The sequence below is a fragment of the Pinus tabuliformis genome, chromosome 2_1, assembly GCF_031772625.1.
Source record: "Pinus tabuliformis cultivar Carrire ecotype Pingquan chromosome 2_1, CPIR1, whole genome shotgun sequence".
NCBI lineage: Eukaryota > Viridiplantae > Streptophyta > Pinopsida > Pinales > Pinaceae > Pinus > Pinus tabuliformis.
This window is the reverse complement of record NC_142299.1, coordinates 738,460,687-738,585,498: the sequence shown is the minus strand read 5'-3', so window position 1 is coordinate 738,585,498 and position 124,812 is coordinate 738,460,687. Positions and strand designations below refer to the sequence as shown.

Sequence of the window (124,812 nt, the reverse complement as noted above, 5' to 3'; positions counted from 1 at the left end):
AGACCGCTTTAGAAAAGATTGACGAGGATGAGTTTGCCATGAGTGCCCACACATCTCTAGGAGGGAGATGGGGCGATATTGCGCTGTAGTCATGAAGACTATATGTGGGCAGGCTTCTTGAGGAGTCCACCTCTTGGATCAATTCCTTGTTATGGGAGCCCAAGATTCAGCAATAGCGAGATGGACTTAGTGTCAGATGATGTAGTGGAGTGTTTGGAGGACAGATGCAGTAGCTGGGGACCAGAGACTGAGCAATGCGGAGCAAGGTTGGCAGCAGTGCAGTTGGCACAATGCAGGAGTCAACAATAGCGCAGAAGATTCAGAGGGTCAGAATCAACTGCAGTCAGATTCCAACAATCATTGTATTATGCTAAACAAAGTTAAGTTCAGCTAATTTTGGATGTTTTTCAGTTGCTTTTCTCAGCAACTGAGTTGCAGTACGGATGCAATGTTAGCAGTGGCAGTGCTAGCAGCATAGTAGATGCGGCGTTTGAGAGGGAGTTGTAGTATAGATGCAACAGTGGCAGTGGCGGCGTCATGGGCAGCAGTACAGTAGCAGCAACAGCACAGTGTTGGTGGCAGCAACAAAGCAGAAAGGAGGTGCTTCAGAAACAAAGCAACATGCAGGTGGACATTGTTGCTAGAGCACTTTCATCGCTAAGAGGGAGTGTTAGTTTTGCGTAGCATCGGAAGTGCTCTAGCCTTGAAAATTCATGGAGAGGCTATGGCACACAAGTTCTAAAAAACTCAAAAATTGTTTGGTGAAATTCCACCCGGGTTGTATTTTATTAAAATTAATATTTTTAATGGGGTTCCTGAGTCTAAACTTAGGAAAATTAAAATATTAATGAGTATTAATCAAAATATGGGTGAGAATGATCTAAAAGGCGGATCAAGTCATGTTTTAATCTTAGTCGTTGATTAGAGACTTAATCTCGGTCGTCGAAGACTCAACAGGAAAAGTATAAAATGGAGACTTGGGGTTCATTTGGAAATACACACACAGAGATTGAGGAAATCAATTTTCTGAGGTGAGAAGTTCTCAGGAGAAAAATCGATTGGGGAGATCTTACAATTGAGGGGCAAAGAGAATCCGAGAGGACTTTCTGGAAACTATCGAGAACTACCAGAACTGGCGAGAACTGTCGGAACAGTTGGGAGAGCTAACATAGAGCCAACACAATAGCTGGGAGAGCTGACGCAGAGCCGGCACAGTAGTCGGGAGAGCTGATGCAGAAAAGTTGCCTGTCACATAGAATCTAGAACTGTCGGGAACTAACGGAACTACTGGGAACAACCAGAACAACCGGGAGAGATGACACAGAGCCAACGCAGAAATAGCTGGGGTTATCCAGTTTTGTGCCGGATCAACGGAATTCTGTCAGGTGAAGTGAGTTAAAACTCACTCGGATTTTCCGTCAGAATCTTCTCTGTAAAGGATTGCTAGATGAGCATCCTAGATTTGTATTCAGATATTTCTATTGCATAATAATAAACCCTCAAAACTATTGCACTGGATTTCCCACAGTGGGTTTTTCCGAGGACCATTGTGTCCAAAAATAAGTGTGTCCTATGTATCTTGTTCTTTGCTCTAGTTTCTGTTTCATGAGATCAAATATTTAATTAGTGTAGGTTGCAGAAGTAATTTGCTTCAGTTTTCATAAGAATAACATGGTTAATGTATATTAAAAATCAAGTAGGTGAAATAGATTCATATTTGCTGCAGTAGGGGTTCCTTCAAGTCTAGGAATTTTCACACAGATCGAATAACAAGGCTTTGATAAGAGTGTGGCCAAAGGCCAAAATTAGAGTAACTGTCAAGCTATACGAAAAACTCCAAAATTTTTGAATGTGCGGCAAAAGCTTGGCCAATGGCCGGGATTGGAGAACGAGGTTCTAATACTAAATGTTACGAACAAACTTCGTACATGCACAAATTAGATACTCGATAACACTTGAAATATGAATACACCCATTGAAGATATATGTGTGTGTGTGTAATGATACAAATGAGAGTCTGCTTATATACCTAGGCAGGTGCCTCTTCATGAACGATCATGTCCTTAGAAACATGTCTCTTTATAACTAATTATGATTATTATTTATATTATTTTCATATATTATATTCATAACATTTGCCTATAGGAGTCAATCACAATTTCCATAGAAAGCAATTTCCATCTTGCTGGAAACTGTGTTTTTTCAGCTGTCACAAATTGAAGGGAGGTCTCATAAGCCTTGTCTTTAATCCTCCAACCTTCCCACCACTAGATCTAACATCTAAGAGTGTTTTGGCACTCACTGGGTGGCTAAATTGGACCATATAGGTTGTTGTCCTTGTCATTTCCTATATTTTTGCACGCTGATATAACAGGACAAGAAGTTAATCTATCCTATAACTTCCTACCAATGGTCCAAACTAAAAGGTAAACCAATATTTGGTAGGATATTTTCTATACATAAAGTTTGTTCAGTTTCACAATATATTTTGAATTTTCTATCATTTGGTGTCATTTTATTTGTTGTTTAGTTTTTTGATGCTAAATCATACACAGAAACAAAGTGACAGCCCCATACATTAACTCCTCCACTCCTTCTTGACCCCATTTAAAGCGAGTCTTACTTGAAGTTAGTTGGGGTTACCATTGAGAATTCTCCATTGAACTTTTAAGAGGTAGTTAGGTCTAAAGAGCACGGGCTTGGGCTGAAGTGATAGTGGGTCCATGCCCTGTGTGTGCCCATCTAGCAAGTTTCGAAGACCTTAAAAACCTTAATAATTGGATAGGTAACAAGACCCAAACAATCTACAAATGTACAAGTATTACTGTTATGAAACACTTTTATGATCTCCTCCTAGTGATAACAGCAAAATAAATATCATTGTCGAACACTCAAATTTAGTGTTTGGGTTGATTTCAAAATGCTTCCACAAGGACTAGTTATAATACCTCTTTAGTACATATCCAGGGAACAAATACAGTATGCAACTTCATAGGCACTGAAAGAAATCATCTCCAGATGCAGAATTAAAGTATAACCCTCGAATGCCAATTACTGATTTAGTTAAATTCAGAATTTAGAAGAAAAAAAAAACAACAACAACATTCTCCTAGTAAATTCTTCAAAAGAGACAAATAATTAATTAAAAAAAATGTCATGTAAGAGTTTTATCATGCATATAAAATTATTATTAAAAAAATGTGATGTAAGAGCTTCATCCTGCTTCATAAAGATGAACAAATACAATATTAGAGCATGTAAATGGGGCTTCAGTGCCCATTTTGAGAACTTAAATTTAAAAATCTAGATATTTTGACAAACAAAGAGAAAACTTCATCGAAGAAAAATTAATAAAGGAACAAACATGGAAATGATTACAAAACATCGACAGAGACTCAATGTGGATATATACTTCGAAACAAGATGTATGCTCTAATTTTGAAATCCTCAGAACAAATTGTGTATACTGCCAAGCCAGATTTTTAAATATTCATATTACTCATGATGTCAAAGCGAATCAAGACAATTATTAAACATGATAAAGCAAAAGCATACCACATAACAATCCCAAGAAACGTTGGTAGCTATCTTAAGTATAAATGAATATACTACAAGGAGAGTACAGCATCATGCCAATATTCCCACTTCAGAGAAACCATCCTCTGTAGCGCAAGCCCTAAACATACCACTGGTATTAAAAGGCATGACAACTTCTCCATTGCATGATACCGCAACAAGACCACAAGTTCCTTTCTCCATATGTCCTATAACATAATTAGCTGCTTCCTTGAGAGAAAATCCTTTGTACTCCATTAGTGCAGCTACATCTCGTGCCACAGTAGCTCGTATTATATATTCTCCTCTACCTGTAGCAGAGACAGCACATAAATGGTTCGCGTAGTTACCTGCACCTACAACTGGAGTGTCTCCAATTCGACCCACCATCTTGTTCACCAGGCCACCTGTAGAAGTAGCTGCTACACAATTTCCTAGATTGTCAACTACCACACATCCAACCGTCTCTTGATGGCAAATACTTTCTGTTGGTGTGGAAAAGTCAACCTGTTCAAATAAAATCATCATAGGAACTGATAAAAATATTCGGAGCACACACTGTCAAAGTTTTCCATGTGCACGATATAGGAGTTCATAGACTGAATGAAATACAACCTATCGGTGCGGAGAAAGCCTACTCAAGGATTGACATCAAAGGAGTATGTTTAGTGGTTCACGTTTTGACATGATTAGAAATTGATGTGATTGAAAGTCAAATGGCTCTAAGGGAGCAACATATACTTGGATCACACTCTGCTATTGTTATAATCTGTAAACAAAATGAGAAATATTGATGCTTGCAACAAAATAGCATAGACCTTGATAGCTGTGTGATAAGTACACTGGCACATATCATGAATTATATGGAATAATACCAAGAAACTATTATGTTTTTTCTTTCCATGAATTGGCAGATCATGGAGGGTTGATGTACCACAAAGGAATCCACTGGATTTGTACCAGTGACCTGATGAGGACTAAACAACATACTGACCAATTGACCTACAGCATGAGGCAAAAAACTATGATCTTATAGGAAAATTTCTCTGTTAACAAACAATTCCTGTCAATTTGTTTATTTTTATTGTATATAGTGTCTTTTCTAGATATTATTGCCCAAATTTGAGATTTTCTAGCACCTTTTATAGCTAGACGGTCTAATTCCAGGTTTTAGATAGTCAATTTGTACCTTTTTGCACCTACACAAATAGTATTCAATCTATATATATATATATATATTGTATTCTTACCCTTTTAAAGGATTGGTATAAATGATTTCAGAAGCACTTACATCATAATTTGTTTCTGCATTCTTTCCCTTTCAAGGGATTGGTATAGATGATTTCACAGTCAAATGTTTATTAAATTCTTGGATAAATGCTGTGTATAAGACCATCCCTGGTATATTGTCATTTTAAAAGCTAAGACAAGATATATAGATATGATGTGGTAATTGTCTTTATGCACTAGTGTTCAATGTAGCAATGTTTTTATATGTGTCCATGACACCACAAGCTGCCAATGAAAAGAGACATACAGTGATAAAGCCAAAAAAGTGAAACTTTAGTGAGAGACATACAGTGATAAAGCCAAAAAAGTGAAACTTTAGTGAGAAAAATAATCCAAGAGAAAGTGCACTAGATACGGAACCCAATAACAAGAGAGCTCTACACTTTATGGGGACCTTAGGAAAATCACTATACTAGAGATCAATAGATCACATGATGACAAATTGCAAATGAGAGAGTTGAGTATATACTATATATACAAAATTCAAGAGGTAAGGCACTTTCACCAATAGGGGTTATGAGTCTACATGTACAAGTCAGCCTTGGCAACCCTAAAAATACTGAATGATACAATATAGGGTTGTTTGCAGCCAAAAGTGAAGCTTCAACCATTTTCAACATCCCCCCTTAAGCTAAATAGGGGACACAAAGAAAATTGATGAACGCAAATGAGTGGGTTTATAATAAATACACAACTTAATATAGATATTCATGGATAATAATGAGAGTGTGAATATAAATACCAACTCAATATAAGGTTGATCATGGGCACGGCTGAAAAAGACAGTGGGTGTATAAACCTGGTGGGTAACCACATATGAGAAATCTGTTCTCCTATCTTGTATAGCCAGCCAGCCAGCAGCCATACGCATTGCTCAGTTATGATGATACGCCACATTCCTCTGCCATTTGCACCAGTGAAACACCTCTGACCATTTGGCATTCCTCTTGAAGGAAGGTGGGTCACCACTCAACAGGTACTTAACCATTTTGCAATCAAGTGCTTTTACTGAATGCTTTGGAAATTCTAACATGGATAAAGGGGTGATTGATCTAGATGATTGATCGAACATGACTGTAAGCTTGTTCTCTCACCTTGCCAGGGGAGTTAATCTTTGGCCCTAGCCCAATGGATCCTCCTCTAAGGCCTTAGGGTTATAGTACGAGCACTACTTGGGAAACTTGGATTGAAGTAGCATGTCCATGACCATTCCATACTTATCACTCTTCACCATTGCCTTGATTTCACATCCATCCTTTAGGTTTGTTGTCATTGGTTCATAGGGATTGGCACTCTCAAATCCACATCCTTGAGTTAGGGCCAAAAAACTATGCCCTAGAGGTTGATCCAGCTAAAAGAAAGGTAAAAGCATAAAATGGCCACAATAAAAGAAAAAGAAAAGTTAAAATGCAAAAGATGGTTGGGACACTAATTAGCGCATGGGGCAAAGGCTAGCATGAGCTCTACCCCTCTCATTAGCCATCACCCGATTCCTTAGCACTAGATGCTCCATCACATAATAAAGGAACCCTTGCATGTCCCAACCCTAATAAGTGAGAAGCCGACTCATCATTAGGTGATAAATAAAGGTTGTATTGTTAACAACAAACTTGGACACTTAAGTTATGCTCCTCATCAAAGCATTATCATAAACAAGTGAAAGATGTACTAGAGGGGTGGAAAAAGTAAGCCGAGCAAAGGCGTAACTCATACCTCCATGATTTTTGCCTCCATGCATATATACACTCAGGATGATGGACCTCCATCAACTGGTCCCGTGACCATGGCACCTAGCCATGAAGCATTTTCCCTCCATTGCCACCACTATCACAAACACCTATGAATTGAAGTGTTGACCTTGGATATGTCACATCCCCTTGGGGGCTAGAAGCAACTAATAAGTTGACCATCTAGCCACCCCTAATAAAGTAGCAAACACTTTTAAGGGACTTGTTCTAGTTAGATATTTGAAGGTGATCAAGGTTTGAAGTCTTACTATGCCCTTAACAATTAATTACGGTCCAATATGATGCATCTATGGTCATTGTCTCTAATGAATGGTAACTTTCACTTGAGTTTGAGATGGTTTTCCTAGGTGGTCCTCCACAAATCAGCAGAGGCCTTGAGGGCACACACTCCATGCTTGCACTCCACATGAAGTTCAGATCATAGTTATTGAAATTTGGTAGCATCGGGAGGTAATTTTCACATGGCTTTTGTGTTAGTTGTGTGAGAATAATTAAAAGGCACAAGAAATATTTAAATTTAATTATAAGTTGGCCTAAGTTGTCAAGTCAGCTCAGGTCAGCCAGCAAGGCCAAGAGACATACCCCTTGTGGTTTCATGCCCCTTGGAAAAGTATAAATACAAGGAGTGATGGATTCTCCTTGATTGATGTTTGAAATTGATCAAGGAAGTCGTGGACCTGCAACTAGGGAAACAGGGGTTTTGGAGGGATCCTTTCTATGGTGATAAGGGTCTTGATTGGTTATTGTATTTGTTGTTTGCAAGTGGGAGAGCTAGAAGAGATCTAGTTGTAGGCTGAAGGAGGCTGCAAGGAAAGGAAGGTCAACCGAGTGACAATTTGAGGTCTAAGGAGGTGGTCGCAGGCTTGTCCAAACTAGTTGCAGGCAAGAAGAGAAGGTTGCAACCAGGAGAGGATGGTCGTAGGCTTGTAACATAACCGCAGGAAAGGAAGGAAGGATGGAAGGCTAAAGGAGCAAGTTGTTGGCTAAGAAAAGGAGGACGAGGGTCTGAAGAGGAAGGTCGAGGTCTAGTAAAGGCTACAAGAAGTTGGTCGAGGGCTAGGAAAGGGAGCCAAAGGCTTAAGGGAGCAGGGCGAGGTCTAAACAGTGTTACAATAAGGCTGCCAAAGGGTTAGCAGTGGAAGAAAAAGGAGGTTGAGGGCTTAACGAGATAGCCTCAGCTATTAAGGATGACCAAAGGCTTAAAGGAGTAAGCTTGGGCACAATTAAGAGAAGTATGTGATGCTTGGAAGACCACAGCAAGGATTTTTTGTGGTCAAGATAGCTACAACAATGTGTTAGGGAAAATGAGAGCTGAAAGAACTCAGCCTTAGCCCTAGGTGTTTTGGTCAAAGGGTTTCACCTGGATTTGGGCATTTGCTAGGTGATTATAAAGGGCCATTATCGCTAGTATGAGAGCCCTAGAATTTCATATTAAAGGAATTATAAGAAATTGGATTTTATCAATTAAATCACTGGGTATTGTGCACGATCTAATTGCTGGTGTGTTTTTGGTTGTGTAAAAATTGTTTTAAGTTAAGCATTTCAATGTGTTTGTGTTTTCAATTAAAACATAGACTAGACCTGGGGTCCATGGAATTCTAACAAACTGCACTTCCAAAGAGTAGTGATGACCTTGCAGATGTAGCATTGCCCCTCCATAATAAAGCGTTGGGCACTTCGATGATTCCAATAGTTCGTTGACACCTTTAGGCACCCCAAAATGTTGAGTTTTGAGGTATGTCTAATTGTTCTTTGGATTTCCATTGTTGTGAACATTGTGCATATGGGAAGCAGAATCGGGTGAGTTTCCCCTCAGGTGCTAAGAGGGCGAAAGGGATATTAGAGCTTGTGCACAGTGATGTGTTTGGACTTGTTTCGATTCCATCTCTAGGTAAGTCTGTTTACTATGTCTCATTTATAGATGACTTCTCGAGGAATACATATTTCCTCAGGAAGAAATCTGAAGTCTTTGATAGGTTTAAAGAATTTAAGGCTATGGTGGAAAATCAGACAGAGAAGACGATTAAGGTGTTGAGGACAGATAATGGTGGAAAGTTTTGCAAGAAAGAATTTGAAGAGTTTTCTAAGAAGTGTGGTATAGCACGACAGAAGACTACTCCATACACACCTCCACAAAATGGAGTTACCAGAAAGAATGAACGGGACATGGATAGCAAAGGAAAAAAGCATGCTCAGTGGCGTTGGATTAGGGAAGGAATTTTGGGCAAAGGCAATGAATATTGCATGTTCCCTGGTTAACAGATCACCTTCATCAGCGTTGAAGAATAAGACTCCACATTGTTGAGAAATCTAGGGCATCGAGTATTAGGTGATTTCTCTTCCATTAGTAACTGCTTGTGAGTGCTTTTTACAACTTTAGATTAGGATCTTATTTTCTTAAGTTATTAGTGTTCTTCTTCATCAAACAACTACCAATGCATGAACATAAGTAGACAAGAGACATAGAATGTAGGCTATGAGCCAAAGCCAAAACCTCTCATTCTTTGAGAGGAAAACCAAAACAAATTCTTCTTATAGAGATTCCAATTGACGAATACCAAGACCAAGACCCTTGACCTATTAGCCACTCCAAGACCAAGACACTAGTTCTCTTGACTGTCTTCTGCTCTTTTCTTCTTCTTGACTCCTTTTCCGCTTCGACCTTCTTAGCATCGAGACATAGTTACCATCGAGACAAAGTTACCACCAAGACAAAGATGGAGACCCTCTTTCTCGGTTCCTTTTATTGCACTTAAGCTTCAGATTTTTTATTGTATAAGATCACTTGAGGTCATTGTACCGAATCTTGTGGTCACTTGTAATGACACGGAACTTCTCCTTCTACAATGAGACCAAAACTGAATACACAATCCTTTGTGGTAGCACCAAGACTTCTTCCTGAGCTAGTACCGAGACCTTTTTCCTGGGATAACACTGATATCTTTTCTTTAAGATAGCACCAAGACCTTTATTGAGATTCCACCAAGATTGTATCACTGTGGTGAGACTTAATCAATGTGTGTAGACTGCAAACTCTTGTTGTAGTAGCACCGAAGATAAGATCACCTATCCGAGTTCCTTTTCCGAAATGCTTGTCACTGTAATTGATATCCGAACTTGTTTCTTTACTTGTCACTGTAACTGTGAACCGAATTTCAGATAGATCTGAACTTATTGATTGTCGAAATGCGAGGACCCCATCCACATATATATAGTGGTTGTCCCATACAAATAAGCCAACATGAGTGTTCGAACAAGTGTGTCTCCATTAGGTGAAGTCGACATGAGTACTTCACTTTATCTTGAGGCTGACTTGAAGAGGAGTAACTAGTGCTTGTTTTGGAGGGCTTCTTGACAATTCTATAGACTCATATACATTTGTAACATGCCCAAGAAGGGTATGACATTGACTCCTTTTGACAAATCCTAAAGGCTCACAATGGGAGCCATCTAAAAATAAAATCTCTTGCTCATGAAACCCATGAAGCAAGCATTACAATAATAATTTTATTTTTCTTCTTTACATCATTTACAAAAATCATAATTACATGTCATTATGAAGACCGAACCTAGTTACACTTTTCAACACACATGAGGTATGCACTGGTAAGAAACCCTCTCTTTCACATCTAAGGGTATTTGGGTGTGATGCATATATACACGTTCCAAAGGAGAAAAGAACCAATTTGGATAGTAAATCTGAAAGGCACATCTTTATTGGGTATAAGGATGGTTTAAAAGGTTATAAGCTTTGGAACCCAGAAACAAAGTTGGTTGTGTACAATCAAGATGTTGTGTTTAGAGACGTGAAAGATGTTATTAAACACAAAGTCCTACCAAAGGAACCGTAGAAAATAGAGTTTGAGCTGAAGGAGAAAGAATCAAACTCTACAGCAGAACAAGAATCAGAAGAAGAAGAGTTGCACATTCCAATTTTGAGGAGATCAATTCAATAGAGAAAGAAGCCAGAGAGGTATAATCCATTTGCTTTCAGTTCAATTTTTTCTTTATCTACTACTCATGATAATCCTAGAACTATCCAAGAGGTAGTGGATTCAGAGGATGGAAAACTCTGGAAGGAGGCCATGGTTGAAGAAATGGCATCTTTGGAAAAAAATGAGGCTTGGGATCTAGTGGAGTTGCTGGTTGGAAGGAAACCCATTGGTAGCAAATGGGTGTTTAAGAAGAAGATGAATGCGGAAGGCAAGGTGGAGAAATGCAAAGCTCAGTCGGTAGAAAAAGGTTATTCCTAGGTGTTGGTAATTTATTTTGGTGATATTTTTTCTGTTGTTGCCAAGTTAGCTTATATTAGGTCACCTTTCTCTGTTGTTACTGCTTTTGGTTTTGAGATAGAACAGATGGATGTGAAGACAACATTTCTTCATAGGGATCTGGAAGAAAAGATCTACATGAAGAAGCTAGAAGTCTTTGCGGTGAAGGGTAAGAAAGAATTGGTATGCAAATTAAAAATAAAAAATAAAAAATTGTATGGGTTAAAACAATCACCAAAGATGTGGTATCAGAAATTTGATACATATATATAGGGATTTGGCTTCACAAGAAGCAAAGCGGATCACTATGTGTATTTTAAATTAACTGGTGACCGTGTTATTTATTTGGTCTTGTATGTGGATGATATATTGTTGATTGGAAATGACAAAGAAATTATCCAGGATTTGAAGACCCAATTGTCCTCCAAATTCAACATTAAGGATCTTGGTGCTGCAAACTATATTTTAGGCATGGAAATTAAACGAAATCAGGAAAAGAGGAAGCTTTGGTTAAACCAGGGAAAGTATGTCAAGACAATATTGCAAAAGTTTAATATGCAGGATAGTAAACTGGTCAAGGTTCCTATTTTTGTAGGTGTAAAATTATTTTGTTGAACAGTGTCCCAAGGCACAAGAAGAGGAAGAGGACATGTGTAGTGACCCAACTTGAGTTACTGATTATTAGCTTGCTTACGAGACGTGTGTATGATAGCTACATACACATGCATCGCAGGTATTGCCCTAGTATACATACTAATTTAATTATATATATGTCTATGTAAGAAAATGAATTAGTTTTTAAAAGTATTAATTAATACGTTATTTATTAAGTAGTACAATAAAATATATTAATTTATTTTATTAATAAAATTTGATGTAAATAATAAATAATTATTATTACAATGGACAAGATTTATTTTACTTCATAAATCTTTGGACAATTCATGATAAGGTACTTAAAAGAAAATACTCCTCTCGAAGTCGATTGAGATGATAAAGTTAAAATCTCACTTAATGTATAATGACCAACTCAAGTAAAATATCTTAATGGATAAGGTTAAATCTTAAGATTAATTGGAGGAAAGGAAGGTGGGGTTTCTTGGGAGGGAAGAACCTTCCCTCCATTAAAAAAAAAAAAAAAAAAAAATCGAAAGGAGAAGGGGAGGAAAAATCAATTTTTTGGGGAAAACAAAGGATGGCCTTCACCTATGAAATATAGTGCAGAGGGGGAAATATAGAGGATGGTGATAGAAGATCAATCTATTTGAGGGATGAGCCAAGGGCTCGATGTTGAATTGAAAATTGGGAAATTTTGAGCGGTTCTTGGAAGTTTGGGCACGGGAGCCAGTGGATTTCCATTTCAAAGTCCTCTAGATCTGGGAACCACAGAGGTTGATCCCAGATAGGCAAGGAGGAATCGGTTGGTTGGTAACGGAACCAGAAAACTTAGAGTAATGTGACTGACACCAGATGGGAGAACCAGGTACGCAAATGCATTTAATTTGATAGAATTTTACAAGAAATTTGTCCATCTTGTTAAATTTTTATAACAGTCCTTACATTTGGCATTTACAAGAAATCTATCAACCTTGTTGAATTTTAATATCAGTCCTTACAACATGTCACGTGTTCCATATGCGAGTGCAGTTGGTAACCTAATGTATGCAATGGTTTGCACCAAACCAAACATTGCACATGCAATGGGAGTACTAAGTAGGTTTATGTCAAAACCAGGGAAGGATCATAGGACAGCAGTGAAGTGGGTTTTCAGGTATTTGCACGGCACTAGTGATTATGGTCTGTGCTGCCAAGGAAGACCAAGATTGGATAGAGTTTTGGACATTCATGGCTTTGTTGATGCAGACTGGGTTGGAGGCCATGGTTGAAGAAATGGCATCTTTGGACAAAAATGAGGCTTGGGATCTAGTGGAGTTGTTGGTTGGAAGGAAACCCATTGGTAGCAAATGGGTGTTTAAGAAGAAGATGAATGCAAAAGGCAAGGTGGAGAAATGCAAAGCTCAGTTGGTAGCAAAAGGTTATTCCTAGGTGTCGGTAATTGATTTTGGTGATATTTTTTTTCTTGTTGCCAAGGTAGCTTCTATTAGGTCACTTTTATCTGTTGTTACTGCTTTTGGTTTTGAGATAGAACAGATGGATGTGAAGACAACATTTCTTCACAGGGATCTGGAAGAAGAGATCTACATGAAGCAACGAGAAGACTTTGCGGTGAAGGGTTAGAAAGAATTGGTATGAAGGTTAAAAAAAACAAATGTATGGGTTAAAACAATCACCAAGGATGTGGTATCAGAAATTTGATACATATATATGGGGACTTGGCTTCACAAGAAGCAAAGCGGATCACTGTGTGTATTTTAAATTAATTGGTGACTGTGTTATTTATTTGGTCTTGTATGTGGATGACATGTTGATTGGAAATAACAAAGAAATTATCCAGGACTTGAAGACTCAGTTGTCCTCCAAATTCGACATGAAAGATTTTGGTGCTGCAAACTATATTTTGGGCATGGAAATTAAACAAAATCGGGAAAAGAGGAAGCTTTGGTTAAATTAGGGAAAGTATGTCGAAACAATATTGCAGAGGTTTAATATGCAAGATAGTAAACCGGTCAAGGTTCCTATTTTTGTAGGTGTAAAATTATATGTTGAACAGTGTCCCTAGACACAAGAAGAGGAAGAGAACATGTCACGTGTTCCATATGCGAGTGCAATTGGTAGCCTGATGTATGCAATGGTTTGCACCAGACCAAACATTACACATGCAATGGGAGTACTGAGCAAGTTTATGTCAAAACCAGGGAAGGATCATTGGACAACAGTGAAGTGGGTTTTCAGGTATTTGCATGGCACTAGCGATTATAGTCTGTGCTACCAAGGAAGACCAAGATTGGAGAAAGTTTTGGACATTCATGGCTTTGTTGATGTAGACTGGGTTGGAGATCTAGATCGGAGAAGATCTACAAGTGGGTATGTGTTTAACCTATTTAGAGGAGCAGTCAGTTGGATGAGCAAGAGACAGATTGTAGTGGCACTTTCAACTAGTGAAGCACCACCCGCATAAGATCCGCGAGTACCCGCGGGTCTTGGCGTGTTCTATAGTGAGCAGGGTCCCTCGCATTGAACCCGCGCTTAAGACCCTTACTCGGCCAAACTCGCATTAAACTCGTGTACTTGTATAAGACCTGCGGGTTTGGCATAAGACTTGCATCAGACCCCTATAAGACTCGTTGAACCTCAAATTGCAATTATTTTTTATTTTTCTTTTCTTTTTTGGAAATGAGGTGGAGGAAAAGGGAAATTGGAGGCAAGAAAATGCTTTATAAGCACCTCTCTCCCTTCCATTTGTCATTCACTTGTCATTTGAGTGTTTGGCTCATTTCTATGAGTGTTGAGTGACTCCATTACACAGTGAAGGAGCTCTTGGAGGAGACTAAAGGAGGCTTCATCAGATCAGACCCAACTTCAAGTAGGCTTCAGGAACCTCATTTGAATGTTTTCCATGTAAATTTTTTTTAATTTTTTGCATTCAATTTTTTTTTGGTTTTCAATTTTTTTTTTAATTTGCAATCTTTTTTGCGCTGAGGAGACACTGCCTCCTCAGCCTGCAGTGCCCTGTAGCTGAGTTTGTCAGCCACAAAGGGCCACTGTGTGGTTGAGAAACTCGGCCACAGGGCCCTGCAGGCTAAGGAGGGCTCACAAAACAAGTGCAACCAAAGGATACAAATCCAATTTTATTGAATACTATTGATTTAGAATCCGATTGGGTTGTGGAGGAGGAGTTCCCTAATTTGAGTTGGTTGATGAAGAGAATAAGGATCTCTCTAGTTTGCCATCTCAAATGGAGACTCCAAATACACCTGTCGCACAATTGCTTCAGCCTTTCGATGTTAGCATTAGCTCCACGAGGGCTTATTGTAGGTGTGGTCGTTCATGAGTGATGAGACTCAAGATTGTTATGAGACAATCATTTATCATTTATGACATATGTATTTAAATTTTGAACTTGCTCACATTTTTTATTTTAATTATGGAATCATGATTCCTTTTCTTATTCAGTATCTAAATGTTTTGCTTACAACAATCGAATATGTTATGTTGTACTTTTATAGATATGAGATGATGTTATAAATTATTGCATATATTGTGGTTTGTATAACTTATAAGGATTGGAATTGTCATTAGTTTCTTTTTTGTGCTTAGAATTTACCATATTTTAAGGTTTTTTTGCATTTTGACGAGTCTTATATGAGTTGTATATGGGTCGTTCCCGCATCTTATATGAGTAGACGAGTCAATAGTCAGACGAGTCTTATACGAATATGAGTTGTGCAACATTGCTTTCAACTACAAAGGTTGAATACATGGAAATCACTCATGCAAGCAAGGAAGCAGTTTGGTTGCAGAGATTGTGTTCAAGTAAGGGGTTGGTACAGCAAGCTATAAGGATAGACTGTGACAACCAAAGTGAAATTTTCTTAGCAAAGAACCCTTTATATCATTTGAAGACAAAACACCTTGATGTTTAGTATCACTTTGTGAGGGATATGGTTGAAGACAAAAAGGTCTTGTTGGTAAAGGTGGACACTTTGAAGAATGTTACAGATGCATTGACAAAGTCTGTGAGCACTGAGAAGTTTTCTTGGTGTAGAGAAACAATGGGCATTGCAACACTGGACCAATGAATAAGATCTTTTGTGATCCCCTGGGTGGAAAGAAAACAAGTGGGAGAATGTTGGGTGTGTTGTACCCTTTCCACGTGTCATGGGGTCCAAGGCAACGCCCCTGATTTTTTATGCGGACCCAAAGATGGTGGGCAGACCTACCCATGGTTTTGTGCATGGTTTTTGCACATGGTTTTGGGCATGATGGTTTTCTTCACATGGTATTTTGTAGATCTAGTCAAGGGAACTACGGTTATGTTCCAATCCAGGATTAGTGTATGGGGTTTATGAATGCTTCAGCATGTATATATATGTATTGTAACATTGAAAGGAATATAATGAAAAATCAATCTGGTATTACTGGTTTTGGGACCCAAGGTAAAATCTTTGTGTATATTTGTTTTAAGTTCTTGCCATTGTATATTTTTTCTGTTTTAAGACTTCATGTGCAGGGAATTTCTGTACAGGGTTAAAACCTACAATTTTCCCTAAAAGGGCATGACGTCGTTAGAGAGGAGTTTGAACCCACACATGTGGGCCTTTAGTGGCTTATATATTGTATTGAGCTAGTGGGTTGGCTTGTAACCCATTTTCTTCATGTACACTCGAAATTAAACTTGTCATAGATCTTTTAAGCTAATTAATGAGTGATTTACCTCATATAAATAGAGTATGACACAATTGTATCATTTCATTAGCACTCATGGATTTAGACTTGTGTGAACTCGTTATTAGTGAGGAAGCGATCTTTTTGGAGCTATTGTTATTGGAGATTTATTTTCGTATGGGAGATGTCTTTCTAGATTTGAAAGAAGGTTATTTCATGGAAGAACTGTAAGTTTAATTGCTATTGTTTTTATGTAATTAATTATTGCGAGGGTTTTTCTTGTGCCATGTCTAAATGCATATTATTTATGGAAAATCTTGGTTGATTGTTGCATGTTAAATTTATCTTCCTTGAAATCCATAGGGGACCTCCTAGAGAGCTTCTCCTATTTAATTTCTCCCCTCACAAAAAAGATAGTTAGGGTTTGTACAAGTGAAAACTAGGCTTTCCTCCTTACACCAAGCAATAATTCATTATCTCTTAAATTTACCCCTTAGGACTCCATCACACAAGTAGGAATAGGCATTGGGAATCCTTGGTGTTGGTTAAAAATCTCTAAAACTTAAATATTTCCCCCTTCTCTTATTTTCTAAGTCCTTCAAGGCAAGCTGTTAGGGCTACTTTGCAGGATAAAATCAATATGGGCATCCTTGGATGAACGTTGCAGCTAAATAGGCTTGGATTAACCTTGTTGAGCCATATCACTCAAAATCTAGCATTTTACATGGTTAAATTTTCCTAGAAGGGTTAATGTCATCCTCTCTAAGTAATTTGTGCCCTAGAAAAACCCTAACCCTAGCTAGGGCTTCAACTTAGGGCTTAATTTGAGGGTTTGCTTCTACCTTTGTTGATTATATTATTTCCAAACCCTTTCTTTGGTGTGTGTATGCCTAGAAATTCCTTTATTGATATACATCTTAAAATCCTAGGTCACGCGTGCCTCTTTTTGGACTTGGTATATGATGTTGTGATATTCCCACTTAGCAAATATTGCTAAGTGAGAATACAATTTTGCTCAATTTTGACATTTTTGGTTTTCAACTTAAGGAAAGTGAGTTGGAGGACCCTACTTGCAATTTTTGGCTAAGGAAGGCTCAAACATAGGGGAAGAGAGGCAATTCGAACTCTGAGTAGATGGTGGGGGTCACCCCAAAGGGAAATACGCACCCCTTAGAAAATTCACATTTTGGAGGGAGAAAGCCAAGAGGGGGTCGATGCATGGGACCCACATGGAGAAAAGGAAGCTCAAGGATAAATAGGAGAAGCATGCATCATTTTGGGGCTTTTGAACCTTTTGACAAACAAACTTCCCTAGCATGCTTGAGTTGCTGAGCCAAGTCTGCAAGTGTTGTTCAGCACACGAGATTTCTGAGGGAAAATATCAACTCTTGCTTCGGTGGACTTAGAGTGCCGCCCTAGGGGAGCCATTGTTGCATTGTGGAGTTGTTCCAAAGGTACTTCTACAGGTTAATTCATGGCATTCTAGAGCAGATTGGGTGCAAAGAGGGACCACGAATTACTGAAGGGAGTGAGCTACAAAGTAGCATCATTTCCGAGAATTTAGGGGCAATTTCCCTTAGAGTTTAACAGCTATTTTGCAGGGGTTTATCTGGTGGTTGGAGGGGCTACACTACAAGTCGAAATTTCTTCATCTGGGCTAGCACAGAAGTGACTGGACTGGGTTTGTGCCATGACTTGTGAGGGCCACTTGTTCTGAGGGCTCATTCTGGGGTTTTGGAGTTCAGTTGGCTTGGAGGCATAAGGATAATTTTGGAAGAGGGTTACTCAACATTTTGTAGGAATTGGGAAGTAAAATTTCCTGGAGGGTCAAATTACCCAGCTAGTTGAGGAGCACGCTATAATTGATGTGAATTTTGGAGATTGGAATCAAGCCCAACCCTTTCTGGGTCTTTGTGGGTTTCTCGAGGAGAGGCCAAGGCTAGTTTCTCAGATTTTTTTGAGCACTCTAGAAGGGCCAAACAACAACTTCTTTCCAGCCAACAATTGCAAATTTCCATGACCAACATAGAAATTCAAGGGGAAGTGCTTCTTCGCATCCAGGAACACAATTTCTCACCTGGGGTTGTCAAGCTTGCTTTAGCAAGCCCAGGTGCACACATTCCATTCAGATTTGTACTTTCCTCTTACATATAATAAAATGGCTCATATCTGTACAGTTTTTGGCTAAATTTGTGGGTACTCATCTATGTTGGATTTTATGTGTTGCATGTGGAATTTTTGTTGTGTTTATCACTGTATTTCCTAGTAGGAATATTACAGTGGTATCAAAGCCATTATCATGGCTCAGCCTGTGGGAAACCCTTCAGTCTATGACACCAAAGGACAAACAAAATATCACATACAGGGGACAGAGGTACATAAGCAAGGAAACAGATTACCATTGATCCAAAAACCCTTGAGCAAGAGGTTGAGAAGCCAGACATGGGGGATAATCAGAATGACAAACAGAAAAAAAAGAGGAGGAATTTGCTCGAAGCCTCTTGAAGGCTATCAACGATTTGTCCAAGGGCATTAATGAGTTGAGACAGCAGAACAGTAGTAATAACAAGGGTAAGGGCATCCAAGGAGACATCCATTTGGGAGAGGGTTTAGGTACCTCACACCATCAGGCCACCAACCCACATAACACACCTCACATCTATAGCGCACCACCTGGGTTGACTATCCCCACGTTTCTAGCATCCGGTGTTAGAGGGCAACAAGACCAGGGGGATATGCCCATGGGAAACTACTTTTTGGAGTACTAGTCATATGGGCCCGATTTTAGAGATGCCATCACTTTCAAAGATTTCTACCAGCTCAAGGGTAACTACAAGAACAAGGGACTCAATGGGGAAGCTTACATGCATGGCATTGATTTGCAATGCATGGTGGGAAGGTTATTCTTTCCAACTTTTGATGGCTCTCCTAAGAGCTCAGCAAGGGCATGGGTTGAGAATTTGGATGTTTATTTTCAGCTCAACCAAATGACAGAGATGGAGGTAATCAAGATTGCCACTTTGCACTTGGAGGGAGAGGCTCATAATCGGTGGTTCCACGGATTGGCTACCTTGGGCATGCAGGTATCACTACCTATGAGGAGTTCACATGGAGGGTGTTGGAACGTTTTGAAAGGAGACTTTGAGGAGCACTTTGGAGAGCTGACACGGCTCAAGCAGATCGGGAGTGTTGATATACATCTCTGAGTTTCTGAGGTTATCCATGATGGTGCTAGATTTGTCAGAGGCCAGGAGAGTTTTCTTGTTTGTGGATGGATTAGCAAAGCCACTGAGGGGCTTGGTCAAATCCAACAGGCCCACCACTTTGCAAGATGTAGTAGGCAGAGCCTGAGATTTGTAGGATGTGCTTCCTAGGACCAGAGCGTAGCTACCCACCAGAACCATATTCCAGCAGAGGGGCAGAGACACTAGGCCTACACCACACCGAGATATTCAGGGGCGAGGACAGTTGGATGATGAGGCCCGGAGAAACCTCCATAGGAGGAAGTTGTGCTTCACTTGCTAGGAGCCATGGGCACCAAGGCACAGGTGTACCAAGGGTAAGGCACACTTCATAGAGGTGTTTTCTAATAGTGAGCCAGAGGATGACACAGAGGAGATAGGCGTTGGTGATGATGAGCCAGAGGTAACAGGAGAAGGAGGTGGAGGCCCACCACCCCCACCAAGAGGAGCTCCTTTCTTGCCTGCAGTAGGAGTTATCACTTCACTTCGGGGAGTGTCGAAGTACCTTACTATGAGGATCAGGGGCACGGTGCAGGGACAATGTGTTTTGGTGCTAGTAGACAATGGGGCAACCCATAATTTCGTAGATGCCCAGATGGTGGACAAGAGAGGCATATGCATAGAGTCCTTTGAGCACTTCTCCGTATTGGTGTCGAGAGACCATACCATGCAGTGAACTAGATACGTTCCCGAGATGACAGTGGTGATGGGGAACTACTCGATGAAGGACCATTTCTTTGTGTTTGACGTTTCAGACACCAATTTGGTGCTTGGTGTTCAGTGGCTCTACTCTCTTAGGCATGTTACTACTGATTGGAAGAAATTGGAGATGGAGTTCACAAGCCCAAACGGGAAGTTGGTCTTGTTGAGAGGCATGCATTCATATCCCCCACAGACAGTGTCAGCACACAGGATGGAGGCAAACTTGAGACATGGGCCTATAGCGTGGGTTGTGGAGCTCATGATATCTGATGCAGGGGGGAAGTCCAAACCTATGTCACAGGGTTCGGCGAACTTGAAGGTTCAAGTTCGAAATTCGGCGAACCTGAAAAAAATTTGAAATTCGCTCAGGTTCAATTCGAACCTAAAGTCGAACCTGAACGAACTCGAACCTGAATGAACTACAACGAACCTGAACGAACTTCAACGAACCTGAACACGAAGTTAAACGAATTTGTTAAGGTTCGATTTACAGTTCGCTGGTTTTTTTTATTAGGCACGTGATTATCTTTGCACACAGTAAATTATATGTTCACAACATTCTGATTTGTGTTCCATATGTTTTTAGATCAGTGCTAAAATGTATTATGTAACTTGTAAGTCCACCGTTAGGTTAGGGTTAATATTTGTTAAAATGTAGTTTTTCCTTTTACACGTGTCTTGGGATACCATTGGTTGATGGGATGAGTCTGAATCATGTGGTTGGAGTTGACTTGGGAACAAGGTTTGTTTTAGGGTTGTTACAGGCTACAACCTATTCTGAAAACGGATGGCTACAGCCTATTCTAAAAATGGATTTCATAAGTATGTCAGCGTTTATGATAGCACTAGGGTACAGTCGTGTAGCAGTTAGAAAGGCATAGCTTCTGGTAGTTTCTAATCCTATTTTGGGCAGTATCTTAATAGAATTATATGACAGTCTGACACCTGATTTGAAAATCTATTTGAGGTGTTGATTTTAACAGGTTGTGGCAGCCTGGAGGGTGTCGGTATGATAACAGTCTAGCAGTAATTTCTTTCAAGTGTTCGTGTAGTCTTCATGCCTTCATGATGACAGTTAAATGCTTTATGCTTGACTAGAGTGGAGGGTGCATTCCTCCAGAGTTATATTCACCCTTCACTTACCTATTTTAGGAATTGGCATCCTGTCGGATTTGGCAGAAATATGGCAACCAGCAGACAGAGCTGATCTGCAATTATTATGACAGCATTCTACCAGTTAGTGAGTCATTAGACAAGTTACTCTACCTTTTTTAGGCAGCAATAAAGGGTCACCTTTCATCCTTTTGTGGGCAGCACTTTCACCTACTATAGTGGCATATCCTATGTTTGCTCCTGGGTTTATGCAATAGCATCTTCCCTCACTTCTGTAATAATATTGCTGATAGTGTTTTTGTCATACCTTGTGTGCCAATTTGGCCTGTGGTTGATATCTATGTAATGTTGCAAGCCATCTGGTTTTGAATTTTCTATTATTTTGTCATATATATATATATATATATATATATATATATATATATATATATATTGAAAAATATGTATAGTCGAACCCAATGCCGAACCTCATTCGAACCTGATCGGAAAATTCGAATTCGAATCGAACTTAATCGTTGTCGAACTCGAATTCCAACTCGAACCATGTGACATAGGTCCAAACCACCACACCCAGACATTCAGGCCATTCTAGACAAGTACCCAGCAGTATTTGGAGACATCCCACCAGGATGACCACCTGACAAGGGGTTTGAGCACACCATCGAGCTAGAGTCAGCCTTCAGGGGTGCAAGCAATTATCATGACCCCATACAGACATCCCAAGACCCATCGAGATGAGATTGAGCGGTCTATTCATGAGTTGCTAGCATTGGGGCAAATTAGGCCCAACTCTAGTCCTTTCGCTTCATTAGTTGTTCTGGTGAAGAAGAAGGATGGCACATTGCGGATGTGCATTGACTACAAAGCTCTTAACAAGAAGACGTTGAAGGACTAGTACCCCATTCTCCGCATAGACGAGCTTATGGATGAGCTTAGAGGAGCCAAGTACTTCTCTAAGATAGACTTACGTGTTGAAGTTTCTAAGTCTACCAGTTAGAAACCCTCCATGCACTTTATCTTATTTATTCCTACCCATGTTGCTTGGGAGCGGGAGCGGGAGCGGGGAGCGGGAGTGAAAAAGGGAGCGGGAGCGACCATTTTCAGAAGCTCCCGGTTTGGGAGCGAATCCGGGAGCGATTTTTTAAAATATATATATTTTTTAATTTTTGATACAGATATGTCAACAAAAACATGTAGAATGATGAATTAGACATAAAAAACATAAAAAAACATAGATTGATCATTGAACCATATCACATCAATCATCTAGAAATTATAATCGTCATCAACCATGTCCACAAGTTAGTAAAATACATATTACAACCGCAACATATTGAGTCTCATGAATCATGATTCATCAAATTCAATCTTAAAGTTTCAACTTCAAGCTTTCAAAATTGAAAATTCAATAACATTTATCATCATTGATCACCAAAGTTGTACTTGTAAGCTAAGTTTAACCATTACAAGAAGTAATATCTAAGATATTTCTAAGTCCTAACTTCTAACTGTTAACATGATATGAAATGTTATAAATTTATAAAATGAAACATGAATAATGAAATGAAATGAAACAACTTTAGTCTTTCACGAAGCATCATATTCATAATTCACAATCATTACCAATGAGTTATAATTGCCAAGGCCCAACTTCAAACTTCAAATTTTCATTGTCACAGTGATATATTGTTTACAAAAAATATCATTATGCTATGAAAGAGTCAAGAGTCAAGAGTCAAGGACTCAAAACTAAATAGTTATGAAAACTAAAGTCTAATAGAAACTAAAAAAGACAAGTAAACTGTAAATCTACATGTGGCCCTTGCCACGAGAGTCTCCAGGAGTATAAGCAGGTCGTGGTGGTCTTCTAGGAGTCTCCCGCACAGACCGACGACCAGAACTAGAACCTCCACGTGAGGGTGTAGATGGAGGTGGCGACAGCAAAGGAACAAGACTCGGACCTCGAGCACTGCTACTGGATGGTGGAGGTGGAGGTGGAGGTGGCATGGCTGCTGCAGCTGCTTCATCTTCATCCCTTACAATTTCCTCTTCCAGTTCTTCAATATGTACAATGCCATCCTCCAAATTGTCATCCTCTGGGTGATTGTCCCAAATTTTATATGTGGGATCCTCATAAGCCCGATCACAGTAATGACTCAACAACCTCAAGTTGTAGTGCACATAAACCAAGCTTTCTGCTCGGTTTTCATTGAGTCTGTTTCTTTTCACATTATGTATGTAGCTGTAGGTGCTCCAACACCTCTCTGCAGAAGAAGTATTTACAACATGTGAAATAACTTTTTTTGCCAATTTTGGCAAAAGTCCATGCCCGCCATATGTTTCCCACCATGTGAGAGTATCAAATCTATCTCTGTCATCCATTGCATGGAAGTTACCATACAAACCAGTGCCACTGAAGTATCTGCCTATTTCAAAGCGCACAGCGGCACATTCCTCCCTGTCAGGTACCAACTTTTCTAATGCTTCCAAATATCCTTTAGTTACCTCTGGATCTAAATGGGGTTTGGTCCTAACCCCACCCCCTGCTGCAGGTTGGCCCAACCAAGATGTAGAGTAGTATTTTGGCATAAGGATATACGCCAAGCAATGTAGTGGAAGATTAAGCCTATTCCACCGTTCACACACAATCATGAATCAGTTTGTACAAGTTGGGATCTCTATTATGAACAATATCTTTTATTTCCCCCAACATGGTATCCATTTGCTCATACACCTCGCCAATCATTGGTTTGTCTGTATCTGCAAACCGAATCATGTGATAAATTGGCTTGGTGAAATCCAATACCTGCCTCAAACTTGTCCAAAACTGCCCATCAAGAGCGGCCTCCTCCACCATTTCAAAACCTCCCATGTCAGCTACATTTGTAGCCCTTTCCTTTAATACCTGCCAATGTGGACTTGATACCATGCTAGCTAATGCCTCTCTTACCTTCAAAAGGCGCCTGAAGGTGAGGTAATAGCTACCAAATCTGGTCTTCGCAATCTTCAACAACTCCAATCTCGAGTGACTGTAGAAAAGGCCATGGGTATTGCTATGATTTGTAATAAATGTTATCATTTGTTTGCCTTTCTTGTACAAATCACCAATCCATTGGTATTGTTCATTTTTGTTCTTGACAATATCATGCAACAGAAGGTTCAATGTGTGAACCAAACATCCAGACCAAAATATGTTGGGGTATTTATCCTCAATAATTGCTCCCGCTACCTTACAATTAGGAGCATTATCAGTGATGACTTGGATGACATTGTATGGGCCAATACGCTCAATTGTTTCAAGTAATGCTTCTGCAATGTTGATGGCGGTCTTGAACTTGTCTGAGTAATCATGTGCAGCTAGAAAGATGGGACCACTAACGGACACAGCAAGAACACTTATCAATGGCTTGCCTTTTACATTTGTCCATCCATCAAATACAATGGACACCCCATGGTCAGTCCAAGAACTTGTCATTCTATTCAAAGAATGTGATATTTTTGCTTTTTCATGATCAAGGCCAACGGTTCTTGCCTTGTCATACCCAGGGCTCTTGTATCCTTTAGGGGCATCATTTATGGCAGAAACCATTTCGTGCCAATAAGGTGAGCGAAGAACATTGAATGGTATCCCACATGCATAGAGAAACCTGTAAACCTTTGAATCCACATCATTCCTACACCCCTCATCAAGGAAATCTGATATGGTTCTACGCCTTAAAGATGATGACCCTGTGCCTCCATATCCACTGCCTTGGGAGGATGCTAAAGGAGTTCTTTGTGATTGTGAGCTTGGTTCAAAGAAACCCCTTGATTTTTTTGATCTATATTGGGCTTCCTCCTCTTCCCTTATGTATTTGGCTCTATCCGCTGCTGACACCGTTGTACAAGTTTTGATTCCTATTTGTTTGTCTCCATCCCATGGCCTTTTCCCGCAGAGGTGTCTTCTAGCACAGGTGTATGAACCTGTGTAATCAGTGTTGCAATGGGGGCAATGAAATTTAGTGGTTCCACCCCCTCTCCCTGTTTCAGCCCTGTTAACATATTTCCACAATGGAGTTTGGTCTTGTTTAGTTTTTTGAGGGTCATGTTCACCCTCCTCCAGCTCCTCCTCACTGGGGTTTTCACCAATTCGACTTTCTCCAGCTTCTTCATCCCCCTCTTCAGTTTGGCCCCTCCGTTTCCTACTCTCCAGCACCATAATAACCATAAAAGGGACCAGGAAGAGGAAAATGCCCAGAAATATAGCCAGGTCCATGGTGTTTGATGTTTGTAGGGTTTTGATTCAAGAATCTGCAAATTAATTTAATTTATTGGGATTAATTAATTAATTTAATTCAAATTCATAATTTTTAAACTCAATAAACTAAATTAAATTAACTAAATTACTACCTAACTAAATTAAACTAACTAGACTAACTAAATTACTAAGTTACTTACCTCTGCAGGCTTGCTCCTCGCTCCTCGCTCCTCAGCACTTGCTCCTTGCTCCTTTGCTCTTGCTCTTTGCCAAGCTCTTGCTCAATGGTTTGATAATGAAATTTTTTTATGCCCTTTGGGCTTTTAAAACAATTTTTTTTTTAAATTCAATTTTTTTTACGTCCGCGGAATTTTTTTCCGCCTAACCGCTCCCGGCGCCGCGCGAAACGCTCCCGGAGCGATTTTTTAATGCCCGGGAGCAATCGGGAGCGATCGCTCCCCGATCGCTCCCGGGCTTAAAAAATCGCTCCGGGAGCGACGGAGCGACCGCTCCCCGATGCGCTCCCGAAAATGGCAGGGAGCGCAAATTTTTTTAAGGGAGCGCGCTCCCGAAAATCGCTCCCGTCCGGGAGCGATTTCGGGAGCGCGCTCCAGAGCCGCTCCGGCCCGGAGCGGGATTCGGGAGCAGGTTCGGAGGGAGGGGGGCGCTCCCCCACAACTATGATTCCTACCTACTTGTTTCGTTACTTAACAAGTTATTTACAATGTAAACACTGAAAATAAACATTAGTGCATGCTCAACATATTACAGATCAACAACTGAAAGAAACAGAAACAATCACACCAAATGACACCATTATTTTTGGACCAATGTCCCCAGAAAAACCCAATGTGGGAAAACTGGAGCAGTGATCTGAGGGTTTTCTTATTAAGCAATATCAGAGTACAATCTGGGTGCCAAAACCGACCTACCCAATAGAGAATTTCCTTGGCAGTAACACCTCTCAGTTTGAGACAAATATCTTGGCTGAAACCCCGGATAATCCTTCTAGCAGCTCCTTAGCTCCAATCTGCCACAGAAACCCCATCGTCTGCCCTTTCTGGACTGCGTCAACCCCTCTCTGCCCAGCGCTGGCCCTACATCACCCTCAATGGGTTTGCGTCAACCTTAGGAGGCCCTGTGTCAGCTTTCTGGCCCTCTGCGTCAGCAACACTGGCCTCTCTGAGGCTCTGCGCAGCTCCCGGCTGCCTCTGCGTGAGCCCTGGCTACTACTGTGTCACTCTCTCTAGCTATTTGCTGCTCTTCTGGCACTATCTCTGCCTCTCTGTCTCTCTGTACTCAATGCCCCTCACCTGCAACTCCGATCACTGATTCTATCTCTCTTAGCAAACCCCACTCTAAAGAATAGAATGATTGATCACTCTAGTGTACTCTCCAAGTGACCCTCAAGCCGCGTCTTATACTTTTCTCGTTGACATATCAACGGTCGAGATTAAGTCCCTAATCAACAGCTAAGATTAGATCTGGCTTGATCCATGTCTTTTGGACCATTCTAACACAGTTTCATATTAATCCACATTAATATTTTAATTTCCCTAAGTTTAGACTTAGGGACTCCATTAAAAATATTAATTATTTTAATATCTCCTGAACTGTTTAAAATCTGCCCAAACCCTTTCTGGGTATTGGATATCTCATGTGCGCCAACCTCTCCACCAAATTTCGTGGCTAGAGCACATCCGATGCTACCCCAAATCAACATTGCGTTTGGGGTACCATCAGATTCGAGTGAGGGATCAAGATATCTCTAAGACAACTTTCAAGTGTCACTACGGCCACTTTGAGTTTTTGGTTATGGCCTTTGGGCTGACCAATGCACCTGCTACCTTCCAGTCTTGCATGAACCATGTGTTCCACAAGCAGTTGTGTCGGTTTGTGCTGGTGTTCTTTGACAACATATTGATTTATAGTAGGACATGAGAGGAGCACCTGCAGCATGTAGAGGAGGTGCTTCATATTTTGGAGGGGCAACAGTTTTATGTGAAGTTGTCCTAGTGTGAGTTTGGGTTGACTGAGATGCTCTACTTGGGGCACATTATCGGGGAGGATGGAGTGTGGGTGCATGAGGAGAAGACTAGAGCCATCCAGGACTGGCCAATTCCCCATAATGTGACTGAGTTGACGAGATATGTAGGCATTTGCACATATTACAGGAATTTTGTAAAGGACTTCTCACAACTAGCAGCACCCCTCACAGATTTGACTAAGAAGGGAGCATTTGCATGGATGGACAGGGTGCAGGCAGCATTTGAGCACCTCAAGAAGGTGATGAGAAATTGTCCGATGTTGGCTTTGCCCGATTTTACACAACCATTCACCTTGGAGTGTGATGCATTAGGTGGAGCATTGTCGCAGTATTGTCACAGGGGGGCCACCCGACAACTTTCGAGAATCGGAAACTCCTTAGTCATGAGAGGTCGCACTCTATCTATGACAAGGAGATGTTGGCCATTATGCATGCGCTAGCCAAATTCTGACAGTATTTGGTGGGTAATAGGTTCAAAGTGAAGACTGATCACAACAGTCTTCGCCACTTTTTGGAGCAAAAGGGCCTTAATGAGAGGCAACAGAAGTGGGTCAGCAGGATTCAGGCCTACAACTTTCATATAGAGTATGTCAAAGGGCAAGCAGAACATAGTGGCAGATGCCCTATCCATGAGGCCATCAGCACTTTCACTTATGAGCATTTGCCATGATTGGAAGGCACAAATTTTGGTGGAGTACTCCAAGGATCAACAGGCGTGTGAGATCTTGGATGGTACTCATGGGGATGAGCACTACCTGGTGATGGATGATTTCATTCACTACAAGGGGCACATATATCTGGTACCTGGCTAACAGTTCAGGGAAAAGATTCTCCATGCAACACATGATTCGCCATTGTCAGGATATCAAGGGTTCCTGGAGACTTATAGGACAGTTACGGAGCGTTTCACTTGGAGGGGCCTCAAGGGGGATGTGTTGAGGCATGTGCAAGAGTGTGAGACCTGCTAGAGGAACAAAGGGGAGTTGACTCATCTTGTTGGGTTACTTCAACCGCTTCCCATTCCTAAGGGGAAGTGGGAGAGCATCTCGATAGACTTCATTACAGGACTCCCTATGGTGCAAGGTCATGACTGTATATATGTGGTGGTGGACCGGTTGACGAAGTATGCCCACTTCTTTGCTATCCCCACCAGGTACATTGCTTTGCAGTTTGCAGAGCTATTCTTCAAGGAGATTTTCCAGATGCATGGTCTCCCCAAGACCATAGTCAGTGACAAGGACAGTCGCTTCATGAGGGCATTTTGGTAGGAGCTCTTCAGGCTAGTGGGCACAGAGCTCACTCCCAGTACCAGCTACCACCCTTAGATAGACGAGAATACCAAGATCGTTAATAAGTGGTTGAAGGGATATTTGCGGAACTACATGACAGGGCAGTAGCGAGCTTGGGTGAGGTGGTTGCACTTGGGGGCATATTGCTGCAATACTACCTATCATATGTCTATTGGTATGTGACCTTTTCGAGCCTTATATGGATATGATGCTTTATCTTTTGTTGAACTTGTTTTCGGAGACAGCCGGGGATTGGATGCATGAGAGCCAAAACATCCTTAAGGCTCTCAAAGATAATTTGCAGACAGCCCAAAATCAGCAGAAAATGCATGCAGACAGGCACCAGGTCGAGAGACACTTTGAGGTGGGAGACATGGTATTCTTGCGTCTCCAGCCATACAGGCAGTACACGCTGAAGCAGAAGGGGGCCGAGAAGCCACAACCACGTTTTTATGGGCCCTACAAGGTGATCAGGAGGATTGGTGAGGTGACATACGAGCTGGAGTTTCCACCCGGAAGCAAGGTGCACAATGTTTTCCATGTCTCGTGCCTCACGAAGGTATTGGGGCAACATGTGACAGTAGCTACAGAGCTACCTCCGTTGGATGATGATGGGCATCTGGTTCTTAACCCTGAGGCTATTCTAGAGACCAGGGAGAGGAGGTTTGGAAGTAGAGTTATCAGGGAATTTCTGATCAAGTGGAAGAACATGCCCGATCAGGGTGCCACTTGGGAGGGTGAACAAATACTTCAACACCCATCTCTATAGTTGCTTGAGGGCAAGCAACATTTTGGCAGGGAGGACTATGATAATACAATTTTGCTCAATTTTGACATTTTTGGTTTTCAACTTTAGGGAAAGTGGTTTGGAGGACCCCCCTTGCAATTTTTGGCCAAGGAAGGCTCAAACATAGGGGAAGAGAGGCAAATCGAACTCTTAGTGGATGGTGGGGCCCAAAGGGAAATACGCACTCCTTAGACAATTCACACTTTGGAGGGAGAAAGTCAAGAGGGGGGCGATGCATGGGACCCAGATGGAGAAAAGGAAGCTCGAGGATAAATAGGAGAAGCATGCATCATTTTGGGGATTTTGAACCTTTGACAAACAAACTTACCTAGCATGCTTGAGCTGTTGAGCCAAGTCTGCAAGTGTTGTTCAACACATGAGATTTCTGAGGGGAAATCTCAACTCTTTCTTCGATGGACTTCGAGTGCTGCCCTAGCGAGGCCATTGTTGCATTGTGGAGTTATTCTGGAGGTATTTCTACAGGTTAATTCGTGGCATTCTAGAGCAGATTGGGCGCAAAGAGGGACCACATATTGTTGAAGGGAGTGAGCTACAGAGCAACACCATTTCTGAGAATTTAGGGGCAATTTCCCTTAGAGTTTAGCTGCTATTTTGCAGGGGTTTGTCTGATGGTTGGAGGGGCTACACTACCAGTCGAAATTTCTTCATATGGGCTAGCGCAGAAGTGACTGGACTGGGTCTGCGCAGTCACTTGTAAAGGCCAATTGTTGTGAGGGCTCATTCCAGGGTTTTGGAGTTGAGTAAGCTTGGAGGCATAAGGATAATTTTGGGAGAGGGCTACTCACCATTTTGGACGAATTGGGCAGCAGAATTTCTTGGAGGGTCGAATTATCCAGCTGGTTGAGGAGCATGCTATAATTGGGGTGAATTTCGCATGTTGGAATCAGGGCCAACCCTTTCGGAGTCTTTGTGGGTTTCTTTAGGAGAGGCCAAGGCGAATTTCTCAAAATTTTCTGAGCACTCTAGAGGGGCCAAACAGCAGCTTATTTCTAGCCAACAGTTGCAGATTTCCACGGTGAGTGCAAAAATTGAAGGGTAAGTACTTTTTAGCATCAAGGCAACACAATTTCTCACCTGAGGTTGTCAAGCTTGCTTTAGCAAGCGCAGGTGGACACAATCTATTCGGATTTGTAATTTCCTCTTACATATAATAAAATGGCTTAGATCTGCGCAGTTTTTGGCTAAATTTGTGGGTACTCATTGTATGTTGGATTTTACGTGTTGCATGTGGAATTTTTTATTTGTTTATCACAGTATTTTCTAGTAGGAATATTACAGATGCTATGCTCCAATACAAAAATGCGTTGTCTTTGTATATTGAAGGGTATATTTGTTGAAGAATCTAGGGCAAATTAGGTTAGTAAGATTCTTCTTGTCATGATAACTATTTGTGAGGAATTTTAACTTTTGCTTATTAGCACAATCTTCTCTTGATATTATTAGAGTGTATCTTCTTAGTTCATCAAATAGCTACCAAAACAAAAGAGACAAAAACACAAGATGTTGGCTTTCTGCCAGGGCTAAAACCTCTCACTCTTTGAGAGGAAAACCCGCACGAAATTCTTCTTATAGAGATTCCAATTGATGAATACCAAGACCATGATCCTTGACCTATTAAGCCACTCCAAGACCAAGACACCAATCCTCTTCTTTATCACTGTTGAGATCATCATCATTGCTGCAACACTCAAGTTATCACTACTGCATCACCGAGAGCTTAATTACTGTTGCCATCACTAAGATCATTATTGTTGCAACACTGTTGCACCTTCATGGAGATCTTTTATCTTAACAACGAGATCTTATATTGAGATATGTATAGACATATAGGAGTGTTGCATTTAGATACACCGAGATCATGACCTTCAATGACTATGTCTATATGATTACTTCTATGCCGAGATATAGAGTGTCTCCCCAAGATCCTCCTCTTCACAAATATGCCGAGACTGTAAGGCTGCTTCAGTGATCATGTAATGGTATCACCGAGACTGTGAGGAGGCCGATATTGTAATCATTAAGACTGTGGTACCCATCCGAAGATCACAGAGATATATGTCCGAATTTTAAGATTGAAAAGTCTGTAATTACTTACTGCCCACCGAGGTTACAAAGGCATCAGAGTTCTATACTCTAGTGTACCCATCCGAAAATTACAAAGATGATGGTCTGTACCCATCCGAAGTACTGTACCCCTGTACTCATCTGAAACTTTGTACTTCCTGTACCCATCCGAAAATCATAGATAATCTGAGTTTTGTTCTATAGTTTTGCGCAGACCCTAGCTGGGTATTTATAGTGGTTTCATCTCCATAATAAGCCAACTTGTATTCATCAAGAAATGTGTCATTTCAAGTGAGCCAACATGAGTGTATTTAATTCATTTGTAGGTCGACTTCTTCAAGAGGGATTATGCTTGTCTTTGGAGGGTTGTTAGACATTTCTATAGACGGCTCAACAAGAGCTTCTTCATATTGACTCTTTGATGTAATAATAAATCCTAAGGCTCTTAATGGGAGCCACTAACAAATAAACCTCTTGCTCATGAAACCCATGCAGCAAGGCATACAAAATAATTTTATTCTTTTTATTTCATCATCTACAAAGATCATGTCATTATGAAGACCGAACCTAGTTACCCTTTCTTGAACACTCCCTCTTAACTAGGGAGGTATTCATAATGGTACTTGGTCATTCTCAATCTGAAGAATTTCTCATAAGAAGAATCAGATTGGTAACCCATCTGTATAGCATCATAGTAACCAACATTGTTTCCACATCAAGGCCTTTACTGACAACTCTATCTCTCATCAGATCAGAGCACAATGTTGGCAAGACCAATGACTATAGACACCTTCATCATTGTCTCTCAAGGTACATACCCACCCGGGTGTTCACTGAGTATGACCTTCTAGGACTATTCTTATCTTGGGTTCCCAACCCTCAAAGAATATCGGTCCTCTTGCCTACGTTTATCTTGGATGCCCTACACATCCTCAAAGAACATCAGATGCCATATGATTACCCAATCCCCCATTCTTTCTTCCCAAGTGAAGATAAGAATGTTGTGTCTATCTCTCCCTCCCAACTAGGGAAGATATGCCCATTCTTGTAAAAGAATGTACCCAAGTTCCCTCTGACCAGGAACTTTCCCAAGCTCCCTCTCAATTAGGGACTTGTCAGAGCTCCCTCTTAACTAGGGACTCTCCTTTTCATCAGCAGCTTCTTCTTCGTGGGTCCTTTAGCTATTTGATCACTTTCTTTCCTTGATGTCATGGAATTCAGTTGAGCTTCTTTCTTGTAGGGCAATAGTCATCGATCACTTTCCTTATTAGACTGTCATGTCATTTCTTTCTTCATGGAAAGTGGCCTTCTTGATACATATCTGGAACGTTCTTCATATGGATACTTCTTCCTCATCATGTTTCTTTCAAGAATTTCCATCCACCACATGAATGCTAGTTGTACTTGTACTTACAACTCTTGTTCGAGTAGCCTTGCATGAACTCAACCAGATATTATTCAAGAAATCAAAACATAACACTAAATCAAATAGTACCTTACGAGATGGATCTTCATCATGACATCTTCCAGTAGATATCAACATCCTGCATACATGTTGACACATCTCCCAAAGATATCCATTGTCAAGAGTCTCCATCTTTTTCAGACTTCCATTAGAGTCTTCATATCTTTCCGAGAGATTTCCTAGTCAAATCTTCTTAGTCTTTTGGATGTTGATCGCCTTCATCATGGTTGCATATCTCACGATCTCTTCCTTCTTCACACATTCCATTCCCAGGAGCTTTCCATCAGAGTTTCTTAATTGTAGTCAACCACTTCATACTTCATATGAGGACATATTATGTTGATTTCATCTAGTGTGACTAATGCCTTCCTGCATCCTTTCAGAGGAGGATATCCTTTTTCTCTTGATCATGTTTCTCAAGATAGAAGTAGTGATCCATGTTACGTGCAACCATTCAACATGACTTTATCATAGTAAATACAAGCATACATACCTCATTTTACCTTTAGGTCATCTAGGCTTCTTCCAGTAGCTTCCTTGATTAAAAAGATCTTCAACCCCTTGATCTGCTTCATCTCTCATGTCTTCATACCATCATCCCGTGAACTCCACAAATTGAAGTTTTTGATGAAACATTTGCTTCCTCTCTAGATTAGTGAACCCTCCAATGAGGATTCCATCAAAGAATCTTGAGGATCTTGTATATTCCCGTTTGGCAGATGTTTCCTTTTTGACTTTATGTATGATGAGCCTTGTCCTAGATGACTTCATCCTTTCCTTCAATGTTCAATGAGGTTCCCAAGAGCTATATCCTCCATGTTTCACTGCCTGGATTTTATCCTTCTGGATTCCCATGGTGATGTCATGAGCTCTTGTTTCTAATGCTTCCATGATGCCACGATGCATCTTATTGTTATGGCCATATCAAAAGATTGAGGAGCTTATGATAAGACCCTTTTGTGAGGGATACCATCTCAATCATAGTAAAGATTTGTTACTCCCTCTTTCCTTGGCCCTTTTCCTCAACTTCCTCCATCTTTCCGACAATATGAGCTTTCTTTTCAAAATCTTTCTATAACATTGAATCTTAGCTATATTGTTCTGTCTTGTTTGAGGACCAAACTTCCCTTTCCTTTCTGCAAATGTTTGAGTCTTTTAACCTTCAACACTTTTTCCCTCAACTTGCCTTTTTCTATCTAGCATAGAGACCACAAGTTGAATGAGGTAACTTTCTTGTCATTTGTTACCTTGCTTATCAATTAGAACAATGATGATTATCTTCTTATCATCTCTCCCAGATCTCCCAATTGAGATCTCATGAAGATATTCCTTCATTCTTTGATACCTTCAATTTTGTGTAGATCAGGTCTAAGTGATATGACCTTCTTTACTGCATTTTCAGAGAATATATCTTCTAGCATTTCATATATCTCTTTTTATGTCTCCTCTCCTGTTACATAGGGATGAGAGGACCTTTGACTGATTTCATAAGAATCCTATGAGTCCCTTGATCCTTTTACATGCATTCAAACAATGCTTGACCTTTAGAGACTTTTCCATAGAGATCAATGACTTCTCTTCCGAGGACTATATCTATCCTCCTTTCTTATACAAGGAATTGCGATGATCCAACCGATTAATTGATCTCCTTGCAAACACGAAGTCATTTAATCAAACTTGATTATAGAATGAAATATACTTACTTGACAAGTGAAGATGAATTCTTCTACTTGATCACGTTGATGATGGTTGAAGAAGATGTATTAGAGCTTCTTCTTGGATGATCTTCTTTCAAACGAAAGAGCCTTTCTTCTATAGAAAAGGGTTGCTCCTTTTAATGAGGATTTGTTGCTTCCTCGGAAGATCTTCTTCAAGGAGATAATCCTTGCTTGTTTTTATAATCTTAAAGATGACAATGCCTTCTCGCCTTTAGTATGCTTTGCCTTCTTTTGTAGTGTAGGTCAGAACTGCTCTAGGGTTTCAAATTTCTCGAGATGATGTGATCTTTGTTTTGGTCCTTTGAGCTACCTTACTTTGTAGACAACTTGATGAGGGTCTTCGTGGCCTTTTGATGATGACTATGGAAACAAAAGCTCTTGTTGTCGTAGACTGCTTGAGACTTGATCCTTGAATATCTCTTCTTGAAACTTGATCTTTGGATGTCTCTTTGCTGCCCTTCCTTTGACTTCAGTACCTTAGCTCTGATACCATGTTGAAGAATCTAGGGCAAATTAGGTTAGTAAGATTCTTCTTGCCATGATAACTATTTGTGAGGTATTTTAAATTTTTCTTATTAGCACAATCTTCTCTTGATATTATCAGAGTGTATCTACTTAGTTCATCAAATAGCTACCAAAACAAAAGAGACAAGAACACAAGATGTTGGATTTTTGCCAGGACCAAAACCTCCCACTCTCTGAGAGGAAAACCCACACGAAATTCTTCTTATAGAGATTCCAATTGACGAATACCAAGACCATGACCCTTGACCTATTAAACCACTTCAAGACCAAGACACCAATCCTCTTCATTGTCACCGCTAAGATCATCATCATTGCTGCAACACTGAGGTTATCACTACTGCATCACCGAGATCTTCATTACTGCTGCCATCACTGAGATCATTATTGTTGCAAAACAATTGCACCTTCATGGAGATCTTTTATCTTAACAACGAGTTCTTATACTGAGATATGTATATACATATAGGAGTGTCACATCTAGAGACACTGAGATCATGACCTTCCATGACTGTGTCTATATGTTTACTTCCATGCCAAGATATAGAGTGTCTGCCCAAGATCCTCCTCTTCACAAATATGTCGAGACTGTAAGATTGCTGCAGTGATCATCTAATGGTATCACAGAGACTGTGAGGAGGCTGAGACTGTAATCATTAAGACTGTGGTACCCATCCGAAGATCACAGAGATGTATGTCTGAATTCTGAGATTGCTAGTCTATAATTACATATTGTAATTACCCACCGAGGTTACAGAGGCATCCGAGTTCTGTACTCTACTGTACCCATCTGAAAATTACAGAGATGTTGGTCTATCCCCATCCAAATTACCGTACCCCTGTACTCATCCGAAATTCTGTACTTCCTGTACCCATCCAAAAATCATAGATAATTTGAGTTATGTTCTATACTTTTTCGCAGACACTAACTGGGTATTTATAGTGGTTTCGTCTCCATAATAAGCCGACTTGTATTCATCAAGAGATGTGTCATTTCAAGTGAGCCGACATGAATGTATTTAATTCATTTGTAGGCCGACTCCTTCAAGAGGGATTATGCTCATCTTTGGAGGGTTGTTAGACATTTCTATAGACTTGTATACATTGAACATAGGCTCAAGAAGAGCTTCTTCATATTGACTCTTTGACTTAATAATAAATCCTAAGGCTCTAAATGGGAGCCACTAACAAATAAACCTCTTGCTCATGAAGCCCATGCAGCAAGGCATACAAAATAATTTTATTCTTTTTATTTCATCATTTACAAAGATCATGTCATTATGAAGACCGAACCTAGTTACCCTTTCTTCAACAATATTTACCTAGCTTACACTTACATCACCTTGAGCCATATAACCTAGAATACCTTTTCGGTGATCATGTTGAATGGTGTTGTCATTGATGCCAATGTCATCTTTGAACGCTCTTAATATTCGTCTATGGATTGCAGTGATTGGAAGCTCCACTGGTCAAGAAACTCCGAAAGGATGCAAAGCTGTTGCGGTGCAGTCATGATGCCCCCCTTGTGATGAAGCTTTTGGATAAGAAGATCGTGAAATTGCAAGTGAGACCATCATCAATTGATAGTCCTCGTTGTGCCGATTCCAACGGTAGGTGGCACGCCTCATGGCTGAGGAGATATGCCTGATCAAAAACTGTGCCCCGAAAGCATGGTCAAGGTCCCCAAAGTAAGATGATGAAGGAAGCTTGATGTTTGGTTAATTAATGGCATCTATTCTCAAGAAAATTCAAATAGATTATGATGGGCTTATAATCCTTCACATGAGGTCTATCCTAGCCTAATTTGACTTTGAGAAAAGGGTTAATTAATTATGATATAATTAAAGGTTATGTCAGCCTAAGTAGTTGTTTGGTTTTGGCTCCAAATATTTCAAATTTCAAAATTTTAAATAAATGTAAGGTTGCCTCCATTAGAAGCTCACCCTTCATCTGTATCTCTAAAATAAAGGCTCAGATCCCCCACAAATTGTAAAAAAAAAATCAATCTATATACATCATTGATCTGAGGCCTTGAGTAGTCACAGATATCTTGAGCAGTAGGCCGGAGTTTTGAAGACATTCTGGGTTTTTAAATTTCATCTTTTTCAATGGGTCTTCGCTGGGAAATTTTCTGAGGGCATTCGGGCCTTCTGAAACAAATCTCTAAGGCAGCATGCCAGCAAGAGATTGCGTTTCGAGCCTATGTAAAGAATGAATGCATTGTATGAAAGTGTGGCGTGAGACTTCATCGTTGTGAGTTGTATGCAATTGCGTGGACACTACAAAACAATGAAGTCTGGATTGTGAAAGCATATGGGATGCTACTGTGTGAAAGCAGCGTGATGCATCAGTGACGATTTGTGAAGTTTGCGTTGTATTGTTGTTTCTGTCAGAGAGTCGTCACCACCGTTTGTCTTCAAAAAACTCGGAACAAATTCAAACCTAACTACAGTAAATGCTATAATATAGGGTCGATTATGGTTGAAAATGAAGCTTACACTATTTTCAACAATGCTGAGTTCCACCATGTCTTAGGAGCAACAAAAGTACAAAGCTGCTAACCCATATATTGCATACTTCGGATACAGGGGGGAGGTTTTGGATCAGGCATTTAACTTCGTGAAACAATGACGGACTTGTCCTTTGTGCATACAGTGCAAGGCACACCCTTACTGCTTGAATATGATTGTACTACATGCTACATGACATTATACACATTTATATATCCACTTGTTGAATGTCCATGTGTTATAGGTTTGAGGAAAACCAGTTGTCAGACAACATTAGATGCAATTATAGCATATAAAGAAGCCAAAAATACAAACCCGTGTGTATGTAATACCACTTGATAACACAGAGTAACACCAAACATCGCCAAGTATGTTGTATTGTGATTTGTGAACCATATAGACAAGTCAACATTTTGTAATAGGAATGACTTGTATCGATCAAAAATTTGTAACGTGTACTCCAGCATAATGTAAAGTTAAAATCCCTATTTTGACAACAAAATAAATTATTTTACTAATCAAGAAATTTTAAAAGCTAAGCATTGCTTAGGTAAAAAATCAAACAGAGAGCTAAATCATTGGTTCACAAGCACAAGGTTGGACCTCCAGATATATTTGATAGTACCTTTATAAATAAAACGAAAACTGAGAGCTGAAAGTAGTATACTTTGAGATTAAAATTGTGGCAAGGAGGACTATGTAGTGGATAATTGAGAAAATATCACTTATTTGCATGTATTAACGATTCCAAAAACAGTAAAAACGTCCATAAATGCATACACGTATAGCAGCTATAAGGAAAGAAATTGACCTGCACTGTATGAGTTGCTCTTGCTCGTCGCAGTCGTTCCACATTCTCTTCAGTAATAAAGTGCTTTGCATCAGTGGTATCAACACCCTAAAGTGCGATTTCGAATAATTATTAAAGAAAGAAAATAATCAATCTTCACTATTTGTACGAGTAAGAAAAGATGAACAATTTGTATCCCATATCAAAGTTACATGCAGAAGACTTCTTTGTTTTAGTATCCGTCTCAACCATGGGATTTTGACTTGATTTTTAGTGCATCACAATAATTACATGCAACCAGTCAATTGCACCTAATAGTAGATGATGACAACAAAAGATTGGTACCGAGGGAGCTTATTCATCACTCTATTGCAAAATAAATTTCCGTCCGCTTTCAGAAGACATGAAAAATGATTTTTTAATATTTTTGGAGAATTTTTTCTTGTATTTTTATATATCAGCGTAGATCTATATATAGATTTATCAAACATTGAAAGGGATCAAATCTCTTGAGGTGCAATTTTTTTTGAGTGCAAAATTTAATAAAAAGTTTGCACCTCAATAGATTTGATCCCTCTCTGAACTTGCTAGATCTGGAATTCAATGGAATGAAGCTGGTTTAATTATTAATAATTAATACTTATAATTACTAATTTTATTTTTTTATTTAATTTTTATTTTTATGTAATTTCATTGAGTCAAAATATTTAGATAACATAACATAACATAATATTATAATATCTCTCCCATATTAGGCTTGAAAGAGTTCAACCCAAAAATATAATAATATTAAATTATATATATATATATACTTATAAAATATTTTGATTTATAAATGAGATGATTTTCAAGCATGTGGTATTGATAAGCCATGGTATTGTAACAAAGCCTATTCACAACTTAATAATATCCATGGTAAAGTGGGGGTGAATATCCATGGTTAAAAATCTTGTTATATTGTAAGTATTAAGTTTTTATGTGCTTATTAATGAAATTTAAATATGGTTACAAAATTATTATTTTAATTTATATGGTAAAATGGATCTTAATTTATAGCTACTATTTATATCTTATATATTTTAATGTGATAAGGGGTTTAGATATATCTTGAAAGTAATTAAACGTTTTTTGCTTTTAGATTTAATTAAAAAAATGTTATAAAATTAAGTTCAAATAAAATATTTTGATTGCAAAATGAAAGATGTTTTTAGGCATGTAGTATTGATGAGCCATTGTATTGGCCCATGGTATTGTAACAAAGCCTATTTACAAGTTAATAATATCTATGATAAATTGGGAGTGAATATCCATGGTTAAAAATATTATTATATTGTAAGTTTATTGTAAGTATTAAAGTTTTTATGTACTTATTAATTAAATTTAAATATAGTTACAAAATCCTATTTTAATTTATGAGGTAACATGGATCTTAACTTATAACAAATTGAATTTTATTATGTTTATTACTTTTAATTCTTTATGGACACCCATTCTAGACTCTAAATTACTTTTAACTTTTTATTATTATTTAAATGTTTACAAATCTTTTGTCTTATAAAATGAAGGATATTTAAAAATGTTTACTTTCTTATATTACACTTACACATCTCTCCTCTATTAAAAACTCTCTCATCACAATAATCTATGCTAAACTTAGAAATGCCCATAAAAATCCCTAAAATTGTAACCAAAAAAAATATTTGACCGAAAAAATAACACTTTCGTGTCATTTCTTAGGCACTTAAATTACATTTTCCTTTATGATTTAGTCCTCGCAGCAACAAGGGTACCACATAACTAGTACCTAATAGTAATTAGAACACGTGTTAGGCAAATTCTTGGTTTACTTTAATTCAAAATATCAAGTGAACTTCTAATGCACCTTAGCATCTCTAAAGGCATCTTAATTATCACAATAAAGTTATTCCTGGGCACTTAACAATCCAAACAACTTTCTTATCATTCGAGCAAGGGTCACAGTTTTCTCCAAAATTGGTGCCTAATATATGATGCGCCATACAAATGCATAGGATAATCGAGAATGCTAAAAATAGTTCTACGAGAAACCCTACACTATAAATTTACTTTTTTTCTTAGCCATAAAAGATATGGTACATATCTGAGTCCTGAAAGCTAAGAATCTATTAATTTTTCCTAGCGATAAAAGATACGGTACATATCTGAGTCCTATAAGCTAAGAATCTATTAATTTTAAGTACTTTATCATGAACATATTGGTTCACAAAAGTTATTCTCAGGTTGCTTTGCAAGATACAATATAAAAGAGATAGATAAAACTGAGTATATTTTGCTATGAGAAATTAGCTTTAGCTTAGTCTAGTGAATCATTTTATTTATCACCAGTCAAGAGAGTTCTGAGAAAAATCAAATATCCTTTCATTGTAAAAGAGGTTTGTATCTCAAGAGATTTGATCATTTTCGTGCTTGTTAAATCTCAGTGAAAATAGATCTAAGTTGGTATTAATATTAATCTTTTGATATTAATATTAGATGTTCTTTTACATGGTATGATAACAAAATTAATATTTTCAAATATTACAACTTTGATGTGAAAGTATTTTAATATATCCATACAATATGGTTTTTCCTTTTAAAGAATCATTTTATAAATATCTAATTAAAATAAATGTTAAAAGATTTTGGAATAGGATTTTTGATTCTTTGTGTTGAATTCTATCGTATTTTTTTTTTTATCTATATAGTTATTTTCATTTATTTTTTTTGGGCCAACATTTTTTTTTTAATTGGAGACTGACATACTTACACATCGCCTACATATTAGGTTGTAGAATGCGCCTTTCGGCGCAACAACCTTTTTCAATGTTGTCTTGTTACTAATAAATTCTACTCAAATAAAATATTCATGATGAGTTAACCAATACTCATCATGCTATTTAAACTAGTACAGGCAATATACTAAGCCCAAGAAAGTTTGTATTCATCAAAACAGTACACAAAGGCATCTTGAAACCTATCTACACTTCTTTTACATGGTTTTGAAATTAGAAATTGTAATGTTCCTAACTAGGAAAAACAGTGATATGCAAAGCAAAAACAAATTCAACACCAGAAAATTGAAACAATCAACAAACACCCATATGAACACCATAAGTAAGAACCAGCTGAGCCATTTTATTAATTCTCTTGGAGCAAGTACAATAGTGTGGAAGAAGTGCACCTGGGCTTGCCTAGATGGCAAGCATGACAAAACCCAGGTGATCAAACAACAGCCCAAATGCTACACAACTATTGCTCCAAAGATGCTCTGTGCTACCCAGAAATCTGCACTGTCTGCTGGAAAGGAACTGTTGGAAACCCCACCTCCGGTGCTCAGAAAATTCTGCAAAATTAGCCTCAAGCTCCTCAACCAAAACCCAGAAAGGGTTTGGCCTAGTTCTGACCCCTGAAATTCGGCCTCCAAAGACCACGTCCTCCTCCAAGTGCTGGGAAATACAGCCTGCCTGTAGCTCGCTGGAAAAGCCCTCCAAATCACTCCCAAAGGTTGAGATGCTCCCCTCCAAGGTTTCCCTTACTTCTCCCGGCAATCTCCAACTCTCTAACTCATTCCCCAAGCTCCCACATGTGCCCAGTGAAAGCTCTCTGCGCAGGCCCAGGAAGCTGCAAATCGAACTGCCCACTAGCAGCAATTTCCTGCTCTGAAACTCCCCAAAATGTTGATCCTCCACTGAAGCTCCAATACCAAAATTCCCCCGGCAAATGCTGCTCGAAAGATCCCCAAAACAATCCATGTGTGTTCCATCCTGCGTCCTCTAGAAACATGCACTAGCTGAGCCAAAGACTGAAAGATGTGCTCTGAAATTCCTCCAGCTCTCCTCCAAGGTAGTACGATTTGCCTTCCTAGGGTGGCACTTGAAGTCCCCCGAAGAAAGGTTGATGTTCCATGCTTGGAAAACTCGATGCCAAATAGCTAGTAACCCGGCTAAGCAGCTCGAACAACAAAATGAGTTTGATAGACAAATGACCCTTTGAGTAGTTGAGCTCCTCCTATTTATAATTTCGTGGGCCTTCCTCCCTGCGTGGACCCCTCTTCCTAGCCTTTCGATTTCCCCTCCAAGGCCATTCAAATTCCACACTTGGCCAAGTGCGTTTTTCCCATGTGGGTGGCCCCCACATTCCACTAACAAAATAATTCGGCCTCTTTCTCTCCTAAATCCTTAAGTCAAAATTGGATGGCTTCCAAAGTCACCAAAAATTATTCAAAATTGTGGGAGCTTAAACCTATGACAAAATAATTTAGGAAGGGACATTACAGAAATTTCAAAAACTAACATCTCCTTGAAGCTGTTGGCAACCTTCCTAACATTTAAAAAGGCAGTCCTTATATACTTGCGATGGTGGATAGTCAGAGACACTTATCTTGTGGTGTATTGGAATTGTTTCTACAACTATAAAAGTTCCTCAGTCTCCTCTCTCGAGAAAACATAAAGTTTCTTCCTTGTAAGATGATTCACAGGGAGCAGGTTTATGTTGTAGTATTCCTTGTGTTGATGCTTAAATTGAAATTCAAATCAGCAACGAGAAAAATGCTCCTACAGGGCTAGTCAGAAGGACAATGGAGATGTCATGTCCCTTCCTAAATTAATTTGGAACAAGACTAATTATTGCATTTTGGGGCCAATTTTGGAGATAGTGGAGACCATTCGATTTTATTAGGAGATTATACTAGGGAAAAGTTATTTTTGTTGTGGTTAAATTACACATGCAGGCTACCCACACGAGGGAAATACACACTCCATAGTTCAATTTGCATGGAGGTGGTTAAGTGAGGGCCCACGATGGAGGTAAAATTGGAGGGAAAAGTGTTCCACGAAATCTATATAAGGAAGGCAGCTCTCCTCATTTCATTCATCTTTTTGGTATATCAATTTCTCTTTGGTTGCTCAAGCTGCTTAACCGAGACACTGGCTATTTAGCACAAGTTCTTTAGGCGGGGAGCTCACTCTTTCTTCGGGGGACTTCGATGGCCACCCTAGGAAGGTTTTCTACATTTCTTCAGGAGGAGGACCTCATTGTGATTTCCAGCAGTGGCATTCACTTCCAGGTGGTGCATATCACTAGAGGACACAGTGAAGAGGAGGCTGAGTTTGTTGGTGGTGCCTTGCATTGGAGTTTGGGTGTGAGATTTTCTAGAGAGGAGGCTAGGGAGGATTGTCGGCAGTTGGGAGAGTTTTGGAGCTGGTTATGCTTATTGCTTTGCAGTGTGACTTTCGCACTACCTAGGCCAGTGAGAGACAACACTAGGAGATCATTGGTGGGTAGAGTATCAGTCCAGAGGCTGAGCTTTGCCGTAGAGGTTAGAGGAAATACTTGGAGTGGTGTTTGCTTCCCTTTCTAAGCTTGGAGGAGGATTTCGTGGCCATTCCTTAAAGGTCATATTCTTGGAGCAGTTTGGAGGGCGTAGGCCATAGAGGAGGCCAAATTTGGGATGTTGGATTCAAGCCAAACCGTTTCTGGGTTTTCCCGGGTTTTGGCCAAGGAGCATAGGGCTGAATTCTCATCATTTTTTGAGCACCAAAGATGGGGGTTCTTGCAGTTCCTTTCTAGCCAACAGTGTAGTCACTGGGAGACAGCGCAGAGCATTAGAGGAGCAGTGATCTTTCCAGCATTGAGATTATTGTTTGACACTTGGGTTCTGTCAACTTTCCCTTGAGGCAAGCCCAGGTGCATTTTCCATCCTATTGTACTTGCTCCATTCCATTAATAAAATGGCTCAGTTGGTTCTCATTTCTGATGTTTATTGAGTGTTCGCTGATCATTTTATTTTTTTGTGTATAAATCGTATTTTCCTTTGCATATCCCTGTTTGTTTAAGTTTGGAACATTACAGTGGTATTAGAGCATGATCTTGGCCCAGTTGTGGGTAACCAGTAAGATCATGAGAGATTTGGGCATGTATGCACAGTTACGGGTTACACCATACACCACCCATGGCTCAAGGGAGATTTAGTATGCAGGAATTCTGGGGTGGAATCAGTTGGAACAACGAGAGGTTGGCTCAGTTGAGGAAGGTGTCAAACTAGATCCATCCTTGTCCTTACAGCAGAGACACTAGAGGTGCACAAGCCGTGGGAGTACAACCACCTACACCATGTGGGGAAAGCCGACAGAATCTGGGCACTAGATCTCCTGAAAAGGAGCAAACAAGACAGGGACAGTGAGAGGGTGAAACCCGGGGGCGCTTTTGCTGGTGGAGACCTGGCTATAGATATCAAGAGCCTGAGGAGGAGGTTGAACATGATGCTGAGAGCACATCGATCTACCCGGTGTGGCGCAGGAGTCACCATTATTCAAGACCTCTTTGATAGCCCCAGTTGACACCTTGGTGGAGAGGATAGAGCCTACACACATAGAGCCATCTGTTGAGGAGGAGCCACCCATGGATGAGATGTTGATAGTTGTTGAGGTATCCAAAGTTGTGACTGAGTCTGCAGGTGATAGATACCCATGGCAATTTCATCAGTTCCAGGTCGGCCTTCTAGCATTGAGAGAGAAGGTCACCACAGTACGAGAGGCCATTCTACAGCAAAACGAGGAGCTAGAGGGCATGAGAGTGGTTTTTGCCGAGTCAACAGCCAAATTGACTTGCGTTGGGGAACAGTTAGATTCCCTAATGGTACCACTAGAGTGCACTTTAGAGCATCAGAGCAGCCCTCTTCAGACATACATGGAGGGGGCTTGTAGCGTCAGTGGTTTGCCTCTGCAAATTGGAGAAAGAGAGGCAGAGCCACTTAGACATATTTTATGTGTTGACCAGGCCGATGAGATGAGGCGACATGAGCGGTGCAGGTTGCAGCATTCGCCAAATGGAGGGCTTGTCCTACGTATGAGAGTTCATACATTCAATCCCTCTCTTGGGGTTGGATGGCGAGAGATTTTGAGTTGGTACTTGGTGCAGTGGGCTATGGAGATGCTAGTGGACCGACATGAAGCTCAGCGGGAGATTTCATGCATTGGGGATACCGGAAGCCCAGACTGGCATTGGGATCCCTGTGGGACTACCTATCATTCCCCGAATATACGGTTGACTACGACCATGATGGTGTAGTTGGCCTAGCAATTGAGCACACACATTCGCTAGGGGAGTTTTTGCCTACCAACAGCCAACTAGTTTGTGGGCAGACTCCTTGGGTTGTCTTGGTATGACAGTTGTGCATGGGATCACACGACGATCATCATACTCTCGCAAGAGTTTGTCGGAGGAGGTGGCACCAATAGGCCACTAGACAATGCCTTGTATGGAGTTGGGGATTCCTCACATTTGTGTGGGGCACGGAGGACATGGAGGAGCAGAGCAGTGGTGGAATCGTCATTGGTACTGAGGGAGATTCACTTCTTGGGTCTCTCGGGGAGGATTTGGAGGGGAGATCCACTCATCAGAGAATATGGTGGTGGAGGTGATGATATAGGTCAGGTGTAGGCCGACGCATATGGACACAGCTTTAGGCCATCACATCCAGGGATGGGTAGGAGCATCTAGTGTGGAGCAGTGGTCTGCAAATGGGCATGGAGACGCATGGGGGTGTGTCATAGTATGTTCGACTGTGTTGTGGAGTGAGAGTGCCTCACATCAAATTGAGTACATGCGGGGAGTGACAGGTGCAGTGCCACAGGTGGGACACAGGACGGTACAGGATGGTATAGTCGTAGCCGGGAGTATCCAATGGTATACCAGGATAGGTTTCGGCATATAGTGGCATGTAGAGGAGTGCAGCCATACTAGGTGGTATGCATTGGCAGATGATGCGATGCGACAGGCGCTTGGAGCGTTGCCTCCCAAGAGACTTATGGGCAGGGGCACTATGTGTACCATTAGATGCAGCCCACCTAGGATCGATGAGGACATTGTCGAGCATCTGGGGACACCATGTTTAGTGGAGACAGGGCTTCGAGGGGGTTATCAGTAGATCCGAGATAGAGAGGAGATCATCTGTAGGATTACTCTTAAGCATTTCAGCGGACTCTTGATCATACCCATCCTTCTCCGGTGTTGTTTACAGTTGCAGAGTGTTTGTTTGTTGCCCCTAGACACTCTCCATTCAGGCAACAGGGCTTGGGAGGCTCATCCTAGGCAGTTGGATGAGACACCTCATGAGCCGAGAGGAGACTCTCCGATTGAGACACTTGGTAGGTGCACGAGTTGACGAATACAAGCGTAGGTATGACATGGTTGATTGTCAAGGTAGCAAATGTTCCACCCCTAGGCTCACACTTGGGAAGGTGACCGAGAGGGAGTTACATGGTGCTTTTTCAGTTGGACAGCTCAAGGCGTTAGGTGAACAAGAGGTGCGAAGGACGACAGTCCTTGTTGGCAGGATGATGCCTAGGCTTCCGGCCATACCTGGGCAAACCATTAGGAGCTGGGATATCAGATCTCACTGTGTGATTTGGCAGGTACAGAACAGCTGGATATTTGCGGCAGAGGTTCCTGATGCTCAAAGGGGTCCCAACAGCTAGCAACATAACACGGCAGCAGGTAGAGAGGATTTGGGGTTGTGGACCTCTAGTATGGTTATGGGATCCAGGGATCTAGTGGATTGGTGGGATACTCCACTCCTTAGTGAGCTTGGTCAAAATAACAAGCAAACTGATTCATTCACAGGCAGACATATGGGGAGTCACCAAAGCCCTCATCACTGGGTGAGGCAAATTGTTGCTCAGGATTAAGGCTAGCCATGGGGCAATAGGCATTGGCACTATTGAGGCGCTTTGGCAGGTTGGGCCTAACCTCAATCATCACATAGATTGTGGCCAAGAATTATGCGAGAGGAGGTTATGGTACGAGCGTGCTAGACAATTAGTGATGACCAGGGTGTCACGGGGTCAACAAGATAGTTTCTTGCTACGTTGGGCAGGGAGGCCTAGCATCACATTACTTAGCGGTTCAGCGACCCATAGGGGTGAGCTGGTCTCTACAAGAGAGGGTCATCCAGATTTTCCACCGGGTTTCCGTGATTCGCTGATGGCATAAGAGGCTTCATCAACATGGCAGGATGGCCAACAACAGGATTTCAGGAGGAGCTCATGCATGAGAGGTTTCATTTGCATGGGGATTGAGTTGCATCTTCAAGGGCCCACAATCAAAGTGCATGGGGTGGACTATTTGGTAGGGCAACTTCATAAGGATTTGGGCAGAGTTTTACATCGTTAGGATGCTCTACTTATTGGCAGTAGACAAAGGGGTTCTAATGCCCCTATCTGGCAAGATAGTGAGTGGAGCAAGCGGGGCTCCACGTTGATCAGGTTGGATTGGGATCCTCGTATCAAGGGACTCCTCCTCTATAAGATAGTATAGTGATCAGGGACAATCCAATGGCATATTTGGGACCCTCGTGAAGTTTCCAATGACAGTGGGGATCCACTGTCAGAGAGGGCGCTTGTTCAGGCACTGCTTGAGGACAAGCAATTTTTGGTGCACTGGAGGAGCTTGCCAGATGAGGATGCTACTTGGGAGGGTGAGCACATACTTGTGCATCCAGCATTGAAGTTGCTTGGGGACAACCAACATTTGGGAGGGGAGGACTATCATGTCCCTTACTAAATTAATTTGGAACAAGACTAATTATTGCATTTTGGGGCCAATTTTGGAGATAGTGGGGCCCATTTGATTTTATTAGGAGATTATACTAGGTTAAAGTTATTTTTGTCGTGGTTAAATTACACATGGGGGCTACCCACACAAGGGAAATACACACTCCATAGTTCGATTTGCATGGAGGTGGTTAAGTGAGGGCCCACAATGGAGGTAAAATGGGAGGGAAAAGTGCTCCACAAAATCTATATAAGGAAGGCAGCTCTCCTCATTGCATTCATCTTTTTGGTATATCAATTTCTCTTTGATTGCTCGAGCTGCTTAGCCGAGTCACTGGCTGTTTAGCACGAGTTCTTCAGGCAGAGAGCTCACCCTTTCTTCGGGGGACTTCGAGTGCCACCCTAGGAAGGTTTTCTACATTTCTTCAGGAGGAGGACCTCATTGTGATTTCCAGCAGTGGCATTCACTTCCAGGTGGTGCATATTACTGGAGGACACAGTGAAGAGGAGACCGAGTTTGTTGTTAGTGTCTTGCAATGGAATTTAGGTGTGAGATTTTCTAGAGAGGAGGCTAGGGAGGATTGTCGGCAGTTGGGAGAGTTTTGGAGCTGGTTGTGCTTATTTCCTTGTAGTGTGACTTTCGCACTACCTAAGCCAACAAGAGGCAGCATTGGGAGATCATTGGTGAGTAGAGTATCAGTCTTTGAGGCTGAGCTTTGCCGTCGAGATTGGAGGAAATACTTGGAGTGGTGTTTGCTTCCCTTTCTGAGCTTGGAGGAGGATTTCGTGGCCATTCCTTGTAGGCCATATTCTTGGAGCAGTTTGGAGGGCGTAGGCCATAGAGGAGGCCAAATTTGGGAGGTTGGATTGAGGCAAAACCCTTTCTAGGTTCTCTTGTGTTTTGGCCAAGGAGTGTGGGGCTGAAGTTTCATCATTTTCTGAGCACCAAAGACAGGGTTTCTTGCAATTCCTTTCCAGCCAACAATGTAGTTACTGGGAGATAGCACAAAGCATTAGAGGAGCAGTGATCTTTCCAGCATTGAGATTATTGTTTGACACCTGGGTTCTATCAAGCTTGCCCTTGAGGCAAGCCCAAGTGCATTTTCCACACTGTTGCACTTGCTCCGTTCCATTAATAATGGCTCATTTGGTTCTCATTTCTTATGTGTATTGAGTGTTTGCTAATTGTTTTATTTTTTCTGTGTATAAATGCTCCCACGCTCCCTCATCCGGGACAATGATGAGGGAGCGTGGGGACAATGATTGATCTAGTGTGTTCATTGTAATCCATACCTACCACTTTCCATCCTTCCATGTTATTTATATCCATTCTTTGGGTTAATCGTCATTAGTCATTAGGATTGATGCCCTATATCCACATCCTTGAGTCAAGGCCTAGAAACATGGCCTTGGAGGTTATTGTAGCTGAAAGAATGATAAAAACAAATAAAGCCACAATGGAAAGAAAATGTGAAATGCAAAAAAAGGTTGGAACTTGTTTAGCATGTGGGCAAAAGCCTAGCATGAGCTCTACTCCCCTCATTAGCAATCACACAGTTCCTCAAGCATTTAATGCTTCATATAAAATAAAGGAACTTATGAATGTCCCTATTACCCACCTAAAAGTTGGTAACCCCAAAGGAGAAAAATTTTCTCTTGCTTTGGACAACTAGCCAGCCAATATCCCCACATTGCTCAAAGTATGATGATATGCCATATTCATCTGCCATTTGCACTAGTCAAACACATCTCACCATCCAACATTCCTCTTGAAGAAAGGTGGGTCACCATTCGACAAGTACTTTAACCATTTTACAATCATGTGCTTTTACTTAATGTTTTGAACATTTTGACAAGGATTAAGAGGTGATCCATATGATTGACCAATCTTGACTGTAAACTTGTTCTCTCACCTTACCAAGGAGGTTAGTTCTTGACCCTAGTCTAGTGGGACCTCCTCTAAGGCCTTAGGGTTACACGAGAGACACTACTTGGGAAATTTGGATTATAGTGTGTCCATAGCCTTTCCATACTTACCACTCTTCACCATTCCCCTACTTTCATGTCCATCTTTGGGTTTGTTGTCATTGGTTCATTGGCATTGGCACCCTCATATACTCATCCTTGAGTCTGGGCAAAAACTTTGCCCTCGAGGTTGATGCAACTAAAAGAAAGGTAAAAGAAAGAGATGGCCACAATGAAAGAAAAAGAAAAGTTAAAATGAAAAATATGGTTGGTATATTAATTAGTGTGCAGGCAAACACCTAGCTTGAGCTCTACCCCCCTCATATCCTCTAGCGAGAAGAAGAAGAAGGATCTAAGTAAGATCAAGTGCTTCCATTGCCATGAGTTCAGGCACTATACTACAAAGTGTCCCAACAGGAAGAAGGGAGTTGTTTTTCCATGATCCTAGTATCTAGGATAGAATCTTAAATCACTAACGCTACCAAACCAAGAATCACAATGAAGCTACTTTGTACAGCGCCATATAAACAATAGTAAATCTACTAGTGCACAAAATATACACAAATTTTTACACGAGTATGTACAATAACCCAATCTTCGTTATATTAATCCAACTAAATAATACAACAGTCTAGGGCTCCCGTACTAGGGATAATGGCCCTCAAATATCCACAAGTACAAGAATACAAAATACAAGATAATCTGACGGTCTAGCTGATGTAGTCGACAATCACAGCTTCTTTGTCATATCTTGTACACTTGTAGGTCCTTCGCTCCCAATCTACAGCACTTGCCTCTATCAATGCTCCAAGTCCATCTGGCCAGTGAATCTCGGCTATCCACAATCTGCCCTCTAGCTGATAATAAGCCCATCTATCATCAACACATAGGGACAACTGCCCATTGTTGCACCTCAGCTCTTTTGGGACTTGTCTTCCCACTATAGTCTTCCAATGCTACTCTAATGAAGACTAACATAGGGCAGGAGGGTTGCCACCTATCACCATCAAATGTTGCTTCTCCAATGATGAACACAAGCTGTCAAATATGCTCCTCTGGCTGGCCAAACCTTGAGCTCCAATCTGCCTCCTCTAGTAGCCTCCTTAATCCATCAAGGAGCTACTTAGGCTACCAACACTTCACCCAACTCACAGTTGTCCAAAGTCCTTCTTGTCAACTACTCTAGGGCTACTTTGGACACCTACTTGTTTCCCTCCACCAACCACAAGATGCCCAATACAAATTGTCCACACTAGGACTCCAACCCTAGGATCAAAAATAACCTCACAACATCAAATACATACCTCTTTGGATTGTTGTATACTGCTGTCACTTTGGCTGTCTGGCTAGGGCTTCTTAACAACCCTTGTTAAGCCCTTCCAATCAGCTCCTAAAGCCTCCTACAGTTGCGACCTTCCTTCTTAGGCTTGCTGCTCCAACTTGTTGTCCCTAGGGCTTATTTCTAGCCCCAAAACTCACCAACTAGCATTTTTTTTGCACCAGAATAGGCCTCGGTCACCTTGTTGCAGCAGCCACTGCCCTTAATCACAAGAAAGCAACCCTAAAACATGTCACAAGCAACCCAAAAATGCTCTCCACCACTGCGACCTCCTCTTGCAATCAACTCAGACCTACAATGAAGGGAAAACATGCCCAAAACAGTCCTCCTTTTCCTGTGACCAATTTTAAAGATGTATTAATGTATTTTGATGCACTTGAATGGTGAGGAATGACCTCCAATGTCACCCCTGTTTATCCTAACTCATGTGGTATCAACAACATAACTTGTGGCACTCTAATAAATCAAGTCGACCTCCTTTATGTGCCACATTAACCCACAACTACAATAAAAAATTCATATCTCAAATTCTAGACCTCGGATTTGAGTGATTTTCGATTCTCTCAGTTGCTCTCGTGATCCTCTATCATCTAAAATCATCACATGTCCAAAACTCCTCGTGGTTTCACACCCACCAGCTTGGGTGCAAAGCCCACACCTTGGGTTCCAAGCCCACAAAGCCCTTTTGTGGTGCTCCAACCTCCAAACCCCGAACCCTAGGGCTTGGAGTACCTCCCAAGCTACCAAAAATCAACACTCCCTCTTAGCGAGGGAGGTACTTCCAAGACTAGGAAGTAGCTCAGCATCTTCATCACTGCTCGCAATATTCCCCAACTCTTGGTGCCCACAACTACAGCAATCCCTGTAGCATGGACTACGCTCCTCTTGGAAGTGTTGTTGTCACTGGAGCCTCCTGCTTCATCTTCTTTTCCTGGAATGTCCTCCACTCTCTCCATGATTCCTTCTCGCCAAATGTAGAAGCACCCTTGCTTCCCATTGACCACGCGTTATTCTTGGGTTGCAAAGTCTCCCTCTGAACCTACAAACTCCCTCTAGAACTTGACTCCCTTTGAGTCTCTAAAACCTGGATATTCATCTTTGGAAATTGTACATGCCCCTATGAAGCTTGCATCTACTACTGCTTCTCTAGAACCTACACCTGGTCCTCCTCCTTCTTCTCGTGATCCATAGGCTTGCCCATTAGCCTGTATAAACCATGCTCCCTAGCTTCAATCATGACACCTGCGGAGCTAGATCCTTTGGGCCTGAGTCTTTCCTTCCCACTCTAGAACAAGACCTCAAACCCCTTTCTGCTCAATCACTGAGACAAATATCACGCTATATCTGAGTCCCAGCACAAACAGTACATCCTGGGCTCGCATCACTTGTCCTGACTCCATCCTGAATGGCACAACTCTCGATCCTCGGATCTCCTTCTCACTCTTGTCGCCCAACACCATATGCAACTTTGAGTCCCACTCATCTAGAGTCTCAAATACCTGCTGTGACCCTGCCATATGCTTTGACGCTCCACTATCCACATACCATGCAGCCTCATCGATGGTACCTTGCGAGAAATGAGAGATCAAGGCAAAGTCCTTCTCTAATCTCCTGGTGAGATCATCTATCTCGGCGGAAGTGGCAATCTCAACAACTTGCTTCCCCTTCTTCTTCTCATCAACTCCCTGCTTCTTCTTCATCGGACATCTTGCAAATCCTTCTGAATGAAGTCATCCCACAACCTATTCCAATCTGGCAACAATCCCCTTGATGAAGGGCTTCCATTCTGTTATCACATTTTGTTTAAGATTTAAATTTTTTAAATACTGACAATTGCAGTATCAACGAAATATTTGTAATTAACAGGAAACAATGTTGATAATGGGAGTATCAGCACTATTGTGATTTCGAAAAAAAATTAAAGGAATACGCTGACAACGTGAGTGTCAGTGTTATCAGGTGTTTTCAACTACAGACAAATGAATTTTTGCAGGTAACCAAGGTATCAGCGCCAAAACGACAAAATTTGAATCTCTGTTTTGAAATGCATTGACATGTTCCGCGTCAGCAAAAAAGGTGATTATTGCACGATCACGCTCTGTTAAATCCAAAAAGAGAAAAGCACGTGTTGAAAGGATCCTTTCTGCCATCGAAGAGGTATGTGGGTTAATTGTAATGATCAAAGGGTTAAATCTCTGATTTTTTCTGTCAGTCAATTATCATAGTACACATGCCAGAACACGGTCTTTAATAAGTTTTCCCCATATGGTTATTTATTCGTTTCAGTTGTAATTATTGCCATCTTTTATCGTTGAAAACACTCGTTTTGTTGAGTTACTCAACGAAGATCCAGGATCGAATCTCGATCCTCAGTTCTGCGTATTCAGTAGGCTACAAAAAGCAATGGGGAAAAGTAGGAAGTTGAACAAAAATGAGCCGAAAGAGCCTGATCTTCTTGAGATCTACCCGGAGATTCGATAACAGTTTCGACAGGCCAGATGGGAGGAATTATTCAAGCGGTGCATTGATTTTCACGATGAGGTAGCACGAGCATTTGCCCAGGGTTTCGACGAACAGCAAGTAGAGGTTGAAGGAATTTCTTTCCAGGTGACAGGCATGCCCCAAACGGCTTAGCAGTTCATGAGGGTTGGCAGCTGAATCCAGGGCCCAAAGGAGGATTGTCTCACACCTTGAGACATGGGAGGGCTAGTACCATCCAGTGTTGCACTAATAGCGATTATATCGTAAAATCATGAGTTTTTGAAATTAGCGATATTATCGACTGATTAATACATGTATTTTTTTTGGGCGATTCTTATGAAAAAATCGTGATTTTTTCATAAAAATCGTGATTCGACCTCAAAAAATCGCTGCCCTTGCCAACAACGCATTATATAACCAAAAATCACAATTTTTTTATTCATTTGCACAGCAGACAGCGGCACGCGCGACGGGGTTTTGGAGTGACCTGTTGGTCGTTTGGGAGTTAAATCCGCTGATTGGAGGAGAAAAACGGAGTGAGAGCTAAGGAGGAGACGAATTTTCTCCATCAAACCGGTATGGGCACCAACATTTTGTGTTTTGTAACTTTGTTTTGGTTTTTTTCTATGTTTTTGGTTGGGTTTGGAATCTGGATAACCCATTGTTTATCAAAAGAATTCAATGGGTTATCAAATATTTTTGAATTGATTTGAATCTTGATGGGGTTTTTGTCATTTGATTTTTCATTTTGTTTGTTAAAATTTCTTAAATTGTCAAAAATTCCATGTGTTTTACTTTTGTTATAACTTATGTTACTCATGTATGTAATTTTTTTTTAGTTTTTGTACAATGTAAATTGTAAGTTTGTAACTTGTAAATTGTAATCCTTATTTTGCCATAGGTTCACCAAATCACCATTCAACTTCAAGTTCAAAGTTCAAAGTCAAACATGCCAAGGAAATTCGACCCTCTGTGGGAATTTGGTGACCCTGATGGAGGGATTGAGAGAATGAACTTGTCTTGCAAGTTGTGTGGGCAACATATGTCCGGGGGGTGTACAGATTGAAGTATCACCTTGCACAAATCCCTGGATTTGATGTATGGCCTTGCACAAATACAAATCCTAAAATCATCCAAAAAGCCATGAGATCATTGGAAAATTTAGAGCACAATAGAGAGGCCAAAGCAGAAATGAAGAAGCAACTAACAAAGTCAGGTGAACAAGGAAGTGGCACTGGTTCTACTTCAGCATCAACCAACCCGATAGCTGCCTCATCATTTTTTGTTCCTAGAACCACGCTTGGTTCACAGCCATCTATCACTTCAATGATTAAAAAAACTAAGAAAGAACAAGCTGACAAGTTGTTGGCCAAATTTCTCCTTTGGAGTGATATTCCTTTCAGCATTGTAAGGAATAATCCATTTTTCCAGCCTGTTGTTGATGTTATTGCAACTGTTGGCCCAGGGTACAAAATCCCTTCTTATCATGACTTTAGAGGCCGGATTCTTCAAAATGAAAAGGTTGACTGCACCAAAAGATTGGAGGAGCTTAGAGAATCATAGACACAAACAGGATGCATTGTGATGTCAGATGGTTGGACTGACCAAAAGGGGAGAACCCTTATAAACTTCTTGGTTAGTTGTCCCAAGGGGACTATGTTTATGAAATCTGTTGATGCATCTGCACATATCAAAGATGCAAAAGCTTTATGTAATTTGTTGGATGTGTTTATTTCGGAGGTGGGTGCAGAACATGTTGTCCAAGTCATAATGGACAACGCTGCAAATTATGTTGCTATTGGCAGGATGCTTATGGAAAGGCATCCTACTTTATTTTGGACACCTTGTGCTGCACATTGTATTGATTTGATGTTGGAGGACATAGAGAAAATTTCCTTTGTCAAAGATATTGTTGAGTCATCAAAAAGCAATACAAAATTTATATATAATCATACATCTGTGCTTAGCTTGATGAGAAAATTCACCAACAACAAAGAGTTGGTGGGCCCCACCATTACACGGTTTGCCACCAGTTTCATATCTCTTCAATCCCTCTTAAATTCTATGTGGGATGTGAAAAGAATGTTTCTTTTAAAGGAGTGGCGTGCTTTGACAATGAGCCGCAAACCAGAGGGAGAGGCCATATGCAAACTAGTTTCATACCAGGAAGACTTCTGGGCGGGAGTGCAGGAGGTGTGTACCGTTACTGAACCTTTGGTAAAGGTTCTTCGATTAGTTGATGATGAGAAGCCCGCAATGGGCTATTTGTATGAGGCCATGGACAGGCAAAAGAATCCATTCGGGCCTACTACGATGATAAGGGAGATGAGGGGTTTCAGAGACAACTCCTCCTATGGGGAGTGATTGATGAACGATGGAACAACACACTCCATCGTCCCATTCATGCTATAGGGATCTACCTGAACCCCACATTTTCTTACGCATATGGGTTCGTATTTGATGCTGAGATCATGGATAGATTCTTAACCTGTATTCAGAGGATGGTGTGATCTCCATCAGAACGTGCAGAAATCTCCAAAGAAATTGAGACATACAGGATGGCAGGTGGCACATTTGGCTTTGACATGGTTGTGACTGATAGGACGACTAAAATGCCAGGTATTATTTAGTTTGTTTCAAATTTCATTGTCTCTTCAAGTTCATAACTTCATACTTTGATTCAACTTTCAAATTTCATTTTTTTCTTATGTTTATTTAAAATTTTATTTGTAATTTTGTTGTAGATGCATGGTGGAGAATGTATGGTGCCAGGGTACCCCTTCTGCAAAATCTTGCCATTTGAATCCTCAGCCAAACATGTAGCTCCTCAAGATGTGAGCGCAACTGGAGTGTATTTGAAAAAATACACAACAAGAAGCACAACAGGTTAACACTTAAAATATTGCAAATTTCCAAATAATTTTTTGAATTCATTAAACAATATTTTTTTTTATAATTATTATTTCATGATCTTTGTACAGGTTGGACTCCCAGCGACTTAATGACATGGTCTACGTCTACTACAATCTTCGATTGTGGGTGAGGCAACTTGAGAGGACACCTGATATGGAGGCCATCTCATTGGATGGGATTGACACCACTGCTGCATGGAGGGTTGAGGCCGAGAGGCCTCTCATGGAGTCTGTTGATGATTGGTTAGTGCAGGAGGTAGTGGAGGGGGAGGAGGAGGAGGAGGAGGCGGAGCAATAGGAGGAGGAGGTGACACCACCTACCCGGGCTACCCCTGCCACCAGTAGAGGACGTGGTCTACCTCCTATAGCTCCTACTCCTAGTTTTTCAGCTTCTAGAGCACAGCAAAGTCCACTGCCAACTCCACCGGCATCTACATCTAAAGGGAAAGGGAAAGCTATTGCATTTTCTCGCAAGAGGGGCAGAGGAAATCAATAGTATTAGACTTTAATTATTTGGTTCATTGCTTTGTATATGACATTATGACTCATGAGATACATTATTATTTTTTTGTTGATATCATGAGTCAGGACTTACTATTCATGGCATGATTCACTGGTATGTGTGATGTAGCACTAGAAATGATATTAAACATCTTATATATTAGTTCTTTTATCATATTTATGTGTCAATGTATTTATTTTATGTTGTAGATGCTTTAGATATTAAAAAAATTGAAAAAAAATGAATATTTTTGTATGTTACAATTTTTTCCCGATTTTTCCCCCGCGTCGATTTAATCCCGATAACGATTAATGCAACATTGGTACCACCTTGAGAGGCCTCAACGTTGGGGCAGAGACAGGCATTTTGACCATCTGGGGAACCATGAGACCACTTTTGTGCCCCAAAGTGAAAACTGGGGTCCACAGAGGGAGATTGACAGCGATCCTGGGGCCAACCCCTAGGAGACATGTTTAGAGGGCCTCTATTCACATCATGGTACCCTTAGCCATGAACGCTAGCCCTGGAAGGGCTCACGCATGCACGACATCAGCATATCTCCTATTTCGGCTCACACGTGTGGGTTAGAATTGATTTATTGCATTGGCTACTAGGTCACCTTGTGACCTAGATTGTTACTTGCACATTATTTTATTATTTTAGGGGCTAGTAGGCTAAAATTAGGATTCTAATTCCTCCTATAAGTAGAGGAATTATTCATCCTCATAAATCATCATCACACTTGGATTTTTGCCATTCTTGTGCATTTTCAACCTCTTGTACTTGTGGAGAATTTGGATCTATTGATGCATTTTGATATTTGGAGCTAAATCGTTGTGCTTTGGAGCTATTCTTTGGATGAATAGATGGATCTTTTGCATATTATCTTGTAGGTGTACCTAATTGTTGAATATCTATCTTCTACATTTCTAATGTATGGAATATTATTGATTCTAAGTTTTACAATTGTGTCCTATTTTGTTGAAGATATATTGAATGCTATTCTAGATGATCTATTGCATGCATCACTCATGCATAACATATGAATAAATTTCCTAGTGGTGATCTTTCATTAGCTCTCCCATGAAAATTCCATTTTTCCATTGCATAAATAATTACTTAAGTGTTCGTGCTAGGGCATCAAAATTTTGGCCTCTTTAGCGACTATTTGACAAATCTAACATATCATAGACTCCATACTCCCAAGGAATAAGGGACTGGTCCATTTGGTTGGTAATCGAACTCTCTTTTAATCCATAATTTATCTCTCTAAATTTAGCCCCTTCAAGGCTAAGTGAGTTAACTAAGGCTTGGTGTGAATCCCTAGGCAAGGAGAGTTTGCGGGATTGCAGAGCCTAAACATCAAGGGGATTGCATTTGCCACAAAATCTATCCTTTTGGTGAGCATCCCCTTCAATCTTGTCCATAAGTTTTCTTGCCCTAGTTTTTTGCCCTAAAGGGTAACCCTAGTCTAGGTTTGCTTCAATTTAGGGGCTTCTTTGAAGGTTTCATGAGCCTTGGACTTGCCAATATACATTTTTGGAAACCTTTTCTCCTAGCCTTGACCTTTGGTAACACCAACACTCAATTCATCAATCAAACCCCAAGTCTTGATGCCTCATCAAATAGGCCTCTATCAAGAAAGTGAATTTCCTCCAATTGGAGCCTTGAACCTAAAGCCTTATTGTGTCACCTTGTACCCTAACCTTAGAATATCCATTAGGTGACCTTCTCACATACCAAGACTCCTCCCATCCATGAAAATCCGTAAAGAGCAGGGGGTTTTGCCCATGGTGATAGTGAACCACTACCCCATTGTTGTCTCTTGGCCTAGTGTTAGCCTTATAGGGTGCCCCCTCCAAGCCCTGCTAGATTTTGCGGCAACATGACCTACATTGAATTTTTTTATTACTATTAATAATTTAAATGCAACATAGTAATTTTATATTAAAATTTTGAATGAATTACACATCTCCTTTTTATTATTCTTATCAAAAGGTAATTGAACATTTTTACTTTCAATTACTTCTTCTCTTTGCAGATTGAAATATTTTACTATGGTTAAGATTTTATGCTCACACAGTTTATCTCTCTCTAAATTTGTCGTAAGATTAAATTACTTCATATGTATATCAAAATATTTTATTCATGGTTGAGAATGAGAGTTAAGAATTTTTACATCTCCTTCATACTGAGTTGTAATATTAACTAACCGAGCGGGCACAATGAGATAATTAAAACTAAACAAACATGTATATACATTATTCTTTTTTATTGTAGCCTACTTCGTATTGTTATTTAGAGAATTATTTTATTTTTATTTTAAAAGGAACATGTGTCAGATCAAGGTTGAGCACAGAATCACACATCACCCTCATACTGAGTTGTAGAATGCACCTCTCGACGCAGTAATCCTAGTGATTATTCTATTTCAGCCACATCATATTCAAGTGTTGAATTTGTTGTTTTTTCCTCTTCTAGAGATGTGATTGTGTATATTTATTATTTCTACTTCAAATGTTGAAACTTCTAAATTGTGTTCTAATGAAACAAGTAATAGCAAGAATTTTCCAAAGAGGGTAGCAAAAACCATTTATAGGCTACAAATACTAATCGGGGTAATCCTCTTGAACCAAAAAGGAAAAGAGAGAAAATGAATGACACTCTCATGGCTAAGGGAATGGATGCAAAAGATCTAAAGACTTATCAATAAGCTAAAGGTAAAGAAGAATGTGAAAATAAGAGTATAATGCATTGATGATAAATAAAACTTGGGAGTTGGTGCCACTTCTAATAGGTAAAAAATTTGATCACTTGCAAATGGGTGTATAAAGCTATATGTACCTCAAATGGGCAATTTGATGGATATAAAGCAAGATTAATTGCTAAGGCTTTCTCAACCAGAAAATTTGGTTCATTTGTTAATATGAACACAAATAATAATCTATTTCTTAGCAGCAAACTAATTGTTAGGTAAGTGAAAACAGCATTTTCTCCCTCTTTCTATTAGAGAAGCACCAAAAAGTGATAGGCAAATGTCTCCAACAAGCATCGCTGACACTTGGGCATCCTCATTTATTGGGAAATTCCTAGGGTATGTTTAGGATGACAGCTTTTCGAAGCGGGGTGCCCAAAAGGACATGTAGAAGTTGTCTCCTACATTAGGAATGTTGAAGTGCATCCTTGCATCACACCCAACCTTGTTATGTAAGGGAAGAAAGGAATGCATCCCAAATTCCCATGGAAAAATCCACATGGTTCAATACTGTACATGTTATAACTTTCAATCCCATCAAATATTTTTGGCTAATTGATAAGATTTAGCACACTTTCTTTTTATTTTATCTTGCATTAAAGCATAATCAATCTTCTCTTTTAATAATAAGAGTTAATGAACCTAAAATGCTAGAAGAAATATCAACGTGGATGTGATTTATTCCATATAAAATGGATATGGAAATATTGAAAAAGAGAAAGCCTTAAACCAAAAGAATAGGAATTGAAATTCGTTCAGTACTCTATAAAAGAAATGAAATATATTTCCAAATAATAACAAGACAACAAAGATAATGACTTGAAAATCTCACTTGTTCTCTTGCGAATTTCTCCGCTCCATCAAAGGCCAAATAAATGTGAGGAGTCTTCTCCATAACAAGTCGAGCAAGAGAAATTGGGTTCACCACTGTAGAAAGACCAGAAACTGCTCCACAATGTTTTGTGGGACCATCCATGATGGTTGCCTCCATTTCAACTGTGCCTGCCTCTGTTAGGACTGAACCTCTACCAGCATTGAAAGTTGGATCATTCTCAAGTTCGCGGACCTGCAAAACCAAAAGTTTTACCAATAATTCAATCAAATCCTATGATGAAATAAATAATTCCACAGGTAATTTGTCAAAACAATATCATGCAAGTTTAACTTGTACTTCAAAAGGAATTTTATGACCCATCATTTACTAATATATACCAGTTCAGCTTGCAAATACTTTGTATGTGCACACAGTACACTATATTACTTTCAAATAGAATAACTTGCATATCTCATTATACAAACAACCTAATACTTTAAATGATGCTAAGAACATATAGGAATGTAACTAAAACATTTAATTACGATAATTGTTAGATTTACACATCCACCCTAAAGAGAAACCTAAAATGAAAATTTAGGCCACAAGTCACAAAAGAGGGGACTTACCTAAAAAACAAGGGTCTACCTAGAAAATACTCAACATTTGTCTTCTTTTCCCCTTGCTTTGTCGTGCCATCATGTTGGTTCACTGTTGACCTTGCCCTATACCTAAGGTTGATGCAGTTGTAAGAAAAGAAAGAGCATGAACGAAATGTTAAAATGCAAAAGAATGGAAAGAGATGTAAAGCAAGAAAAAGCCAAATTATAGCCTGAGCTCTACCCCCTCTTATAGATACTTATCCCCATGAGTATCCATGCATACCGTGCCTACCAAAGTAAATGGAACTCTCTGTGAACATCTTGGCCCCAATGAAACGATAAATTTCCCATCACAGAAGCAGTTATCTTATTATTAAATGATAATAAACGAAGCTTGTTCAACAAGCCATTTAAAGAAAAGAAAAAGGCAAGTGCGAGGTCTTGAAGAAACAAAGGCGAGGAAGGTGACATAATCATTGCTAAGAACTCCCTTTACAAAGGTGCTCATGGACAATGGTTTGATATAACTTAGCATAAGACTAACTCTATTCATGAAGTTCACCCTAGCTCGTTTTCACCCATCACTTACACCTATCTTCTGAAAGGGTCAGTTGTAATGTCCCCATTTTTATTTTCCTCCATAGTACAGCTAGGGTGGATTTCCAGGGCAGGGGATGGCTAGGTCAGTGCAGCAAGTTTATGTCATCAGGGGTTCAAATGGAGTTTTGTGGAGTTTTTATGTGATTTGATGGCATTCACTTGGCATATTCCATCATCTGCACAGTTTGCCTTTCGTTCCGTCGCATTCTGACAACTTTCAAAAATTAGTGTTATTATTGGGCATAACTTAATTAATTATGCTCGAGGTAGCATTTTGGGGAGATTAATTTATGGAACACCTCAGCATAATAGCTCGTTGGAACCGGAACGAGAAGATCTACAGGATGGGATGCTGAGAAGAGACTTCCAGTGGCCGAAGAGAGTATGGTGGGCAATTTTCCATTTTCCTTAGTTAAAAATGACTTTAATTAGTCATTTAATTAAGGAAAAATAAATTATTTGAGAAAATGGGCCAAAAGTGACTTGAGAGAAATAAAATAAAATTAAAAGGTCACTTAAGATAAAGTCAATGGAGGAGTTTCTAGAATAATAATAAAATAATAAAATAAGATGCTTCTAGAGGCTTGAAGATTTAGCCATCAGATCTATAAAAGGGGAGGAGGAGATCATTTGGAGATATCTTGGATTTGAGATTTCTTCTTATGGAGAGGTTTGATAATGTGGTTCTCTACATTAGCAGTAGCCCCAAGACGAAAACCTTAGAGTGATTCAGTGAGAGTGGGCGAGCACCTATCTCTTCCCTTGGTGGATCCATTCAAGGTTCACAGCTTGCAGTGTATTGTTTTTCAGTTTGTTTTGGAGGCCGATTTGTGGCATTATTGTAGATCTTTTTGAAGCCACCTTTTCATCTCAGCTATATGAGTTGTATGTGCATGTAAAACCCCAACTTATCTAATATAATAAAGCTGAGAATTTTCTTGTTCAATGTGTTATGGATTGCAATGCTCTGATTGTCTTTAATTTTACATGGCAATCTTCTATTAAATACATGATAAATTTTATGTGAAGAGCTTGTTCCAAATTTATTTCATTTGGGACATTACACCGGCCTAGGAACTATTACTCCCCATTAGGTTGGAAGCACCTAATAGGGCCTTGTAATAATCCCCCCATATCTAAGCATGGTAACTTGTGTACAAATCACAACTAGGAAGACATGTGAAGATGATGCTTGTATGAAGTAATTTGATGCCTTTAACATTACATATGGCCCACTCTGATACTCTTATGGTTATTGCACCCATGATATTGGTCTCACTTGATTCCTCGAGTATGTGTAGTAATTTTGCTCCCAAGTATAGCTACTATCCCTTGAAGGATTGTATGATGCTTCTCCATCACATCAAAGAGGGCATCCAACCCCATTTGATGATGACTCAGTAAACTTTGACAAAAGGTGTTGGACACTTATTGAGGAGCATTGAGTTTGAGATGCCTTCACACAGTTGATGACACTCCCACCTACCTCTCAGAATTTGGACACTTTTCTCTAGATCCAAGGCATTGTCTTGAGAGCATATGTACCCCAAAGATGACCGCAAACCCCCAGGTTGGCATTGCACCTACATGATTGACATTGCCTTGTTTTTTAGGATATTTGATGATGATGACGACATGGTATCCCTTTTGGAGGGGATGACACACTAATCACCATGATGATGTCATGCCCTAGCATTATGGTGTCCTCTTCTTGATGCTTGGGAGAATGACTTGGGCGCCTTTATGAAGGATGTCGGATTTGTTAGAAAATCAGAAAGGCAGAAAGATTGTCTTATGTTGATAATTGCTTTTGATATTCTTGTAGTCTTATTATCTTCTTTTATGTTCTTTTATCTTTATTTCATCAAGCAATCATTAAATCAAAACATGAAGATCAACGACACCAAATGTAGGCACTTAGCCAAGGCTAAAACCCCTCTATAGGGGAAAACCCAGTCAAACTCTTCCACTAGCAAATTCAAATTGAGATAGACCAAGACCTTAGACTAGACCAAATGACCTTTCTCCTCCACCAAGTCAACCCTCAAACTGTCCTTCCAAACTTCAAAGATCAACTGCAACAATAATGCATCAACATTGCATCAATACAACATCAAAATAGAATTTCAGCCCTACTGCTTCAGAATTTCGGCCCAACTTTAGTTCAATAATTTCGGCCCTCCTACAGCTTCAGCTCCTTCGCACATGTGAGACAAAGAGAGAGAAAATTCGACTTCTTTTGCTTGACAAAGACTTCCTTCTCCTTCGCTAGGTTTTCCTCCTTCCTTGAATTTTGCACACTTTTATTGCTTCCAGCTACTGTAGATCGAACTACTTGGTTGGTGCTTCAAATGAGGTCGAATAGCTCCAATATATAGTGAATATGTGAGGTTGAATTCCCTTGATGAGGCCGACTTGTCCAGTTTTAGGCCAACTTGGTGGAGGAGGCCTAAATAACCCAATTTACATCAAAATAAATTTCTTTCTTGACTAATAAAGCCCAAGAAGGGTCTTTTACATAATGACAAGGACACGGACTCCTGACACAAACCCTTGAAGCCTACAATTGAGGTTTTGACCTATTAACCATTGACCCAAGCATGAAACCCATGCTTTAATAAGTCAATTTCTTTTACAATAAAATTTCTTTTTCTTTCTTTTGATAAATACATTACATCAAGACTTAAATACAGTTATGAAGACCGACACTAGTTACATTTTTCAACAAGATTGAGGAGGCATTGCTTGATGATTGGACATTCCATTTAATGAGGAAAAAAGACTTGTGGGATGAGATGCACCCCTTGGAGCCATCCATTACACTTTTTATGGAGGGACATACCTTTTGGAGGATGACGTCACCCTTGGAGGACGTTCTGCTCCCACCTAGGTAGAATTTCATGTTAAAATATAATTTTTGCTATCTTTGCAATCAACTTAGTAACTTAATCTCTTGTATCATGAATTACTTATATTTTAGGGCTTATTAAAGCCAAATTAGAGAAATCAACCTACCTAAAGTTGTATAAATAGGAATTCGATTCCTCTCATTTTTCATTGTCACTCACGAGTTGGAGATAACTTGCTATGGTATATAGTCTTTTCTCTCTTCTGCGTTATGGAGCACTAATGTAGCAAATCTCTCTTGGAGAATTTTAAAAGGATGGTTCTCCCTCTTAAATGATTATTGGTGATAATTTGATGATATGTACTATGTTAAGTGTAAGTTATCTTCTTCCATCTTGTTCTTGTTGATAAATTAGGGTTTAATGAAATTTTCATCAAGATTTTGATGAGGTTTTATGGCTCGAAAATCTCCTTGCGCAAGATTTTCATCAAGTTTCTCTTGAGGTGACCTAGGTTTAGCTCCCTCTTGTTGCCCCTCTATGAGTGGGGGTACATAGACTTTTTCAATGCATCATTCACCACCATTGTAAGCCCAAGGTCACAAGTCAAAGCCATGTAAAAACCATGTGAGGCCCTGTATTAGGTATGCTAAACCTATATCTTGTCAGATTGAGTCTGTATCTATTGTAACTGGTCGGACCATGCCCTATCCCTTGAAAGTTTCATCTAGGTGATCTTGTCTTCGAACGAATTGGAGGACCTTGAGAGGCTTCTCATAGGGACTCATGGTTTTATGGGAGCTTTCTTTTTGTAGGGGTGATCACCAGTGTATGGGCCAATCTAGCCCACGTCAAGGTGCACCTATGTCATTCCACATGGTTAATTTTACATCTCTCACAACATAGCAATCTCTTGTGACAACTTTCACATTTCCCAAGGCAATTCATGCTTCCCAATGCAAAATGGTCCAAGTGGTCAAAAACTCAACCCTGGCTCTAACTATAGAGGAGGACTAGAGGATGCCATGTCATGTGAAATTTTCCAATCAGAGCATCTAGTGAAAAGTTGTGGCTTGGTCAAACTTGGTTAGCAGTATAAGGAATATTCTAGGGGGATTTTCAAGCAAAGCGTTGGGTAGTTGTTTTCATGCATTACGTCAAAATTGATAAGCATGACGAGATGAAAAACCCAAGGGTCAATATTCTTAGATTTACAAGACAATGGAGATTAGGCATAGGAGCAAGATGACATGGCGGTCAAGTGATGATGTGGCAATTCCCTAGAGGCTACAGAAAAATAGAGACAGACCCATTACAAATCAAGACCAAAGTAGTAAAATCTAGGTTTCAGATTTGTCAGGAGGGCAAGGACAATGGAGATCTGCCACTATAGGCCCAAGTTAAATTATTAAAGGGAGAATTAATGCCAAGGTTTAATTAGTCGTTGGGGTCAAAAAGTAGCCATTGGAAAGGAAGTCAACTAGCCCGTAGGCCAACCTTGGATTGAAAAGTTAAATGATGGACCTATGAACTAGTCATTACAACAAATTTCCCTCCAAAGGACCAAGTTGACTTCACCAAGTCAATTTGCACCCGTCTATGTGGAAAAATTGAGTTGCATATGGACAACGGAAGCTAGATGTTGGGGGATCTCAATACTATGTTACTTTTGGATCATTATAGACCATTTTTGGAAGAAGGTCATGGCCTCTCTCGAGATTCTTGGACCAATTCAGCCCCCTTAGGGATTGATTACATTTATTTTTCATGAAATTAAAATTGCTGAGTCCCATATTGTGGAAGACTAGCAATATTTTTAATGAGGGGACTCAACTAGCCATTAGAAATATTTCTATAAAAAACTAGGTTCTCCTCCATTGTAATTGTTGTTGTTCACTTGAGACAAGTGCTATCTAAGAAAAAGAGCTCATCTATTTTGCAAACATTTGTACTTTTGTATAATTATGCAGTTGTTATTGTTAATATCCTTCTTCTTGCTATTGCCATTGAATACTATTTTTATCTAGTCTAATTTTGCTAACAATTAAATTTATCCTAAAACTAATGTTCTCTGCCATTAAGGAGCTAATACGCTATGTGGAAGCAAGCATCTAGGGTCTCCCCACTTGTTTGTTTTGATTTTGTTGGTAAATCAGTCGAAGGAGTTTACACTTCTTTGAAAGGGGGGCTTTACTATCTCAAGGGTTTTGTATTTTGCGGCACATAGAGAAAAAAAAGGTTGTAGACATCACAAAAAGAGGGCCGCAACTAAGGAAAATTGAAAGTTGCAGGGTGGATTAAGCTAAAGTGGGGGCAATTTCCAAAACGACAAATCCCACTCCCTAGACAAGAACCGCGCATAGCGACTTATACGGGCATCTACTTCACACTCAGCGAAGGGTGAGACTCCAAGACATAGGTAAAAAATCCAACAACCAAAAATATAAAATTCGTCAAATTTCATTTATTTTTCTGCAGTTAGAATAAGATCTTACATGTTGGTTTCTACTGTCATATCAATTTACAACAAGCTACTTGTTGGGGAAAACTAACTAAATTGCTAGATATAACCCCCTCTTAAATACAAGTTACTATTTCTTGCATTTTACACTTGTATCTAGCCTTTTGGTTGCAGATTACCAAACTAAGAAGGCCTTCTGCTTGTTGGACCTGTGTTTCCAATCACCAAAAAATTAGTTCTATAGGCCTACAGGCTACAGATAAGTTTCTTACACGAAAACTTACGATTTTCAAGCTCTACATTAGTTTATAAGCAAAATTTTCATGTTAGAGTTGAATTACTTTTATTTTCCAGCTATTTAAATTATAAAATATTTTTTCCAAAAAATTTAAGGGTTAATAAACATAACTTAGAAATCTGAAAATTCTACAATTACCCTCTAGCCATTTCACACTCAAGGGTAATTTCCTAGAGGTGTTTCTTGCACAGTGGGTTGGCTAATTAAACAAATAGATTGTTGTTCTTGCATTTTTACGCATGTTTTATAGGCTATCCTACAAGTCAGCAAGCTATTTTGACTTGTAACTCTTTAACTAGACTTCAGAATTGAGAAATAATCATACATTAGGTTAGAGTGACTTCAGTAGATCAATATCCATAGGATACATGCTATATTTTTGAAGTCTTTTGGCTAATAATATCTGTTGTTAGAAATATGTTTTGTTTTTAGCACTGTTTTTACGCAGGACAGTAAACCAGTCAAGAACACTTCCACCCCATTGACTCCATACAAAGCACTGGAAATAACTTGGAGTTGCTATCGAAAATATAGGGACTCCTCCCTTGGTCGTTTACGAGGTGTTGGACCTAAATAGCAAGGGCTTGGGCCAAGGTGACAGTGGGTCCCTACCCAATGTGTGCCCATCTAGAAAAGTTGTCAGGACCTCAGCGACCCTACTAAAAAAAACGCTAACACCTCTCTTTCAATCTCCAAAGAAGATAGAAGGATGCTAGGGTTGAAGAATTGGAAAACATAAGTTTGTCTTCCTCAATTTCTTTCAATCCACATTCATCTCTTTTCTTCCAAAGATTTTTACTCCTAGACTCCATTGGCCCTTGATTGAGAAAGGCACTAGTCTTATCTCTTGTGTCAATCCTTCAAAAAACATAAATATTTTTATTTTGTGTTTTCTAGGGTAAATTCGGGATGGGTTACAGCAAAATCATTTATTTCAACATTTTTTGCCTTGGATATTATTGTCCTGGGGTTAGGACTTGTATGCATTTATTTGGAAAAGTAAAAATATCATTTTACATGTATTTTTCCGCCATAAATTAAGGTTGACATCTAGGATTTATTGTGTTGTTATATGTGTTTTCCACCATTGAAAGTTGCTGCAATTATTTTGCTTAATTTACTCTCTATTTAGCCCTAATTTTGCACTTATTTATCATATAGATTATGGGACTAAATTTTGTTGTTATAAACTATATGCATGCTGTAAATTGTTGACTAAAACCCTAGTTTTAATAGCCAAGTGTATTTGCTTTGTTTGCATGTGCTTGGGAGTCTATTTGAGCCAATGTTATCATAATCAAACCAAAATCGGTTAAACTGGTTGATATGTCCGTTTTCAAGCCCTAATTAATCTGATTGGTGGCACAGAACCAGAAAATACCAAACCAACTGATTCTATACATTGCGACTAAGGATCTTCAAAATGCAATTTAAAAAAAATAATAATAATTATGAGCAGGGAAGCCTAATATTCAACCCTAGGACCCTACTAATGCTCCCGTTAAAAGTGGCATTCTCCTCTATCTTTCATCTTCATCCCTTTACTTAAATCTTTCACATTAACATTAATTGTTTTGGGATGTTTGAGAGTGGTTTCAACCTCATTGGATTTCATATGGAGGAAAGTAGAATTTTAAATCCCACTTAAAATCCAATAGACTTAACAATTTTCAGGATTTCAGGATTGAGGAGATTGCAATGTTTCCATTGGATTCTATCATGTATGAGGGCTTGGAACTCACATTTAATTAAGAGGACCAAGCTCTCTATGTACCTCGATGTTGGTGGCATTGATTGTTGAGCTCCTCTATCATGACCCTAGTAAAATGTACCCATCACTCAAACAATATCTCAATTTGTCATGCTAAGCTTTTTATATTGTTTTAATGCTTAGAGGATGATATTGATGATGAGGATCTCAATATATGCAATGATTTTGATTATATGTAGGTATTTGTTGTAGCATGATTTTTTTTGGACTCTAGAGGACCATCTAGAACCTCTTTGTTGATGTATTTTTGGTTCAAAGATGAATTATGCTTGGTGCTATTTTGGTTATATGCACCCTTACTTACTATATATATGAGAAACTTTGCATATGTGTATAATGGTTTGGATTCATATTGATGAGCTTGAATATATATGTTTTTTTCAAATTTTGTATATTTATGTATTTTTTGGTTGACCATTTTGTTTCCTTTTTTTGGGGGGGTTTGTTTCTTGGTTTTGAAGTGAACCAAATTGATGACCACGCCAATTTTGACAACATTTATTTGAGCCTCTATTGGTTTAACTAAGCCCTCTAGATTGAAACATAGGAACCCTTGAGCTCGCTCTCTTGGAATTATAGCATAAATCACCCAAAACCCTAATCATTGTATATTTATCCTTGGGTGAAATCTTGTTGTAGAGCCCTTAGGGGGCATTTAGCCTAAGTTTAATTGGGTTACTTGATCCTTAAGATCTACTAGGGTGACCTCTCTTATGGTGGATTGCATCCAACCACAAAAATGAGGGGAGTAGTTGCTGAAGTGATAGAGGTAACTCTACCATTGTTGCTCTCATTCTAGGTTGCTTAGTGAAGCTTTGCACTAAGGTGCTAGATTTTGAAGTAACAAGGACATAACTAATCTCCTAGGTACTGAAAGCTGGCCAACTGATGGGCCATCTCATTTGAAATAAGCTTCCCCTAATCAAAGATTGCATCCTTGTGCCACGTGTAATACATGACATACAAAACATAAGTGGGTACCTAAGTCGTGGTTTCTTACCAACTATCTGAGCAAACAACCAAGCTAGCTCTTGATAAGGCCTGACCAATTCAATGACCTCTCTCTAGTATGTCTTGGAGCTGTCCTCTATTGGTCATAAAAAGCCATTCTTTTAAAATGGTGCTATCACCCACATCTGCACCTAAGAAAGAATCAACTTCAAAGGCTCTTGAAAGCTTTGTGTATTCTCGCAAGCGGAGCATTCTTTTGAATGTTAGAGGGACGAGGGAAACATGCATCTTCCCTTCCTCTTTTATATTTACTGATCTATGCTTGGAATCAAAATGCTCAATGCACACCCTCTCTATAGTCAAAAAGTTCAACCATGCAACCAACCCTTTTCAACCCTAAGTCCATAGTTTAACTTTATTTTTCCGTTATTCTTCTTCTTGTATTCTTGAGTACCATTTATAACCAGCAATCCAATGGAAGTCCTTGTTCTTCTAAGGCAATCAGTTGAATGTATCTCCACAAAATGGTACGAACTTCTTTTTGTATGCCATTCTTCTTCATCATAATACCTTGCGTTTTCCAAATATTGGTAAAAGACCAACCATGACTTAACATTTATTATCCTTTCCCAAATGCCACATTATTAGATATCACAGTATATAACTATATTCTCCATAAAGAGCATACTCATCTTTTAATTGTCATCATATTCCACTTTAAATAAATAATGCCATGTATCAATGTATTGGGCTACCACTTGCAACGGAGTAAATGCATAGGGAATAGTGAAGAAGGGAGGCTTCCACATCAACATGCTAAATGTCATGTGGAATGTGGGATAGGCACAAGTGGAGGGTTGCAAAGGAGCTTTGTGTCCATATGGAAAAGCAATGTGAGAATATGGAGGTTTAAACACAATGTAAGGGTTCTGCATCCACACCATAAAGCACTATCGAATGAGAGATGTGGGGGTAGAGTTGTGATACCATGTCTTCTACATCAACATAGAGTCTAGTGCGTAATGAAAAATGCAAAAATGGGACAATGAAATGAGAAGAAAGGGTTCAAAGACCTATGCATTTGCATGGTCAATCCAAAGTGGAATGCTAAGACCCTGATCATTTGTGCTTCTGAAAATATTGTTCCACATGGGACTTTGGCACCCACCCGCCTTTGATGTTTACTTAGGATATTTCCAAAGAGTTTCTCCCAAAGTACATCAAAACACTAAGGCATCTCAAGTGGCTTCAAAAAGGAGAAAGACTAGATATGAGGAAAGGAAAAAGGGGATACAAGGAAAAACTCATCAACAAGTTTGTGTAGATGGCTAGGACTGGGAGAAGTAAACACAAGGCCATGTTATTACTCATGTGTCCATTTCAAGTCAAAAGTTGGAGGATGCACACCAATCATTTAATAAATTATTCACAAGATTTGGAAGGATGCCCCCATACCATTTGTCAAATTATTTGCTAGGTAATCCATTTTTTAATATGAGAAAGGATATACAAATCTTTGTAAAATCCTCTCCGAGATCACCATAACTCTGAAGGAAAAGAGAATGGATTATGTCTGTAAAGTAGTGTTAAAATTGGCAACTAGGGCCAAACTCCACCTTGGATAGCTCATATGATGGAGATGATATTTTTGTTGGATTCCTCTTTCCGAGAGGTGTAGGATTGATCTAAAGATCATCTCATTCTGACAAGTATAAATGGAATTATGAATTTATTTCTTCTATGGACAAATTGTCAAGGTCGGCCAACAATCTAATGTAGGCTCAGAAGCCCAAAGTCATGTCTCTTCACCCTCAACGTTGCATATAAATAGGAGCATCTACCTCGTTTGGACATTCATTGATCTCACACATGTCTCTCTCTCCTCATCTGATTGGGTCGTACAAATTTTGGGACAGCCTTCTTCTCCTCCACACGTGTGAAGGGTTGACTGCAATTTCTGTTTTCCAGCGTTGACCAAGTTGCAATAGGCTTGACCAGCGTTGACGGGGCAACATTTGACCTTGTTTGACTGTGATTTTCTTGGGAGAAATTTTGTTTGGGTAGGCCGCATTCTTTGGCACAGATTTCGAGGATTTATGGGCAGGTTGACTGTCATTGACCACAGGCCCTTTGACCACAGGTTTGACTATGCATTGACCAAGTTTGACTGATTTCTTCAAGACTATTTTGGGCTGATTTGGACTGTCTTTGGAGGTCAAATTGATTGGGTTTGACCGAGCTAATTTGGAGTACTTATGTTGATTTGACCAGCGTTGACTTTCTAGTTAACGCATCCTGTTGACTGCAGTTTGACTGGACAGATTCAACTGTGTTTGGGCAAGTGAATTTTGTATATTGTACTCTCTCTCTCTCTCTACTGAACTTTTGAAGAATAATAAGAAGATTTGATCAAATGGTTTTCCCCGCATTGGGGTTTTTCCCTGGCATCCACCAAATATTGTGTCCTCTTGTCTTGGCTTGTCTTCTGCTTATTGTTTATGCTCTATTTGCATTTACTATCAATGTTAATGTGATTGCTAATCTGGAAATTGATATTGGGCTAATAAGAAAAATTGAAGTAAATTTCTCTTACGCAAAGAACATACCATTGTTATCTAAAATTCACATGGTATCAGAGATGAGGTGAAGACAAAGCCCAAGCAAGAGAGAAAAGAGCAATCACTGAGGAGAGCAATCACTGAGATTTGTTGGACAAGAACAAGAGTCAATGGCCTCTGCATCTTACTTCAAGCCTGATGACAAGCTCAATGATAAGTATGATTATCATGCATGGAAGATGTCTCCTGATTTGACTTTGGAAGAGCAGGAAGTCATGGACTATGTGCAGGGAAAGATAACTGAACCTCCTTCAAATGCATCGGTTGCCGCTAAGACAAAGTACAAGAAATGTGAAGTCAAAGCAAAGAAGATCATCAGGGATTCTATTAATAAGCATTTGGTTGCATACATATCTGATTTGAACACATCTAAGGAGATGTATCACAAGTTGATTGGCATGTTCAAAGTTAGCAATGCAAACCAAGTCCTCTTTCTCAAAAACAAGTTGAAGGACTTAAAGAAGGGAAGAGGTGAAGATATCAAATCCTACTCCATGAGGATTAGCGAGATAAAAAATGATCTTCTTTCAATTGGAGAAGTTATTGTTGACAAGGAGCTCACTCTCATTGCCCTTGGAGGTCTCCCTCGTGAATGGCATGTGTTCAACACTACTATCATCAACAACGATAGGATTCCAGGTTTTGAAGAATCGCTGACTAGATGTTCTCAAGAAAAGACAAGGATGATAGAAATGGACATGCCTTCAAATAGTAATGATCCTACTGCATTCTCCGCTCATGCTAAAAAGAAGAACAATGCAGATTTAAAGAAGCAATGTCAAGGAAGATCGAGATTCAAAGATGGAAGAAAGGAAGATGCTTCATTTGTAATAGGTTTGGCCACTATGCTAGGGAGTGTCCTAATAGAAGGGATACACCTCGGGATGATGATAACAACTACCACAACAATTTCAAGGGCAACAACAATCAAAGGAATGGCAGATTCAACAACAATGGAAAAAGGAAGGCTTCCGCTACTCAACATGGAAATAGTCGAACTCCTAAAAGATCAAGAAACTCCAGGTATGATGAACCTAATGTTGTCTATAACAAGCAAAAAGAATTTTATCTTATATCTTCCCTCTCTACTACCTCTTCTCCGAATACCTTGGGAAATTGGTTAATTGATAGTGGTGCCTCAAGGCACTTCACTGGGTATAAGGAAGCTATTTCAAATCTGATAGAAAAGGATACAAATTTGGAAATCATTCTTGGAGATAATGCCACCTATCCCGTGAAGGGAGTTGGGAATGTTACTCTTCAATTGAATCAAGGTAGCACTATTCATCTACAAGAAGTACTATATGTACTTGATCTAAAGAAGAACCTGGTATCCATATCGGCAATGGAGGACAAAGGATTCAAGGTGGCATTCATCAATGGAAAGGTACGTGTTTGGAAAAGAAATTTCAAAGAAGCATTTACTCTTGGATTCAAGGTTGATAGCCTATATCAAGTTGGAGGAAGCCCATTAGGAGCTATGTCTTGCGACACATCTCTTCAATCTGAATTATGGCACTGGAGGTTTGCTCATCTACATTATAAGGCTCTACCCGATGTGAGGAAGATGGTGACAGGTATGCCTGAATTTAAAGTAGAACATGAAGGTGTTTGTTAGGGATGTGCCGAAGGAAAACATACAAGGGGACCATTCCCCTCAAGTGATAGCAAGACTACCGACATTTTGCAATTAGTTCATTTTGATCTATCTGGTATGATGCCCGTGACATCTTTGGGAGGATATTTATATTATTTTATCTTTGTGGATGATTTCTCTTGCAAAACTTGGATATATTTCTTAAAGAATAAGGACAAGGTATTCTCATGGTTCCGCTCTTTAAAAGCTTTGGTCAAAAATCAAACAGGAAAGAAGATCAAAATATTGAGGACCAATAATGGAACCAAATATGAATCAAATGAGTTCAATGACTATTGTAGAGAAGTTGGCATTTAGAGGGAGACTACTACCGCATATGCTCCTCAGCGAAATGGTGTTGTTGAAAGGAAGAACCGTTCTATTATATAAGCCACTCGTGCCATGCTTCATGATCAAAGCCTTCGAAAGTTCTTATGGGCAGAAGCTGCCAACACTATTGTGTACGTTCAAAATAGATGCCCTCATCAAGTGTTGGACTCCAAAACTCCCAAAGAAGTTTTCACTGGTAAGAAACCTGATGTTTCTCACTTTAGAAGTTTTGGTAGCCCCGTATATTTTCATGTGTCGAAAGAAAAGAGAAGCAAATTGGATGCATCTGAGGAGAAAGGAACATTTGTGGGCTACAGTGAAACTTCTAAGGCATATAGAATCTATGTGCCTGGTCGAAGAGAAGTGGAGATAAGTCATGATGTCACCTTTGATGAAGATGTCGCCCTTAGGAAGATTAGTAACCTTCCTATTCCAAGGAAAGACAAAGAAGCAGATACAAGAAAGCAGGGAGAACCACAGGATGAGTCGATGCCCGATGTTGAAAGACCAATGGATCCCATTGATCCACCTCCTCATGAGCCCTCCTCCTCAAAAAGGAGATGCTCATGGCTTAGGGAAACTCTCAAAGATGCTGAGAGACATATTGCACCAAGGGGGACATTTTGTGAAAGTAAGAAGCCGACTAGGTACAAAGGGTACTTAACTGCCATGAGCACCATTGTTCAATCTGAGCTTTGCACATTCGAAGAAGTTGTGAAGCACCAAGTTTGGAAGGATGCTATGAACGAAGAGTATGAGTCGATTATGAAGAATGATGTCTGGGATGTGGTCCCTAGACCCAAGGACAAGTCTGTTGTCACCTCAAAATGGCTCTAAAAGATCAAGCATGGAGATGATGGAAGTGCTGAAAAGTTAAAGGCCAGGTTTGTTGCTCGAGGCTTCTCTCAAAAGGAAGGTGTGGACTACAATGAGATATTTGCACCAATTGCCCAATATACCACCATCCGTTCGATTATAGCCCTTGCTACCTCGCAAGGATCGAACCACCACCAGATGGATGTCAAAACCGCCTTCTTGCATGGTTCAATTAAAGAGGAAGTCTATGTAGAACAACTCGAGGGGTTCGAAGTTCAAGATCGTCAGACACGTGTATCCATGTTGAAGAAAGCCCTCTATGGGTTGAAGCAAGCTCCCCGAGCTTGGTATGAGAGGATCGACAACTATCTGATGAAGCTAGGCTTTACAAGAAGTGAAGTTGATCTGAACCTTTACTTTAAGGTTGAGAATGATAGACCTCTCATCTTGGTTCTTTATGTGGACAATCTCTTTCTAACAGGTGCAGACCCTCTTATTCATCCAATGTAAGAGGGAGTTGGCTTCCAATTTTGAAATGGACCTAGGACCGATGCATTATTTCCTATGGTTGGAGGTCTGGCAAAATCCAGGTGAGATTTTCCTCTCTCAAGGAAAATACACTGTGAAGATACTCGAAAGATTTGGCATGGTGCACTGCAAGTCCGTGACTACTCTGATGGAACTTAACTTCAAGAAGTTACGCGGAAATGCTGCTGGGGCCGATTTGGGAAATCCTTCGGAGTATCATCAACTCGTGGGGGCCCTGATGTTCTTGGTGAACACCCGTCCAAATGTATGTTTTGCAGTGAATACATTGAGTCAGTTTATGGTCAAGCCTCATCACATACATTGGATTGCTGCCAAGAATCTCTTGAGATATCTTCGAGGCACAATCACCTATGGACTGAGATACACTGTCGGGAATGTGAGGCTCCATGGTTATTCTGATGCTGACTGGGTTGGCAGTGTGATGGATCGTAAAAGCACATTAGGATGTTGCTTCTCACTATGTTCTTCTTCGATATCCTGAATGAGAAGGAAGCATAAGTCAGTTGCTTTGAGCACCGCTAAGGCCGAATATATTGTTGCTAGGATGGCCTCCCGTGAAGCTATTTGGTTGAGGAAGCTCTTTAGTGAGTTGTTTGGACATGTGTTGGATGCCACCGTGATCTTCTACGACAACCAAAGTGGGATTCATATTTCTGAGAATCCCGTGTTTCATGACCGCTCCAAGATTATTGATATCAGGTACCACTTTATCTAGGATATGATACAACGAGGAGCAATAAGGCTCCATCACATTAGGACTAATGATCAGGTTGCAGATATTCTTACGAAGTCCCTGGGGAAGGTCAAATTCTTAACCTTCCGTGAACGACTTGGAGTCGTGGAGAGACCCTCTTATGAGGGTCTCATTTGAGTTGGATATTGAGCTCTAGGAGCTTTGGGGGGCTTGGGGTACTTCTTGGAGCGATAAGCGACCATAGGGTGAGTGGTTCACCTTCCCCTAGTGGTGCATTGTGTACAGGGTAAGTGGTTCACCTTCCCCTATGATACCCCATGATGGTTGATATATGCATAGGATGAGTGGTTCACCTTCTCCTATGGCATATGAGCAGGATGAGTGGTTCACTATCTCTTGCCAATACATCCTACCCATGTAGTCCGAGACTCAAAGGAAGTACCTCTCATCTGGCCAATGAGTAGGGAAATGAGGATAGGGACCATAGTACTACCGATGGATGCATCGTGTACTATCGTACTCCCTATGCTAGGATGTTTGATATTGATATGGGATCAATGGAGACTGACTTTGGGTCAGTGGAGAGTGGTATGATACAATCTTGATCATTTCTTCTTCATTATTTCTTCATAGTTCAGCAGAGCAGCACAGGGATGACAGGGATGGTACAGATTGTCAGATGGTTTGGCAAGTCGAGTCCTCCCTAATTGAGAGGGAGTGTTAAAATTGGCAACTAGGGCCAAACTCCACCTTGGACAGCTCATATGATGGAAATGATATTTTTGTTGGATTCCTCTTTCCGAGAGGTGTAGGATTGATCTAAAGATCATCTCATTCAAAGAAGTATAAATGGAATTATGAATTTATTTCTTCTATGGACAAATTGTCAAGGTCGGGCAGCGATCTAATGTAGGCTGAAGCCCAAAAGTCATGTCTCTTCACCCTCAACGTTGCATATAAATAGGAGCATCTACCTCATTTGGACATTCATTCATCTCACACATATCTCTCTCTCCTCATCTGATTGGGTTGTACAAATTTCAAGACAACATTCTTCTCCTCCACATGTGCGAAGTGTTGACTACAATCTCTGTTTCCAGCATTGACCGAGCAATGTTTGACTTTGTTTGACTATGACTTTCTTGGGAAAAATTCTATTTGGGCAGGCAGCATTCTTTGGCACAGATTTCGAGGATTTTTAGGCAGGTTGACTAGCATTGACCGTAGGTTTGACTATGCATTGACCAAGTTTGATGATTTCTTCAAGATTGTTTTGGGCTGATTTGGACTATCTTTGGAGGTCGAATTGACTAGGTTTGACCGAGATGATTTGGAGTAATTTTGTTGATTTGACCTGCGTTGACTTTCTAGTTAGGGCATCCTGTTGACTGCAGTTTGACTGGACAGATTCCACTGTGTTTGGGCAAGTGAATTTTGTATATTGTACTCTCTCTCTCTCTGCTAAACTTTTGAAGAATAATAAGAAGATTTGATCAAAGGGTTTTCCCCGCATTGCGTTTTTTCCCTGGCATCCACCAAATATTATGTCCTCTTGTCTTGGCTTGTCTTCTGCTTATTGTTTATGTTCTATCTGCATTTACTATCAATGTTAATGTGATTGCTAATTTGGAAATTGATATTGGGCTAATAAGAAAAATTAAAGTAAATTGCTCTTAAGCATAGAACATACCATTGTTATCTAAAATTAACAATAGAGACTGAAATCTAAGAGGAGGAGGGATAAGGAGGGGACCTTCACAATTAATTGAAGTTTGATTTTCTCTGGTCAACAACTAGATGATAGGTGCACCATGGTGGATTACAACAAATAGAAGGAATCCATCCTACACTTGTTGCTACGTCTCTATTCAAGGGTTCAGAGTAGAGTTTTGGCCTCTTCCTCAACTCCCCGTTGTTGTAAATAGTAATCCAAAATAAATCATATTCCCCTTTGATCCCAGTACTCCTCCACTGGGAGCCTTCATTGTGAAGATTGGAAGTCAACCCAGTGTTACATGTTCAATTGACAAAGGTTAATGGGTTCTCATTAGTAGTTATATACAGACAAGACCTTAATTTGTAGATTCAATGAGTTGTGGCCCTTGTCATCAACTTTTATTGAATGGATTAACTCCAATTGGACCATAGAACATGAGGTAAATGTTTGTGCCAGATGTTTCTTTCTTTATCTTGAAGATTACAGTAAGGGCCTAGAAGAAGGTCATGTTTCTAGGATAAAAATGGCCTCTGCATCAAACCACAATTCAAAAACTTAACCAACTGTTAAAATTGGCAACCAGGCAAAACTTCATGTGGGTCATCTTATTCATGGCTGATAATATTTTTATTAGATTCCTCTCATCGAGAGGTGTAGGATTGATATAAAGATCATCCAATTCCGATAAGTATTCATGGAGATATGAATTTATTTTGATTATGGAATTATTATCAAGCCGACCTACAGCTCATGTAGGCTCAGAAGCCCAACAGTCGCATCTATTCACCCACCAACGTTGTGTATAAATATAAGAGGACTTTTCCTCATTTAGACTCACTCATCTCATCACATCTCTCTCTCTCTACTGCGCAGATATGAGTCTCTTCTCTACTGCGCTGAAATGGGTCTCTCTCTCTCACACATGTGAAGCCGGACGCTGTTGAATTTGAAGCTGCAACTGCAGAAGTAAAGATTGACTTGCGTGGCCTAGAAGATCTCCTCATCTGAACTGCGCTGTAGGTTCATCTAAACCTCCTCTGGAAGCCAAAACTTTTGGTGGTGGAATGAAGTCAATCCGACGAACGGTTTGCAAGATATCGACTGCCCTAGTTTGAAGCCGGAAACTGCTGAAACTGAAGCTGCAACTGCAGAAGTAAAGATTGACTTGCGTGGCCTAGAAGATCTCCTCATCTGAACTGCGCTGTAGGTTCATCTGAACCTCCTCTGGAAGCCGAAACTTTTGGTGGTGGAATGAAGTCAATCCGACTGTCGGTTTGTGAGATATGGTCTGCCCTAGTTTGATAATGAAGCCGCTAATGCTGATGCTACTGATCTAGGGTTTGCTACTGCTGATATGAATCAGATTTATTGTACTATTTCTCTCTGCTGAATTATTGAAGATAAAAGAAGATTTGATCAAAGGGTTTCCCCACACATTGTGGGGTTTGTCCCTGGCTAGCTGCCACATCTTATGTCTCTTGTCTTGGCTTGTTTTCTGTCGATCGTTTAATGTTCTATCTGCACTTTACTTTATGTACATGTGATTGCTAATCGGTGGAATATAATAAGAAAAAGAAGTAAACTGTTATAAGCATAAAACATACCATAACTTAACATGGTATCAGAGCTGAGGTGAAGACGAAGCCCGAGCAAGAGCAAGAGCAATCATTGAAGAGTAGATTGGCAAGGCTATCCTAAAAGAACTATGGGGTCCTCAACACTCTTTCCTGCCGAAGACAAGCTCCGTGAGAAAGCTGACTATCACGGATGGAAGATGTCTATCGATCTAACCCTTAAAGATCAAGGAGTGTTGGACCATGTAAGAGGCAATATTGTTGAGCCTCCATCAAATGCATCCGCTGCTGCCTGGAACAAATGAAAAAATGGAGAAGTCAAAACAATAGAAGATCATACGGGACTCTATCGACAAGCACTTGGTGGCCTACATCTCTGAACTGGACACCTCCAAGGAAATCTACGATAGACTGGTGAGTTTATTTAAAGTTAATGATGCAAATCAAGTTTTGTTTCTTAGAAATAAGCGTAGGGAAATCAAGAAGGGTAAAGATGAAAGTATGCAAGCATACTTCTTAAGAATCACCGAGATCAAAAACGATCTCCTATCTATTGGGGAAACTATTACTGACAGAGAAATGGCACTCACAACTCTTGGAGGATTGCCATTTGAATGGTATGTGTTCAGGACTACTCTTTTGAACTATAATGTAATTCCTGGTTTCGAGGAATTAATGGCTAGATGCATTCAAGAAGAAACAAGGGAAGAAGTGTAAGAAATGCCCATGCCTAAAGGTCCTCCTGCTGCCTTTTCTTTTCATGCAAAGAAAAGAAATAATTCCGTGACTAAATCAAAAGGAAATGCTGGACCTAAGGCTAGAAGAAAATGACGATGTTACATTTGCGATAAAGCAAGTCACTATGCAAGGGAGTGCCCTGATAGAAAGGACTACTCTAGGACGATGATCAAAATCCCTCTGATGGCAATCAAAGGAATGACAAATTCAACAACAAAGGTAAGAGGAGAGCTGGGAATCAAGGAAGAGGACAAGCATTCAAGAAGGCCAGAAATTCCAGGATGTATTAAATGCACCTGACCTCAAAAAGAACCTAGTGTCCATCTCGGGAACGGAAGACAAAGGCTACAAGGTAACCTTCAGCGATGGCAAGGTATGTATATGGAAAAATAGTGTTAAAGATGCCTTTACTCTTGGGTTTAGTGTTGATTCATTATATCAGGTCGATGGAAGTCTGCTAGGTGTCATGTCCTATGACACATCTCTTCAGTCCGAACTTTGGCATTAGAGGTTTTCCCCCCTTCATTATAAAGCTATACTCGGTGTAAGACAAATGGTGATAGGGATGCCCGATTCTGAATAGAGAATGAAGGTGTATGTCCAGGATGTGCTGAAGGAAAGCTCAAAAGGGGACCATTCCCCTCAAGCCAAAGCAAGACCTCTGATATATTACAATTGGTTCACTCAGGCATACCTGAGGTTGGCATTAAGAGGGAGACTACTACACCACATACTCCTGAGCAGAATGGTGTGGTGGGAAGGAAGAACCGCACGATGATGGAAGCTGTCTGGGCCATGCTACATGATCAAAGACTTCTGATGTTTCTATGGGCTGAAACTACAATCACCGTCGTATATGTACAAAATTGATGCCCTCATCAAGCATTGGGTTCCAAGACTCCTAAAGAAAAGTTCACCGCAAGGTGAACAATCTTTCGACTTTGAGGAGCTCTCAAGAAGCCAACACTAGGGAACCAAAAGAAAAGGATGATGAATCAATGCCTGATGTAGAAGAACCCATGGATCTGATAGATTCTCATCCACATGAGCCTTCCTCTTCTAGGAAGAGGCCTTCATGGCTTAGGGGGATACTTGATGATGCTAAAGGACATGCTGCACCCTGAGGAACCTTCCGTCAAAGTAAGAAACTTAATAGGTATCAAGGATACCTGACCATCATGAGCACGATCATACAAAATGAGCCTTCGTCATTCTCAGATGCCGTCAAGCATCAAGTATGGAAGGATGCTATGACCGTAGAATATGAGTCTATTATGGAGAATGATGTCTGGGAAGTAGTTCCCAAACCCTGGACAAGACAATTGTTACTTCAAAATGGCTTTACAAGATAAAGCATGCAGCAGATGGAAGCACGGAAAAGTATAAGGCTCGTTTTGTTGCTCGAGGTTTCTCCCAAAAGGAAGGTATAGACTATGATGAGATATTTGCACTTGTTGCCAGATATACGACCATCCGCTCAATCATAGCCCTTGCCGCTTCACAAGGATGGAACCTACATCAGATGGATGTCAAGACTGCGTTCTTGCATGGCTCGATCAAAGAAGAGGTCTACGTAGAACAACCCGAAGGATTTGAGATTTATGATCGAAAATCTCATGTATACAGGTTGAAGAAAGCTCTCTATGGGCTGAAGCAAGCACCCCGAGCATGGTATGAGAGGATCGATAGCTACTTGATGAAGCTGGGATTGAAGCCGATCCTAACCTTTACTTTAAGGTTGAAGATGACAAGCCTCTCATACTGGTATTGTATGTGGATGACCTCTTTCTAACAGGTGCAGACCCTCTCATTCACAAATGTAAGAGGGAGCTGTCCTCTGAATTTGAAATGAAAGACCTAGGATTGATGCACTACTTCCTAGGACTTGAAGTATGGCAGAAGCCAAGGGAAATTTTCCTATCTCAAGGGAAATATGTGGTAAAGATATTGGAAAGATTTGGTATGATGGACTGCAAGCCTGTGACTACCTCGAGGATCTTAACTTTTAGAAGTTATATGGTAGTGATGTCGGACCAGATTTGGGAAATGCCTCTGAGTTTCATAAACTCATTCGCATTGATGTTCTTGGTGAACCTCCGTCCGAACATATTTTTTGCAGTTAGCATTGTGAGCTCATATTTGGTTGAGCCTCACTGGATTGATGCAAGGAATCTTCTGAGATGTCTTCAGGACACAATCTCTCATGGATTAAGATACACTGCCGGAGATGTGAGACTACTTGGATATACTGATGTTGATTGGGCAGGCAGTGTGGTGGACCGTAAGAGCACTTCCGGGTGCTGTTTCACCTTGGGATCTGCTTCGATATCCTGGATGAGCAGGAAGCAGAAGTCGGTGGCTTTGAGCACCGCCGAAGCAGGATATATTGTTGCTAGCATAACCTCGTGTGAGGTAGTCTGGTTGCGAAAGCTCTTCAGTGAGCTGTTTGGATTTACATTGGATACCACTGTGATTCTCTATAACAACTAGAGGTGGGATTCGATTATTGAGGAATATCGTATTCGTCGATTGCTCCAGCAGATAGACATCATCTTGGATATGGTAAGTCGATGAGCAAGGAAGCTCCATCACATTAAGATGATGTACAGGTTGATACACCTTGTCAAAGCCCCGAGGAAAGATCTAATCTGTGATTTTCCCAAACGACTTGGAGTCAGCAAGAAACCCTTGTACAAGGGTCCTGCATGTTGTATACATTGAGCTCTGGGAGCTCTGAGGGCTTGCGGTTCCTACTGGAGCAACATATGACCACAGGGTGACTCACCCTCCCCTACTGGTGCACACTGGAACAAGATGATTCGCTCTCTTGTGAGACAAGATGATTCGCTCTCTTGTGGAACAGGATGATTCACTCTCCTATGTAGCAGGATGATTAGTTCTCCTGTGAGGCCTGGATTGATGTGTTCCATGGCCATGGCATGGCAGCCTGGATTGATGTGTTCTCCATGGCAATTGTAGCAGGATTGATGTGAGGCCTGGATTGATGTGTTCTCCTGTGAGGCCTGGATTGATGTGTTCTCCATGGCAATTGTATTGATGTGTTCTCCTGTGAGGCCTGGATTGATGTGTTCTCCATGGCAATTGTAGCAGGATTGATGTGTTCTCCTGTGAGGACAGGATTGATTAGTTCTCCTGTCGAGGCATCCTACCCATGCAGTCTGGGACTCATGGGAAGTACCTCTCATCTGATCAATGAGCAGGGAAATGAAGTTAGGGACCATAGTAGTATTGATGGACGCATCGTTGTAACTACCGTACTCCCTACGCTAGGATGACCTCCATTGATCTGGGATCAATGATACTGATCTGGGACCAGTGGTAGGAGTTGTACCATACTATGACGCTGACTTCGGGTCGGTTGAGACTGGTCTGGGATCAGTGGTACATACTCTAAGACTGACTTTGAGTCAGTGGAGGATGATATTGGTCTGGGACCATTGGAGTTGTACTCACTATGACGCTGACTTTGGGTTGGTTGAGACTGGTCTGGGACCAGTGGTACATACTCTGAGACTGACTTTGAGTCAGTATGATACATCCTCGATCATTTCTTCTTCTTCATAATTCGGACAAAAGCAGAGTAGAACAGAACAATGCAAGAGCAGAGCATAACATAACAAAACAGTACAGATCAGTGCAGGGCAGAACAAGACAAAGCAGAACAGGCAAAATAGAGCAGAGCAGGGCAAGGGTCAGGCTGTACAAGGCAGTGCATTTGATGGATGAATAGTAACGACCGATAGACAGATTGCAGATGAAGTTCTCCATGGTTGAGAGGGAGTGTTAAAATTGGCAACCAGGGCAAAACTTCATGTGGGTCATCTTATTCATGGCTGATAATATTTTTATTAGATTCCTCTCGTCGAGAGGTGTAGGATTGATATAAAGATCATCCAATTCCGATAAGTATTCATGGAGATATGAATTTATTTTGATTATGGAATTATTATCAAGCCGACCTACAGCTCATGTAGGCTCAGAAGCCCAACAGTCGCATCTATTCACCCACCAACGTTGTGTATAAATATAAGAAGACTTTTCCTCATTTAGACTCACTCATCTCATCACATCTCTCTCTCTCTACTGCGCAGATATGAGTCTCTTCTCTACTGCGCTGAAATGGGTCTCTCTCTCTCACACGTGAAGCTGGAAGCTGTTGAATTTGAAGCTGCAACTGCAGAAGTAAAGATTGACTTGCGTGGCCTAGAAGATCTCCTCATCTGAACTGCGCTGTAGGTTCATCTGAACCTCCTCTGGAAGCCGAAACTTTTGGTGGTGGAATGAAGTCAATCCGACGAACGATTTGCAAGATATCGACTGCCCTAGTTTGAAGCCGGAAACTGCTGAAACTGAAGCTGCAACTGCAGAAGTAAAGATTGACTTGCGTGGCCTAGAAGATCTCATCTGAACTGCGTTGTAGGTTCATCTGAACCTCCTCTGGAAGCCGAAACTTTTGGTGGTGGAATGAAGTCAATCCGACTGTCGGTTTGTGAGATATGGTCTGCCCTAGTTTGATAATGAAGCCGCTAATGCTGATGCTACTGATCTAGGGTTTGCTATTGCTGATATAAATCAGATTTATTGTACTATTTCTCTCTGCTAAATTATTGAAGATAAAAGAAGATTTGATCAAAGGGTTTCCCCACACATTGTGGGGTTTGTCCCTGGCTAGTCGCCAAATCTTGTGTCTCTTGCCTTGGCTTGTTTTCTGTCGATCGTTTAATGTTCTATCTGCACTTTACTTTATGTACATGTGATTGCTAATCGGTGGAATATAATAAGAAAAAGAAGTAAACTGTTATAAGCATAGAACATACCATAACTTAACACCAACCTACAATGTTTATCATGAGAACGTGGTTGTGGGTGACACTAATCACCTCTCAACCTTCTTGTGGACTCCACAAATTGAAGAAAGAATTGAAAAAACTCTAGGTAGATTTCTTTAAGCCCAAAATGGAAATATTACCTATGCTCGAATATGGGTCCAGCTTGACCTAAGCTTGGGTCTACTAGATAAGCTAGTTATATAATGGGAGGATTTTTTATGGATATATGTTAAAATTGGCAACTAGGGCCAAATTCTACTTTGGACAACTCATTTGGTGGAGATAATTATTGCATTGAATTCCACTTTTCGAGAGTACCAAAATCGACCTAAAGATCACCCAAATTGGACAAGGAGAAATGTGTTTTTGAAGTAAAGCCCACTCATGTGTAAATTGTCAAGGTCGGCCACATCATCATGTAGGCTCATGAAGCCCAAGTGACATGTCTTTTGACCCTCAACGACTTGTATAAATAAGGATGACCTCAAACCTCATTTGGCACCTCATCAACTCACAAATCCTTCTCTCTCCTCGTTTGATTGGTTCATACACCTATTGGGCAGCTATTCTTTTTCACACGTGTGGCAAAAAGGAGGACGAATTTCAGATCTATCGCAGTGTTGACCAACGTTGACTTTCCTGGGCAGTTTTTTACTTCAATTTTCTAAGAGAGTTTCTGTTTAGGCAGGGCAAGTTTTTGGGCACAAAAATCAAGGTAAAAGAATCACTTTGACCTGCATTGACCGCAAAATTGACTTCAGGTTGACCGAGTTTAACTGTTGTTTGAATGACTATTTTGGGTTGACTTTGACCAACAAGAGAGGTCGAGTTCCTCTCTGCTTTGACCGAGCTCTTTTGGAGAAGTTTGGCCAGACTTTGACTATCATTGACTTTCTAGTTAGGGTTGATTTCACTATTGTTGACTGAACGTTGAATTGCAGATTTGACTATGTTGTTTTGGACAGTGGTTTTGATCATCTATTGGTAAGTCAATTTTGACTTTATTGTACTCTCTCTCTCTTTGTTGATGATTTGATATAATAATAAGAAGAAATGATCAAAGGGTTTTCCCCATCTTGGGGTTTTTCCCTGGCATTTGCCAAATACTGGTGTTCTCGTCTTGGCTTGTCTTCTTAATTTATTGTTTACGTTCTATCTACAGTTATTATCAATATGATTAATGGTTAATGTGATTGTTATTGGTAATTAAGAGGAAATTGTCATTGGGTTGATACAAGGACATTGAAGTAATTGTTGCAAGCATAGAGCGTACCACTGTTATCTAAAATTAACATGGTATCAGAGCCTAGGTGAAGACAAAGCCCAAGCAAGAGAGAAAAGCAATCACTAAGAGATCTGTTGGACAAAGATTATTAGACAAGTCTCACGGCCTCTATATCTTACTTCAAGACTGAGGACAATCTCAATGACAAATCCGACTATCATGCATGGAGATGACTTTGGACCTGACTTTGGAGGAGCATGAAGTATTGGACTATGTGCAAGGAAATGTGGTGGAGCCCCTTCAAATGTACCTGCTATTGCAAAAACAAATGATAGAAAAGGTGAGGTTAAAGCAAAGAAATTTTTTATCGACTCCATTCAAAAGCATTTGGTTGCCTATATTTCTGATTTGGGAACTTCTAAGGAAATATATAATAAATTGGTTGGGATGTTCAAAGTGAACAATGTAAATCAAATCTCTTTCTCAAAAACAAGTTGAAGGATATCAAAATGGATAAAGGGGAGTCTATCCAATCCTGCTCCATGAGAATATCACAAATCAAGAATGACCTACTATCTATTGGAGAAGTTATTACTGACAAGGAGCTCACTCTCATTGCACTTGGAGGTCTTTCAAGACCATGGGATGTATTTACCACCACCATTCTCAACAATGACAGGATACTTGGTTTTGATGAGTTATTGGCTAGATGCACTCAAGAGTAAACTAGGATGATGGAGAGAGATAAGTCCTCAAATGGAAATGAACCTAATACCTTCTCCACTCATTCAAAAAGGAAGAATAATGTTGGTCCAAGGAGACAAGGTCAAGGATCTAAGAAGAGATTCAAAGAAGGAAGAAAAGGAAGGTGCTATAATTGCAATAGATTCAACAACTATGCTAGAGAGTGTCCTCACAAGAAGAATCCTCCAAGGGATAACGACGATGACAATAACAATTTCAAAAGCAATGGCAATCAAAGGAACAACAATTTCAACAAGGAAAGAGGAATGCTCCTGCTACTCGAAATGGATATGGTCGACCTCCCAAAAAGACAAGAAATGCCAGGTATGAAGAAAGTAATGTTGTAGAAAAACAAGATGAATTTTATCTTATTTCCTCTCTATCTACTACCTCTCCTCCGAATAAGGCGCTATAATTGCAACAGGTTCAGCCACTATGCTAGAGAGTGTCCTCACAAGAAGAATCCTCCAAGGGTTGATGACGACAACAACAAAAATTTCAAAAGCAATGGCAATCAAAGGAACAACAATTTCAACAACAAAGGAAAAAGGAATGCTTCCGCTGCTCGAAATGGAAATGGTCGACCTCCCAAAAGAACAAGAAATGCCAGGTATGATGAAAGTAATGATGTAGAAAAACAAGATGAATTTTATTTTATTCTTGCTCTATCTACTGCCTCTCCTCCCGATACTTTGGATCATTGGTTGATTGATAGTAGAGCCTCAAGGCACTTCACTGGATACAAGGAGGCCCTCACAAATTTGATTGAAAAGAAAACTAATCTAAAGATTATACTTGGAGATACTACCACCCACCTTGTCAAAGGGATAGGTACTGTCACTCTTCACTTGAATCAAGGTCAAACCATACATCTATAAGAAGTATTGTATGTGCTCGATTTAAAGAAGAACTTGGTGTCTATTTTTGCAATGGGAGACAAAGGCTACAAAGTAGCATTCATTGATGGAAAGGTACGCATTTGGCATAGAAGCCCTAAAGATGCATTTACTCTTGGATTCAGGGTTTATGGTCTCTATCAAGTTGGTGGAAGTCCTTTGGGAGCTTTGGCAAGTGATACATCTCTTCAATGTGAGCTATGGCACCGGAGATTTGCCCACTTACATTACAAAGCCTTACCTGGGGTAGGGAAGATGGTCATAGGTATGCCCAAGTTTAACAGGAATCATGAAAGAGTTTGTCAGGGTTGTGCAATTGGGAAACATACAAAGGGACGATTCCCTTCTAGTGAAAGCAAGACTACTGATATTATTCAATTGGTCCATTCTGACCTATCTGGTGCCTTGCCTGTAACCTCATTGGGAGGATACACATATTATGCAATCTTTGTGGATGACTTCTCATGCAAAACATGGATCTATTTCTTGAAGAGGAAGGATGAAGTGTTCAAATGGTTATATTCTTTCAAAGCATTGGTGGAGAATCAAACAGGGAAGAAGATCAAAACGTTGAGGACCGATAATGGAACAGAATATGAAACAAATGAATTCAATGACTTTTGTAGAGAGGCTAGCATTAAGAGGGAGACAATTGTTCCATACACTCCTGAGCAAAATGGCATTGTTGAAAGGAAGAATCGAACAATTATGGAAGCCACCTGTGCCATGATCTATGATCGAGGTCTACCAAAGTTCTTATGGGAGAAGTTGCCAACACTACTGTATATGTTCAAAATAGGAGTCGGCATCAAGCTTTGGATTTCAAGGCACTCGAAGAAGTCTTCACTGGTAAGAAACCTGATGTTTCTCATATTAGAATATTTGGTTGTCTGGTATATTTCCATGTGCCTAAAGAGAAAATGAATAAATTGAAGCTTCTAGGAAGAAAGGTATATTCGTCGGCGACAGTCAAAATTCAAAGGCATATAGAATCTATGTACCTGGTCAAAGAGATGCGGAAGTAAGCGAGGATGTTAACTTTAATGAAGAAACTTCCCTTGGAAAAGCCAAAGATCTCCCTATCCCAAGGAAGGACGTTGATGATGCTTCCAAAAAACAAGATGAACTTTTGACGGATGAGCCTATGCTTGATGTTGATGGTCCGATGGATCTTATTGAACCACCTCCGAGTGATCCCTCTACCTCAAGGAAAAGACCATTGTGGCTCAAATATACTCTCGAAGATGTTGAAAGACATATTGCTCCAAGAGGAACATTTTGTGAAAGTAAAAAGCCTAATAGGTATCAAGGGTACTTGGTGCCATGAGTACTATTGTTCAAGCTAAACCATGCACGTTTGAAGAAGCCGTAAAACACCAAGTATAGGTAGATGAGATGAATGAGGAATATGAATCGATCATGAAGAATGATGTCTAAGACATGGTGCCTAGACCTAAGGACAAGTCTGTGGTCACCTCAAAATGGTTTTACAAAATTAAACATGGAGCTAATGGAAGTGTTGAAAAATACAAGGCCAGGTTCGTTGCTCGTGGCTTATCTCAAAAGGAAGGAGTGGACTATGACAAAATATTTGCATCAGTTGCTCAATATACCACTATCCAATCTATTATTTCTCTCGTTGCCAACGAAGGTTGGAGCCTACATTAGATGGACATCAAAATTGCTTTCTTGCATGGCCCGCTTAAGGAGGAAGTCTACTTGGAACAACCTCAGGAGTTTGAAGTACAAGATCGAAGGACACATGTCTGTCGGCTAAAGAAATCCCGCTATGGGTTGAAGCAAGCCCCTAGGGCTTGGTACGAAAGGATTGACTGTTATCTTATGAGCTGGGATTTACAAGAAGCTATGTTGATCCTAACCTATATTTCAAGGTTGAAAAGGACATGCCTCTTATTTTGGTCCCTTATGTTGATGATTTATTTTTGATCGATGTGGACCCTCTCATTTATCAATGCAAGAGGGAGTTAACTTTTGAGTTTGAGATGAAGGACATAGGACTGATGCATTACTTCTTAGGCCTGGAGGCCTGGCAAAAGCTAGGGAAGACTTTCCTTTCTCAAGGAAAATACATTGTGAAGCTGCTAGAGAGATGTGGGATGGTGGAATGCAAGTCTGTGTCTACTCCGATGGAACTCAACTTCAAGAAGCTATGTGGAAGTGTTGTTGGGCCCGAATTGGCAAATCCTTCTAAATATAGACAGCTTGCGAGGGCCTTGATGTTCTTGGTAAATTCCCGACTAAACATATTCTTCGTTGTACATACTATGAGTCAAATTATGGTTGAGCCTCATCACATACATTGGATCGCTGCTAAGAATCTCTTGAAATATCTTTGTGGCACAATCAACTATGGGCTGAGATACATTGTCGGGAATCTAAGGCTACATGGATATTCTAATGTTGACTGGGTTGACAGTGTGGTGGATAGAAAGAGCACGTCAGGATGTTGTTCACATTGGGATCTGCTTCGATTTCATGGATGAGTAGGAAGCAAAAATTGGTTTCTCTAAGCACCGTCGAGGCTTAATACATTGCAGCTAGTATGGCCTGTTGTGGAGCTACATGGTTGAGGGAGCTCTTCAATGAGTTGTTTGAGCATGTGTTGGATACCACCGTGATCTATTGCGACAATTAGAGTGGGATTCGCCTTTCAGAGAATCTCGTGTTCCACGACCGCTCCAAGCATATAGATATCAGGTACCACTTTATCGATATATGGTACAAGTTACAACGGGGACCAATAAGGCTACAACACATCAGGACTGATGAGCAGGTTGTTGACATTTTCACGAAGCCCTTGGGGAAGGTCAAGTTCTTAACCTTCCGAGAGAGACTTGGAGTCATGGAAGGACCCTCCCATGAGGGTCCCACTTGAGTTGGACATTGAGCTCTGGGAGCTCCTGGGGGCTTGGGGTACTTCTTGGAGCTATGTGCGACCATAAGGTGAGTGGTTCACCTTCCCCTATAGGTACGTTGTGTACAGGGTGAGTGGTTCACCTTCCCCTGTGATACCCCATGATGATATATGAGAGCATAGGGTGAGTGGTTCACCTTCTCCTATGGCATATGAGCAAGATGAGTGGTTCAAATTCTCTTGCGAATGCCCCAGCATACATCCTACCCTTGTAGTCTGGGACTCTTGGGAAGTACCTCTCATCTAGCTAATGAGTTGGGAAAAGAGGATAGGGACCATAGCACTATAGATGGACGCATCGTGTACTGTCGTACTCCCTATGTCTAGGATGCATGATGTTCAACAACTTGATCTGGGATCAAGTCTAATTGGGGTTCTACCCCTGGTTATGTGGACTGACTTTTGTCAATGGAGAGTGGCAAGGTCTTGTGACTCACTCTCGATCAATTCTTCTTCATTATCTATATCAATGTTCAGCAAAGTTGAGACAAGATGCAAAGATGGTACATGATGACAAGATGGCATGATGATCGATGGTCTAATATTGGCAAGTGGAATTCTCCCTAGTTGAGAGGGAGTGTTAAAATTGGCAACTAGGGCCAAATTCCACTTTGGACAGCTCATTTGATGGAGATAATTATTGCATTGAATTCCTCTTTTCGAGAGGACCAAAATTGACCTAAAGATCACCCAAATTGGACAAGGAGAAATGTGTTTTTGAAATGAATCCCACTCATGTGTAAATTGTCAAGGTAGGCCACATCATCATGTAGGCTCATGAAGCCCAAGCAACATGCCTTTTGACCCTCAACTACTTGTATAAATAAGGATGACCTCAAACCTCATTTGGCACCTCATCAACTTACACATCCTTCTATCTCCTCATTTGATTGGTTCGTACACCTATTGGGCAGTTGTTCTTTTTCACACGTGGTAGAAAGGAGGACGAATTCTAGGAGGTCAAATTTCAGATCCGTGGTAGGGTTTGACTAGCGTTGACTTTGACTTTTTGGGCAGTTTTTGACATCAATTTTCTAGGAGAGTTTCTGTTTGGGCAGGTCGAGTTTTTGGACACAAAAACTGAGGCAAAAGGAGCACTTTGACCTGCGTTGACCACAGGCCTGTTTGACTACAGAATTGACTGAAGGTTGACCGAGTTTGATTGTTGTTTGAATCACTGTTTTGGGCTAACTTTGACCAGCAAGAGAGATCGTGTTCCTCTCTCCTTTGATCAAGCTATTTTGGAGAAGTTTGACCAAACTTTGACTGTCGTTGACTTTTTGGTTAGGGTTGATTTGACTATTGTTGACCCGAGGTTGAATTGCAGATTTGATTGGGTTGTTTTGGACAATGCTTTTGATCATCTATTGGCAAGTCAAATTTGACTTTATTGTACTCTCTCTGTGTTGATCATTTGATATAATAATAAGAAGAATTGATCAAAGGGTTTTCCCCATCTTGAGGTTTTTCCCTGGCATTCGCCAAACACTGGTGTTCTCTTGTCTTGGCTTGTCTTTTGCATTTATTGTTTATGTCCTATCTACAGTTATTGTCAATTTGATTAATGGTTAATTGATTGCTATTGGTAATTAAGTGGAAATTGTCATTGGGGTGATATAAGGACATTGAAGTAATTGTTGCAAGCATAGAACATACCATTGTTATCTAAAATTAACAATATAGGAACTTGACTATGAAACATGGCTTACATGTGCAAAGTTTTCCAAGAGATAGTTTATCTTAATGATGCTTGGCAAAGACTAAGGATTTTTCATGGGCACAAACTCAAAAGCTGAATTCACTACCAAATGAATCCTCCCACGATGACTCCAAAAACATATGTAGTATGATCAATCTTGGAACCTTGACAAGTTTCATGTGAAATCAACATGCATTTGACTATGCCTAAGGGGCCCACCCTCCATATGCGAGTTATCAACTGAAAACCCCTCAAGGGGACAACATAGAACTGGAAGGTGTAAAATTCCTTTGACCAAATTCAAGGAATTAAGACAGTTTACTAGAGCCTCCACAACCTCAAATTAATTGGCTAAGTGGAAAGACATCATAAAGGAGGGGAAAAGGGTGAGCATGTTAATGTCAAGATCCTTAGCCTTAGAAATTGTAAAACACTCAGTTCAAAACACGGGCTGACTTAGGATAGCGCTACTTAGATATTCACACTCAACTAAAGGGTTAAAAGTTGAATATCAAACCCCAGATCTAGGTCTATAGTCAAGAATTAAAAACCAAACCCAAAAATAGGACAAGCCTGCTCTTTTCAACGATATAATCCATTAAGATTTTATTTAGCAAAATAAAGAAAGAATATCTAGAATGCAATTTGAAAGGAATATGCTAAAAAGGCCAATGATCAATTGATAAATGGCTGAGGATGAATATTTTTATAAAGGCTTCCATCAGAATTCTCATTACACACTAATCGATCTAGTAAAAGACCTTGTTGACCATTAAAACCAATTGTTAAAATTGGCAACTAGGGCCAAATGCAATGTGGGTCATCTTATTTATGACAGCTGATAATTTTCCTAGATTCCTCCCGTCGAGAGGTGTAGGATTGATCTAACGATCATCCGATTCCGACAAGTATTTATGGAGATATGAATTTATTTGTATTTACTTGACAAATTGTCAAGGTCGGCCAACAGCTAAATGTGTGGCACACATGCCCAGCACATCATATAAGTACAAGTGAGGTTGAGTCATTATTCACTCATCTCATCTCAACTCATCTTCTCTCTCCTCATCTCATTGGGCCAGCGAAGGAGCAGCTTCTCTCACACGTGCAAGAAGAAGGACGCATTTTTTGTTTAGGGCAACGTTCACTGATTTTAGGGCAATGTTGACTTTTCTAGGGCTGCGCTGACCAAGTGCTTCTCTGTTTTGTGAAGCGTTGACCAAGGGCTTACCTGCGCAGGTTTTTTGGGTGTTGCGTTGACCAGCATTCACTAGTTAGGGCTGACCGCAGACTGCTGATCTTTGACTGTTGTTTTGACCGTTGACCAAGGGTTGTTTTGGGCTGCCAAAATTTGTTGTTGAAGACCGAGTTCTTCAAGGTTGACTAGAGGTCAATCCAGGGTTGTTTGACTAAGTTTGACTTTGTTGATTTAGGGTTTGTTGCTGCTGTCATAAAATTACAAATTTCTAAATTTGTACAATTTCTCTCTACTGAACTATTGAAGATTAAAGAAGAATTGATCAAAGGGTTTCCCCACATTGGAGTTTGTCCCTGGCTAGCTGCCACATCTTGTGTCTCTTGTCTTGGCTTGTTTTCTGTCCATCTATTAATGTTCTATCAGCATTTTACTTTATGTTTATGTGATTGCTAAACAGTGGCTAATAAGAAGAAATTGAATTAAACTGCACTAAGCATAGAACAAACCATAAATTAACATGGTATCAGAGGTGAGGTGAAGACAAAGCCCAAGCAAGAGCAAGAGCAAGAGTAATCACCGAAGGTTGTTGAAGTTATCTCAAAGACTTCATGGAGTCCTCATCACACTTCCCCACTAAAGACAAGCTCCATGAGAAGTCTAACTATCACAGATGGAAGATGTCTCTCGATCTGACATTAGAAGAGCAGGAAGTGTTGGACCATGTGAGAGGCAGAATCGTTGAGCCTCCATCAAATGCATCCGCTGTTGCTAGGAACAAGTGGACCAGGGGAGAAGTCAAAGCAAAGAAAATCATCCGGGACTCTATCGACAAACGCCTGGTGGCCTATGTTTCTGAGCTGACCACCTCCAAGGAAATCTACGATAGACTGGTAAGCTTATTTAAAGTTAATGATGCAAATCAAGTTTTGTTCCTTAGAAATACGCTGAAGGAAATTAAGAAGGGCAAAGATGAGAGTATGCAAGCATACTTCTTAAGGATCACCGAGATCAAGAATGATCTCCTATCAATTGGGGAAGTCGTTCCTAACAGGGAAATGACCATCACAACTCTCGGAGGGCTCCCATCTGAATGGTATATATTCAGAACCACTCTTCTCAACAATAATGTAATCCCAGGATTTGAGGAACTGATGGCAAGATGCATTCAAGAAGAAACTAGGATGGAAGAGCAAGAAATGCCTACACTTAGAGGCAATCTCGCTGCATTCTCCTCTCATGCTAAAAGGAGAAACAATTCTGGGGCTAAATCTAAAGGAAAGGTCAGACAGAATGGTGGAAGAAAACGAAAATGTTACAATTGCAACAAAATGGGCCACTATGCGAGGGAGTGCCCTGATAAAAAGTACTTACATCATGACGATGATCAAAATCACTCCCGAGGCAATCAAAGGAATGGCAAGTTCAATGGCAAAGGAAAGAGGAATGTCAGAAATCAAGGAAGTGGTCAACCCTCCAAGAAGGCAAGAAACTCCAGGTATGAATCTAATGTTGTTAACAATAAGAAAGATGAATATTATCTACCAACGACTCTCTCTACTACTGGCCCCCCCGCCGAGGACTTGCTGGGAAATTAGCTTATTGATAGTGGTGCCTCAAGTGCCCCCCCCCCCCCCCCGAGGACTTGCTGGGAAATTGCCTTATTGATAGTGGTGCCTCAAGGCACTTCACTGGTTACAAAGAAGCTCTCTCTAATCTGATAGAGAAGGAGACCAACCTAGAAATTGTTCTTGGGGACAACTCAAAATATCTTGTGAAAGGCGTAGGGAATGTCACTCTTCAATTGAATCAGGGTAATACAATTCATTTGCAAGAAGTCCTATATGTACCTGGTCTCAAAAAGAACCTGGTGTCCATTTCGGCAATGGAAGACAAAGGCTACAAGGTGGTCTTCATTGATGCCAAGGTACATGTATGGAAAAAGAATTTTAAAGATGCTTTCACTCTTGGGTTTCGAGTTGATTCATTGTATCAGGTCGGAGGAAGTCCGCTGGGTGTCATGTCTTGTGACACATCTCTTCAGTCCAAACTATGGCATCAGAGGTTTGCTCAACTTCATTATAAAGCTCTACCCAATGTGAGACAAATGGTGACAGGGATGCCCGAGTTCAAAGTAGAGCAAGAAAGTGTATGTCCGAGATGTGCTGAAGGAAAGCTCAAAAGGGGACCATTCCCCTCAAGCCATAGCAAGACCTCTGATATATTGCAGTTGGTTCACTCAAACATATCTGGTATGATGCCTGTGAGCTCCTTGGGAGGATATTTATATTACCTCACTTTTACAGATGATTATTCTCGCAAGACTTGGATATACTTCTTGAAAAAGAAGGATGAAGTGTTCTCCTGGTTTCGTCACTTCAAAGCCTTGATCAAGAAACAAACCGAAAAGAAGATCAAGATCTTAAGGACTGATAATGGGACTGAGTATGAATCCAATGAGTTCCATGACTTTTGCAAAGAGGTTGGCATTAAGAGGGAGGCTACAACACCATATACTCCTAAGCATAATGGTGTGGTGGAAAGGAAGAATCGTACGATTGTGGAAGCTATCCGTGCTATGCTCCATGATCAAAGGCTTCTGAAGTTTCTATGGGCCAAGCTGTGAATACCGTCATATATGTGCAAAATCAATGCCCTCATCAAGCATTGGGTTCCAAGACTCTCGAAGAAATGTTCACTGGTAAGAAACCTGACGTATCTCATTTTAGAACTTTTGGAAGTCTTGTATATTTTCATGTGCCGAAAGAGAAAAGGAATAAATTGGTGCATCTGGAAAGAAATGAATCTTCGTGGGCTATAGCGAAAATACTAAGGGCTATAGAATCTATGTGGTTGGTCAAAGGGAAGTCGAGATTAGCCATGATGTCACCTTTGACGAAGATATGGCTCGTAGCAAAGTTGACAATCTTCCTACTCTAAGGGAATCTAAAGAAGCTGACACCAGGAAACCAGAGGAAAAAGAATATGAGACGTTGCCCAATGTGGAAGAACCTATGGATCCTATTGATCCCCCTCCTCAAGAGCCTTCCTCTTCTAGGAAGAGACCTTCATGGCTCAGGGGGACACTTGATGATGTCGAAGGACACATTGCACCCAGAGGGACTTTCTGTGAAAGTAAGGAGCCGGCCAGGTATCAGGGATACTTGACCATCATGAGCACGATCATTCAAAATGAGCCTTCGTCGTTCGTAGAAGCTATCAAGCATCAAGTATGGAAGGATGCTATGACTGAGGAATATGAGTCCATCATGAAGAATGATGTCTGGGATGTGGTCCCCAGACCCCAGGACAAAGGAGTTGTCACTTCGAAATGGCTTTACAAGATAAAGCATGGAGTTGATGGAAGTGTTGAAAAGTATAAGGCTCGTTTTATCGCTCATGGCTTCTCTCAGAAAGAAGGTATAGACTATGACGAGATATTTGCATCTATTGCCCAATATACCACCATCCGCTTGATCATAGCCCTTGCTACTTGGCAAGGATGGAACCTACATCAGATGGATGTCAAGACTGCGTTCTTGCATGGTTCGATCAAAGAGGAAGTCCATGTGGAACAACCCGAAGGATTTGAGATTCATGATCGGGAATCTCATGTGTGCAGGTTGAAGAAAGCCCTCTATAGGCTAAAGCAAGCACCCCGAGCGTGGTATGAGAGGATCGATAGCTACTTGATGAAGCTGGGATTCACTAGGAGTGAAGCCGACCCTAACCTTTACTTTAAGGTTGAAGATGACAAACCTCTCATACTAATGTTGCAGACCCTCTCATTCACAAATGTAAGAGGGAGTTGGCTTCTAAGTTTGAGATGAAGGACCTAGGACTGATGCACTATTTCCTAGAACTGGAAGTCTGGCAGACGCCAGGGGAGATTTTCCTATCTCAAGGAAAATATGTGGTGAAGATATTGGAGAGATTCGGTATGGTGGACTGCAAGCCCGTGACTACCCCGATGGAGCTTGACTTCAAGAAGTTAAGCGATAGTGCTGCCGGACCTATTTTACAAAATTCTACCAAGTATATATGTTTTGCAATTAACATGTTGAGTCAACATATGGTTGAGCCTCACCACACACATTGATTGGTGCCAAGAATCTGTTGAGATACCTTCGTGGCACAATCACTCATGGGTTGAGATACACTATCAGAGATGTGAGATTACATGGATATACCGATGTTGATTGGACAGGCAGTGTGGTGGACCGAAAGAGCACTTTTAGGTGTTGTTTCTCTTTGGGATCTGCCTCGATATCCTGGATGAGCAGGAAGCAGAAGTCGGTGGCTTAGAGCACTGCTGAGGCAAAGTACATTGCTGCGAGTATGGCCTCTTGTAAGGCAGTCTAGTTGCGAAAGCTATTCAGTGAGCTGTTTGGATTTACATTGGATACTACCGTGATCCTGTGTGACAACCAGAGCAGCATTCGTTTGTCAGAGAATCCTATATTTCATGATCGCTCCAAGCATATCGATATCAGGTACCACTATATCCGGGATATGGTGCAACTGGGAGCAATAAGGCTCTAACATATCGGTACAGATGAGCGGGTCGCTGACATTTTGACGAAGCCCCTGGGAAAGGTCAAATTCTTGACTTTCCGAGAATGACTTAGTGTCGTTGAGATACCCTCTTATGAGGGTCGTGTACGATGCATACATTGAGCTCTGGGAGCTCCAGGGGGCTTGGGGTACTTCTTGGAGCTACATGCGACCACAGGGCGACTCACCCTCCCCTAGTGGTGCGCTATGTACAGGGCGAAAGGTTCAACCTTCCCCTGTGATACCCCGTGGCAACTTTGGGACAGGATGATTAGTTCTCATGTCAAGGCATCCTACCCATGCAATCTGGGACGCATGGGAAGTACCTCTCATCTGATCAATGAATAGGGAAATGGGGTTAGGGACCATTAGTAGTACTATCGATGGACGCATCGTTGTATCTACCGCACTCCCCATGCTAGGATGACCTCCATTGATCTGGGATCAATGATACTGATCTGGGATCAGTGAGAGTGGTATGACACACTTTAAAACTGACTTCGGGTCAGTGGAGGATGGTATGATGCATCCTCGATCATTTCTTCTTCTTCATAGTTCAGCAGAGCAGAGCCGAGTAGTGCAGCGCAGTGCATTTGATCGCAGAGATAGTATCGACGGTCAGACAGAGTAGCAAATGGAATTCTCCCTAGTTGAGAGGGAGTGTTAAAATTGGCAAATAGGGCCAAACTCCATGTGGGTCATCTTATTTATGGCAGCTGATATTTTTCCTAGATTCCTCTCGTCGAGAGGTGTAAGATTGATCTAACGATCATCCGATTCCAACAAGTATTTATGGAGATATGAATTGTCAAGGTCGGCTAGCAGCTAAATGTGTGGCACACATGCCCAACACATCATATAAGTACAAGTGAGGTTGAGTCATTATTCACTCATCTCATCTCAACTCATCTTCTCTCTCCTCATCTCATTGGGCCAGCGAAGGAGCAGCTTCTCTCACACGTGCAAGAAGAAGGACGCATTTTCTGTTTAGGGGAGCGTTGACTTTTCTAGGGCTGCGTTGACCAAGTGCTGGCCTGTTTTGTGAAGCGTTGACCAAGGGCTGACCTGCACAGGCTGTTTGGGTGCTGCGTTGACCAGTGTTGACCAATGTTGACTAGTTGGGGCTAACGCAGACTGTTGATCTTTGACTGTTGTTTTGACCGTTAACCAAGCGTTGTTTTGCGCTGCCGAAGTTTGTTGTTGCAGACTGAGTTCTTCAAGGTTGCTAATGACAATGTACACGCAAAGTGTGCCCTTTCTTCAAGGCACATAGAAAGGGATTATTGAGCCTTTACTTCTTCAGGGCACATAGAAAGGGATTATTGAGCATTTACTATTCACTCTTTACCTTTTTCTACAATTTTTGCTATATATTTTAGAGGTGAATGATTTGAAAAGTGAGTCAGCCCATAGTTGTAAAATTAAAAAAATGATTTCATCAAAAGGAGTTAATATCTTTTTTTTTTGGTTGATAAGTGGGTGAATCCTGAAAATCACTCTTACCCTGTAGCTGAGAGGCCACGACTCAGAGGCATTTAAGCCGTCAAAGTCACCAGGGGATCGCACCCAACCTGAGCCGCACCAGTGGAAACCTAGCTGGATTTTTTTGGTATTTACGAGACTAGAACCGGTGACCTTTTGCTTATGGAGTGCCTTAACGGCACGCTGCTTCACCGACTGTTCTAAATCTCTTTGATATCAAAAGGAGTTAATATCTAAGATGGGTATATGAATGAAATGAAATGATATTTTAAGGTCCACGAGGCTAAAAATAGTCTACGAGACTATTAGTTCCCTGTTTTTCGTTTTTTGCAATTCAATCCTTTTCCAATTCAAATTGAAGATGCGCTGGCCCAATCTTCCAACAATCCCATCGTTGAAAAGAAAATGCCAAGAAACTGATGCTAACATGTTCTCATAACTTTCTCTGATGTTTTTCAATGCATTACATTCCAAAATGAAATGTTTTTCCGATTCCACTGCCCCAAACGTGCGAAATGTACACACCCGTTCTTCCCAAGCTTCTTTAGGCCTTTTCCACCATCTTATTTCATACCGAAGTTGATGCGAGTCGATCCTTAATTGAGCAATAAGAACTTTTGCCATCCACGGAATGCTAGCTCCAATGAACTCTTTTTGTTGTAGCTCACACGTAGGGTTGAATTTCTCAATGTAGTACTTCTTCTTTCTACCCAACTCTTTTCCCCATACCCTTTTACGAAACTTCTCCATAACAAAATTCTTTAGCTCCTTGCTATTTGTGAGACACGCATTGAGGTAAATATAGAAAGGGATTAAAAGGAATTAAAGGAGAAATTACTCTCACTCTTTACCTCATTCTACTAGTTTGTTACCTCTTTTTGTTGGTTTGTTAGATGTTTTACGAAACTTCTCCATAACAAAATTCTTTAGCTCCTTATTATATGTAAGAAAAACATTAAGGTAGATACGAAAAAAGATCAAAAAAAATTAAAGAAAAAATTACTCTCATTTTTTACCTCATTCTACTAATTTGTTACCTCTTTCTACTAGTTTATTAAATGTTTTGATGTAAATTATTTGAAAAAAAATTAATCACTATATAAAAGAAATGAGATATTTTATATATTAAAATGTGACGTATATCCATCACAAATAAAAATTACAGTCTTGAGAGAAAAACAAAACAAAAAAGCATCCTTCCATTATTTTGTAAAAAATAAGTATCCTCGAAATATATATAGATAATAAATTCACATGTATCTCTATTATGGAGGAAGTCTCCTTAAAATATATATAAATAATAAATTCACATGTATCTCTATTGTGGAGTAAGTCCTTATTTAACATTGAGAAAAGCTCAATATTTAACATTGAAAAAGCCTACTAACACCTCCTGAAGCGCGCAAAAACCATAGGGCCCATCTCCATGGGTACACAGCCAATGGAATCATTCGGTGGACGATTGAGAGTAGCTGACATCGCTCTGGGCGAATTGAAAACGTGACCACAAGTGGACAATAACGTTGCGCGCCAACTTATTGTTGACTCTGAGGGAAACGATCTGGCGACCACCAGTTCGCAATCAGGTTATGTAAATGGACTGAACGTGACCTCGTGACCTCGTCCTGACAATTACCACCTACATAGCTACCACACCATACCAAGCCCTTGCCACTTCCTTTCCTTCGATAATCAGTAATCGATGTCTTTACGGATTTGATGGCGAACAAATGTTTCCAAAACTAGGAAAGAAATCAGAAGGCAGAAACAAAGAAAACATGAATCTGGTTGGGTTTGATCTAGTAGTAGCCAATTTTAGATCCTCGGGGCATTCCTCTATGAATTTTACCTGAAAAATCTCCGAAGCAACACATCCTAGGTATTTCAATGCCCTTCCGGCCAAAGTTGGGAGGTAAAGATTGAAAATAAGTGACATGATTTAGGAAGAAGTACTGACCACAATCTCGGCGACATCGAGAGCTGATCGAGACTCTCGGAGAGCAGCAACTCCAATCTGAAGACAGTGGCGAATCCCGGCTTCGGCTCTTTCACTGCGCTCCGACGTTACTGTGCGAGCAATATCCCCTGCTCCTCCATGCAAGGCAATTGCCCACCCCATTCTCCTCTGCCTCTCGCCTTCCCTTCACTCGCGCACCTTCCCTTAAAACGTTTTATGCATTTTTAAAGACACGGATTCCTTTTCGATTCTCGAACGAATCCCATCATTTAAGATTCCAATTTGCCAGTTAGATGTCCTATTCTTGTCTAATATTAATAAATAAGTAAATATCCTTCTAAGATTCCCAATAGTATGTCTGGTTCTTGTGTGATATTCTTATTTATCCACACTTCCATAAAACAACAAAAACCTCAACTATAATATTGATTATCATTAGCGCTGAAGGCATGTTGAGCTTTTGGCAAGTTCATGCTCAAGGAGGGAGAGATGCTTACTATCCTCTAGAACATAGAACATTGAATGCTCTCTATATTTTGTTGGTGTGGACTATCAAGGATGCAAAGGTGTTGTGTGAAAGGACTTTGATATGTTATTTCAATAGTAACAAACTTCGCTCACAAATATAGTTCCATGGATAGAATCTTCATAATTAAAGGGCATGCTGAAAGGTTTTTTTATTTAAAAATATAATAAATATTAATATTGTGTTGAAGGAGAATCTTAGCTTTATTAATCAATCAATGGGTTAGTTTTTATATTTTGAAATGAGCAATTAATGAGCTAGTTTTAATGTTTTGAAATTAACACTTCAATTCAAATTTAGTTAAGGAAAAAATATTCTTTATGTTAATTTCATTCTTAAGCATATTGTTTCATTTTCATAATGAAAAGTTCTTAAGAATAATGGGAGATAATTTGGGTTTTTTCCATTTCCCTTAAACCCCAAATGGAAGGAATATCTTAGTTTGAAATTCTATCAATAAAGACATATTAGAAAATATTATATTAGAATAACAAGGATAAGAATGGACCTATTTTATAGACCATAAGAACTTATCTTTTTCAATCTCAATTATGCCATGAGCAATGACATATTCTCAAGGAGTGTCTTCTAAAATCAAATGCATATAAGAAACAAAAGAAGAGTAAGATGGCATCAAAGTCTATGTCTTTTGTGGATGTGTTAGCGTCACAAACATGGTTAGTATTGAAATCCATTTTCATAGGCAAGGAAGTCAAGAAATTGTTCGTGGTGGATTTGCGTATAGTGAATGGGAAAACAAGTGATGATAAAGCCATGGAAATGGTGGCAGTAGCAAATGCCTCCCCACATTGATTTGACCTTCTTATCCCAAGCATTTGTTCTCCAAAGATTGATGTCCTAGTGGAGATTTCACAAACAATCATGGATGTGAGCTCTTTTTTTATATTTCCTTTCCTTTCTAATTATGAAACCATGCTCCCAAAACTCCTTATTCGAAGCATATCTCTGTATCTTCGAAAGCAAGCAATAAGCACTCCACAATGATGTACACTTCAAGCTATAAAACAATATATATATCATTGTATGTGAATGTATTGTGTATCTAGTGACATACATATCATTACATATCCCAGAGTGTACGTCACTAATAGGTGCACAAGCTTCACCATGTTTAAAAGCTTCATTGTGGTAGTGGGACTACAGCTATAGTCACTGCTAATATGGGGAATGAGGCTTGGACTTCTTCAGCTCCTTTTTCTCTCATCGGCCTAATCTCATCCTATTTGGGCTCTAATGGAGATCCATGCACGTCACCAAATTTCAAAGTTAAGAAATGTAATAGAGGCAAGTCATCAAAGGTTTCTTTGCAGGCCTTGGCACCCTTGAGATCCCAAAACAATAGTGCAAGGAGACAAGGAAGATAAATATATTTGATGGGTCTCAATCAAACAATTTTTCATGATGTCATATGATACATGTATGTGCTTTCTTATCATGCTCTGAAGCTTGATTGAAGATCTTTACTATGAGGTCTCTGAGTTTCTTTTAGTGTCTCTCCTAAGGGTTTTTTTTTTAATTTTTTCTTCTCTAACCTTAAGCTTTGCATGCTAGCATTTTTTTCTTATGGCAAAAAATATTGAGAATTTTTATATTAACTTTTTGTAAAGTGTTATGTTTTTTGATTCCCTAACTGAAGTGATAAGGACGAGCCCATCAAAAGACGCACTTTAATTATTTGTGGAAGAATAACACAGACTACTTAGACTGGCATTTGGTTACATGGAAACAACTATTTAAGCCAAAAGGCTTGGGTGGTTGGGGATTAAAGGATTTAGTTGTCTTAGAAAATGCTTTAGCTACTAGGTCTATATGGTTATCTATATCATGGGATAGCTTGTGGAGATGCATTCTTGTTAATAAATATATTTACCTAAACTCCATACATGATTAGATCGTATAGAGACATAAGTCCACATATAATGTTTCAAACCAATGGCATGCTCTAACACTTGGATTCCTTATCATAAGTAGATTTTTGGCATGGAAGGTGGGTAAGGGTGGGTGTAGATGCCATAGAGGGTCGCAGTGAATAAATTCTCTTTTCAAATTGCCTTGTTACTCAACTTCAAGAATTTGCACATTATAGAATTAATGGATTTAGTGATCTAGATCGAAACTCTATATGGAGATAAGGATGGTTGACAATGGGGGATTTCGACTTGGAGGCAAATTGGCGGCAGGAATGGTCTCAATTTGTTAGTGAATTCAGCAAGATGTATATTCGTCTTTCCAATACAAAGGACAAACTAGTATGGAACTATGAAAAGTCGGTTGGAGTTAGAGATGCTACATAGCCAAATTGGGTTATAAATCCTTATTGAGTGATGAATTTCATGAGTCCAAGAAATGGTTTAAAAAATTGTGATGAAAGGTGAAATAGTGAGGAAGGTTTTTATTTGGAAGAGAGTTCAAGAAGATGTTTTAGCACCAGTGTATCCCATATGTACCCCAATTTATTCGAAGGATATTAATATCATATTCTGAAGTATTCATATGACACGTATCCACCCAATCTATAACCTCCCACCTACCCTTGGAGTTCCCAACAGTATTCAAAATGCAATCCGCTGCACTCGATTGATGTTACTCATGTGAAAAAATAAGATGAAAGAAATGTTCATTTTTTTATTGTTGTTTCCATTTATGTTGTCAACATGGTAAGATATTGAGCAAGTGATTAAGGTGTCTTAACTCTAGAAAAAGGATATTGCATTAGCTTGTTTTCACAAGTACTTCAAGAATCAAACATTAAAAGATATCCAATCTCTTTGTATATTGGTAGCTTGGGGGATTTGGCTTGCTTGAAATGCAGGTATATTTGATGGTAAGTGCCTCCTTCATTTAAAGTGCTTCAACAATCTTTGGCTCTAATTTTAAGCTAAAGACAAAATTCAAGATGAAAAAAGGATAGGTAATTAGGGAGGTTTAGAACAATACTTATATGGGGTGGGGTCTTTTGGATGGTGAGCGGTAGGGGTTGAACAAGAATTGTGGCATTGGTTTTGTCGTTCATCTATTTGACCATCATTACTTCACTAGTAAGGCTAATTTGGGAGATAGAACAAACAATCAAGACGAAATCCAAGCTCTTCTTGCCCTTCTTAAATGTGTCATGAGTAGAGACGTTCATGAACTACAAGTCTTTAGGGATTCCAAGTTAACTATTTCTTGGATGGATAATGGAACTCAACTGAGTAATTTCTACTTAGTGATCATTGTCCAAAGCTCGAAATGTTTATCCAGTATATTTCAACAAATGGCCTTTACACATAAAGTAGAGAATTAAATTATTTTGTGGATTCACATCCGAAACGACCTTATTTATGCCTAAAAATGTGCTAGCTTTGAAAGAACATGAAGAAGGGGAGGTGATCTCCCATGAGGATTGCTTATTTTCTGAGATGTAGTTACATATGTTCTGTGATTATTGATGTAATCAGAGTATTGAGTAAATTTGGTATGACTATTTTGTTTATGATACTAAAAATATATGCATTCAAGGCTAGTTTCTCTTTGTCTTATTAGCATGAAAAGTGTTGGTTTTGGAATGTGTCATGGCATCTAAAGTTTGTAACTTTGTTTTCTCTATAAATAATAATAATAAATAAATCTTTCTTGGAAAAAATGCACCATAACATCAAGCATAATTAACTATAGTTTAATGCTCACTTATATAACATATTAATAATTGGTAATAGTGGTGCCACTTTGAACAAATGGTGACATTATGTCTCATAATAAGCTTTGGTCTTTATATTTATAAGAATATACAAAATTTTATAGTCTTGTGATGAGAATTGTTGATCAAATTCAACAAAACACAATTTTTTTTTTGTTTTTTTTTGCAAGAAAAAATATATGGGAAATCAAAAGATACATTCCCACATTTATAAATGGCATCCCTGCTAAATCCAATGACATAAACAGTACACCTCTTCCATAAGTATTTGAATTTAGCACCCACAAGCTAACCTTCAAATTACAAAAAATACAATATTACATAATGAAGCATCAATTCATTAAATAAATAAACCAAACATGTAGATAAACTATATTAAATTGTTGGGCCCTGAGGTTTATAAAATCCCATGCTTGTGTGTAAATTCTTATATAGGCCAAATTGGTAGATCAATTAAAGCTTGGTTGAAGGAACATATAGCGGGTATTACTCATAATCAATTTTCAAAATATGCCCTTTCTCAACATTCTTATAAATATTGACACCTTATATGCTTTAACCAAGCAAAAATCCTTGCCCATGCTCCTTTCTATTCCACCCAAATCATTTGTGAAGCCCTCAAAATTAAAAAACACCCAAATAAATTTAATCGTGAAGATGGCTGCAAGTAATCTAATCATTGAAGCCTCTCATTCAAAGTCTTAATCATTGATCTTCCCTTCATATCTCTCTTTATTTTATAATTATTTTCTTCATTGATTCTAACCTCTGCCCCCTCTTACAGCTTTGATGTTTTCTCAACCTTGATTTCCTTGCATTTGGTTACCCACAATCGCTCAATCTCTTCATGTTTTATTTCGCCCCCTTTCTCCTCATCCCCGCCCCAATCCCTTAATCTCTTCACCTTCATATTTTATCCCCCAACTCCCCATCTCTTCTCATAATTGTTTTAGATTAAATCTCTTCTAATTTCTTTATTTGGACAATTTCCTATATTATCCTTGTTATTTTAATGTTCTACAACCATCTTCCTTTTTTTCGTTTTTTTTTTTCATATATATTAACATAATAATTGTATATATTATCTATTCTTGAATAAAATTCCCCTAATCCCTCCTTTCCATATCAAATTCCCCCTCCCACTTTTTAATTTTCTATAATTAATTTTCTTTTTAATCATTATTAATTATTTAATCTAACCAATTAATCCATTATAATTTATTAATTAATTAATTTTAATAAGAAATTTGAGGAGAACATAGTGCACAAAAATTCCACACAAACACTATTTGTATATTGCATTCAAAGCCAAATTACATGCCACATAAATAATGCTCATGAGATCCAACAGAATCCAAATAAAGAGAATATTGTTGAGAAAATATCTCAACAAAATTCAAACAACCAATAAATCAATCCTACCTATATATTATTGTAAGCATTATTCCAAGTCCCCCCTTTAATGCCTACATTACATCATTACAAATATTGTTACAAGAATCATAAATTACATATAGTCACATTTGTCTACCTGGTCTTTATCAACACTCATATCCACTCTGGAATCTCGCAAACACCGCTCCTTCTTCACCACCTTATCTTTGAGCTATCACTTCAACTCCATTTAAAACATAAATGCATTTGACCATCTTTGACAAACTTTGTATAATTGACTCTTCTCGATCTCCTGAAGGACAATATCAATACTAAACCACCCTATGGACAAACTCCCATCTATAAAAATGCAGTGAACTACACTTTTGATAGTCGTATAGGTAAGTTCTCTTGGTATTGAGTGTATCTAGCAGTCAATTGTGCAACTTACCTTTCTACACACATGGATCTCATAACATAATATGCAATTGATGCTCTTGAAGCCTGAAGAACGACAAAACCCATCAGCATATAACAAACTCACATAATTAAATTAGCAATATGTACTCTCGGCACCGAAGAACGTCGAGAACCACTAATCTAATTATACTACTCTTTTCATTTAATTGGTTCATCACTTTTTACAAACATAATGAAAACTAATTAAATCTTACAACAACAAATTCATGAAAGTATTCACTATCATCTTAGCAAATATCGAGTCAATCTTCATCTTGGAGTTTCTCTACTTTACAAAGTTGAATTGTTAGAGACGCCAATTCTAACAAGCTCACATTCCCAGACTTGATATGTTTATTATATCAACTCAAAAAGCAAAATAAGGGCTTTCATGAACAATGTCGACAATAAACCTGTGATCAAGATTTACCTGAATCAACACTGGAACCCACTATTGCATCTCCTCCTCTCTTGATTTGTCGGTTCAATGTTATTGTCGATAGTATTAGTTGGGAATGACTGCCCATCAAAGCAAGCATGTTGTTAAACACAACCATGGTGAAGACCGAATATGAAAGATAAACATTAGATTGTCTTTACTATTCACAATATGTTCATTTATAATACATTCTACATGACTGTTGGATTAATCTTCCAACATCTCTTAGACTCCTTTGACTGTTTAACTCCCACAACATAACCCTTAGAGGATTAGGTGTCCAACATCCCCCCCCTAATCCGAAGGGGTATGTATGAGTCCAAGAAGAGAGTTGTAATACAAAATGTGCAAAAATGCATGGCAACACTGGGCTAAATGTTCTCTCCAAAATGTTGGTATAAAGGGGGTGGTTTAAGGATGACCATCAACACTGGAATGCTTAGTGCAATTCTCGGAACTCTTCCAAGTGTGGCATGAAGCTGAGGTATTCTGTTATAGGAAGTGTTCCTAATGTTTTGAATGGGGGAACCTTCAACCTTGAAAGGGAGGTCTTACCCCACATAAAAAGGGAGAACCTCAACTTGAAAAGGGAGGTCTCAACTTGTGATGGTTTAAGGATGACCACCAACTTTGGAATGCTTAAGGTATTTCCTGGAACTCTTCCAAAACTAGCAAGAAGTTGAAGTCTTATGTTAGAGGAAGTGTCCCCAATTCTTTGAAGAGATGTCTCAACCCCGCATAGATGGTTTAACGTTGATCATCAACCGAAGGCATGCTGAGGGGCATCTTTGTCTCTGGCTACAACTCTAAATCGGGTATGGCAGGTTGCGGCTCAAGCTCGCTTTATGTGGCTTTGAAGCTTGTAGATGACTATCACTTGCCCCCCTGTCAGATACAAAGTGAGATGATGGAGAAAACTCAACTGCAAGACTGTTCAATACTCTAGAACAAGTTTTGACATATGGCTGAAGTATCTTCTTGGTTGTTGATGCCCATTGCCAAGAAGCGATCCATCCAAGATGACTCTTTGTTCTTGCTGGAGACTTGTTTTTGAAGCATTTGTTTGAAGAATGAGTGGTTTTATGATAGTGCTCACATGGATGAAGATCAAAATAGTGATCTTTCATATGGCCAACTCGGTCATAGTGTTGGCATTTAACAACTTTTGGCTGTGAATGTGGAAGAGTAAAATCTAGAACAGGTGAATGTGAACTGTCATGAAGAAACCCAACACTTTGAAATTGAATGGGCTTGGAATAGTCTAGAATATGAAAGGAAACCTCCTTGTCATATCCAAGACCTATTTTGTGCTTGTTATGGACAAGCTCTTCCCAAGGCCTGATGACCGACTTGGGAAGTGCAGGTTGAATTTTTGCATCTTCATGTAACTTTGCTCCTTCATTGGGCATTGAATCTGAATGAAATTCAACATTATTGACTTGTTGTTTATGGGAGTCTGTTTCAATGTTCTGAACAGAAACAGGTTCAGAATGATGACTACACTTATGTAACTCATCTTGCTATAGCTGTGATTCAAGCTGCAAAAAATCAATTTTTTCTTGTGCATGTTGTAAACAGGTCCAAATTTCTGAGAGAGAGCCTTTGCTAATTTGGAATGTGTCATCAACAGTAGATTGTATCAGAGTTTTCAAGAACTCTAGTACTTCACCAATTCAATCCATTTCATAATAATGTCACTGCCAAAAAAATTGATTGGCATACAACTTTGTCTTCAAAATAAATCTTCAACTAAAAATGTAAGCTCTCAATATACTTTCATACACCATATGACATATGGCCATAAAAAAAGTGTCGATCCCACATACCATATTACATACTACTTTCATGTCATACCATACATACCTATGGCATGTTCATCACATATAACACATGGTATTCACATTATATGCCATATAAAAGGGCCAACGTACTCATGGTTTATGGTCTTCAAAACACATCACTTAACATATGAACCTAATTACATGTATATGAGCCAAAGTTCAAATTTAATATGTATGAATATATATTAAAAAAGCTCCCAATATATATGAATCCACCATTATATATACCATACGACCTCTCTTTTTTTCTTTTTTTAAGAAAGAGCTCAACCGAATTTCTCCCTACGGACTTCAACGCATCATTCAACATAGGTTTAAACTGCTCAACAAAATTCCATGACTTTCACCACAGTCCACACATGGTAATTGAGGCTTAAGATAAGAATTTATAATCAGGGGTCTCAGCATATAATGAGCAGCACATACACATGAAAGGACACAGGGAATAGATCAATGCATCAATGCTCGGAGTCAACATACATACCAAGATTGCTTTAACTCATTTCTTTGGGCTTCGACTTAGATATAAAGACCATGAACCAAATACATTAGCAATCACAATACAAAAGTGAACACCACACCAATTCAATGGTCGAAGCAACCGACCCCCCCTGAAATCCCCTTCACACGAATTTCTGAGCTAGGGTCGGTATTATGTAGCAACAAGATGATGATGTTGAGGTTTATGAATCCCCCCTTTGAGAGAAAGACATAGAGGCACCGCGAGCCCGATGGAAGATTTCTACCCCTGGAATCAACCCCTGAAAATACCTACCAGGGCCTCATGAAGCACTGCACATCCTTGCTAAAGACGTTAATGAATCACAAATATGGCTATGTTTTTAACGAGCTCGTCGATCCTGTGGCCCTGGGGTTCCCACTATTTCACTGTTAATACCTTGCCCATGGATTTGGGCACCATCCAAGCACTGTGAGTTGAACAATAGAGCAGAGCCAATGTATGGGAGGGTTGGTCCTGCAGTGGTATGGAGTGATGAACCAGAAGGCCAGGAGGTGGAAGGGTCGAAGTCTCCACGCAACGTAGAACCAGTAGTATTGTTTACACACACTCATAGTCTCTACGCCAACACAGAACTCAAGTAAAGTTCACTAGGTAGGCACGAACCCATAGTTCACATCAACATTCAGTCGTTCATGGAGGCACAACAATATGCACAGTTCAACGCATGACAATATTGCATTAAATAAAAATAACGCAGACACAAAGGATAAGGAAAAGAACAAAGGGACAAAATATGGCAGAGAAATCTGATTGGAGTTACACTATAGAAAACTAATTTGGGACCTATGCTCTGATATCATGTTAAACACAACCATGGTGAAGATTGAATATGAATGATAAGCATTAGATTGCCTTTACTATTCACAAGATGTTCATTTATAATATAGTGTACATGATTGTTGGATTCATCTTCCAATGTCTCTTGGACTCCTTTGACTGTTTAACTTCCACACCATAACCGTTAAAGGATTAGGTGTCCAACACATGCAAGGAACCATTACCAGCTAGATATATAAAGTTTTGTAGAGACACTATCTTGAGGATTTTTGCTCTCCCTCGTACCATCTATGGATCTCTGTAGGTCCTTCTGCGTTGGATTATAGTCCATGCCTCTACCCATAGGTCACTCAGTGAACATTGGAGAGAATTTTTTGTCAAAGGTTTCAGTAATCTCTTTGATTTGATTTGCTTCTGGGTTTCACGAAATTTCTCACCTCCACAAGTCGAGCTTTCCGTCCTAGATCTCCATGCCTTTGATTTATTACCCAAAATGCATAGTGAAACTGCAAATGGAACAAAAAATAACTTAGCTCATATATTCATGGATCGCCTCCCTCTCTTCATGCAAGAACAATCGACACAAAAAACCAAAATGTTTGATGGCCAATATTGATGCTAACTTCATGGATCTGACTATTATAATGAAGAAACTAAATGTTTGATGACCTCTTGTTATTTGATCCTCAAAGGTCAAACAGGTGCAGTGCCATCGACCTGTATAAATGGATGACAAGTTTGCATCCCAATAATTATAAAAAATCTAAGTTCTATCAATTTGTCGCCTGTTCAATGGTTCACGCCGCCACTTTGTCCTAGACAATCAATGATTCCTACTTTGTGGTGTATTTTACACACTTGCTCTCAAGGATATCTCGAGGACAACATGCTATGGTAGCAATTTAATAGATGCTCCACGTGGGGTTGATCTCTTCCACAGGAAACCAAATACTAAAAGAAATGCTCATATGATCTTCGTTGGTGGCTCTTATCTTATGCAAAGACTCATTATGGTCGTTCACACACAAAGCTATCCATCCTAACTCACTAACCTATTGATGACTAACCTATATACAGAGTAACAATTAATTCTTCAGATTTCTTCAATATTTTTGGGTCGTCTTTTAAGGGAGTCAAGCCCATATAGGCTCTAATACCAAATAAGAAATTTGAGGAGAACACGGTGCACAGAAATTCACACAAAAATTATACATTATATTCAAAGCAAAATTACAATCCACATAAATAGTGCTCATGAGATCCAACATATTCCAAACAAAGAGAATATTGTTGAGAAAATATCTCAATAAAACTCAAACAACCAATGAACCAATCCTACCTATATACTATTGTAAGCATTATTCCAAGTATTTTTAATTTGACGGATAATAATTTATTTTCTCCAATTTGGGCGTAGCACAGATGGTGACAAGTTGTTCTGTTTTTTTTGCAAGAAAAAATATACATGAAATCAAAAGATATATTTCCACATTTATAAATGGCATCCTTGCTAAATCTAATGACTTAAAAAAGTACACTTATTCTGTAAGGATTTGAACTTAGCACCCACAAGCTAACCTTTAAATAACAAAAAATACAATATTACATAATGAAGCATCAATTCATTAAATTAATAAATCGAATATGTAGATAAACTATATTAAATTGTTGGGCCCTGATACTTATAAAATCCTATGCTCGTGTGTCAATTCTTATACAGGCCAAATTGGTAGATCAGTGAAAGCCTGACTAAAGGAACATATAGTCGATACTACTCATAATCGTATTGCAAAAGCTTCCCTTGTTGAGGACTTCTATAAATCTAAGCACCTTACATGCTTTAACCAATCAAAAATCCTTGCCACGCTCCCTTCTATTTCACCCAAATAAATTGTGTATCCTTAAAAATAAAAAGACACCCAAATAACTTTAATCATCAAGATGGCTACAAGTTAAACCAATTACGGAAACCTCTCATTCAAAGCCTTAATCATTGATCTTCCCTTCCTATCCCTCTTTATTTGTTAAATAATTTCTTAATTGATTCTACCTTCCTCCCCCCACCCCAACTCTTATAACTTTGATGTTTTTTCAACCTTGTTTTCCTTGCATTTGGTTATCTTGTTTCATTTTTATACTTAAACCCCCCCCCCCCCCCCCCCCAATAATCTGCTAATCTTTTCAACCTCATATTTTATTTCCCCCCACAACTTTTATCTTTTCTCAACATTTTTTTCCTCGAATTTAGTTATATTGTTTCATTTTTATACTTATTTGATTATACATTCTTATGACTTCCCACTCCTACATTACTCAAAGGTCTTGTGTTATCTATTGGATCAAAAGCATAATTCTACTACTTTTTAGGGAAAACGAAAGAACTTTTAGATGTAGTTGTGATGTCCAAAAAATATCTTGTTTTGATTCCATGGTTATGACCATTATTTAGCTTTAAAATAAAAATTTGATTTTGCTTTACATGTGTTGATCATGGCACTATTCATTCTTGGCATTTTGGTCTTTGATTTACAACATAAAATCTTTTCTTTCTCTGGATGTAGTGAAAAAATTGATTTTCAATCATTAAAAGTGAGTGATTGGAATCATGAAGGGGCTTTTGACCTCTTTTACAGCCAGCCATAGATAAGATCCATCCCTGATTCATGACATCTTGAGGAGCTTTATCAGTGGTATAAAGGTACCTAAACCTTGTGTATGTTTGATTTATCATTTTTCTAGAGATCTAAATTTGTTTCAGTATTGTATGAATATTTTGTTATGAAACTAGTGAGGATAGAATCATGATGATAAACTTTATAATAATTATATTTTATTTTTAAAAAAGTTATTTTATTAACAAGGTCCACAACTACGAGTCAGGTTCATTTACTGAATAGCAACATTACAAAATATATAGCCACTAAATTGCTTGACCTATTCAGTTTTTTTGTATATTCTATTTTGTTTTTCAAAGATATATTTGTTTGTCTTACTATAAGCCTTATGACAACATTTTAATAGATTGCAGCAAGTATATGGTATTTAAGAAATTGTATTAAAGCTACTAGTCCCAATATTTCCTACCATCTGTTGTCTGTTTTTCACCTTAAAACTTGTTGCTTCTATTGACCACTTTTGTTGCTATCTAAAAGGTACAAAAGCAATGAAGAGAGGAATATATATATATATATATATCTGAAAAATCCTTGGGGAACTCTTAAGGGCAACTGGATTTAATGCAACAGACTGACAACATGTATGCCTAACTCCAAAGGACATAGGTGGATTTGACCTCATCTTTGACCTTGTAGACATAGTTATCCACTAGTAGCATTCAACTGTTTATTCAACAAACATAGTTATGCTTGTATTTGCCCGGGCATGAACTAATATCATTTTTGGAGTTGAGAACTGGTGAGAACAAGATAATTTTTGGAGATGAGAACTGGTGAGAACAAGTTGTTGCCATATACACAAGTATATAAGCAACAATTTTACACAAGTATTTCCAAGTATAAGGAAATTTGGATCCCTAAAGCTACACTTTATGAGTTTTGGGATTCAAGTATTATTTACCCGTTTTCAAGAGGAACGCAATATTTTTTTTTTCTCAGAAAAAAATAAATAAAAATAAAATAAATAATAAAATAAAATATAGGTATCACATGCAAAGGATGTCGCTTTACCTATATGCCTCAACAAGAATATCAGCAAAGTATGTTTCCACAAGCAATTTGGTCCTACTACTTTTAAGAAAGAATAAGATTTAGAGAAAGCATTCAGGTGGGGAGCCTTGAGGTCCATTATAAGCGAGGGTTCATCAAACTATATCCATGTTGTTCCAGCGTCCTTCAACTCACCTAAGACCTCCCTAAATTAACCACAACACAAAGGAAATATTTTTTGTCAGATTGTGCCATTATTTATAATATAAAATTCAGGAATATGTGATTCAAGGAGGCCTTTCCATGAAAACTTACTTGTAGACCGTCAAAATCGAATCAATTAGAGAAAGAAGGTCAAATGTTTTAATATCTCAATACCAGTCGGCACTCCAAAAACCAAACATTAATTGTCCATTAAAAAAATGCTACAATCTCACACAGTTCACCATCTTGAACTTTCATGCCAGAGAAAGCAAACAAACAATATCAATCCCCAGTCCCCTTTGTTTCACAATGAAACCAATTGCCAATCAGTTAGTTTACACAGTCAAATAAACCAACCTTACAAACATTTTCCAGTCAAAATCCAAATGGTATAACTCCAAAACAAAACAAGGCATGTTTCAATAGATTATGTACAAATACAAATACAAGAATTTGGCCAAGTTTTCAAAGAGATTTATAAGCACATCAGAGATATTGCTATGCCAAAACATGTATTTCATGTTCATGTATGTCAAGTTGTTGATTGACATGCCAGAAAAGAAAATACCAAAGGTTACTCCATCCCTTAAATGTGAGTTTATCTTGAGTATATTAATGTCTCAATTATTTTAGTTTATGTTTAGTAAGGATATTTTGTTTCAAAGCCAAATGTGAAACTGTGTTAATTGAATCCTCATGTTGTCGATAATTGCAGGCTTGGTGTTAAATCATTGGTGCTTGAGCAAGTAGATTCCCTAAAGAACAGATGGAACTTCTTTGACTCTTTTCAAGAATGGATGGCGGGTGCTGGATGTTCTGGGAGTGGCCGAGGACCTTTGAAAAGAGTACAAGGAAATACTTGGGTGTGTTTCTGGATTAAAAAAAGAAAATAAATCATGTCTTCGAGTTGAATAACTTTAACAGTGATCTTTACTTGGATGTTCTTGTAACTTGTGCAGATGAATCTCCTATACAGATATTTGAATGGAGTCATTAAATGAGATGCTCAAAATTGACAGCTCAGTTTTTCCTTTAGGTTTGGTTTTCATAGTCTGTAAATAGTGTAGGGAAAGGTACGATAATGAGATATTCATAAACAATACTAATCCCAACCTGTCACAATCAGGATAGCTAAGAAGGTAGCAAGCATAAACCTTATAATTGTCAAATTGGGGCTGAAAAGAGTATTGGAATTGCTAAGGCCTTCTATCAGAGCTTGTGCCACAACAAAGCTGCAATGAAATAGAAGTTATGGGAAGCACTCCATCGAAACAAACTAATCTCAATCAGGAAAGCATAATCTATATATTATTCAATTATGCATCTATGATGTAACTATCTTAAGCAATAAAACAGAATTGACATGTCACCATATTGAGCCCTTAGTGTTGTTTGGTAGGAGCAAGCAACAAAGAAGTTGGAGGAGTATTGCTCAATCATCAAGAGTTGAGATCACATCAACTTGGAAGGTGAACAAATCCAACAAGGAACCCTGAAGGAATAAATTCAGCCCAAGTAAACCCTCATGGAATGCAATCAGATCATAACTTCAGCATAAGTTGTGTCCATGAAATGAGAATATGGCTTCTAAACCCATGAAAGAATTGTGGTAGAAATAAAGTGTTGTGTAGATCCAAAAAGTCCTATTTAGGAGAAGACTCTATACTTAAAAGGATCCAAAGATGCCTTGGAAAATCAGGCTTTGAAAGTAGAAAACATATAATTGAGAAAAAAAAGGCCAAAACTTGCCCTGGTCTACATGGATAATATAAAGTTGTTGGCAAACATGTCTTGTTCCAATTTAGGAGAAGACTTTATCATTAAAAGGATCCAAATATGCCTTAAAAACTTAGGCTTTAAAAGCATAAAACATATAGTTGAGACAAAAAAATACCAGGGCTTGCCCCAATCTGCATGGATATTATAAAGCTGCTAGGAAACACATCCTAGTTCTATTTAGGAGAATATTTTGTTCCATTTAGGAGAAGAATTTGTTCCTAAAAGGATCCAAAGATGCCTTAAAAGCAAAAAACATATAATTGAGAAAAAAAGGGTTTATTGAAGACAAACATGACATCTCTACTACTTTTTTGCAGCTAACTAGACTGCAGTTGGCACTGTACCTAAAACATGGCATTGACAGAAAATGAGGTGCCAAAACAATCAGTACAATCTATTATATAAAAATCCAGAGAAAGCAAGCAAACAACATCAAGCCCCAATCCCCTTTGTTTCACAAAGAAACAAATTGACAACGAGTTAGTTTATTCTCAAATAAACCAGCCTTATAGACACCTACCAGTGAAAATCCAAATGGAATAAATGCAAAACAAAACAAACCAGGTTTCAATAGATTATATACAAATACAAGAATTTGGTTAATGGATTTGGCCTCATGACTTCCTTGGCCATTATGGCTTTGCCATAGCAATCAAACAATTTGAGCTAACCCTTGGGGTTCTGGTTAATATATATAACATAGATGGTTATCTTTTGTATAAAAAAGTGTCTTTGCCATAACAATCAAACAATTTGAGCTAACCTTGGGGCATGGTTAAAGGTTAATATATATAACATAGATAATTATCTTTTGTATAAAAAAGTTTGGTGTGGTCATGTAATATAATGAATTAGTAGAAATTTTGAAACCAGTCCTTCAAAAAAGGACAATTTTCAAAATTGTTGCCTATTGGTTGAGCTATTGTTGCTTTCCCAAAGATATTGCTATATAGAGATAAGCTATATAGCCAATTAGTATAATGCCTACTAGAGCTAGCAAAAAGACTACTTTGCAATAATTAAAAAACTTTAACTTAGATGAAGTCATTCCCACTAAGGGCTTCTTGTTTGATGCTAATCTGAAGATTGGGTTCTAAATCAACTTATCTTTGAGCACAATTCGAACATAGCCAATAGAAACCTTTAGAGGGGTAACCAAGGAGTACAATGGTTTTCATGTAGGGGTGAGGACCTAGATTAACCTAGGACCAATTCAGAGAGAATATTACAGTTTGCTTTGCTTTGATGATACAAATCTCTGTAATCTTTGAATATCTTTCCTTTTGAGTTCTGATTTGACTGGCCATTTGACTACTGAAGTGCTTCCTGAATATCCTCTACATGGTGTCCACTTCTTCACTGAGCTATTCACATGTCTGAAGTCTCACATGGGATGTGGCAACCAAAATGGAAATGACCCTTCATTCTTGGTCGTTCTTAACCAGGGAGTACGATGGTTCTCCAAGCAGGGGTGAACACCTAGCTTAGCCGAGGACCAATTTAGAGAACATATTACAGTTCGCTTGCTTTGATGATACAAATCTCTGATCACTGAATCCCTTTCCAATTGACCAAGACTCGTGAGAGAAAGTGCATCCAGGTGCCATCAGTCACAAGAAAACAATAGATAAATTCCAAAATGCTCACCATCTTTTACAATAACAAAAAGTATATGTTCTCTTAGAAGGTAAGCATCATTTTAGTGTAACTGCCTTTCTTTCTATTGTTTATTGGGAGCGTGAGATTTTTTCCTTATATTGTGTTACTGTGCTATACAAATTTATCATCAGAAAAATGAGGAAAAACATATATCCAATGGGTTTATAAATTGAGTCCATCCTTTGCAGTACAACTCAATCAAAAAGGAAGAAGATAAGCAGATATCCAACAGGTTTTTGGCTTATTATTGCGTGTGGCCAGGTAACAACCGTTCTTCCTGTATTACCATTTGAATTTACATATTTACTCATATAAAAATTCTATTCTTTCATGGAATTAGTTTTCTTATGTGCTTCCAAAGTCTTATATAAGTCAATGCTGCTTGATGAAACAGGGATTAAGATGTAGCAGCAATTATTCTCTCTGCAGCCATAGATAGAGAAACAAGCTACATTGCAAGAAAAATATAGGTATGGATTGGGGATCTGCTTATTTCTGCAATGTAGTTAAAAATTTATGAAATAGGTTGCATATTCAGTTGTAAACGAGTGAGTTGATAGAGAGTGGGACCTGTCTGAAATCATTGTTCATGCTATGCTGAATTAACATATTAATAGGCACGGTCTATTATGAAAATTAATACCAGAATGAACATGTGTTTTGTTATTACAACAAGAGCATTGCTTGTTCTAGGTCCAAAGGAAATGCCATGTCTGTGGATATATTCACAAGTATTTTGATGGTATGAGCAACATTCTAAGTTTACTCGATAATCGATGAAGTAACATCCTAACTAGGATCCTAGCAGGATTTGGATCTTATTCTAGAGGAAGCACATAATTTAATAGTAACTATTGAAAACCACAAAACTTTGAGCTTTAATAAGATTATGTTCTTTCTAATTCCTACTCTCTTTAACTATTTGTCGCGCTAAATTACTTGAGGCGTGTTTCTAAATATGCGTCCTCATCATCTGTAAATCCATTGTCTAACAATTAGGTCTTCTTGCCCAGATTCTTTTGATCTTGGATCTAGCTCCTTCCTCATTCTTTTTAGGAGCACTAGATATAATTTTTGGCGCTAGACTAGTAGAGGAATTGGAAGGAAACGCTGCAAAAGAGCAGACTGGGAAATTCATTCTTCCAGCTTCTTGTGCATATTAATAGGTATGCCAAACACTAGTTTAGATTGATATATTTTTGTATGGTGAGAATGGCCAAGTGTATACTAGAAAAGTAGGTAGCTCATGGTTCCTTGTCAGCAAACCTCTGGTCTCTGCAGCTGTACATGGCCTTTCCTCCAAAAGTTGTTTGGAATGATAAAAATGATTGATTTCAAGCCTCACAAACAAGGTTGTAAATAATTGTTGTCATATGTAGCTTCTTTACTCTACAAATGAAATGTCTAAACATCATTTACACAACATGACTTTACAGGTTCTTCACTTGGATGGGGAGGTAAGAGGGGGGTATTTTGATACAATGATAACTTAGTAATGAGATACTCTTTTGAAGGGATGGAAATATCATCCTTATCATTATTAAAAAAATTATCTTCATATGTTCCGAGACATACTTATCTATTTGAGATTAAGAAAGCAAACAATTGAATGATGCCTTCTGTTACTGAATAGTTAGCGAGAATAACAAACCAGCTCTAAATTCATGTACAACATCAAGAAAATATGGGAAAATTTAATTTTACAAGTTATTTGATATTTATTATATGTTGGGTAGACATGCTAAAGCAATGATCAACTATTATCGTTTCAAATCAATAGAGACAATGAAAGTAGTTTCAGTAGCCAATCCAGCGAAGGAAGGAAAGAGTTATTTTCATAAAAGATCCTACAAGTTCACATGGTCCAATCATTATTACGGAGAATTATTCACACGATCCAATCATGATTGTAGAGAATTATTATCATCAAGTTTAAGGCATAGGAATTTCTTGCTATACCCTTTGGTGGATAGGAAAAGTGCCTATTAAAATGGACAATGGAAAACATCAATTACTTCAAGAAGTGTTGTAGGTACCTTATATGTCATCCAACCTAATTTCAATTAGTCATTTGCAACTCAGAATCCTATTTATTCCAACATTTTTAAATCTTTATCAATACTTATAGCTAAAGAAAGAATACCTAATCCCTCTACTAGTGTATATAATACTAGATAAGATACACACTAAGGATCTCATTTCTACTTGATTATTTGGGGCTTCTACAACTACTACTGGAGGAGGAATTATCCATACCCATACTATAGGGACAGATCCAATTTCATTCATTGACCGAGTGAAATCCAATTTATTGAGAGCCCCATATCCATTCAGAGATCTAGAGCGAGCAGTAGAAGTAAAGACAGGAATTGATAATAGTTTCCCCCTAGCGACGATGTTCGTTTGGGTGAATTGATAATAGTTTGCCCCTAGTGACAATGTTCATTCAGTTGAATTGATAATAGTTTTCCCCTAATGACGATGTTCGTTCAGGTGAGGCAGAGGCTCCGACAGTTGTTTAATCTATTTACCTACCTATAATCAGTTGATGATTGAATTTAAAAGGTATAAACTGAGGCTACAACAACATAGGTAGAGGTGGGCAAGGAATCAATGTGGTTGCAAAGGAATTACAACTCAAATGCTCTTTATACAATGTCCACTTGTAGGATGTGTTTCCTTGTTGATCCAGAGTCTAAGTGATTGCTTCATAGCAAAGCTATAAGGAAGCAGAGACACTTACCTGATCTAGTACCTACCTTCCTTCCTTCCTCTTCGTATGAAATAGAGAGCCATCCAAGGAAGCTTGACAACGACAGTAAAACCTAACTTTACTAGAGCTCATAACACTTTTCAAAGACTCAAATATGTGTTGAGCCACAGTCAACAACAACAAATATATATTGAACAAGAAAAAAAGACAATAGGGATCGAAATCATGACCCTCCAATCAGTAAATGCTCACCATATAGTCATTAGATTAAACCCACTTGAAAAAGACACTAGCATTGGCAGAAGATCATCGATCATACTTTCTTGCCTTAACTATTGAGGAAGAGTGACTCTGTTCCTTAGACCACTATGTAGCAGAACCCATGTACAATATATGGAAATGGAAAACTTACAAGAAATGACAAGTAAATTATCTCCACGATGAAAAATAATAATAGATCACATCTAGACAAATTTGCCTATCAAACAATGTGAAATCAATGTGACATGGGCATACTAGTATGATCATAGCATATTCTATGCTCTACTACAACTCTAATCAAAACTTTATGTACACTTTGCTAAATCTCCCATTAGAACAAAGTCTACGTTTTCCACCTTTTTTGCATCTATTTTTTTCTCAGAGTAATCCAGGTATGTAACAACACATTGAATGGCATTATGGACATATTTACTATTGAATACAACCTATTTTGCTTGCAAATATAATAGCTTCTAGTGGTGTTTTGTACAGATAAACAATATGAAAAGGCAACATGATGACGTTGCAACTACAGACACCTCCACCTCCTCTCAACCTGAAAAAAGGTAAGTAAACATCCTTTATGTCTATTCTTGCTAAGTTTTCTAACAAAGACAATATGCTAATTCAGACTCACTAAATATGACTCTGCAAACAAAAGCATAAAGAATATTCTCAAATAAAGGACAAGCATGAAGAATGCAATCCAATCACAATACAAGAGCTTAAAAGCCTCAAAGTGACAACAACCTTTCATGGAGATGTTCTAGTAACATATAGAACAACACTTGATTGAGCACACAAAGTGGAGTTGTTACATGCCGATTTACTTGACATCAAAGGAGACATCACAATTATGCTGAACATGCCACACAATCTGATTACACATATTGAAGCCAAACTTGTTATTAGGCAAGGAGTATGTATCAAAGATTTTAAAATCTTTGTAAAAACAATTTATGATCATGGGGATTGCAGTTGCATATTAGTTTTACATTATGCAAGAACTTTAGAAACAATACCAGCCATTTGCAAAGAATACAAGTTCCTGCCAACAACAATAATCAGACAACTAACAACTACGAGATCTCCATTTGCAATAGGCACAGTCGCTGCACTTGTCACATTTGCAAAACAAATAGGTCTTCAATATGCATTGGACATCAAAGACGACCAATCAAAAGAAGACAAAGCAACAATATGTACAAACTCAATCATGCATACTTTTGCACATTTACTCAAACATATTTTAAAGCAACTACTTTTAACACTAATGCATTTTGCAATTTAGGTTTATTTGTTCTCTACATTTCTTTCCTTCTTCCTTTCAATACAACAAAAAAATTTGAGACAACAAACACCAATGGTGTTATTTCAAAATCTTGTTAAAGCAAAAGAACAAAACAAATCATTGTGCACATGAAAATCCACTTTTATAACCACTGTCAACTCAAAGAGAGCACTTGCAGATCTGAACAAGCTGATTGCCTCAACAACAAAGGTAATTTCAAGTTCCACCAAATATAAATTCTACTAAATTATTTAATGTTCTCATAGCATTTTCTATTGCAATATATAACACTTCAATTATATTGAAACATGAACCAAGTTGAAGGAATGTTAACAATAGCAAACATTCATGTAGATCCATTTGTTACAATTTGTAACAATTGCAGTTTCCCAACATACATAGTTGGAACAGTTTCTGGTGACTAGCTCCATTGTTGTACATGTAAACAGTCATCAACATACCGACATTGTATCCAATTACAATGCATTAGTCAAATAGAAACAAATGTTCAATACGAGTGCATTCTAAAAAACAATTTGTTATTGCAACTTTGTCCATCCTTAATAGACTTGACATATGAAAAGTATCTAGAAGACACAACTGATGTTACCTACAACCTTCGGGACTTCCATGTACAAGGAAGTTTCATACTAGATAATGAAAATGCCATTTTGCATATAGAATGATGCAACTTCACTGTCATTGTATCCAGATCAACTCAGACACTTGTCCTTATCTTCAAATTCTCGATTGGCTTCTTAAGTCACTGTAACTCGTATCGAGATATATGTCAACAATATTTTCATGGAATTCAATCGACTTATTGGAAAGAGCATTCATATATTCTGTCTCCATTGTAAAATTCACTT

The 124,812-nt window shown here is 39.4% G+C and overlaps 1 protein-coding gene across 1 annotated transcript; it reads right to left on the bottom strand.

The window, feature by feature from the left end:
- Nucleotides 1-3,407: 3,407 nt before the first annotated feature.
- On the bottom strand, nucleotides 3,408-103,000 carry LOC149202700 (isoaspartyl peptidase/L-asparaginase 1-like). The gene is made up of 4 exons (XM_089403211.1): nucleotides 102,733-103,000; nucleotides 61,013-61,246; nucleotides 38,679-38,765; nucleotides 3,408-4,062 (listed from the first exon to the last, which is right to left on the bottom strand). Exons 1-4 carry the CDS (start codon nucleotides 102,892-102,894, stop codon nucleotides 3,628-3,630), a joined length of 918 nt encoding a protein of 305 aa, XP_089259337.1. The 5' UTR covers nucleotides 102,895-103,000; the 3' UTR covers nucleotides 3,408-3,627.
- Nucleotides 103,001-124,812: the final 21,812 nt, after the last annotated feature.

Coding starts and splice junctions, on each gene's coding strand:
- LOC149202700 (XM_089403211.1), bottom strand. CDS start 102,894: ATGGGGTGGGCAATTGCCTTGCATGGAGGAGCAGGGGATATTGCTCGC. Junction 38,766..61,012: donor AGAAATTCGCAAGAGAACAA/GTGAGATTTTCA, acceptor ATCGCACTTTAG/GGTGTTGATACCACTGATGC. Junction 4,063..38,678: donor GAGCAACTCATACAGTGCAG/GTCAATTTCTTT, acceptor TTATTTGAACAG/GTTGACTTTTCCACACCAAC.